At 42.8% G+C, this 144,179-nt stretch overlaps 7 protein-coding genes and 2 long non-coding RNA genes across 9 annotated transcripts; 4 read left to right on the forward strand and 5 right to left on the reverse strand.

Moving 5' to 3' along the window:
• Positions 1-13,234: 13,234 nt before the first annotated feature.
• On the reverse strand, positions 13,235-15,442 carry LOC115568482 (SLIT and NTRK-like protein 2). Its single transcript, XM_030395790.1, has one exon. It carries the CDS (start codon positions 15,262-15,264, stop codon positions 13,273-13,275), a length of 1,992 nt encoding a protein of 663 aa, XP_030251650.1. The 5' UTR covers positions 15,265-15,442; the 3' UTR covers positions 13,235-13,272.
• A 7,494-nt stretch (positions 15,443-22,936) lies between these two features.
• Positions 22,937-31,779, reverse strand: LOC115569309 (uncharacterized). The gene is made up of 8 exons (XM_030397337.1): positions 31,614-31,779; positions 31,386-31,503; positions 31,219-31,307; positions 30,994-31,108; positions 30,357-30,626; positions 30,050-30,226; positions 29,725-29,949; positions 22,937-23,010 (listed from the first exon to the last, which is right to left on the reverse strand). Exons 1-8 carry the CDS (start codon positions 31,665-31,667, stop codon positions 22,937-22,939), a joined length of 1,122 nt encoding a protein of 373 aa, XP_030253197.1. The 5' UTR covers positions 31,668-31,779.
• A 1,292-nt stretch (positions 31,780-33,071) lies between these two features.
• On the reverse strand, positions 33,072-33,687 carry LOC115568486 (uncharacterized). Its single transcript, XR_003981407.1, has 3 exons — positions 33,607-33,687; positions 33,381-33,484; positions 33,072-33,133 (listed from the first exon to the last, which is right to left on the reverse strand). It is a non-coding gene; the product is annotated as an uncharacterized LOC115568486 (long non-coding RNA).
• A 4,764-nt stretch (positions 33,688-38,451) lies between these two features.
• LOC115568484 (uncharacterized) lies at positions 38,452-45,135 on the reverse strand. Its single transcript, XR_003981406.1, has 5 exons — positions 44,939-45,135; positions 44,326-44,415; positions 40,581-40,667; positions 40,097-40,256; positions 38,452-38,717 (listed from the first exon to the last, which is right to left on the reverse strand). It is a non-coding gene; the product is annotated as an uncharacterized LOC115568484 (long non-coding RNA).
• An 11,919-nt stretch (positions 45,136-57,054) lies between these two features.
• On the forward strand, positions 57,055-79,440 carry LOC115569389 (uncharacterized). The gene is made up of 10 exons (XM_030397454.1): positions 57,055-57,084; positions 71,539-71,597; positions 71,701-71,902; positions 72,044-72,168; positions 72,344-72,419; positions 72,516-72,633; positions 72,998-73,102; positions 73,206-73,325; positions 77,445-77,680; positions 77,839-79,440. Exons 2-10 carry the CDS (start codon positions 71,590-71,592, stop codon positions 77,863-77,865), a joined length of 1,017 nt encoding a protein of 338 aa, XP_030253314.1. The 5' UTR covers positions 57,055-57,084; positions 71,539-71,589; the 3' UTR covers positions 77,866-79,440.
• LOC115569391 (uncharacterized) lies at positions 68,098-70,055 on the forward strand. Its single transcript, XM_030397455.1, has 2 exons — positions 68,098-69,170; positions 69,202-70,055. The coding sequence occupies exons 1-2, from the start codon at positions 68,253-68,255 to the stop codon at positions 69,289-69,291; spliced, it is 1,008 nt and encodes a 335-aa protein (XP_030253315.1). The 5' UTR covers positions 68,098-68,252; the 3' UTR covers positions 69,292-70,055.
• A 15,601-nt stretch (positions 79,441-95,041) lies between the features above and the next one.
• Positions 95,042-100,740, reverse strand: LOC115569310 (uncharacterized). Its single transcript, XM_030397339.1, has 3 exons — positions 99,849-100,740; positions 98,878-99,675; positions 95,042-96,000 (listed from the first exon to the last, which is right to left on the reverse strand). Exons 1-3 carry the CDS (start codon positions 100,738-100,740, stop codon positions 95,042-95,044), a joined length of 2,649 nt encoding a protein of 882 aa, XP_030253199.1.
• LOC115568528 (uncharacterized) lies at positions 100,659-102,426 on the forward strand. The gene is made up of 3 exons (XM_030395869.1): positions 100,659-100,990; positions 101,259-101,634; positions 101,787-102,426. The coding sequence occupies exons 2-3, from the start codon at positions 101,271-101,273 to the stop codon at positions 102,146-102,148; spliced, it is 726 nt and encodes a 241-aa protein (XP_030251729.1). The 5' UTR covers positions 100,659-100,990; positions 101,259-101,270; the 3' UTR covers positions 102,149-102,426.
• Positions 102,427-102,672: 246 nt separating this feature from the next.
• On the forward strand, positions 102,673-103,734 carry LOC115568527 (uncharacterized). The gene is made up of 2 exons (XM_030395868.1): positions 102,673-103,051; positions 103,174-103,734. The coding sequence occupies exons 1-2, from the start codon at positions 102,673-102,675 to the stop codon at positions 103,533-103,535; spliced, it is 741 nt and encodes a 246-aa protein (XP_030251728.1). The 3' UTR covers positions 103,536-103,734.
• The last annotated feature ends 40,445 nt before the right edge of the window (positions 103,735-144,179 follow it).

A 144,179-nucleotide genomic window follows, 5' to 3' on the forward strand; every position in this document is an offset into this window, starting at 1 on the left:
ACCTATAGCTGTACCTGTAACAGTAGCTAATGTTAGCTTGGTGTTTTTTGCAGGCTAGCTATCTAGCAGGCCTGCTAGCTTGCAGGTTAAACAGTGTAACTGTGCGTTCAGACCAAAAGCGCACAAAGAGGGAAATCCGCCTTGTCTGCCTTGTCCACTCCACCTCAGTCCCTTATGTCGCTTTTGTCACCCTGTTCATTCTTGCTTCTAAATTTAAAGGGCCCGCATGCCACTTGCGTTAAACACCACCACAAAACTACTGATATATGACAGCCCATCAATTTACTGACATCGTTGATCACAGAAAGTTACTTGTTTCAAAGTTACTTGATAAAGATATTAACTAGCATGCTAGCATGCTACGTTGCAATGCTAGTATGCTATAATTTCTCTGCTGTCTTACAAAGATATTACACAATTAAAAGCTCAGCAGGCAAACCAACAACTAGGCGCATTGGCCGTCTTTAATTGATCCCTATTAGAGTTTAGATTCTCTGCCAGAGCCCGAGCCTGCACTCTAAAAAGTCATTCAGGGCCTTAGTATATATCACAATAATAAAAAAGTATATTATCTTAATAAAATCTCTGAAAATCACAAAACTGATTATTTCACTTGGATCTATCAAAATAAATGCTTAAAAATCCAACAGTTAATTTTGCCTTATATTTACATCTATTATTTAAATTTATTTCACAAAAAAAATTAGTATTTGACAAACAAATTATAATTTAAAGATATCCTTAATATTTTCAGTAAATACCAGTCAGAATATTTGAGTATGGAGCAATTATACCAATCGGTTTCAAGAACTTTAATTATTACTTACTGTAACTCAATAGTCTTCATCTCTAACAACAACTTAAGAAATTGAGTAGTTTTTACACGGAAGGTCATGACTTGCCGCCATTCCAGCGCAAAGAGAGTGGAACCATGGGATATCTACCCTGCTTTTTGCAACAACAAGAGGAGAGCAACGTCTCAGAGACACCGCGGTGAAAATCACTTGGAGGACTCCATATGCCGGTAAGTAGAGACTAGCAAAATGTAATTAAATAGCGACCCTGTCTTCCTGCACATAAACTTTATTGTTTTGTTTTTTTAAAACTTTGACCACCATGCTGTTGTACATTAGCTAATTTCGTTAACCGTTTTCTAGCCACCAAATTGCTCAGCTAACACACGGTTTATTCAGCTAACACACAGTTGTTTTTGTTTTGTTTTTTTAACCAAAAAATGGGTGTAAAATGACTAATTTATTCGTATTTTAGGGCTACTCAACATGCTCAGACATGACCAAATTTTTCATCAGGGCATGCTGAGCTAGCGCAAGTGGTGAGGTGGGGGAGGGGGAAGGGTAAATGTGCTCCATGTTTCCGTGGCTGCTGGTTTAACCCTCTGGGGACCGATTGGGCGGCTTCGCCTATAAGGCGCAAGTTTTACATATCTGTGAATATCTCTGAAACGGTTTATAATAGAGAGATGTGTTTTTTGCACTGTTTTCCTGAGACCCGCTGACGACGGAGGTATACGGTTTGTGTCTGTCCGACACTTCCTTGTTGTTTTATGCCACCGCGTAAACAGGCAGGCAAATCCCTCACCTTTCGGCGAAATTCGCCGTTTTGAATCCTAAATAGGTCATCCACGTGAATCGTGTAGAACCGAGGAGAAAATATTTTTATGGGGGGCATGGAGGTGTACGAGAGATTATCAGTGAACTGCGAACATGTGCGCGCTTTGAATTCGATAAAAACAACGTTTCTAAAATCCCTACAAATCATTTTCAAGACGTGTCGATGATGCTGAGGTGAAGCGACTGACTGGAGGTTGAAGGTAAAGTACGTTGCATTCTCTGTCAGAGAGACGACGAATTTGTCAAAATAAGAGCATTACATTGCACCCAATTGGAGTTTAGAACGGGGTTCTTAGCGGGGGGCTTTTAATTTGAAAATAGCGACAGTACTTAGCTTGTTTGACACAATCAAACCCAGAGACCGAGGAGACGCTGCAACTCCTGGATCTCAGCGGCTGTCCAGTGGGTCGCACAACAGTGCAGGTCATCGACACCTCCGCCCATCTCATGCCTTTAATTACCATCTATAATTACCTATTCGTATCCTAATCAGACAACTTATCTTTATCCCCTCTGACTCTCCCTCATTCCTCCTCCTATCCTCCAGGCATCCTTAACAGTTCTTGCTTTTTCTTCCTTAGTTTTCTGTCCCTCAATCTCTCACATCCTCTGCACACCATTTTACGTTTTGTTTTATTCTGACATCACTACACTCCAACTCCAGTTAATTTTTTCTAATGTAAATTCTATTGAAAGGTTTGACATCAAAGTTTTTCCAAAAAATCAAAGCTCTGCTTGAATGTGTAGAATTGCATTTTATTAGTTACTGAAAGACTTTTTGTTCTGCAGAGTGGAATCCCTATTCAACAGACACGTGAGGTTGTCATCCGATGTCTCATTGACCATCTGGCAGAGGATGCCAGTGTCTTGTTCAAGGACTTTGAGGTTAGTGTAATACTGTAGTTTTCGTGATTTTTAACAATGTAATCATGGGTGACCATAGAGTTGCTGCAGTACAGTTTGTTTTTTCCTTACCGCACACAAAGAAGAAGCTGCTTTTCATATAGTATAGAGCAGCTGTGGACATCAGATACTGTACTAATCACCCACGTTCATTTATAGATTGATGACTGATGACTGACTGATTTCACTGTCTGTCCTGCTTTAAAGACATCAAATGTTATTTTCTGTGACAATTTTGTTTGGGGAGAGCAATAAATTATATGGAAGCATTAATTAGTTATTTTGTCTGTTTTTAAAAAGAGATCAAAAACAAATTTGGGACCACCACAGTAGTATTGTTCAGTTTGTACACTTTATGTCCTGCTATGTGCTTTTATGTTAGTAGGTGATATTTGTTGTGTGACATGCAGGTTGAAAGTGAGCCCTAAACAGTTATCTTTACAATGTCTGCAGGATGCTGCTGATGGATCTGCCAGTGTTCAAGAGGAGTTGGCAGAGGAGGTCATGAAGATTTACCTGCTGCGTAACCAAGATGGGTCAGTCGATGTCGGGATTGTGATTGAGGGCAACACCGTCCTCAGCGGTCTTGGCGATATTAGCAGAGCCTGCTGCTATTTGCTGGGACTGACCTATGCGTTAGATCTGCGATACCCAAAGAACCTCAAATACACTTTTGAGGTATTCCAGAAAGTACTGCTGGAGCTGGAATCTGGAGACCTTTCCAACAAGGTTCAGAGACTGAAGAATTACCTCTCTATGTAGTTGCTGGCTACTGTTCAGCAAGATGCTCTCTTAGTGAGAGAATTTTTCTTTGGCAAGTCTAAAGTTTAGCTGATGTTCTGTTTCCATTCATAGTGAAATTGCAAGTTGGACTGGTATTGTTTGCTTTTGTGGAACTTTAATGTGAAATGTCACTGTTCTTGGTGCATTTTAGAAAGATGCAAAATGTCACTGTTCTAGGTGCATTTTAGACGGATGCAAAATATTGTTCTTGGTGCATTTTAGAAAGATGTACAATGTCACTGTTCTTGATGCATTTTAGACGTCAGATCAGATGAATAAATGTTTAATTCAAAATGTTTGTGTGTAGAATTGCTTTATGTTTATTATTTTGTTTCATATATTGACCTGATTTTAAAAGATTAAGTAAATGTAACATATTTATTCTGATATTTGATAGTCCAGTATGAATTACATTATGTTAAAAACATTAAGTAAATGTAGCAGATTTGTTTTGTTAAAAAATAATCTCATTTTCAGTTGCATCTACCTAACATTTTAATTATATCTACTCATTCTCTTTGAGTGGTTTGAACGTAGGGTCACTATTGCATAGACTTAAAATTTTAATTATATCAACTCAATTTTATATTTCATGTTACTCAATGTAGTTGTTCAGATCTGCTTAAATTTTTTAATTACATTTACTTAATTTATTAGGTAAATCTAAATGATTTCACAGCTTTCAAATTTACTCAATATTTTTAAGTGTAAAAATGTTACACAGATTAAATTGAGTAGAGCATAGTTAAAGTTTTTAGAGTGTGACATCGATATTTTCCTCCACTATCCTTAGGCTGGGCCGGGCCCTTGATCAAGCATTTGTGTGTTGTTTTTTTAATAACTCAAAATAATGAGTGTATTTCCAGCTAGAAAAAGTGCATCTATCTCGTCCCTCCATTTTTGTTTGTGTTTGTATCGCTGCATGGTGTACATGTGAGTTGACCTCATGTTGAAAAACGTGGCTTGTCACATATGTGACATCACTCCTCGAGACGCAAGAAAAGAGCAAAAATATATATTTTTTCTAAGGAAATGACAAAAATAATAGTAACGCACAGTGACTTGGAAAAGTACTTTAATCTGATTACTGGTTTGGAAATATTAACGTGTTAGATTACTTGTTACTGAAAAAAGTGGTCAGCTCAAAATCAGTTAATGTGTCTTTGTCGAGTGTGTTAAGTGCGGCACTTGTTGCTTTATTCCTTCAGATAATTCTAAACGGATTAGTTCAAACAACTCGGAATTGTATTTGAGAATGTCAGTTATAACAGCCAACGTATTAACAAACTGTCAGGTTTAAATCGGGCTGGGCTCATAATTACAGTTAATGTGTCAGGCCGGGCCGGGCTCGGACAGAACTACACAGGGTTGGGTCGGGCTTGATTTTGTGGGCCCGATCTAAGGTCTAATCCCTATATGCAAACGGGGTCAAATTTCTCTGGGACCAACCTGACCGAGGGATGACAGCAGAACGACACATCCCCATTGGTTTTCGCATGGCTTTTCCACCTAGACGCTTCATAGCTCATTACATAAAGTTGGAGGATTTTAAACTTTTTTTCCCCCATAATCTGCCTATTCCACCCGCTGTCGCCTTCCACTTTCCCTCCTTCTCCGCCTGGCTCCCAATATAAAGTGAATGACTTGAATGAGTGAGTGACTGAGTGAATGGATCATTTTCCTCTTTATTCGCCTTTGGTCTGAATGTACGATAACAGTAACTGCTACAGTGCAGGCTAGCTAGCTACATCAGTTGGACATCTTCCAACATTTCCAAGAGGATGTAAGTGACATCAGGTTAAGCTTATGTTATGATGGGTTGGGTTTAAGTAATGTCAAGTAACAAACCTTTTCTTTCTTTTTTCAACACAATTGTTCATTAACCTGTAATGTTTACATCACCACCCTTGTGATTTTCTTTTTAGTTACTGTGATGGTGGGATACTCCTGCACAATAGAACTGAATAGAGGAGATTTAGATCTGGATTCAGAATGGACAGCCAGTACAAAGAATCTGAAGTGTCTATCATACACCATGAAACATCAAAAGAAGATGATAAAATATTTGGTCTTAAAATATTTGGTCTTAGAATCCTAGAAAACATTGCTTGACGCAGCCAAATTGAGAAACTATGTCAGTATTACAGATGTTGCTAAAGACCTTGGAGAAGAAGAAGTCCCAAGAATAACAGAAAATGCCGGAGCCTCTTCACAATGAAATGAAAATTAGAGACTCTGAAAAGGAAAGCCACAGAAAGCATTACAGATGAAGCTGGAGAGAATAGCTTCTCACAGTAACTAAAAACAAAATCGCAAGGGTGGTGATGTAAACATTACAGGTTAATGAACAATTGTGTTGAAAAAAGAAAGAAAAGGTTTGTTACTTGACGTTACTTAAACCCAACCCATCACAACATAAGCTTAACCTGATGTCACTCACATCCTCTTGAAAATGTTGGAAGATGTCCAACTGATGTAGCTAGCTAGCCTGCACTGTAGCAGTTACTGTTACACTGTTTAACCCATAGACATATATACATAGACACCTCATTGAGCGCCCTGGGAACTGATACAAGTCAATGGAGTGAACTTTATAATATGCTTTCTACAAAGTGCCATAAAATAAAGCCCCTCATTTACACATTCACACACGTATGGATATATTCAGGAAGCAGAGAGGAACCAAAAACAACGTCTGTAACGTTCTCTGATATTATAACTATTAACTACTCCTTATATGTTCAGTATACAGGTCGGCACCAAACCACAAAATAGATTTTGATGTTTTTATGAGTGTTTACAGCTGCTGATATATGTAACGCTGTTACTGTGATGATACATGAGTTAAATACTTAATCTGTTTCTATATTAACCACATCCTGACATGTAAATGTGACATCTCTGTGAATAAAAAAACAACGTTGTTTTTATAAATACAGTGATTTTTGATGATCTGATTTGAAGTACTAATAATAACAATCATGGCGACAAAAAATTAACAAAGTCTGCAAATCAAGGTCAGAAACTGCAACAGCCGTGAGCCTTTCTTTTTTTCCCAGCAGTGAAGAGATATACTCCATGACAGAACATTATAACATATGATAATGTATACAATAACATTTAATAGTAAAAAAAAAAAAGTAAAGTTGCAGCAGGCTACTATTATATATATATATATATATATATTATATATATAAATATATATAGATAGTATAGTATGATATATATGTATATATATATATATATATTATATATATATATATATATATATATATATAATATATCCATATATATCTATAATATATACATTAATAAAACATCTATATCTATATATCTATCATCTCTCTCTCTCCTATCTCTCTATCTCTCTCTCTCTCTCCTATCTCTCGACATCTACTCCCTCTATCGCTCTATTCTCTCTATATATATATACTCTATATATATCTGGTTATCTCTCTATCTCTGTATATCTCCCCACAACCCAACAATTAGTTTTCATTATTATTATTATTATATAGTAGTAGTACTATTTTTCTGCATATTCTTGACTTCAATGGGAGCACTGTCATGATTGCAATATCCTGGTCGGGGCATCAATAAAGTATTTCTGCATCTGATTCATATATTATGCAGTCAGTTGTCCATATTGAAACTTAAATGTTATGAAACAAGTTGACAGTATGGTAGGAAGATGTCACATTTACATGTCAGGATGTGGTTATTATAGACAGATTAAATATTTAACTGTCATGTATCATCACAGCGTTACATACATCAGCAGCCGTAAACAACAAAAAACATCATACAATAATTTGGTGCCGACCTGTATACTAAACATGTAAGGTGTAGTAAACGTTTATAATCATCAGAGAACATTACAGACATTGTTTTTGGTTCCTCTCTGTTTCCTTAATATATCCGTGTGAATGTGTAAATGAGACACATTAACTTATAGCACTTTGTACAAGGAGCTGTCTGAAGTTCACTCCATTGACTTGTATCAGTTCACGGGGTGGAGCTGCCTCCTCCAATATAACGGCGACATCAACATACAGTCCAGCACTCAATGATGTGTCTATGTATACGTCTATGGTTTAACCTGCAAGCTATCAAGCCTGCTAGATAGCTAGCCTGTAAAAGACACCAAGCTAACATTAGTAACTGTTACAGGTACAGCTATAGGTATAATCTCCCTCTGTCTATTCCCCATCAATTCACAAGCACAAGAGAAAAAGCATTTTGTACTTAAATGTAATACCCCTGGAACGCATTGGAAGTTGATTGAAGATGGCATAGATGGTAGTGTTGTTATAACCACTCAACTCAACCAACGATCTTTTCACAAAACTGAGAAAAACCTTGTCAAACTGTCAAAATCCATCAGTATTCCGTGCATGAGCTACTTTATGACATTCTTACTGAAAGTGGGTGAATATCAAAATACATGATAGAAACATTTTGTTAAACCACTTACAAGTGTTATGTTGACAACACTATTGAAACAATTACTTTTTATTACAACTGTACATGAATGAATAGGCCTTTTGGCCCTGGACTAATAGGGTATTCTATTTGTCCATTGTATTGGCTCCATTCTATTTTAAAGACTTGCGCTGGCTCTACAAGTCTAATTTAAGGCTCTAACAAATAAATAGTATGGGTATATTATACATTTTCTGAATCATCAGAGTCCCTTGAGTATTGACGTTTTTGAGTTTTGTGTCCCTGGTGTTCTTTCATGCCACAGGGATAAAAGATAGCATACAGTTTGGGCGGAAATTGTGAGAAAATGTGTGTTATTTCTGATTTAAAGAAGTCATGTGATGTCTGTGTTTGTCAGACAGATTCAGTACTGGGCTTAAATAAAAGCCTAAAAGGTCCCCTTTCCAACGATACCAAGCACTATATTATGGAATATTGACAATATCCCTACCATGAGCCTAAACCAGATATACATCAGATTTCAAAAACGAATTTATTTAAGGGTGTTAGTAACTTCATGAGCTGAAAAAAGTGATTTCGCTACCACCCCTGCACTGCTATCGTGATTTTTCTAGTACTAGGGGTGTATACCTTGCCAAAAATCACTATGAGACTTTGTCCCCCCATTGATACCGATGGCCCAAATTTGGGGCCCTGGCTCATGGACTACATGAAACTTTGCTCACCTCAGCAGTAGCTTGTTCCTCTAGCTGTTGTCATGGCAGCCCAGACGTGTTGATCCCCGAGTACGTCAGGGCTGCCATGACAACTGCGAGCAGAACAAGGTACTGCTGAGGTGAGTTGTTCCAAAACTCTATTTTGAGTAAACCGTGTGAACAATGTTCTCAAGGCTCGTGTTCATGTGTAGAGACCCTAGTGACACTAAGAGCAAAGTTTCATGTTGTGTCGAGCCTTCTTAGTATTTTAAAAATATTTTGATGCTAGTGTAAAAGTGCACCATGCACTCCCATTGAAAATGGGAGACGATGAGAATGAGAACGAAAATACAGTAAATCTTAAACGTGCCTCTTTGTCGTTATTATGCTTTTACACAAAGGTTTGATACATTCACAAAAACAAGCCTAGATTGCATTTTGGCGAGAGTTTCACTTTAAGTAGCTTTAGTTTAGTTTTTATCTGGGAATTGTTCCTTGGTACCCTCACGGTGTGTCTTACAGAGTCCCATAACATATATACTATATGTAATGGTGAGATATTCTCATAAGAAAGAGAACGTTGGGTTACAGCGTAACCCTGGTTCTCTGAGTATAGAGAATATCTCTCCACCTTGAGGCCGCTCGGGACCAGTTCAAATCAGAATAATCAACCGTACTCTGCGCAGCTGGGTCTATTTATAGACGGTGCAGGGGAAGCCACGATAGGCGTGGTGTGTCTTAAATGATGATTCACGTCAACTGCCAGAACAATAAATATGAGCTTAAGCATTTTTTTCAAGGGCACATACTGGAAAGTGTCCTGAGGAGTCACCCTCTCCTCTCTTAAAGCTAATTTCTTTTGCTATAAAACAGCAATAGTGTGTCATGATGACAGAAAAAGATGATACGTGACAAAAAAATGGATGTCTACTTTGATGGGGACTGGGGTTGATAGGACACTCATCTACCACTTTTTTTTTTTTTTTTTCTGTATGATGACAAAATCTACTAACACATAATTATTTCCTGCCCGTATGGCCGTCAGAATTTGACTTCTGGAACTTTCCTCTACTTTCTGAATCCTTGAGCCAGGTGGTAACAAAGTGAAGAGCTCTTTTTGTGTAGGTTAGCCTTGTAGTTGATGTAGTTTTAAGTCATGCACATATAGAAAAAATAAAACTAACGTGTCCTTTTTTATGAATATTTAACACTGAACTTAAATTTAGGTTGGAGATTGTTGATTTGATTGTTTATTTTCAAATATAATGCGGCCCCCTCGTCAAGATCTTTCTCCTTTGCATTTATTTCAGGAGTAATACATTCTCTTGTATTACAAGTCAATATATCAGCTCGACAGTTAATGTGAAAAGTTGAAGCTTTGATAGATGTCAGTGAATTCCCGAATATATCAGTATTCGCTGTGCTCCCCCTTTCACTTTAATGACAGCATGCACTTGAACTGAGATGGACTCCATTTCCTGTTAAGTTACATACATTGCCCCCTACTAGCCTTTAGTTTAGTCAGGCTTTGATACACAGTAAGAACCTTTTTGCTAAGAGCAGGAGTGCCCAAACCTTTTCATTTGGACCACAGGCCAAAACCAGGCACTTCGTTGAAAATGGTACTTTAACCCATAAGGACCCGGACACATTTCTCCTTAAAGAATTTTGATTTATTTCATAATACAAAAGTTTGCAAACTGAATTAAAAAAAAGACTGCCCATTCATATTGGAGGTCTTCTCAACAAGCCACTGTAACTGTAGTGCTCATCAGTCATTTATCTTTGTTTTTTAACTCTTTGAAACTGCTTAAAAGTGACAACTTTGAAATTGGGTGCATGCTTTAAAGGGACACTGTGCTGTATATTGCAAGGTTTAAAATAAAAACAGATTATGAATTTCTCCATTAGTGTAACATAACTCAATTATATAGTATGTTGAGGATCTGTTTTGCTTGGTAACCTGAGGAGTTTCGTCTTTGCAGGAGCAATTCTGAAGTATTTTGGAGCCGCAGAACAGGAAGCAGCACTGCCGCCTTCAGCACCAGAGATTGGCAAGCAGCTCTCATATGCTGGCAAGGAAGCAGAAATTTTGAGGAGGGGCTTAGGGTAGATCTGCTTCAAACACAAGACTCAGATGATACTGATAATCATCACAAAGTGGTGTGATTGTGTTATATAGTTCTGTATGGTTCCTTAAAAGTATTGATTTTATTGTTGGTTTGTTTTCATTGTTGCATTTTTATTGTATGCTGGTTTATTGTGTTCGTCCTGATGGGCTTGTGTTACATTTGAAAGGTTCCTTACTACCTCAACTATATTATTCTTGTTAGTTTTTTTAAAAACTCAAAATAAAACAAAATTGAGGAACACTCCATCAGTTTCATTTATTGACCTATCAAGGATCCCTATTGTTTACCTTGTATTAACATTTTCTATCAGTTCAACTTACTAGTGTGGGTCAACTTAAGATGTTTGATTTTAATTTGAGAGAGGTTTTCACGACTCTAGCCTGTTTTCCTCTTAAAATTGAATAGATTGTTGCATCTTTATGGATCACCCAAAAGGGTTAGGAATCTATCCATCATAGTTTGACAAAATAGGGGCCCCCAAACAGCATCTTGCATAGGGCCCCCAAAAAGACAGAAACTGCCCTGCTGCTTGGATTAAGAAAGAGCTTTGACATTCTTCACTAATACTATAGTATTTTTCTCTAAATTTAATATTTTTTTCAGTTTAATTTGCTAAAAGTAAGAAAGACTTTGTTGTAATTGCTTATATTTAGTATATATTTAACTCATTTTGAGGCTGTAAAAGTTACTTTTTAAGTAATCCCACTTTAAAACCAGCATTATATGCTTATATTTAGTATATTTCACTCATTTTGAGGCTGTGAAAAGTGACTTAAGTAATCCCATCTTAAAACCAGCATTTTATGCTTATATTTAGTTTATTTCACTTATTTTGAGGCTGTAAAAGTTACTTTTTAAGTAATCTCATCTCAAAACCAGCATTTTATGCTATTTGTATGCTTATACTTAGTATATTTCACTTAATTTAGGGTTGCAAAAAGTTACATTTTGAGTAATTTCATTTTAAAACCAGCATGTTTGGCTTATTTTACGCCTTCCAAATACCTCTGTAGACATTCTTATTTCTAGATTTAACAATCTTAATTTAAGCAATCTTGTCAAGTGAAATTATCTTGCTGCATGGACAGATAATTTCACTTGTTTTGAGTACCTTTCCCCTCAGATTAGTGTTTTTATCTTGTTTTTAGACACCCTTTTTTTGCAGTGCAAGCATCAGCGTTGTGTCCGTGCACCATTATAGATGGATGGAGTGGAGATTTTTTCGGAGAAAGGGAGGAGCAGGGATTTGGAGAGGGGTCTCCGAATGCTGTGTCAGGTCTGAGGAGCGGGCAGGCTATCAGTCAACCCTAAAAAGAAGTTGGAAAAAATTGTCAACTGTCAGACGAGCCGTCGCATCTCAGCGGAGAGAGAGCGAGAGAGAAGAGGGAGGAGCTGCAGGGCCAGCTCTGTTTTCATTTTCTCTGGCTCCCACTGCACCCACACACACACACACTTTAGAGCAGTCCGCGGCACACCGCAGCATCCAGAAATAATTATACACAGTCCGAACCAAAAAATGCACGTCACTCGCAGGATCTTGACGAAGTGTTTCAGTGAACGTTTAATGGCAACATTTCACCACGCTGTATTGCTCCCCTATAGCATACAATATTCTCTAGAAGCTGTACATCTCCAAAGACACTTCATATGGAAAGCAAAATAACATGATTTCCTCCCTGTTGATATCTGTACATCATTTCACACCCAGTCGCAAGTTCCTTTGTTTGTTTGTTTTTTGCCCTTTTTTTTCAACAGACATATAGGTATTCTATTTTACATAAAGATATAATTCTTTAAAATACAGCACTTTAAGAAAAAGGGTCATTTTTCCATTTTGCAGAGAGCATTGTTGATAAAATAGTTGAGTGCAAAGGCACTTTCTGGAGTAGGTAAAGTAAGATTTTGCTGCTTGTTGGATTCTGAAAAGGGTTCTCAATTCTGGTTCAACACTCACCATTTATGTGTGTATGCTAAATATGTACATGAATGTCAATCTGTAGCGTTTCCTCTTCTACAAAGAATAATTACGTCATACTTTATCACAGGGGAAAAATAAAATACAGTTTCATGAAAAGCACAAAGCCGTATTTGTACACAGTCCTGCCCATTATAATCTGCTGCCGTCGTCAAGAGTCTTTTGGAATTTCATTTTTCTGAAGAAATAATTTAGAACTTCCAGGAGCAAAAAATAGAACTGCATAATAGTAATATACTTATTATACTCCTTTTTTATACATCTGAAAAAGGAACAACAAAAAAGAGAAGAAAAGGAAGAGAGAAAAAAAGATCATCAAAGGCTTCAGTTTGCTTCCAGTAAATAATGTAGGACTGTACACAGATAAGATGGATATATAGAGAGGGTATTATTCATAATTAGGGGTCATTATCTTACAGTTGGCTCATCGCAGTCTGTTTCTCAAGAACCTCCAAATACCTCTGGCTCTGTTTTTCGCTTCCCTGGGAGCAGAAGTGGGTGCTCATTGTTTTTGGAGGGTGTTCCACCCTGTAGTATTTCCTGGGGGTCCCGTACAGCACGGTTTGTTCAACCTGTCCTGATTGGTGACAAACCGCCGGGCTGTAGCGGCCTCGTAGGGGGGCACGATATAAGGTCTCTTCAGTAAAGTGCAAAACTTTTAATGGGGGGGGGGGCTGCTGCTGTGGGAAGTTCCTTATTGGACCTCTCCCCTAAGTTTTGATACAACATCTCCGGAGGCTCCGGGGTGGCCAAGCCGCAGGACGCCGGAGATTTAACCATAAATCCTTCAAAGCAAAAACTAAGACAACGATACTGGCCAAACAGGTGAAAACAACAAAAAAGCAGGGAATCCGGACTGAAAGTGGGACCTCAGGGTGTAGCTCAGGAGTGTGCATTTGGGATTCGGTGGGGCTGACTGAGCTAAAAGAAGAAGAAGAAGAAGAGGAGGAAGAGGAGGAGGGGGTGATAGGCTCCGTGCCAGGGCCCATTAATGTAGGGGCTTTTGTAGGGGTTGGATTTTGCTGCGGGGGCACTTCGCTGGGCTCAGGGCAGATGACCTTGTTGTGGAGCGAGCGCAGCAGGCGACCCGTGTGTTTAGAGGGAGAATCGCAGGTGATTTCGTTGTTCACCACGCTGGTACTGGACAGCTCCACCCAGTTCTTGAGCGCCATGATGTCACAGTTGCAGTCCCAGGGGTTCTCCAGCAGGTCGATCTGGATGAACGCTGAGAGCTGGTCCAGGACCCCTCGGACCGGCAGGTAGGAGAAATGATTGTTCCGCAAGTTGAGTATTGTCAGCATCGTGCCACCGAAAACATTGTCGGGGAGCGAGCTTAGCAGGTTGTTGTTGAGGAAAAGCAGCTGCAGGTTGTGTAAAGCGTTAAATGTTTGTGGTGAGATGTCGTTGATGATGTTGTATTCCAAATACAGGTACTGGAGCGACTGCAGGCCGGCGAAGAGGGACTGAGAAAGTGATTCAATGTAATTCCCATTCAGATAGAGCCGTCTGAGCTTTGTTAGGTTCTCAAACGCACCTTCCTGAATCACTGCTATCCTGTTATTTCCTAAATGAAGCAGCTCCAGTGAGCTGTACTCGGTCAGATCAGTCCTGTAAATCACTTGTAAGTAGTTACCGGTCAGGTGGAGTTTCTTTGGGGAGGAGGGCTTGGGGTTCAGCTCACTGATGTTGTGCAAGTTGCGCTCCTGGCAATTAATGTTCAAGCTGCTGTGTGGGTTTCGTGACGTGCACACGCACACGCTAGGACACAACATGGGCACAGGGGAGAGCGTCTGGGAGGCTTTCTGGGCCCGGGTGGGGGTGATCCTACCAGGGTGGTAGGTCGGGGGCAGGGCCCCTTGAAAGTGACAGTCAGAGGGGGGGTGAACATGCTCACCAGCATTCCTGCACGGGCACAGATCCTGCTTTCTGAGCTGCGTGATGTTTTTGCCATGCAGCCTGAATGGCGTCTCGCACACTGTGCCCCCCACGAAGACGGAAATGGTGTCCAACCAGGATTTGAGGGGAATCAGATCACATGTGCAATTCCACGGGTTCCTCTCCAGCTGGATCTCCATGATGCCGCCTATGTGCTGCAAGACCCCGGCAAACGGCAGCATCTTGAACCGGTTGCCACGTAAATCCAAGTAGGTGAGGATCACAAAGAGGAAAATATTGGGAGGAAGAGAAAGGAGCAGGTTGTCACTCAGGATCAACACTTTGAGCTTATTCAGCTTAATGAGAGCACCCGGCTCGATGGCACTGATGTAATTATAGTCTGCCTGTAAATACTCCAAACTCTCCAGTCCTGAGAAGGTGTCCTTTTTTATCACCTCCAGGTTGTTGTTGTTCAAGGAGAGCCGCTTCAGGAAGCGCAGAGCGTTAAACGCGCCGGTTTGGATCTCCTGTAAGCCGTTATTCCCGAGATAGAGTGAAGTGACATTGTCATAATTGACAAACTCATTGGTGCTGAGCCGTGACAGGAAGTTTCCATTTAGAAAAAGTTGCGAGATTTTATTGGGGGGCGCCTGGAACTGACTGACGGTGGTAAATCCTTTATTCTCGCAGATGATGTTCAGAATGTTTTCCCGCTCCTCGCAGCTGCAGCGGCTCTTGCAGATTTCTTTGGTTTTGCGGCTCTGCGTTTCGGATGGTGTCAGGCTGGTGACCAAGAGGACGCTCAGAAACAGGACGCCGCTCAGCATTTTTACAGCCAAAAATGGTCGCTGAAATAAAGATCCAGCTTTTAACTTCGCAGCCTGAGCCTTGAATGGAATGGAGAAAAAAAAAATCAGAGGCTGAGTTCTCACAGAAGGTAGAGGAGAAAGGAAAGGAGGTAGAGGCGCTCTCTCTCTCTCTCTCTCTCTCTCTCTCTCTCTCTCTCTCTCTGAGGTGCACTGTAACACATTTCTGTAGTTTTCACAGCATTATTACTGTGTAATGAGCATATGCTTACTGTAGAACCTGTATACAGTCTGTTGCTGTAGATCTGCAAAGCATCATGGTCAAAATTCATTGGTGGGTGAATTCTACAGTAAATATATTTTACTGTGAATCACAATACAGTAATTTTGAGCGGGATTTTTTTTCAACAGGAGTTTTTTCAACAGAAGAAAGAATATCCTCTCTTTGTTGATGGTACAATTTGCATTAGGCCTATTTCCAACACAGATTCTTCTATTTTTTGTTATCATGCAGTTAGAGGACCAAACATCTTTATATCATCTATAATGGCTACCTGAATGTTTCCACACAGTTTTGTTTCAAGAGGTCACGGACAAGATTCCACACTTTCTTCAGCCTTTGACATCAGCAAGGTAAACTCATTTTGCCATTGTAACGTTACCTTAGTTTAGCACAGTTCTCTCATGTAAAGTTACGGTGTGTGTAACTTTAAAAGTGCACTGGGGGAGAGAAGTAGCGTTAGAGAGACGTAATGACTCTTGCTAGCTGCCGTGAGGCTGGGGGGGAACCAAATACTGAAGCGTATATCAAGCATGTTAAAGTGCACAGAAACCATGCAAACTTCAGGTTTCCTTGTGGGATTTCTGTTTGTCCTTGTAATTTCAAGACATTTTGTGCATTACAGACACACATGGCGAAACCACACGAAATCTAAACCAGCTAGATCTCATAAATGTGTGAATCTAAGTTGTCAGATTGAGGAATGCACTTTTAAATCTTCACATTTTTCAAGTCTCTGAGAACATTTAAAGCTGCATATAAGGGATGGGGAAAAGATTGCTTGTCCTTTCAGTGCTTGTCAGAAGCTCTTCAGTGTCAGATCTTCGTTCACCTCACACATAAGCAGGATTCTTACCCATATAGTGGTATTTGCCGGTCCATGTGAGTGAAATACGTCCACCAAGTCTGGTCCATTAACTCCTTCACTGTCGTAAGAACGAGAGCTTCACCGGGAGTGTACTGATTATTGTACCTATATGAGTGTACGGCTCCAAAATGAATGAAGTAGGTACAGACCAGAAAACAATACAATTCATGACAGGGAAGGAATTAATGGACCAGACCTGGTGGATGTATTACACTAGCATGGAGCAGCACATACCAATACACGGGTAAGACTCCGAACCATCACTTCAACCAAGTTTTTCTCCTTGGCTGGGATGATGTATGATGTCTTTTGTATTTACAGATTTTTTGTCAGGATAAATCCAGAGCAGAATAAGTGCACTTCCAAGGTCCAGGTGAGCCGAAGGAGTGGCAAGATGGTCCAACGGAAGAATGAGTCCCTCAATCCACATGTGGCATCGTTCATCAGGGACTTCATTGAGTATGACTGGCAGAGCAACTGATACCAGGTGAGACTGTTAATTAATTTTTACCTTGAATACTTAGCGTTCCAGTTCAGGTTTATTTGTAGCCATTATTCACTGTTACACAGAACACAGGGCAGTAGGACTTACTAATGCCCTTATTGTACTGTGTGTGTGTGTGGTACCGTTGTATTATGCTTCTGCCCTTATATGTAGGGTTGCAAGTAGTAAAAGCATATTGTGGTATTTCTAATGGGTAGCAAGGAGTCAACAAAAATGGTCAGAGCCATCAGTCTCGCCTATAAATTTCTACATCAGTAAGTAATTCCTTTTTATCCCTCTACTGCAGGGAAGAAGACTCCAGTATCCAGTTCAGGATCAAGAGTACAGTTCGGGGTGAAGAACACAGTTTAAGAAGCAGTAAGCAGTTGTTTAAGCTGTCAACGTTTTGTAGCAGATTAAAACAGCCTCCTCACAAACAGAATGTCATATTCCCATTGCATGTTCTCTGTTTTATACGTTTTTCACTGTTTGAGGTTCAACTGGCGCTCTTTTAAATGAATGTTATCCTGTTGCATCATTTTCTTCTGCAATACAGTATAATGGTTTTATATATATTAATTGCTTGTATCAATGAACCAACTCCCAATAAGCCCATAACGGTAGCGGATGGAAACAAGAACAAGCATTCATTTGCATTTTCTTTTGCTGAATTTCTTTGAATCTGGTTCAGATTTGCAATACATTTTGATTGAAACCCAGCTATAGTGTTGTTGTTTACAAAATAAAATATATTTAGTGCCTATGTATGTTAGAATTTTTAAATGCTGAATGTTTAAATAAATGAGATGTTTTATGACAAAACGGTGTCTTCATTTTACAGTATGTAATTGCTTTACAGTTACTAATTTACATTATTGAAATTATTGCAGTAATGCCTGTCACAGTAGTCTACTATTTGCTATGATAGAAAATACAGCACCATATTACAGTAATAGCAATTGCAGTACTGTGATTATTACTGTAATAACAGTAACAGTGTTTTACAGGTACTGTGATTGAATAAACAGTAAGAATGTAAGTAAGTAGAATGTACTAAAGCAGCTTACTTGCTAATTGCTGCCAGCCAGTTACTGTACATTTCACAGTGTTCTTGTTACAGTGTGGTGTGTGAGTAAGGAGCTGAGAGCGTATGGTTTTTGTTTCAACTTTTCGTAAGTTTTGAGAAACCTATTTTCTTTTTTGTCGGTGTGAGTGTGTTTATGAGTTTTTATTTTTTTCCTTTGATGTTATAAGGGTTGTTTGTGTGTGTGTGTGTGTGTGTGTGTGTGTGTGTGTGTGTGTGTGTGTGTAATTGTTTGTGAAAGGGCAGCGTGCTCTGTGTGGCACAATGCCGGTGGCGGAGGCTGCACCTGCGGAGTTTGAAAGGCTGACTCGCAGACATGCGATTAAGCTTCCCCGCGGTGCAGTGCTCAGTGGAGGAGGCCGGGCTGGCTGTCGGAGAGGTGGTCGGGTTTGACAGTGTGAGGTCTGCCTCGGGTATTGTTTTTAAACAGTACGGCTAAGGTTGGCGAGGTGGTGGAGAGGGGAGTAGTTGTCCGAGACACTTTCAGTCCCGTCTCCCCTCTCGTTAACCCGGCCACAACAATTATGATTTCAAATGCTCCCCCGTTCATCAAAAATGAATTGCTGGGAAGGGGGCTGTCTAGATACGGACAACTTGTGTCACCAATCAGGATGGTTTCACTGGGGTGTAAATCTCCTAATGTTGTGTGTCACAGGGGACAGGTGTAAATGATCCTAAAAGAAAGAAACACTGATCTGAGCCTGTCTTTCTATTTTAAAGTTGACGGTTTTAATAATGTGGTTTTCGTTTCCTCAGAAACAATGAAATGTTTTGGTTGTGGGGGCGAGAGGCACCCGCTCTTGCCCGAGGGACTGCGGAGCGCGGCGGGCTGCTGCGGGGGGAGATCCACCTGTTGCTGCTGCTGCGGCTTCAGGCGGAGAACCGCCCGCGGATGTCACCCCTGCCCCGGTTACCGTGTGGGGCACTCCAGTTGTTGCTGCGAGGCCGGTTCTTTCTGCTCCGGTGGGGCCGTCCGTCGCGGGGGATCCTCCCGCGGCGCCGGTCCCCATGGTTGCGGGGGATCTGATTCACGAAGTGTCTTCTGAGGCAAACATTGAAGCCATAACAAGTATGACTGAGCAGAGTGACATGATTCAACAAATGATGGAGGAGGATATGTCAGATGACGATCTCCTCAAAATGTCTCAGAAAAGAAAGAACATTGAATCTGAAAAAATGAACAGTAAAGTAAAGAAAATGAGTTCACAGATGTCCACTGAGTCAGAGAGTGATTTTCTCCTGACTCAGCTGGACTCTCAGTGTGACTACTCTCCGGAGAAAATCAAAGCCTTCCTGGAACAAACTAAATGAGCCAGGCTGCCTAATGTAGGAGAGTTCTTTCCCAATTATTTATTAGTTCAGACAGGCCGCTCACCAGGAAGAGCTGTGGGGAGGAGGTTTTAACAAAGCAAGTAATATTCAGATTAAAAAAGTTAATACTGAAGGTAAGAACTCAAATCATGAATGATGAAGATGATTGTTAGATGTTTTTACCTTTTACTAACTGCTCCTCTTACTGCTGTTCATTTTTTTTTTTTTAATCTATGTGTGATTTTAATATCAGCACCTTAAACCTGAACGGGGCCAGGTCTGATTTTTTTTTTTCCCCAGCTTTTTTTTATTGGGCTTTGCAGATGTATACAATTGTATTAAAACATTTACAAGGAGTTAAGTGTACATTTTTTCATTTAAGAAAAACAACAGAAAAAGAGAGTGGTCACTGGGGTATTGCTGTATGCCCGAACAACTTATAAAACTAGAACAACCACAATAAGGAAAATAAATGCAAAAAGTTGAAAAGAAAGACTAGGATAAAAAGAGACAATTAGAAAGAGAAAAAACAAAAACAAAACAAGTAATAGTAGACTGCAAAGGAGAACGTAACAGACATCCCAAGTCAAAGTAGCAGCATGACCCTCATCACAGCAGAGATAACATATCCACCTCTCTGAGATACTTCAGTTGTGTCAGTCGGGGGTGAGTGGGGCCAGGTCTGATTTTAAACGAGCCGCTCTTTTTAAACTGATGGAGACTAAAAGAATTTATGTCATGTTTGTTCAAGAAACTCACAGCACCACAGACAATGAAAGTGACTGGAAAAGGGCTTTTAAAGGGGAGGTGGTTTTAAGTCACAGGTCCAGTCTAAGTGGAGGAGTGGGGATTTTATTTGCTCAGAGCTTTTTACCTTTTTCTTTTACTGTTGATGAAGTTGTCCCAGGTGTTTTATTGAAAGTTAAAGCTGTCTTTGAAAATGTAAAACCTGTGTTTTTAAATGTCTACACTCCCACTAACGCAGTGGACAGGGTAGCTTTTTTAAACATTTTAAGTGACTGTGTTAAGAACTGTGAGGATGATGGTTTTATGTTTTTAGGGGGGATTTTAACTGCACAGAAAATCCAACCCTAGACAGGAACCATCCTGAGCCACACCCTCCTTCATCTCTCACACTCAGACAGCTGATAGAAAACCAGGAGCTGAGTGATGTGTGGAGGGTTTTTAACAGTCAGCAGAGACAATACACCTGGAGCCACAGCAGGGAGGGGGTTTTATCTCTGGCCAGACTGGACCGCTTTTATTGTTTTAAACACCATTTGAATATTTTTAAGAGTTGTTGTATTCAGCCTGTGGGTTTTTTTATCAAAAACATCCGTTTAAAGAGCTCCTATTGGCATTTTAACACGGCCCTTTTAGATGACCAGGCTTTTAGAACTGCTTTTAAGTTTTTTTGGGAGTCCCACAGAGAGAGCAGGCCTGCCTTCACTAACATACAACAGTGGTGGGACTTTGGTAAGACTCAGATAAAGCAGCTCTGCCAGCAGTTCACCCGCGGTGTCACTACAGACTTTACGCGGTCCATGAAAGATCTGGAGACGCAGGTGGTGGAGCTGCAGACTTTAGCAGACTCTACAGCAAATCGAGGGCTTTTAGACTCCCTCAAGTCAAAAAAGTCGGCCATAGCCAACCTGCTGGGCATCTCAGCACAGGGGGCTCTGGTCAGGTCTAGGTTCATGAACATCACACAGATGGACGCCCCATCTCGCTTCTTCTTTGGGCTGGAGCGGAAAAATGGACAAAGGAAGACCATTCTTTCTCTTTTTTTTAATTTTTTTTATAGGGTTTATTTGATAGGGACAGATACAGATCATGTGGGTTGTGCAACAATCCAACAGAAAGCATCATAGCAATTTTAGCCTTAGCTAATTTCCAATGCCCGTCCCTAGAGGGGCCTTTAAAATAACATACAAAAAACCTGTTTTTATCCATTCATCCAACCCTCCACTCAACCATTCATCCATCAATTCATAAACAATATCTTCCTATCCATTCATCCATCCCTCTGTTCATCCATAGAGTATATTAAATAACATGATAACATATTGGCCTATTTTTCCCTGAATCTTGGCCTAGAAATTAACTATTAACTACGAACGGGTAGCGGCTCCCAAGTCTCAGACTCATCTGAGATCAGGAAGTATGCTGCCGAGTTTTACAGAAACTTGTTTAAGAGTGAGTGGACACATAATCCAGATGTGCATAGCAGCTTCCTCAGCGGTCTCCCTCAGGTCAGCGAGGCTGACAACAGTGAACTGGCAGCAGAGGTAACGCTGCAGGAGCTCCACACTGCCACCATGAGCCTTCAGAGCGGCAGAGCCCCAGGCATGGACGGCCTTCCTGCTGTCATTTACAAGTCTTTCTGGTCCACAATAGGACCAGATCTGCTAGAGGTAACCAATGAAAGCCTGAAGACCGGCAGACTGCCTCTGAGCTGCAGGAGGGCCGCAATAACACTGCTGCCTAAAAAGGGAGACCTGCAAGATCTTAAAAACTGGAGGCCGGTCTCTTTGCTGTGCACAGATTATAAGATCCTGTCCAAAGCTCTGGCCCTTAGACTGAGAGAGGTGATGGCGTTCATCATCCACCCTGACCAGACCTTCTGTGTGCCCGGCAGGCTCATCAGTGACAACGTCACTTTAATTCGAGACCTTTTGGAGCTCTCCAGTTCATTGGGTATAGAGACTGGTCTGATTTCAATAGACCAAGAAAAGGCTTTTGAACGGGTTGAACACCAGCACCTGTGGCAGACTCTGGCTGCTTTTGGGTTCAACCCTGGCTTCATAGCCATGGTCCGGGTTCTCTATAGTGACATTGCGAGCGTTCTGAAAATTAACGGCAGGCTGAGCGCACCATTTGAGATCCAGAGAGGGGTAAGGCAGGGCTGCTCTCTCTCTGGGATGTTATATTTGGTAGCCATCGAGCCTCTGCTCCACAAACTCGGGCTGCCTGGTTGCCTACAGTGGAAAAAAGGAGGTCTCAGATACCTTGGAGTCTTCCTGGGGGATGAGACCAACACTAATAAAAACTGGGACAATGTCCTAGAGGGTGTTAAGGTCGGCTGGAGAAGTGGAGGTGGCTACTCCCAAAAACGTCATATAGAGGCTGAACCTTAATAGCCAATAACCTGGTCTCATCCTCCTTGTGGCACCGGCTGGCCTGTGTCGATCCTCCGGTTTCTCTCCTGTCAAAAATTCAGTTGGTTTTTGTTGATTTTATTTGGGACAAGTTGCACTGGGTCCCACAGAGTGTCCTGTTTTTACCTAAAGAACAGGGGGGGGCAAGACCTGGTCCATCTGGCCAGCAGGGGCGCGGCTTTCTGCCTCCAGTTTATTCAAAGACTGCTGACTGGGCCAAAAGACACTCTGTGGAGACCTCTGTCCCGCAGCATTCTGCAGGGTTTTAAAGGCCTTTGTCATGATTTTAATTTGTTTTTAATGAACATACCAAACATGAGCACATCTCCTTTGCCTGCTTTTTATAAAAGTGTTTTTAGAGTGTGGAACCTGCTGAAGAAAGAGAGGAGAGAGCAAGCGGACTCCCTGTACTGGATCCTCCAAGAGCCGGTCCTGTGGGGGACCTGTCTGGACCTTCCCAGGTGGGCAGGCCAGGGTCTGGCCACAAGACTACAGACTGCGGGGGTTGTTACTCTGGGACAGGTGGTGGCACTGACTGGGCCCCTAATGGATGACCCCTCTGGACTCGCTGCCCAGCTGGGACTGACGTCAGTGAGGGTCACACAAAAACTCCTAGAACACTGGAAACAGAGACTCACAGGACACGACCGCCTACTTTTAAACTCCTCTTTTAATCAAACAGTGAAGGATGACGATCCTTTTCCTGCCATTTTCCTGGCACCGGATTTTAACGACTGCGCTGAGATTTTAATGGAATATACATACCTCGCACCACTGGTTGGTACCACGGGAAAAACATTTTACAGAATATTGGTGAAAGCAATAAACAGAAAAAAACTGGACAAAAGACCTGACACTCCATGGAGGAGATATCTGCAACTGGCTCCTGCAGCCAGACCGGAGTGGAGGTCCTTCTACAAGCCTCCACTCTCAAAAAGACATGCAGACATTCACTGGAGAGTCCTCCATAGGGTCATGGCAGTGAACTCCTTTGTGTCCACTATAAACCCAGCAGTAGAGGACAAGTGCCCCTACTGCGACCAAGGAGAGACTGTGTTTCACTGTTTTTATGAGTGTCTTCGTCTTTTACCCTTGTTTCTGTTTCTGTATTCAGATGATTTTTTGAAAAAAGAACGAAAAAATAAAGTTGATTCAAAAATCAAAAAAATCTCTCTCTCTCTCTCTCTCACACACACACACACACTCTCCAAAAGAGACAGAGAGGATGTGATCCTGGAGCTGAGGCATAACTACAGCCCACGCCGTCGGTCCTCCTCCTCCTCCGCTCCGCACTGTGAGCTGCACTGAGTGTTTGCTGCTGCTGCTGCTTCACTGCGCTTGTGAGCGTTGGCATGTGTGTGTGCGTGTGTCTGTTTGTGTGTTTGTGGGACAGAGAGAGAGACAGGAGACCAGGGGCCGTAACCAGGGCTGGAATGGGACAAAAAATTGGGCCCTGGCATTTTTGGCTTAGACCGGCCCCTCATAATTAGCGGAGCACAACCGGAAAAAAACCCCATAACTTTTTGCCTTTAGGCTTATTAGAAATCTACAGTTTATTATTACTTTAGAAGTCTATCAAATAACCATTGTGGAAAGCAAATTAAGTACATTTACTCAACACATAGTTGAGTAAATGTATTTCTATTTCAAGCATAATGTATCATCGGCATCCTAGATCTCAGAAGTTTAGCATCTATTGTTAACTCTACCACTTTTGCCTGCTCTGTGTAGTTCAGCTGATTATTTTATCATTTTTATTGAAATCATCTCTAATATGTATTTTCTGAAATTCCCTGATATAGCAGCTCAATTCTAGTTCTTCAGGTTAAAAGGTGCTCCCTTTAAAAAGCTATAAAATTGTTATATCAGGCTAAAAAAAGGGCTGCTTTATGAACTCATGCAAAGCAACTTGTCTTAAAAGCATCTGACAGATCTACTCTTGTTCTATGTAGGCAAACCTTTTGCTAATAATACTTTTATACTTTTTTTACACTTACTTTAGTAATGCTTAAATTGCAAAGCTTTTACTAATCATTTAGCAGTTTAAAATCTGTTTTTTTAAAACATGTTTAACCACAGCATAGAGGGTTGCTACACATTCAAATTACTATGCAGCCTTTCAACAAACCTTTAACCTAAATATCTAAAATGCTATGATGGAGCCTAAAATAGACACTTAATGCTCATCCGACACTTCTCAGCGTTGGCCGTTTGCTGTTTTATCAGAATAAGGTGCCGTGGCTGCCAGATTCTGAGAAGTATGCAACACCAATTAATATCGATACTAATCAATCGCCATTGCTCATCATTATCATGTAATTAGAGTTCTCAACAGGCCTGAAAATTACAGTCCGAACCCGAAACAGCGCTACACACCCGCATGAATTGTCTGCCCCCCCCGTTAACTCGGCCAGAGCCCGCTGTTCCGGTCGGGTTTGTCGGGCCAGCCCGACCCGTTGAGAGCTCTTCATGTAATAGAACTAACGTTCCCTCCATCACCTCACAGTCCCTGTAATAACGTTACTACCTGCTTACCGGCTGTACTACACTGTCCCTGTCAGTCAGCATCATCTCTGGCTGCTCCTCTCCTGCCCGCTGCTGCTGTCTTCACCTTCAACCTGCTGTTACTGGATCATTGCTGTCTCAGAGGACGTGGAGGCTACAGCAGCCCCTCCAGCGAACATGTCTGTGATTTTAGTACATTTTGCAGCATCTACAGTGAGATTCTTCTCTTAGCACGCAACTTCTCCGCACCCAATTTCTTTCTCTTTGGTTGCTCCATGTTGTCAGTCCTCGCGCTCAACACTTTGAAACTAGCAGAAGTTACAGGAGACAGCGCAGGGAGGGGTGGGGCCGCCTTCGTACTATATCCTGATTGGCTCAGTTCACTGTCTATATTGAAGATGGACCAATGGGCCGCCCCCTCTAAATTGTGCACTTAAAAAAAAAAAAAGGAGGGCTGGGTGATATTGGATTAGCCCAATGTCCTTCAAGAAAAGCAACCAATGGGCCATCGCGGTCGATTAAGATGATTTATGATAAAACTTTTGGATTAAATTATGAAAGGCCGGCCCATAAATGTGGGTCGGCCCACCATTGCCCGGTATGCCAGATGGCCAGTCCATGCCTGGCCGTAACGTCCCCGACAGAGTCAACACGAACAAACAGACACGCGTGCACACAACATTTTGTTACACAAAGACAAAGAAAACTGCTTTTTCGTTTTGAAGCCCTCCCCCCGCAAAAAAAGGTTCACAATCCCAAGCGGCGCAGGAGAGTGACATCAGCGGCCTGTCTTCTTCTTCAGCCCCCAGTCTGATCAACCGTGCTACTCATCTACGTTGGGGGGTGCGGGTTGCTTATTCAACACTAGAGGTAGATTTCATCGTTTGTTGTCGAGATTCAGTTCCCGTCGGTCAGTTCGGCAGGATGACTCGTTCATGTAGTTCGTTCGTTCAGTCGCACTTCCGGGTACAATGTCGTTCAGCGGTGATTCACGTAACAAACAGTTCTCAGCTCCTCCTTCTCAAATGATCACACTAACGGTCAACATAACACTGTAATTCATGGCCAATACATAGCTGCAACTTCATGATTATGTGTACTTTTAGACAACACGACAGTTAGCAGCTAACACCTAAAGCTGACTAGCCAAGAACAAGTGTCTGACTGAACAAGAACGATAGGAGAGAAATCAGTGAACGAAAGAGAACAAGAGCTCCTCGTTCTCAAACGATCATGCTAACGGTCAACATAACACTGCAGTTCATGGCAAATACATAGCTGCAACTTCATGATTATGTGTACTTTTAGACAACACGACAGTTAGCAGGTAACAGCTAAAGCCGGCTAGCCAAGAAGGAGTGACTGAGTGAGAATTACAGGAGAGAAATCTGTTATTGAACGAGAACGAGAGCTACGAAATTAAATGTTTTTTTTTTTTTTATGGAAACGGTTGATATGCATTCCTGTTTCTCATTGGCTAAAATTCGACGACAGCGCCCTAGACCCAGCATACGATTTGCTGGCTCTCAGTCCTCCTCACCACTCTGATAACTAAACAGTGAACAACACAGCGACTGGTCTGTGAGATCGAAGGAACGAACGAGAGAGAAATGAAACGGGGAATAATCAGGTCAGTTCGTTCGCGTTAAAGAGTCGTTCGTTCGAACTGATTCGTTCGCGAACGAGCCATCACTATTCGACACTGGAGCAAGAGAAGGGACAAGAGGAGAGTGTGAAGGCTGTGTTGGTAGCATAGACTGTGGTACATGTTTTCAGAAACAGCGGGGAAATCACCACCATGTCCAGTTCTGTGCTGCGGTCAAGCCAGCCATGGTTAGCGTTTGCTTGGTTAAATCAGCCGCACATTTTTTTTCCAGTGCGAAAATGCTCTAACATTTACGGTGATCGCAATGAAGCCGCTCTGAAGAGCTGCTGGCAGTGACGGTGGGTCAGACTGCAGTCTCACAGTCAGACCCATGAAGCACACACGGTACTTTACAGCAGTGTTGTGCCTGAACGCGTTCAATGAACAATCGTTCATGAACTCGTTCATATTTTGGGCGAACGTGAACTGAACGTACTGTATTTCTGCCTGATGAACGTTATTGTGAACGCGTTCATTCTGGCGTTTGTGAACGGTGCGTACTTCGTTCAAGACAGTGCCAGATTTCCATTGAGCCTTCCAGGCGAAAACCGGCTGAAACACACCGTGAACAGGCTTTGATATAGCGGAAAAACACCCTATCTGGCTGTTGTGTATAAAAAGGACGCTGGACGAGAGGTTTGTGCAGCTCGCTTTACTTTCGATCAAAACGAAACTTAACTATTTCAGACAGAAACGGCTGCATTCCAAACATGCAGTGAGGCATTACCAAACGAACACAGATTAATTCGTCCTGAACGGATATTAACACTGGCAACACCAGCCACCACAGAGTCGCACCGCGCATGCGTCATCAATGTGCTAAGCATGGAGACAAAAACAAATGAAGGCTTCACATCTGTTTTTTTATTGTGATATATCTAAAAAGTTTTGGAGTGATGTTGAATTTCATTTCTTTCATGCTGCTCTCTGTCCATTCTCTTACCCTTAAACATGTTATTTGCTATGTTAACCCAGATGATAATGCTCTTGAACACACAACGAACTTTGTTATCCTATGCAAAATGTTTTATTCACAAACAAAAATGAGCAAAATCACTACCTAAATTTGCTCTTTTTCTTCCGGAACTGAGCTCTTTACTTAAATCTCTGACTTTGTTAAGTAACAAAAAAAGTAATACCTTACTGAGTCATTATGAAAAGTTTTTCCCTGAGGCCACTGTCTGAACTATCTATTTATTTATTATTTTATTTTTCCCTTTCTTCTTCTTCTTTAAAAATTATTTATTTATTTACTTATTTATATATCTTATTTTTAATTTGAACTCTAAAGCACCCGGCTAGCCTTTCAAGGTATGTGCAAGTGAATAAAAAATTAAAAGACACGGCAACGGCGAGCCAAAACAGATCCTCTACCACCCAAATCACATTAACGGCATACAGTAGCGGCTCCGTTGTCTTCATCTCCCAGCCGCAGCTGGACAACCTGGTTTTGCAGAATATTGTCGAAGAGCTGCAGTTTCAGTGTTAAAACTGATAGAATAATAGCCGTCTGTGGTTCTATATGGGCTGTGGCAATAATTTTGAAAAATAATAGCTCGCATCAACATATTGAAAAAAAAAGAACTATGAACTATCATTTTTGGAACTGTGAACTTAGTTCAAAATTTTGAATAATGAACTATGAACTGAACTAGTTCATTTTAAAATTTGTGAACTGAACTTTGAACTAGTTCATGTAGAAAGTGAACTTTCCCAACACTGCTTTACAGTCAGTATTCCCGATAATAAACTGAAGGTATCCGCCAGACCGTACGTCGACGTCGCCCCCATATTGGATGTGGCAGCTCAGCTCTGTGAACTAATACAAGTCAATGGAGTGAACTTTATAAAGCTCCTTCTACAAAGTGCTATAAGCTAATGTCTCGCTCTCTCCCACACCCACGCACCTGCAGCGGGTCACAAAATCACCGGCCGCTTTATAGCCTGGAGCCTCGCGCCGCCCCGTTTCCAGATGATTTCGTGTACTACACGCAATATTTGGCTAAGTCATAGTCTTGCCAAGACTAAAGCTTTTGTGCATTAACTTCTACCAGTGTTTCCCCCCTAACTCTGCTTTACTCTGCCTCCAACGACCTCCCGTGCAGCGACCGAGCCGAGACCCCGCTCCAGCCCCCAGCACCTCTGCGTGCTCCACCCGCCTGGCGCTCCTCCGAGTGCCGACAGGACTGCCAGCTCTCCGGTGCCCCGGAGCGTGGCTTCCCCGTGCACAGCCCCTCCTACTCTGACTTTGTCTGTGTTACAATAAACACTCCTTGCATCCAGCTACAGCCTCCTGTCCGCTTCTGGGTCTCACCTGTGCTAAAGACACCTAACATTAACAGATCAAAACAGAGTAAACGGCAGCTATGTGGTATCAGATCCACGCTCCTGCCTGCCCCAACCAGCCCCCACACACCGGCCTGTCGCCTGCGCAGCCGCGCGGGAGGGGACAGGAGAGACCCCGGCGCTGCTGCAGAGGAGCTGTGGACTGCGATAACTCTGAGCAGCATGTGAATTACAATATAATCTATTTCTCACCTTTCCCACGATGATCTGAATAAATCGCTAAATTTGTCGCTAGTCGCTTTTTCGAAATACTGTCGCTTAGAGGGTCTGAAAAGTCGCTAAGTCTAGCGAGACAGTCGCCAAGTTGGCAACACCGAAGAAGAGAGGCTGCTGACGTCACTTTCCTATTCAAATTGAATTTTGGACCTTTTTTTGTGGGGGGAGGGCTTCAAAACTAAAAAGCAGTTTTCTTTGTCTTTGTGTAACAAAATGAGCAGTCTTGAAGAAGAAAATGAAAATGCAATCTGGATGATTTATTACTAATTTTATTCATGAGTCAAAAATGCAGCTCTGACTTTGAAATGAAAAAGCATTTCTGCTAATGCATTTTAATTTTCAAATTCGACATTTCAAATTGAATTTTGGTACCTATTTGCTGGGTCATCTTTTGAATATTAAATCTTAAATGTCCTTTTCCTTATCATTTGAATGAAGTTACATAATGAGCAGTCTTGAAGAATAAAATGAAAATGCAATTTGGATGATTTATTACTAATTTTATTTATGAGTCAAAAAATGCAGCTACATTCTGAAAATGAAAAAGCATTTCTGTAAATGCATTTTAATTTGAATTATGGTACAAGTTTGCTTCCATAAATAACAGAGTGCGTCATCAGAAATGTCAGAGTCACTGTCAGAATAATCATCTGAAACACTGTGCAAGAAGTTGATGGTCTCTGCTCCAGTCAAAACTTGCCAGTAGCTGTATCTCGCAGTAGCCATCATATCTCTGATGTTGTGCTGCTTTCTTCGGATGATGCTCTGCAGACCTTTCAACCCGTCTTCACTTAGGCCCCACGGTGAATCTTAAATGTATGATATAGATATAGATAAAGCCTGTATTACTAACTTTATCATCAGTCACTAATATGTACATTCTTGCAATATAACATTTTGAATACATACTTTGCACTGTCGCCCTAGAAACCAGGCAGGACAGCTCTTTCAGGGAATCACCACGAGTTGAAAGGGACTTCCAATGGTGGTTCATCTCCATGACGAGAATCTCCTTCTCCTCCTGGAGTCTCCTTACTGCCATCACAATGTCAAAAGCTCTTCTCTTTGTCCTGAGGTCAACAAAGTCTAGAAAGCATTTATGACAAAACATGTATTGATATGTATGAAAGATCACCATTCAAATGATCTGTGAAGTCTAATGGAGTTGAAGGTGTGTCAAATTTGCTGGAAGTATTCAACAGACTGGTGTACCTACCACCATGTGGTAGCTGCCATGGCCAAGCAGTCTCTCCACACAGAATGGTTTCCAAGCACAAAGTTTCTGTGCTCGGAACCACTCTGTTGTATTTTTCCACAACAGACGTCAGGATCCCTTTCTCCTCTCTAATCTTGCGGAGGATTCTGGCATGACCTTTGCTGCTGTCTGTGTCTTTGTAAAGACGCTGTGAGCGTCTCTTGATACTTGCAACCAGCACCTCAATCTTGCTGGCCAAGGCAGCAGTGTCACTTGTCTTGTTGGTTGTTGCTTTGGAGAGGAAATATGTGTGTTGCACTTAGTAACTTATAATAACAGCACAATTTGATCTCATTTTCATGCAATTCTTAAATACCATTATGATAAGGTAATAGATTTAAAAATAGATTTTGTATTCCATGTTCTGCTCTGGAAAAAAGGTCAACAGAAAACATCCCTTCTTTTCAGAGAATCAATTTAGTAAATGTTTCAAAATGAGATATATTGTAATTCCTATGCAAAGTATCATAATCCTGAATGATTTGTGAAAACAAGGTAATGAGACTGTTATCACTAATTCTGAGACTGAAAAAATAATTGTATTAATCATAACTTCAGAAACTCTGTGCTGACAAAACTACAGTGATAATTTTCTCACCTTCTGCCCACTCCTTCAAATCACTGACCCAGTCTTCCAACTGGCTCTCAGTCACTGCCAACTCTGCCTTCATGGACTCCAGGTTCCGCAACTGGTTTTCTAGAGCTTTTGTGGTCTACAAATGACAATCAGAGACAGTAAAAATAATTAATTAACATTTAAGTCCAAAGCCTCAACTACTGCTAACAACGAAAATGTAACACTTAAAAAAAATGATGTTATTACTTTCAGATATCTGTGGGACAGTGACGTTGCCAGGTTGCGGACCTTTTGCTTCCAGTGCATGGCCATGAGCGTCAGCATGTATGTACGTCCTGCAACAGAAAAAATATGTTGTTATCACCATTCCACTTATTTCTTACACCAAAATGTATACTATTTTGTCATCTCACCTGCTTTTGACATATGTTTGGTGGTCACTGCAATACGAGAGAGGAAGGAATTGACCTGTTCCACCTCCTCCCCTAGTGTTAATCCAGCCCCCTCCTGATACGCCCCACTCCATTTCACCTGTTTAAAATACATTCGAAAACAAGGCATGTTATAACAAGTCAATGTTGACGTGGAGGTGTGGAGGTTTTCAAATAAAGTTATTCTGTCACATGGTAACCATTGCTTACTTCACATCTGAAGTCATGGGCTTTGGCATGAAAGACTGAGAGAAAGGGCTTCATGTTCAGAAGATGCCGGAGCTCCGGGCAGCTTTTTGTGACTCTCTGGAGGTAGGGCTAACATTTGCAGGTCACATCCATGCAAAAAAACTTAGCACTGGCCAGCTTCTGTTGTAAGTACAGGGGATATGCAAAGATTTCTCCCCTGTACATATTGAGGACACAGAGAAGCACTCCATGGCGACAGACTGCAAGCTCCAATCCCTCCTCATCTAGCTTACTGGCCGATCTTTGGGAGATCTCTCTGGCCGCTGACCATTCCCCTCCACAAATACCTCTTCCAGAGATCTGCAATATAAAAACTGATTGATGAAAATGTTCCAAAGAGTTACCTAACAAAACTCTCCAATAGGAGATTATTGTATTCCTGTGTATGTAATCAAATTCTGCAATATTACATGTTTGGTTGTGCTCTGTATGTAGTTGACGAATCTGGTGACGTCTTCGTCCTTGGCTATGAAGATCCCGTCAAAGATGGCCTGTTCCTCAGATCTAAATAAAACAAAGGGACAGTTTATGATACCTCGCATTCTAAGGTTAATTGGTGCACATTAAGAGACTAAAGTTTTGTTAGTAGTTCAAACACTGTGACCTAGCTGCATTCTTAAAATGGTAATGCTTGCGGTTTCCATCCACAGAAACAGCAAGCATATTCGGGCTGCACGCAGGACAGGTGAAGGGCTCCTCCTTGCAGATGTTGTCCACCTCATATCGCACAGTCTCCCATTCAAAGAAACTTTTTGTAAAGCTGTCAGCTGAGATCTTCCCAGCCTATCACAAAAAAGGACATCAATAGCTAATGATATTTGAAAAATAAATTATAAGGACACAGCTTTTCTACGCACAAATCAAATACATCAAAAAGGACTAATAACTTCAATACTCACACGGCCAAAGTGGACAGTTCGCTGATCTAACATTCTTAAAAATGCCTAACAGGACAGACCAGGTGCAGCCATTTTCATTTCTTCAAATGAGAACAAAACATCTGTTGCATAAATGGTGGCGGAGTGAAGGGTAGCTGGCCAGTAGTCACTCCGAAGAAAGTCATCAACTCCAGCAGTCCATGTGGCTTTGCATGCTTCACAACCAACTCAGGCATGCTGAGCTCTTGTCGTCCTTGAAAAAACGAACAAACAACAAAAACAAAAATAAAACACACTGTAATGCAATATTTTCCCACTTAATTATATATATTAATTATATATAATTATATATGTTTTTGTTCGAATGTGGTAGTATTACTCAATTGTCGTGTTAAGATTTGATATACAAAGCTATAACAAACCTGTACGAGTTGTTGAGAAGGGATGAATATTATTAAAAAGATACTTTTCAAACAGGACAAAAGTTCTCCACATTCCTACCATTCATTGTGATCACAGCCACAGCCTTTCCTAGTTTGAGCCTCAATGCCTCTGTTGGACAACCACAGATTTTGTCAGGCATCTCCACGGGTACAAACCGCACTGGAAAAGAAAAATCAAACATGAATTAAGATTATTTTGTATCGACTGGGAAATAAAACATTTATAGATTTCTGAATCCACTTGAAGGCTGAACTTGACATGAGAAAATTATAAAAGACTTAATGGACATGAAGCATACTGCTGAAAAGAATTAAAGACATCTTGAGGAAGCTAAAATTTTCAACATGATGTGCTCAGCAAGTCCAGCAAGGAAATATATTTTGTACACTTGCAAACCACAACTTACCACAGGGGCAAAGGGCCTTATTCAGTACAAATGTTGTTGGGGGCAATGGCTGGAAACCTGCGGGACTGGCATCTCTGTTGTGGAGGGGGTGTCTGGTGTGCATGCTGGCATCACATTCAGCACAGAAGAAGGGGCATGGTCGACAATCACGATACACCATACAGATACAAGTCCAAATGTCTGAACATTATGCTTTGGGCTTATGGAGGACAAATAAGGTACATACCAACAGTCTCTGGAGCAAAGACCACCTCAGAGTTTGTGTCTGTAGCATCGACAGGGGGATACGTCTTCTGACTGTAACCAGCTGTATCAGAATAAAAACAAAATAATAATAATAATTCTACCATTAAAATGTTCTATTTGTCCCAACACATGTTGGCCTGGTTAACAGAGTAAAATAGCACAATCTCACTGCCAAACTTTTATCTACATGAGGTGTAGTTGTATCTGTTACCATACCACCAAACCAAAGCCGGTAACTCCTAAAGTTATCCTTTGTACTCCAATATATTATTTTTTTTCCCCTTGTACCATACATAAAGCTTTATGTTTCGCTTGATTTGAAACACACGAATGCCTAAAAAAATCTAGATCTTTAAAATATCATGAAGGCAAAAACAATACTGACCCTGACTTGACCGATTCCTGCTTGATCGTGGTCTTGCATGGATTAAGTTTCTGTCACTGTTTCTCTTCTTCCACCTCACCGTTGGCAAAGGTGCCACTGGTGTTGCTGCTTCCTCTTCCTGCAGCTCACCAAGCAAGTCATCAACCCTCTCAAGATTCTCAATGAGCTCTCGCTGATCAGTCAGGTTATCCACACTCATAAGCAGATCCTGGAGTTCTGAATCACTCATGATGAAGGGCAGAGACACAGACGGACTGACAAAAAAGACTGGCAACAAGAGAGTTGGACAGAGAGCACATTCACAGGAGTAAACTGAGTTGCAACAGAGAGATAGACATATAAAACGAAGCAAAGGTAAGCACAGCGAGAGAGAGAGAGAAAAAAAGGTGAACAGGTACAACACAGCAAGGACAGGTTAACAAGACAGACGTGGCTCTTAAAAGTGCCTTTGGGTTGTTTTGTTTTTAGAAGATAAAAAAAAACACCAAAAGGATTGGCTTTTTAGATGACATACTTGCAGGACCTGTTGAGGGAAGAGAGGAGAACTGAGAAGCTCAAAACTAAACAAGCATACATTTGACACATTTTCTTTTTTTTTTTTTCATTTACGACATCACTACTTAGCTACTAACCAACTGTTGTGAGCTAATGTAACATAGGTAAATGAAAATACATCACTTCTGGAGATTATACATTTTCCTATGGTTGTATTTTATTTAAAGGGATATGCCTGAAACTGAATTATCCATGACACCACTGCTGTCATGAAGAAATCTTCAATATGGTCATTAAGTGTCATTTTGTCAATCACTAACCACATGATTGACAACATTCATGAAGACTCTTTCATCTTCATGGCAACTGTCAGGTCAATTTTACAGCACAACCCTTCAAATAAAACTACACCAAAATAAAGTTGAACTTCAAAGACAGCCTTTTTGATTCTGTACTAGCTAACGGCAGCTAGCCAGCAAAGGTTACTGCACATTTGTTATATTTTACCAAATCTCATCAATAATCCAGTTCTATAAATTAAAACTCTGCATTCTAAAGGCGCTCACAACATTTGGGATGATTCAATCATTTTTTGTGGCTTAGATTTTCATATTTTCTCTATCTCTGTTATTTGATTACAGAGCTGCCAAGCGTCACGCTTTCAGTGTGACAGTCACGCAATTTGACCCATTTTCACACCACACGCCACACTTGACATTTCTCACGCTTATATTTCCCCATTCAATAGATAGATAGATAGATAGATAAGCTTTATTTCAGACTCAGGGTCCATACAAAAAGTAAAGCAAGACACACAGTACAAAAGGATTACGAATCACACAATAAAATAATAATAATAAAAAAATTAAATAAAAAAAAAACATAATAATCTAATGACTCATTTTTAAAAGACACTTATACCAGTGCCCCCAAAACTGAGACGTGCAGCGCGTGTCACTATACATAATGTTCACTATTGCCACAACATTTAGATTCTCAGAATCATTTAACCGGCAGATGAACCTGTGCATTACATTTCTCAGAACCGCTTGCAGTGTGTTCACTCCAGCGCTCACAAACAGCTCACTTGCACTGGTCCATCTGGGCCTTTTTAAAAGTATCCTCAAAGCGTCATTGTATGCCACTTGCAGTCTCTGAAGGCTGGCTTTTTTATAATTCAACCACAGATGTGCAGTGTACATAGGTGAACAGTACGCTTTGAACAGAGTCAGCTTCACACCAACAGTGCACCAACCAAATTTACGTGCCAATACATTTGCTTGCACATACAACATACGACACTGACGAAAAATGTCCTCATCATCTGTCAGTTGGTCTGTGATCACATGACCAAGATATTTCACTTCACTGCAGATATTTAGAACCTTACCTGAGAGTTTAAAGTCAGGAAAAGTCATATGTCTATCTTCCACCGTTCTGCAAATCATTATCACACTTTTTGACTCGTTGTACTTTATATCATGTTGTTCCCCATACACAGAACACACATTAAGGAGCTGCTGTATACCAGCTGAGCTCGGACTAAAGATCACACAATCATCAGCATACATAAGATGGTTCATCACTGTACTGCAAACCATACAGCCTGTTTTACATGAGCTTAGATTATTTGATAAATCATTCATGTAGAAATTAAATAAAATAGGAGATAAGATGCTCCCTTGTCTTACTCCATTACTGATATGAAAGGGAGCAGACAAGCAGTTGTCCCATTTAACTTGCATGGTTTGTTGGGCATACCAATAGGACAGGATTCTGACTATATACTTAGGGACACCTGCTGCACCCAATTTTTTAAATAATTTCTCATGATTCACCCTATCAAATGCCTTGGAGGCGTCTAAGAAACAAATAAAAACAGATGAGTTTTTTCTCTTATAGTTGCTCAGCAGTTCCTTTAGCACATATACACACATATCTGTACCGTGTCTCGGTTTAAACCCAAATTGATTATCTGTAGAGATAATTAGTTCATTAATCCTCTCCAGGAGAATTTGTTCAACAACTTTGGACAATATATTAGCTAGAGCGATGGGCCTATAGTTTTCTGAGGAACCCACTTTTCCTGCTTTATCCTTAACCAAAGGAACCAGCTGCACTGTCATCATAGAGTCTGGAAGAAAGCCATGGACTATGAGGGCATTGAAGCACAAGGCAAGAAGTGTACATAACCTGGAGCTAGCAAATTTCAGATGTTCAGCGGAGATATAATCCATACCTGTCGTTTTGTTAACTGATAAGTTTTTAATCGCTTGAGAAACGTCACGAGTTGTGATCATATCTATATTTTCAACATTTGCTACTTGATGGCCATTAGTCTGAACACAGTTAAACAATTTACTATAATGCCTTCGCCAGAGCTCAGCAATAGCACTAGCACCAGAGACTCCATCTACTGTATATGGTGAGGAGGGTTTGCAGTTATTAATGCGTTTCACCTCTTTCCAGAAATCTTTATTAGTATTATTTAAAAGTTTCTTGGCCATAGAGTCAGCTCTCAAAGATTGCTCGTTTTTACTAATGAAACGTATTGCATATTTGTATTTTGTGTTTGTACTCTTTTTATATTCAAAAATGGGCCCCTGTCTTGGTTTACCAGCCATTGCCCAGGATTTAGTAGCTTCACGAGCCTCAGCATAGAATTCCGCCACATAAGTATTCCAACCAGGCCCATTCCAACTTTTCTAAGCGCAGACCACGACAGTTGTATGACAGGATGCTTATATCCATAGCAGTATCATATTTAGGCATTATTGCCAGTAGCGAGCACACTCATATCCCCAGCAGATAGAGTAGCCGCATTAGCAATGACTCCAGCTTTATGTGGTTCATAAAAGCGCTGTACATACGCTCCCTCTGGCCAGAGCTCCGGATTATACATATCGCCAACATCTTTGCATTCAGCGGATATTTTAAAGGATGCGTATCTGCTGTTGACAGTAACAATCCTTTCACATGACACGCCACGTCCCAGTTTATTCTCAAGATGAGCGCGCAGTAGTTCAGCACCTATGTCGGGTAAAAACCTAGTTGCAAACACGCTCACCCGTTTAGTTGTTATCATCTTGATGTCTCCTGCATCTCCAGTGCCCACAATAGTTTTGCCAGCTTTCTTCCGTCCCACCACAGACTTGCCGGTGCTTGATCCTTGTTGGTAATCCTCAGAGCGCTTCTGTTTCCCCTTCTTGACGACTCGGCTCCACATTGATGATCCGGGCGAGGACATCGTTAACCCAGGGCCAAGTGCTGGTGTGGCGCTCTCCACTGTTAGAGGCAGCGGTCCCTGTGCCTCTCCTCGGTGTCTGTCATCTGGAGTTTCAGTCCCCTCTGCCGATCCTTCGGGGTCTCCAACAACCGCTGAGTTGGTAGCATGCGTGGCGCTAGCTTTCCCTGCGTCCAGCCACCTCACCGGCGCAATGAAGCCAGCACTGCCGTGGTCAGAGTGCTGTTCCAGGGCACTAACCCGGCGGTTCATGTCCGCGGTGACTACACACAAACCTTCACTCGTTTCAGTCTGCCGGTGTAGCGCATGTTTCATGGCAGAGATAGCAAAAACCTTTTGGCTTCAGTTTGGCCCAAATCTGGCTGGTCATTTTGGCAAGGTTATGGTTGGGCTTCTGGGCCCTAAATGGCCCGAATTAGGCAAGCCAAAATCACACCAAAAGGTAGCCAAACTTCACCCAAAACTAATTGTGGACTTCCAAAATACAGCCATAATTGTCCCAGAAGAGCCCCAAATTCCCACAACCCAGCCAAAAAGTAGCCAAAACTGGCCCCAAAAGAGGCCAAAAGGTAGCCAAACTTCACCCAAAACTAATTGTGGACTTCCAAAATACAGCCATAATTGCCCCAGAAGAGCCCCAAAACCCCACAACCCAGCCAAAAAGTAGCCAATGCCAAAGCAACCCCCCACCCCTCCCCATGTCATAATTATTTATTGGAAAAACAGATGCGAAGATTTAAATCATTTCTTTTTTTTTATTAATTGCATGGCCCTGGAAATGTCTGACAGGTACACAAAGATCAGTTTAGAATGCAGGCAAAAAAACAGACAACAGTTATAAACATGTTATAGAACATATAACATAGGCGACACAGTAATAGCCTCCATTCAATGCGCTCCTGGCTGGGTGCTGGCTGGGTTCTGGTTGGGTCCTGGCTTGGTCCTGGCTAAGTCCTGGCGCTTCCTCCTGAATGTATAAGTATATATATAATGAATATATAAAATGTATAAGTAACACGTTTAACCCTTAAATAATGATGAGGGTCATACCTGACACATTTTTACATTTGAGAAGTAAAAACATTCCTAACCATTAACAAATAATCAGCATTGAAAATCAGAGAAGTGATGTAGGCTACAGTATGCAATAATTAAAAGGACTACGAGGAGTTTTGGAAAGCGAAGTGTTTTCACACTACATTTCCGATGAGCCTCCGCGCACACGGTTATATTCTTGGACCGGCGCAAGACGGATGAAAGCGAAAGCATTTCCCATGAATGTTTTCAAATCAAGAATGAAAGTCGGAGGTTCGAAGACGATCAGATACCATCGTAGTTCGGACCAAAAATGGTGAATGGTTCCCATGACCCGCTGGGCAGCGTTGGGGGAACCGAAACTAGGAAATTCCGGGGGAGTCGACCACTAAGTAATAATATCAAAATAACTATAAAGACAAAACGATTTATTTATCGAAAATGGACCCATTAACAAGTGTGGGTAACGTAGCTTCACCACATTAATATGAGAGTCTTTTATAACAAAAAAAAACAAACAAAAAAAAAACTCCTCGGTGTCCATTTAAGAGAGAAGAGAGAGACAGCGCGAGGGGCAACCAGATCTCACACAACACCTGTCTGGCACAACACTGGAGGGAACCGTGCCTGTCCATGATGCACAGAAGCACGGACGAGTACTGTTGAATAATAATTCGAATTCAGAAAGGCAAAGTCACCCGTTGTTTACATTTCAATCTGACTTTATACACGGTTGTTATCAGTGGTGTAGTGGGGATTTTATCACTGGGGGAACTCTCCAAAAAAAAACGTTTTTGTTGTTGTTATTGTTAATGTTGTTTTGTTTTGTTAATCTTATTTTAATTTGGTCACCTGGATAGAGCCAAATTGCGAATGCTTGAGCCATATATCGTTGCAATTAGACAGCTCTCCTTCTCTCTCTCACATACACACAACATAAACATAGGCAAAACTGTTCAGTGTGTGTGTTTGTATCAGTGTGTTGCTGTAATCGTGAAATAAATATATATAAAAGTGTACCTTAAGTATTTGTGTGTGTGTGTGTGTGTGTGTGTGTGTGTGTGGTGTTGCTGCCTCACCAAAAACTACAACTAAGATGATCTATAATTGTATACATTAAGTGTTTGGTATAGGCTATGGTGATTGAGAGAGATAGAGAGAGAGAGAGATGATAAAGGTGGAGTTCTTTTCTGCAATGATTCTGAATTCATTGAATACATATTTAACCCATATCAAATCAGTTGACTCAAAACTGCTGATAAATAAAGAATGCATATAGGTAACAATAAGTATAGTAATACCATAGTTTACCTTTTTCTTCATCAAAGTAGTGACTCTGGCCTTTGTATGTAGCTGGGTCATGGGCTGATAATGGGCTTGCATCTCCTGGACCTGACTCCACATGTATCTCTCTCCTCTCCTCCTGTCTCTGTCCCTTCAACCTCTTCATCTCTCTCTCCTGTCTCATCCTCTGTTGAATTTTTAAAATCAAGTATCAAGTAAGTCTAAGTATACTACTGAGTCATGACCTAATATTTTAATGCCATGTTTAGTGCCATGTTTAACCCACATCATTACCTATCTATCCAAACATCCAAATAATATTATTGATGGATAATTCATACTGTGACTGAACATGGCCTTAAAATATTCTGATTCATTGCATGTCCTTTCATTTTGTTTGCCTCGGCTACATTTACAGTAGGTTACAGGTTAGCATCTCTATTGGCTATCTGTTGCATCTGTAGGCTCGTTCACTATTTCTCTCATTCTATTAGCTTATTACAATTCTCACCTTTCCTCATCTTTGCCTGATCATCCTCTGCCTTTCTTGCTGGAGGAAGAGGACATGACATCGGTGTCCTCAATGGTGGCTACGGCCCTGCACACACACACACACACACGGCGCTTCTCAACACACAGATTCAAAATTAAGCACATTTTGGCCCCATGGCAAAAAGTGACAAATTATAGTACTAATAATTGCATGAATGCTTGAAGTATAGACGTATGTCATTGCAAATAGGAGACGGCGCTGCTTCTCTCCTCTCTCATATAGGCGCTGCCACCTCACACATGCTTCCAATCCTTGTGGACCGCGCCCGCCGTGACACAATAAATATTTTATTAATATTTGTGAATTGCAGTATGTATTATTACTTTATTCGAAGCTATACAATGGTGAAAATGATAACATAGGTAATGTTTAAAAAAAAATGTATTAGACAAATAAAATAAAAAATTCTCGGCAAAAAGACTGAGGGAACGCTGTTCCCCGCGTCCCCCAAACACTACACCCCTGGTTGTTATCACGTTAGCTCGTAGTTCACCGGTCTCCAGCTGCTCTGGGCTCCAGAGACGGAGCGGAGATGCATGCAATGGAAAAGAGTTTGATCCGAGTCGAAGCTAAACCACAACAGAGACGAACTGAGCGGAGAAATGAATGAGCAATGATATGCTAGCTATCTGCGTAAAGGTTGGAAAGCTATCAATTATACTGTCCTATTCCTCCATATTAAGTTCTCTCCATGTTATAACATTGATATTGTAATTTAATCGAATGGGCTGTGTCTGCCTGTTTTACTAGAAGCTAGTTTGCTACCAGTTAGCTCGTTTATTAGCCACCACACAGCCTACAGTTACAGTTACTTTAACAACCTTAAAGGAAAACGTCAACCTTACTGGGTATTTTGATGAGGCAATGACAGAAAATCTGAGTTTACAATTAACCTTTACTAAGTATACATTTATAATATTTTAATATGCACATACCTCAGTGTTGATCCTGCTTTTAAAATGAAGGTTCTCTTCTGGGTAGAAATACCCGCTGTTTGTGCAGTGTTTTGGCTTTACAGAAATATGCCAAAACACATCCAAAACACTACCATATATGGAATCAGATGTTGCCACTCTTTACTCAATCTTCTGGCTTGCCATAAACATGCCATACCATCCCTAATACTTGATCCCGCTCTTTGCCCAGTCTTTTGGTTTACCAGGCATATGCCATAACTGAGCCATATATTGCTGGCGCCTATGGACAACCTTAATCATACCACAGTTAACCCAAAAGGCTTTCTTAATGCCAAAAGGAAGCCAAAAATGCCAAATGAATGCCATAATACAGCCAAAACATTTGCTATCTTGTGTAGCTGCTCAATTTTTCAAAATAGGCCGCATTCGTCCATGTTGGTAAAAGTCACAGGTGGTAGCTCATCCAAATAGTGAGATACAAATCTCGGAACATTGTCCCCGCACTCATTCAGCACTTTGAGACAGCTCTTGATGTTATTGGCGTCTTTCTGTGCTCCTTTGTGTGAGATGTTCCGTTGAGTAGTAGGACAGAGTTCAAACAGCATTTTCTTTGAAGCCTCTATCCAGTCTGAGTCGAAGTTGTTGGCAGCTAACAGGATAATCTCATCCTGACTTAATGTTCTAATCTTTATAGCAAGGAAGTGTAAAAGTTCATCTTCCACTATGACTTTGCCATCAACAGTCTTATAAATATCTGGTTTTAATCGGGCTCTGGCAAGCACTGGAGCAGCTGAGGATGTGGCAGTAACGTCCGCCATCTTAGTTCTTGGTCCTAGACCTAAGGACTAGGTCTTAGGTCCTTAGGTCCTAAGACCTAGTCTTAGGACCTAGTCTTAATACTCTATATCTATTTTTTTCATGATAATAAACTTTGGTCCTCGCGGATTGCCGTAGTTCGAGTAACTCTGACTGACTGACCGAGATAACCAATCCCAGACCAATCCATCAGTTCTTTGTGCCTAAATCTAACCAACCACGGAAGGCACCACGCAATACAAACCAATCAGAAGCAACGTAAGGCGGGCCTTGGCGTCTCTAACAATAGGCGAGTTCAAGATCACGCAGTGCTGCGCAGCGCTGCATAAATCGTGATGCATGCTGGTTAAAATGTGTCCACGATGACCTGGATGGGAGTGGTTTCTGCTCCGCATCTAATGTCACATGACCTTAAGTTATCGCGGGAGCGAGGCTGCTGCAGAGCATTCGCGCAGTTGCTCTCCAGGTACTGCGCGACCCCAGACCCACCTTCATAACGTCAGGACTTTGCCCTAATTGGCTCTCATCTATGCTGACATATATGACGTGTGTTTCGATGAATTTCCATATCCATAAGGCCTCTGCCTCTTTTCTACTCAAATATCAAATACTTTCAGAAGTAGCAGCCGTGTGGCTGCACCTATGGGATAGTCACCATGCAGGGTTCTCCCCAGACGGTGGAACAGCGGCGCTGCGCCGCTCTACCGCTCGGTCAGCGCCGCTATACTCTGCGCGTGACAGTGTCGAGCGTCCGTCCGTCCGTCCGTCCGCCGTCCCCCGGTTGACGGCTAGGAGCTCCCGGCTGGCGGCGATGAGCGTCCGTCCGTCCCCCGGCTGACGGAGTTGATGACCGGCTGTCCGTACGTCCGTGTCTCCCCCCCCCGGACTGACGTTGACGAGCGGTCGCCCCCCCCCCCCTCCCGGACAGACGGTGCGCCGCTATACTAAGAATTTCTGGGGAGAACCCTGCCATGAATAAACCTATAAAATCCTTCATGTAATGCAACAACCCTGAAAGATGTCGTCAATAAACTGCTCAGTTCTGTCAGCTTAGGGTGATGATGGAGAAGTGGTTAACTGCTGTGTCCAGTGTTATCTGTACTATCCACTCTTATTAATTAACCCTTTCTGTTCCCGTCACATTAACAATACAAAGAATTATCCTGAGCTATTCTGCGTGTGATGAGATGGCGCAGCAGGACAAGGCATCTTATTCAGTCATTTGTTCTGATTATTGTATTTCATTCATTCAGTGAAATGTATTTAATTCATTGTGAAAAATGTTGCTATGAGAAAATGCATCATCTTATGTGTCTATGCTTATTTGTTAAATGTAGTCAGCAAATTCCCCTCAGCTGATATAATCATGATGCACCTAAGCACCTACAAACTGAAATAAAAGAAATCTTTTTAAATGGAGGGAGCAGTTTGGGGTTAAATGTCTTGCTCAAGGGCACACTCATCAATTCCGACCATGCAAGTTTTTCCCCACGTGTTTCTCAGGATGCAAACTTCTGGCAGCTGGACCACTTCTCTTAACACTGACTCTACAAGCGTAGGGTTGTAAGACCTTTAGATTTGAATATACATAATTATTTTAATATTAAACAGTATTTAAAAAACATTTTCACAGTTTGACATAGTAAATTTATTAAAAACAAATAAGTTTGAGTAATACTAGGGGTCTGAGGGCTTCACTGAAAAAAGAAAGAAGAAGCAGGGTAAGGTGTGAATTAAAGCAGAGGTCTTCAACTGGGGGTCCATGATCCCTTGGGGGTCCACCAAATTATTGTTTGATAATATTTTGAAAATATTTTCTCAAAAATGTAAATCCTGTATATTGCTGCCTCTCTGTAAGCCAAGGGGCCTGGAACCCCTGAATCCCTGGATGCGTTTTCTGTCATGAACTAATGTTTCTCAGTTAACTTAGGTAACAAAAGGTTGTAATGCTATATCACAACTTTACTTACTGATCTCAGTGATGTCATAGTGGTAGCAAAGGTGGCAGTGCCTGAGGACACAGCTGTAGGGGCCTGTGGGTTAACCTGGGGTGTGGAGACCTGAAACAAGAGCCAACATGTCAACCTGTTAAAAATCCATGTTAAAGTGTTTAATGACCATAGAGTCCGGTGTACACCACAAACATACTAACAGGACACATCCTTGGAAAGCATAGATTCTTTGATTGCTTTAAAAACAGCTTTCAGCTCATATTGGTTATGCCTTGGAGAAGAGTTTTAAGTATTTTTTTTTAATTAAATGTCCTTCATGGCGGCAAAACTCCTGGTCCTTCGGTTAATGTAACGAGCAATAGCGCTAATGTTAGCAATCTGGGAAAGTTAGCTACATAACATTATTTAGCTACCACAGCTTATGCTTCATGAGGCACAGTCAGCTTTCTTACCTGTAATCACTAAGTTATGGGTAACTCTAAATAACAGTCGAAAGTAACTTTCAGTGAATCACAAAACCTTAGCTGGCACCCAAGTCACACTGGCAAATGTTAGCTTGCTAGGTCGGTTAGCTAACAATAGCTTCCCCCAGAATACAGCGAAAAGTTAAACTTTTAACTACGTAACTTACCGTTAACGGTGTGGACGGTACCGGCAGAAGTGCGCCTTGGAGTGCAACAGGCACACCTGCCATAACTGCCCGCTCAGTATCTCCTAATTGGAGCGAGCCGGCCATGTTCAGTCCTTCTTCTCTTTGCCTCCGCATCCACAGCACGTCGGTCCGTCAGAGGTGTGGGCGGGTCTGTGCACGCTGACAGGCGTGGGCTATTTGCATATTTTCTAAACATTTAGATTTAGCATTTAACATTTAGATTTAGATTTAACATTAGGTTTAGATTTAACATTTAGATTAAACATTTAACATTTATATTTAGATTTAACATTTAGATTTAGATTTAGCATTTAGATTTAGATTTAGAATTTAGATTAAGCATTTAGATTTAGATTTAGATTTAGCATTTAGATTTAGATTTAACATTTAGATTTAGATTTAGCATTTAGATTTAGATTTAGATTTAGCATTTAGATTTAGATTTAACATTTAGATTTAGATTTAGATTTAGCATTTAGATTTAGATTTAACATTTAGATTTAGCATTTAGATTTAGCATTTAGATTTACCATTTAATTTGTACCTCAAATGTCAGGAAAATGAGCTAAATGTGAGAAAAGTGAGCTAAATGTGAGAAAAGTGAGCTAAATATTGTAAATATATCAGCCACAAAAGTGTGACTGAATTTTTACATTCGGCACCCCATATCCTTCAGCAAGTGAAGTTGTTGCGGCGGAGGACACGATTCAGCCCTCGCGGCAAACTCCTCATCTCTGCTGTCACTCACGGTAGCGTACATTTGTGACAAAATCGCCCTGATCATTTTGCAAGACACTCTCTCGTGGCGTGCCCGTTTGCTGATAACTCATTTCCGCATGTTTATCTCCAGCTCCTCGCTAGCCTTCTTCCTGCCTCCACCAGGCAGCCTGGCCCTGTTGCTGTCCTCCTCGGACAGACGCTGAAGCTCAGTTAGATTTTTTCGCCAATCTCTCCCTCTCCTGGGGTCGACAAAGAAACGTTTTCAATAAATAAATGAATAAAGATAAAATAAAAAACAGCCGTCCATTGGCCCATTATTGATCGGACCACCGGGAAAAATCCCGGTACTCCCGATGGCAAGTCCACCACGAGCGTGCGCTTGTGTTTAGGGGCATAAAAAAAAAATTTGCACCGGGGCCTATCACCATGATGTTACGCTACTGAGAGGGTCAGTACTTTTCTCAGCAGGGACGGCATCACTGAGTGCTGTGAAGTGTGCCGTCTGGAAAATACTGCCGGGGCCTCGGGGGAGAGATGTGAAATTAATAAAAATTGTATGCTCTTGCAGGAGAGGGGTGTCATGAGTGGAGCAATTAACAGCAGTGAATTGGCCGTCGTGGATAAGCAGTTAGAGAATGTGCCCGTGTGGAGAATTGGAGGGTAGTCTGCAGGATGGAGCCCAGACTGCACTTAGAAACCCCGTTCTCAAAAAAAAAAACAAAAAAAACACACATTCCCTCCACATCCTGCCGCTCAACAACAGCAGTCATCTGGACTGGAAGAAATGTGGCATTTTGTGACTTCACTTCATGGCGACTATATAGGCTATTTATTACTGGATACTGCGGTGTGCCGGAGACCGCTCTAGTGTGTGTGTGTGTGTGTGTGTGCACGGTGGGAGCCGGAGAAAATGGAAACAGCTCTCTCTCTCTCTCTCTCTCTCTCTCTCTCTCTCCGCTGAGATGTGACGGCTAGCCTGACAATTGACGAGTTGGATTTTTTCCGACTCCTTTTTAGGCTTGACTGATAGCCTCCCTGCTCCTCAGACCTGACACAGCAGTCTGAGGCCCCTCTCCAAATCCCTGCTCCTCCCTTTCTCTGAAAATCTCCATTCCATCCATCTGATGGTGCACGGTCACGACGCTGATGCTTGATGCAGAGGGTACTTTTCTCAGCAGGGACGGCATCACTGAGTGCTGTCAAGTGTGCCGTCTGGAAAATACTGCCGGGGCCTCGGGTGAGAGACGTGGAATTAAAAAAATAGTTTGCTCTTACAGGAGAGGGGTGTCATTAGTGGAGCAAATAACAGCAGTGAATTGCTGCCCGTGTGGAGAATTGGAGGGTAGTCTGCAGGATGGAGCGTTCTCAAAAAAAACCCCACAGCATTCCCTCCGCATCCTGCTGCTCAACAACAGCAGTCATCTGGACTGGAAGAAATGTGGCATTTTGTGACTGTCAAGTCTCACAGGAGAATTGCAATAAGTATAACATAAGCAAGGATCGGTAAAAACGTGGTTAAAAAAATAATAATAAAATACTGCATTTCTTCTTCAGGTGTGTTTATAGGCCTTTCGTCCCTCTCTGTCCTGGCCGGGTGACATGGCTGAACTGTGCTGCCCGCTCTAATGCTAATTCTGTTTTCTGTCCTTCAACTCGCGTTGACATTGGCTCTTTTTATCCTCTGTGAATGGCCTCCCAGCGGCCAAATTCTCCCCATCTTCTCTTTTTTCTCTTTGTGTGTCCCCGGCCCCACCGCCCTCCTCTGTCTTTTGTCCTCATGTTTTCCCCCCCACCTGTACAAGGTGCTGAAATGTTGCCGGCACCGGGGCTGTGTTTTATCTGACGGCTGGGAACTGCTGAGAGCTCCGCAACTTTTAATTTCTTGAGAGTTGGGTACGTCGCATGCCGAGGATTTTTGCGATTGTGGCTAGATTCCCCGAAAACCTTTTTGCAGGAAATGGGGTCTGTTTAACCTGGAGGGTATTGGGAGAGACCCTGCATGTGACATAATGATAGATTGGTTGTGTCTGCAGTTTTTAATCTGTGTGTTGATCCCTGCAAGGTTTGGTGGAGACTTCAGGTCCTTGTCTTTTTCCAGAGCTTAAAAAAAGTACTAAACTACTTTCCACAAAATTTGGATGGAAGATGGGTCTCAGCCCAGAACAGACCTCATTAACTTCTGGTACAGATCCGAGTGAGCGGATCCAAGAATCTTTTCTTGGAAGTTTCATGAATTTATCAGGAAATAATGCAGGGAATTAGAGTAATGGAAACAGTCAGGCATCTTTAGGTGGCTGGTATCTGTAAGAAAATACAAAAGGGGACTGTTGGGCGGCGGTGGAGGTATGTGCTCCACTAACAGTGCCAATCTGCTTGTATTCACCAATGTGATCACTGAGATCTGTGAACATGGAGTAATCACTCCAACAAAGTTAGACAGACCACTTTATTTGGAGGTGAAACTGAAAGTGAACACACCCAAAATGATGGTAATGAGACCTGATTGCACAGGACGACTGTCCTGTTCTCTGCTTAACATCAAACAGTATGTACGTATGCCTTAGTACATTGTTTTCATAGACACCATACATAGGGAAACATGCTTCTCCTGTATTTATCTTGCTTGTCCTGCTTTATTCTAGCAGTCAACATCAGGTGCCATACATCATTCAATTCAGGTGACCCTTATGTTTCAGTCTGGCTGATTTAGGCACCAATTTTTTTATTTACTTTGTCTGTGAATGGCAGAATTTTTCTGACATCTTTAGAAATCTTTGCTCTGAAGTCAGACGGAACCTCTGGAAGTTTATAGTAGTTTTTAATTTAAAAGATGTATCCTGATGCTTTAGACTGCTAAATTAATTTCTGTCTGTCTTTCTGATCTTTTTCAATATGGTTAGTCCACCCCTGCAATAGCAGTTCTCTAGTGGCTGTGTGTGTGTGCGCGTCAGAGACGTTCTACTATTGTAGAAGGTCCTAGAAGGACTATGGCGCGCGTGCAGTGCGCACAAGCGTGTGCTTGTGTTTAGGGACACACAAAAAAAAATTGCACTGGGCCTATCACCATGATGTTACGCTACTGAAGGTCTTCATGCTGAACTTCTGGTGGTAACTTACTGTTAGCCAATCAAAAGAAAGGGACAGGCCTTTGTCAGATTGTATGACAACTGAAACATGTTCATAAGGAAACTCAGCAGCTGGAGGACATTGGAGGGAAAACCAGAACAAATTCACAGTCTCCATAAAATTTGATCCAGTTTCACCCAAATCAGTGAATAAAGTTCTAAATGAGTGTTTTGAACAATCATCAGTGAAGCCCGCCCACAGAAACACAGAAACACTGAGACACTGAACTCTGAGCTCTGTGCCGCTCGCTCAGCACTTAAAGGTGAAGACTGATTGATGCTGGATGACATGATATTATTGGTTGAAAGTGTACGTTAAAGCTTATGTAAGCACACGTAAGGATAAAAGTTAGTTGACGTTCAACATCACTAACTTGTATCCTGTTAAGTAACACTGAGGGCTCTAAATACAAAGATGTTACTGTTTGTGAGAAAAGGACTGAAGAAAGCCGATAACAAGAGTGAGATTGTGTCATGGGTTTCACAGAATCATGTTTTGATTTCATCAGTTTGTGGACCTGCAGTATATTTTTCACTAGTTGTATCTTGCATTTAGCGACATTCTGATGTTTCACATTGTAAGGATGTAAATCATGACATCATTGATGACAGTATGAGCTGACTAGGTCAGTCATCACGATGACTCAGCAACAGCCACGTGAGTCTCTTCTTCTCTAACGAGCATTTCAGTACTCGGTCTGTACTGCAGCTGTATGTTCATATTACAAGACAACATACAGTTAATATGTTTTCACTGTGTTTGGTTCATTTTTACTGTAACAGCCTTTTTAATGTGATCAGATTCCAAACAACTAGTCAGTGCTGATACTGTCCACTAACAGAGGTCATGCCTTGACTTCCTGAGAAATAGCTCTGCAGTGTTCCAGTGGAAACCTGATAGCATGCAGCAGAAGAACTATCAGACACTTGAGACTTAACTTGTACTGTAACTCAGAGGGCTTGAGACTTGTACTTCATCCTGTTTGTGAGCGTGAGCGCTGCACACAGCAGAGACCTTTCATTCTTGTGGAATGACGTGTGCTCACAGTTGAAAGCCATACAGAAGGTGAGCTGGAAGTATCGATTATATTTAACCCTCAGATTACACATAAACACACACAAAATCCATGCATCTGTTTCTCTCAAACACACACACACACACACACACACACACACACACACACACACACTCTCTCTCTATCTTTGAAATCTACTGTCTGTCCAGAAGAAGAAGAAACAATAACTTTAATATTTCAACAGCAGCTGTAAACTTGTATTTTATTAAACCTCAGATTACACACACACACACACACGCAAACATACAAGAATTTCATGCATCGGCCTACAATAGGAAAATGGTTGAATCTGTTGAAATACAGTAAAAATGTCAAATATCACAACTTTTCTTCAAAATCACATGCTGACATTACAGAATGCACGGTTTTATATTATAATGGCAGTGAGATTAAAAAATTTGTTTTTTTTGGCCACCAAGGTGGTTAGAGGGAGTATCTATAAAAAATACTGATGCAATCAAATAAATGTTGTTGTTAATCTTTGATATATCCAAGACTCTAATCACCACCAAAGCCCCATCAGCCTAATACTCATTATATGGAAAATAAATTTTTTTGTGTTTTTTCTTTATAGGTAATTAATAATTCTGATAAAACTGGCTTTAAATAGTTAAAATCCTGAAATTATTGAATGTTTGGTAGTTCTGAGTAGGTCTGAAGTTGCTTAAGTGATTTATGAAAAAAAGCCACAAAGGTGGTTAGAGGGTAGTCATTTTGAGGAGGGCACAAGGGTTAAGAGCGCCGTGCACGTGATCGTGGGACGCCGATCATGTGGGACTGCGAGGGCCCTTCATCACTAGTGCAGTGATGTAGTGCAAGAAAAGTGTATTCCTATAAAAAAGTGGGAGGTTAAGTAGCTTTTTCATGGATGGCCAAATGAGGCTGTGTTTGAGGGTGGGACATCAGGGATATTTAGGTTTGTTGTGAAATCCGATATTCCAGGGTATAATTGGCCGTTTTTGACTATTTTTGATTTTGCCATTATATTTCACCTTAAAAACTATTTACTTGGTGTCATTATTTTCAGCACAACCTCACATGTGTGACTGTACAGTTATTATTTTATTTTGACAAACTGTATTAACACAATGGACCTAAAATCACAAAAAAAACATAAAATCTGAGTATAAAAAGTTAGAATTTTACTGTGAAAACCACAAATATGTTTAACAAACCTTTTTTTTATTTTTTTTTTACTTATAATGCAAATATAAATTGTTGTTTGCTAAATTTGTGCATACATTTTAAACATTTACGAAGCTATATGTAACTATTTACATTTAATGGCAAAGCTCAGGTCTGCCTGTGCTCCTTCCGGCTGAATGAAGAGCTGCACTGCCTGCTCCACATTCAGCTACTCGTCATTATTCTGACTCATTAAACAAAAAACCAGCTCCACTACACACTAAACACACTACACCAAACACTACATAACACACTAACTACACACTCAAAACACGCTAAATGTCACAAATCTCTCAACTCTCAATATTGCTGTCTATACACCGACTGTTGTTGCCTGTCAATCATCTGCCTACATCCCTCCCACAACTTCCTGTTCCTCAACAACCAAATTTGCTGCTTGGACACTTTCGTGACAAAAGCCCGTTTTTACCGTTTCTTCCTGCACCAGACACAAAGCAAACGTGACGGCAATGTTCGCGAAAAAGCGTGGCGAACATTATTTGGCCTAGGTCCGGTTTTGGACGTGCCGATGTGTCCGGTCCGTCGCCTCGGGAGGTTGGCCGTTTAGCTAGCCGCTAGTGGCTAGCTAAACGGAACATCCACAGACACGAACATCCACAGATTCCGATTCCACTTTGTTGTCCGCGCGTCTCCGGATCTCTTCAGACCTGAACAGACTCAGCTGGACTCGTTTAATCTCATTAATCCACAACAGTCAGTTTAGATGCACAGAACAGAACAGAACAGAACGGACCAAACCGCCGGCAAAATCCTGGTCCAGCTCGCGCCGCTGCAGGTATAAATCTGCTTGTTTCTTCAGGTATGTCGTGGGCTTGAGCTCTGCAGTGATTGGCTCTGGTGCGTGTGTGGCCACGGTGTGCAGTGATTGGCTCTGGTGCGCACGTGACTGTGGTGGCTCCGGTGGACAATGCTCGGCGGAATTTGTAAAGCATTTATGAAATAATTTATTCACGGTATCATTGCAGTCCAAGCAAATGCTTATTGCACACCACTGAACCACGCAGCAGCCATGTTGAAAGTCTCAGGTCAGTGTGATCCTGATCCGCAGAGATATTTGACTAACAGAAACACACACACACACACACACACACACACACACACACACACACACAGACATAGATTCCTTGCTTTTATAGAGAGATGTATTTTTTGAGAGAAAAAACCTATTAATGAAAAGGTTCACAGTGCGACACCTGCTGGTCATTTCTTGCAACTACTTCCCATTGCCATATGCCAGTGATAGTTCTAATTATTTAGAGCAGACATCACTGTTCACAGTGCATCCTTTCAGAAAACGTACTATAGTACTTTCATTTTCAAATCAGACATGGTGCGTTTTAGTCTATCAGCTCCACATTAACAGACAATGCAATATGCTGTTGCATTACTTCATTTTTTTTCTTTTTTTAAGACATCTTTTTCTCTTGCATTACTTTATAATCCATGCACCAGCAGAAGATTTCAAAAAAGAATGAAAGGTGGTTCATTTAATGTGAAAAACATTTTTATTGTCATTGTCATAAAACAAAATCATGTGCGGCACCGCTCGGTAAGAGCATAATGAAGCTATAATGATAATAACGACCATTCATTCATTTTTGAAATCTTCTGCTGGTGCATGGATTATAAAGTAATGCAAGAATAAAGACAAATAAATAAATAGAATTAAGTAAGTAGTAGTCAAATTATTATACAGTCACTGTTCCAACACCAACTCTAGTGCTACTGTTGCTAGGCAAATGCCTTCTTGACCTCTGGTCTTTTTATTGGCACTAGGTCATGGCTGGCAGCCACTATGTCAGTGATTTTTTTAGTGACGTCATCATGCCTCTTCGCACATGGAGGTCCATGGACATTTTCTGTCTTAAGGCTTGTTGTCTTGTCTTAACGTTTTGTCAGGCGCCCCTTGAGCCCATGTCAGTGTTTTATTGTTCTCTTTTGAATGAATACAAAAAAAAAATACTGTTTGAATGTTTGTGTCAATTGTATATTTAAATATGTGTTAACACAGGTAAACATACACTCAAATCATTTTTATTTAATACACATACCTAGATATTATTGCCTCTCTGAATTTCAAAATCACATCAGGTAGCATGATGGATATCATGGACAGCAGCAACAGGCATAATTGTGCTAAATCATCATTTTTCTTACTCAGGGATTTGGTTAAGTACATATATAGTCAGTCTGCTTGAGTAGACCTGAAAACTAGGAGGTTCTTTTTACTCTGGTAAGATGAATTTCTAACCAGTCTGCAGAATTACATCGAGCATGTTTTGCCTCTTATCAAGTGGGTCCATGTGATCACAGCTGTCTACAGTAGAGTGGGAGTCTGATTCTAACTGATAGTATCTGGATAGGATGTCAAGGAAAGTTTTACTGCATAACAGTTGCTCCATATGATGCTCACTGTCTCTGTTGTGGCTGTAAACATATCAATATTTCTATTTATTTCTTGAGAGAACAAACCTATTGATGAACAGGTTCATATAGTGCGACACCTGCTGGTCATTTTTTGCAACTACATTTGGCATGCATCCCATTGCCACATGCCAATGATATTTGTAATTGAGAGCAGACATAACTGTTAGTGCATCCTTCAGAAAACGTACTATATTACTTTCATTCTTAAAACAGACATGTTGTGTTTTTGTAAAGGGGGAGGGGAAATGAGATGTGAGATTAAACAGAGTTAGAAAAAAGGTTATTTTAGAAAGGACAGGTTCTGGCGAAATCTCGGGGGAGAGTACACTGACAGTGACCAGATGAAGGAGACGATGGAAACATTGATGCCGGTGCACTACACAATCACTTATTACCATAAAAAAAGGCCCACAGAACAATAAAACCTTTAAAAGGTTTTAAAACCAAGTTATAAAACGAAGGCTGCACACGTTAAAATAGTCCATTAGCAATTAAGAATCTTTTGTGACAGCCAGACCGGGTACAATGGCGGCTCAGGGGTGCTGGCGGAGCTCTGCCGCTGCACCAGGTGCTGCGGGTGCCTCGGTTGCTTCCCCCAGTCAGCGTCCCGGAAGCAGAGGGGAACCCTCTGGGCCTTCTAGGTATTCAGTGAAGGCCTAAGAAAAAATATTGAAATCATTTTGTGTACTCCAAATAAATGTATTGAATTATCTCTTTAGGACTCTAGCATGAACGTATATAAGCAGGACGACCCGCGAAAGTTTTCAGCGAGGGAGTGAGGAGAAGAACGAACAGGAGACAAATAGAGCGTATGAAATGGCGGCAGTTAGTAGTGAAGAAAACTGTGTGATTACTGGATTTATTGAAACTCCATTTTCAAGATTGCCTTTTCAGGATAAACTTGCAATTGTCCAGAAAGGTCGACCCTCGAGGATGTTGTTCTTTATTTATGAGAGTCTTAACTATATTATATTAAGATAGAAGATTAGAAGTGTATGTTAATGTTAAGCCTTTCAAAATACAGATTTTAACCCATGTCCTTTGTGGGGGACAGTGGGACTTGCTTCTTCTCATTTCCAACCATTTTCCATACTTCAGGAAACAGAGGCAGGAAAGATTTTGTTTGAGATTATTTTGGGAGAGTAAGACATTGAACTGTCAGGAGATGAGGAGGAAGAGAGCAAGGCAGTAGAGCAGATTTTAAAATGTGTTTTTTATTTGTTTCCAATATTCATCAAATGAGAAAGAATTAAAAGGAAAATTCATTATTTTATCATTCCCAAATCGTGCCTTGTAATTTACTTTTTGTGGAAAAGAATGACCCTGATGTCCACTATAAGGGACAAGTTAAAATCATCTTGGTGATATGTTTATTACAACAATTAATTAAATTATGTACAAAAAAATGTTTTTCTTCCCGGTCTCAGGAGGATATGCTGACCTTGCATGTCACATGTAGGGCTCTGGCTATTATTTTCATTGCTTTGTTTGATTGTTTATTGCCAAGTGTGGCCCGATGGTCCTAGTGAAGGCCCAGGGTCCAGGGCCAAGGTTCGCCACTGCACACGGCCAATCGGGGGTCCACACACCTTGCGGACTACGGCGCAACCGGCACAAACACACACCAGAGCGTTAATATGGCCCAAAGGGATTCATGGGTTTCAGTTACGTGACTTTTTCGTTCTGGCCGCCATCTCGCCAGGACCATTAAGGACCGTGCGATAGAGTGGACTGTTAGCGCCTTCAAGTGGTTAGAGGGGAAATGGCGAGCAAAAGTCATCTCTCCACGGAGGAAAAGCAGCGCTATATTACAAAAACAAGTATTTTAGGATTGGATCCACATGCACTCCCATCTGGATTACTAACCCCGCTTTTGTCTGCAGAACTTTTGCCAAATATTTGTTTTGGCGATATTTTCATTTACCTTGTACACAACCCATCGCCATACAGCAGGGAGTCTCTGAAGGCTTTCAAAAGCACTGAGGCATACCTTTAGTAGTGTCCTCAGGGCCCTACTGTACAACTATACAATCAGTCAATTAAAGGAAAAGATACTGACTTCTCAGCATAGTCAGTCTCCCTCTGTGTCCCCCTCTTCCACTAGCCTAGCTGCTAGCAGCTTTGATACCTGCCATAACAATGTTTGTGTAATGACAGTCCAGTACTGTTTACCTCTTACTTACACGATTTACACTGTCTTATACTGTTTACTGGCTATATTAGCCCCTATGCACAGACCCTCCCTCCTTCCCCCAGCCTGGATTGAGGTCTAACTTAATGGTGTATTATATCACTATGTCTACATAACTTCTATATTGTCCTTATTTAGTGCTGGTCTCTTGGCTTTATTCTTGCACTGCCCTACTTATTGGCAATACCATACAGAACAAACACTTATAGGGCACCTTACCATACATTGAGCGACATGGTCTGTCTCTGCCCTGTCACGGCAAGCATCTCATGCTGATGCTGCCCTTTGGACATTCATGAGGATCTCGTTAAATGATCTAGTGTTCCTGATATCAGACCATCAGATGAAGAGTGTCAGGCATTCTTTGAGGCACTTCATATCAGTGAAATGCAGGAGTCCAAAACAAAGAAGAGTGCCATCCTCTCTGTCATTGAGGGCCACTCACACAGGTAAGATGGGCTACATGCCTTGATAAATGCTATTCTGTCTCACTTTTGTGCCTTGTACATAACACAACAATTCCTCTTTGTTATGACAACGGGAAACGATGCTCTCTCTCAATTCAATTCAATTCAATTCAATTCAAAGAGCTTTATTGGCATGAGGTAACACCGTACATATTGCCAAAGCAAGCATTTAGAATTCAAAATAATAATAACAATAAAGGAGAACAATATTTACAATAAATGAGTTATACTGTATATATAATATGTATAACTTATGATTTGACTCAGTCATAGTCACATCAGGACTGTAATAACAAAAATAAGAAAACAACAAACAAACAAACAAATAAACAAAAAAAAAAAAAATGATTGTCACTTCCTGTCTCTCAGTCTATGGCAGGCACAAAGACTGTGGAAGTCTGTGTGTGTGTCTGTGTGTGCGTGTGTGTGTGTGTGGGTGAGTGTAAGTGTGTGTGTGGGTGAGTGTAGGTGTGTGTGTGTGTGCGTGTGCGTGTGTGGTGGTGTTCGTGTGTGTGTGTGTGTTGGTGAGTGTAAGTGTGTGTGTGTGTGTGTGCGTGTGTGTGCATTTATGTTGATACGAAAAAGAAGTAAATAAATAAATGAATAAGTAAGAGTGAAACAATTAAAAACAAATACAAAGAAGTAAATTCTGAGTTGTTTCTCAGGTTCCACTGGCTATCCTCAGGTCGTGACATGAGATGATGAATTTGGCTGCTATTTTCTCACATTTGGGTATTTCCCCAAGTAAATATGGGAGTTTCTCCATGTTTGTTGTGTGTTCAAATTCAGGGTGTATTTGTATTATTTTGGGAAAGTGTTGATTTCTCAGAGCCTGGTATTATATTATCTCTCTCTCTCTCTCTCTCTCGGAGTGCATGCTGGGAGTGAGTGTGCTGAGTGCGAGTGGACGGTGGTGAGTCTCGGTGTTTTCAAACTTTTTCTTTTGTTTTTTCTGACTTTCTGTTTAATGTTTGTGTTGTAGTTTTATTGTTGTTGTGCAGTAAACAGTTGTTTGTGTGATCAGAAGTGTGTTAGTGGAGGTAGAGCCGGTTTCCACGGTGAGGATGGCGTCTTCCAGGACGCCATCCCTCTCCATCCGGCACGCCGTTCGGGTTCAGCCTGACCCATCTGTGCCGGTGGAGGCGGTTCTCCTGGCTGTGGGGGACCGTGTGGGGCACGGTAACCTCTGCTACGCGTCCAGGATGAACCGTGGCGTGGTGGTATTTCTGAAAGAGGAGAGGTTTGTGGCGGAGCTGATAGCGGGCGGTGTCACGCTGAGCGGGGTTTACCTGCAGGTGTGACAGTTTAACTGGCGTTCATTTTAACTGGCGAGGGTCCCAGATGTGCTGGAGGTGTGGTTTGAGAATCCCGTCTGGAGAGGGGTCCTCGGCCATGTCCGCTAACCAGGAAAAACATACCGATCGCCCTGCTCATTGATCCAAGTCATGTATATGTGTATTCGTTTTGACGTGGCATGAACTCTACTATTCCACACGGAGATGCCGACGTCTGCAGACCACTGTTAGACGAGCGCTACAAAGCACGCAGTGACAGTGGTGACTGTGACGATGCCTGTCCGAAAAAACGCAACTGTCTATAAATCGTCCAAAAGTGCGTGTTGTCGGTTTCATATCTTTGTCGTGAATGTCTGTACTCACAAACAACTCATGGGTGGAACAGTATAAGGCATTTGTTCACGCCGAGCGGCTCGAGAGCAGCGTGGAGACGCTGTTAGCTGTTGGCTGTGGGGCTGAGTGCGCAGCGTCCAGGTTAACTTGTGACACCTGTTACCATCGGGTATTTCTTTTATTCCGCGCTGCGTTCAAATGGTTACTGAATGAAAGCCACCATTCCCAGCCGCATACATAGTTATTAAGCCAAAGTCAAGTCGATGTGAAACCTGTATAATGTCATACAGCCTGCTCGTCAAAGAGTCTACAGAGTACGTTGACATCCTGACAAAACTCAGCGTGACGTCAGTCAGCTGTGGCAATGCGAGAGACGCCCATATCAACCTGTGATACAAACACCTGTACTGACCGTGACCGTGGTTCATAGGAAAGCCCAGACATGTATCTCACTCTTCTCAAGGTATAACGACGGATATCAGAAGGGAGAAGTTGACTCTCCCTTCACTGTGTGTGTGTGTGTGTGTGTGTGTGTGTGCGTGCGTGCGTGTGCGTGCGTCTTTTGTGCTACTGTGTTGAACAGTTTGTGAAGCATCCACGTTTTAGAATTTTGGCTGTGTTCCCCATTTGTCATCATTTACAACCACCAAATCAACCCATGGGCAACACACCAGCCCTGTGTTACAGCAGAAAACAAATCCAACATCGTGGTGGACAATATTACATTCAAGATGCAATGCAAGCCCTATGTGCGCTCTCACACAGTACCAAGAGTGACCCACAGTTGTTACAAAAGGAAAGAAAACAGTAATGTCAGCAGGACTTTATTTTAGCTGTCACATCCTTCACAAAAGTAGTCCCACACAGTAGACCAACACATGATGTGTAACACTACATGCAGCATTTCACTCAATCTGAACGGGAAACACATGATTTTGGCAAACAGGTAAGCTATTTTGCGCCTCTGCAGTGGCTCCCTGCGCGCCTCTTTACATTAAAATTAATCTTTTTTATCATCATCAGTGTTTTAGGTCTACAGTGATTCTGATATTCTCCGACATAAAATGTTCAGCCTACACACAGAATTGTATATGTTGTTATCAAGTTGTGATTAATTGAATGATCCTGAGTTAACAGCATTGTATTTTAAGTTCAAGCCCGGGGTTGATCGCTGTATGTGGTTAAGGATAAAAAAAGGATTAACTTTCTGGAGTGGACTAGAATAAAATGTAAACTGTCTTGTGTTCTTTTTTTTTTGGTTGGTTGTTTTTTAAAATTAGAATAAATAAAACACTATGTGTCTTATTTATTTTCAAATGAGGCTACTTTTTATTTGGTATATTTTCACATTTCTATTGTAGACTACTTCTTTTATTCAATAAATACACCAAAACATGGCATCATTGAAATGGAAAAGCGAAGTTCAAGTATATTTTACTGTAATAGTAGCCCACTGCAGAGTTGCCACGTGACATGTCATGTAAAAATATACGTTAATGTTTATTTTGGCTTCTTATAAAACTTGATAGGCTAAGTTTGACTGTCTAGGCTGCGTTACCTTCATTATAATTCACAAATATGTTTTGCAGCCCCAGATTTTTGTGGTGAGGGACCGAATGATTACTTCACTATCTTTTGAAAGTGAAGTTTGCTGACACCTGCCCTAACTTCTGGTGAGGAATCAACTTCTCCCTTCTGATATCCGTCGTTATACCTTGAGAAGAGTGAGATACATGTCTGGGCTTTCCTATGAACCACGGTCGATGGTCGGTACAGGTGTTTGTATTACAGGTTGATATGGGCGTCTCTCGCATTGCCACAGCTGACTGACGTCACGCTGAGTTTTGGCTGGATGTCAACGTACTCTGTAGACTCTTTGACGAGCAGACTGTATGACATTATACAGGTTTCACATCGACTTGACTTTGGCTTAATAACTATGTATGCGGCTGGGAATGGTGGCTTTCATTCAGTAACTATTTGAGCGCAGCGCGGAATAAAAGAAATACCCGATGGTAACAGGTGTCACAAGTTAACCTGGACGCTGCGCACTCAGCCCCACAGCCAACAGCTAACAGCGTCTCCACGCTGCTCTCGAGCCGCTCGGCGTGAACAAATGCCTCACACTGTTCCACCCATGAGTTGTTTGTGAGTACAGACATTCACGACAAAGATATGAAACCGACAACACGCACTTTTGGACGATTTATAGACAGTTGCGTTTTTTCGGACAGGCATCGTCACAGTCACCTACACTGTCACTGCTTGCTTTGTAGAGCTCGTCTAACAGTGGTCTGCAGGTCGCAGACGTCGGCATCTCCGTGTGGAATAGTAGAGTTCATGCCACGTCAAAACGAATACACATATACATGACTTGGATCAATGAGCAGGGCGATCGGTATGTTTTTCTTGGTTAGCGGACATGGCCGAGGACCCCTCTCCAGACGGGATTCTCAAACCACACCTCCAGCACATCTGGGACCCTCGCCAGTTAAAATGAACGCCAGTTAAACTGTCACACCGGGCTGAGCTCCGCTCCGGCCGCCGAGCCGAGCGGTGCGCCGGCGGCCGGGCCTGACGCTCCGCGGGATGAATCGGCGGAGGGTGCCCCCCCGCCGAGTGAGGTTGCAGCAGGAGAAGGATCCAGCGGACAGGCAGATAGACAGGTAGGAGAAAAACAGATTGAGAGAGGAGCAGAGGAGGCGATGACAGTGGAGGAGATCAGGGAAGGAGAGGCAGCAGGTAAATCTGACGTCAGTCTGTCTGCTGCTGGACAGGTGAAGGAGGCAAGTGTTGTGGAGAGTGTTACAGGTGAGGGGAAGGATGAAGACATGGAGGATGACTCTGACTTGGTGTCTGTTGATGGCTCACAGTTGGGCAGTGCAGAGCTTTACACACTGCATGAGATCAATGATTTCTTAGATGAAACGTTTGGAAAGTCTGTCAGTGTGGCTGAGTATTTTCCAGATGGAGAAAAATTTATTAAAAGTGTGTTGACTCTGCAGAGATTAGTGGGACTTGATTTACTGGATGAGAAGAAGCGTTTCCGTCTGAAGAAGCACATGACCAGTCTGAGAAAGATGAAAGCAGTCAACAGAGGAAAGGCATCAAAGAGGTTAAAAACTAAAAGTTAAAATGAAAATGAATATTGTGTGTGAGGCGATCTTCTTCCTACTGTCTCTTCTACCTGTCTCTGCTCTCCTCTCTCAGCCCTTCATGAGTAAGATCAGGGTCGGCTCTTTAAATATAAACGGTGGGAGGGATGGACAGAAGAGGGCAGTCATTTCAGAGATGATATCACAGAAATCACTTGATGTTGTCTTCCTACAGGAAACTCACAGTGACACTAACAATGAGACAGACTGGCGTCTGTGGTGGAGAGGACAGCATGTTCTCTGTCATGGGACGAACGTGTCTGCTGGAGTCGCTGTTTTGTTCTCTCCTCGGCTCCATGTGGACATCCTCTCCACCACAGAGCTGGTTGCAGGCAGAGCTGTGTTGATCAGAGCACTTATACACAACATCTCTTTCTGTTTCTATAACATCTACGCTCCAAATCGCTCCTCTGACAGGGTCAACTTTTTCCATCAGATTAGAGACTCAGTCAAACAGTGTGATCAGAGCAAGTGTGTAGTGATGGGCGGAGATAGGAACTGCACCACAGACTTCACTTTAGACCGGACAGGACAGGAGCCTCATTTACTCTCATCCTCCACGTTATCACAGGTGGTGTCAGAGTCAGGTGTGGTGGATGTGTGGAGGGTTAAACATCCTAAGGCCAGGCAGTACACATGGGTGAAGGTGGTGGATGGGAACATGAGTGCAGCCAGGTTAGACAGGGTTTACATATCACACAGTTTTAGTAATAGACTCTTGAACAGCTTCATTCATCCAGTTGGTTTCACAGATCATCACTTAGTCACTTTAGATTTTCACACCTCACAAACCACTAGATGCAGCTCATACTGGCACTTTAATGTCCGACTCCTCCAGGACGCAGATTTCTGCCAGAGATTTGAGACCTTTTGGGCTCTTTGGAGAGAGAGGAGGAGGGACTTTGAGTCCATTAGTCAGTGGTGGGAGGTGGGAAAAGCACACATACGAGTGTTCTGTCAACAATATACAAGTCATTCCACAACCAGAGTGAGACATGTCATACATGATCTGGAAAAAGAAATTAAGGATCTGGAAGATAGCATAGCCACTGATGGCAGCACAGACAGTCACAGGCTTCATCAGAAGAGACAGGAACTCAGTTCATTCCTACAGGAAAGGGTTAAAGGTGCTTTGGTCAGGTCACGGTTCACCAGTGTTCAGGACATGGATGCTCCCACATCCTTCTTTTTTAATCTGGAGAAGTCGGTCTCTCAGACCAAGCAGATGGTCTGTCTCCGGCTCCCTGGCGGTCGAGTGACGACTGACCCGACGGAGATGAGACAGCACGCCGTGGACTTCTACGGCAGCCTGTTCAGGAGGGAGGACGGTGACGGGGACAGCATGGACCAGCTGCTGCAGGGACTTCCTCAGCTCACCTCTGAGGACAGAGCTGTCCTGGACGCCAGCATCTCCCTGGAGGAACTCACTGCTGCTGTGACTCAGATGGCTTCTGGTAAAGCTCCTGGTCTGGATGGACTGCCTGCAGAGTTTTATAAACATTTTTGGAAGGTTTTAGGAGCCGACCTGTGGGAGGTGCTACAGGAGTCCTCTCAGATAGGTCTGATGCCTCCATCCTGCAGACATGCTGTACTTTCTCTTCTTCCTAAGAAGGGAGACCTAGCTCTTCTGAAGAACTGGAGACCAGTGGCTTTACTTTGCACAGACTATAAACTACTTTCAAAGGTGCTCGCCAACAGACTAAAAAACTTTCTGGACTTGATTATTCATCGAGATCAATCATATTGCATACCTGACAGATCCATCTTTGATAATCTGTTCCTCATCAGAGACCTCTGGGACATCTGTAAACTTTGCAATATTGATGCAGGTCTCATTTCCTTGGATCAGGAGAAAGCATTTGATCGTGTTGACCATGGTTTTCTGTTGTCCACATTAAGGGCCTTTGGTTTTGGAGAAGGGTTTCTTTCACATTTGAGCTTGCTGTATAAAGATGCACTGTGTTCGGTGAAGGTGGGAGGTGGCCTGAGCTGTCCAGTGGAGGTTCAGAGGGGCATCAGACAGGGTTGTCCGATCTCTGGACAGCTCTACTCTTTAGCCATTGAGCCTCTGCTCCATACTTTAAGATCTAGGCTATCAGGGCTAATGTTACCCGGTATGCCGCAGCGCCCCCCGATGGTGGTATCAGCATATGCTGACGATGTCAGTGTGTTGATCAGGAGTCAGAGGGATGTAGAGCACTTGGGTGATGTTTTATCTTTGTTCCAGAGGGCATCATCTGCACGGGTGAACTGGGGTAAGAGTGAAGCTGTGTTGGTTGGGCAGTGGGCTAACAGGATGGTGCCAAAGTTGCCAGGAAACCTCAGCTGGGGCAGGCAAGGTTTGAAGGTCCATCCATCCATCCATCCATTTTCTTCCGCTTATCCGGGGCCGGGTCGCGGGGGCAGCTGCCTGAGCAGGGACACCCAGACTTCCCTCTCCCCGGATACTGCCTCCAGCTCTTCCGGGAGGACCCCAAGGCGTTCCCAGGCCAGCTGAGTGACATAGTCACACCAGCGTGTCCTGGGTCTTCCTCGGGGTCTCCTCCCGGAGGGACATGCCAGGAACACCTCCCTGAGGGAGGTGTCCCGGGGGCATCCGAAACAGATGCCCGAGCCACCTCAGCTGGCTCCTCTCGATGTGGAGGAGCAGCGGCTCTACTCTGAGCTCCTCCCGGGTGACAGAGCTCTTCACCCTATCTCTAAGGGAGCGCCCTGCCACCCTGCGGAGGAAACTCATTTCGGCCGCTTGTATCCGTAATCTTATTCTTTCGGTCATGACCCAGAGTTCATGGCCATAGGTGAGGGTCGGAACGTAGATTGACTGGTAAATCGAGAGCTTCGCCTTTCGGCTCAGCTCTCTCTTCACCACGACTGACCGATACAAAGACCGCATTACTGCGGCCGCTGCACCGATCCGTCTGTCAATCTCACGCTCCGTCCTTCCCTCACTCGTGAACAAGACCCCAAGATACTTAAACTCCTCCACTTGAGGCAGGAACTCTCCTCCCACCTGGAGGTTTGAAGGTGCTGGGTGTTTTTCTGGGAACGGAGGCTTTCATGGAGAAGAATTGGGAGGGTGCTATGGAGAGAGTGTGTGCCAGACTGTCTAGATGGAAGTGGTTGCTACCTCAGCTTTCCTATAGGGGCAGGGTCCTAATTGTCAATAATTTGGTTGCTTCGACCCTTTGGCACAGACTGGTAGTCTTACCTCCACCCAGAGGCCTGGTTGAGGGCATTCAGAGGACAGTTGTGAACTTTTTCTGGTCGGGACATCACTGGCTGAGGTCAGCAGTTTTACACCTGCCGGTTCAGGAAGGGGGGCAGGGCCTGATAGACATTACAGCTCGAATCAAAGCCTTCAGACTGCAGACGGCCCAGAGACTGCTCTACAGCTTTGGTTCACCATGGATCGACACCGCCTGTGTGCTGCTGAGGAAGGCTGGACGGCTGGGATACGACAAGCACCTGTTCCTGCTGAAGCAGCAATCCCTCGATCTAACTGGTCTAACTCCATTCTACCAGACTGTTTTACAGGCGTGGCAGATCGGTCGGTCCAGAGGAAGGCTGCGGTGAATCCAGGGATGTGGCTCTTTGAGGAGCCCCTGATCTCCAATGCTTTCATCACCTCTCAGGTCTTGTCCTCAGCTAGCATGAGATCCAGACTGAGAGAGGCCGGCTGTGTGAAGCTGGGTCACCTCATGAAACTTTTCATCCCTGAACTGGCTGACTTACTGGACGTTCGGTCCAACCGACTGCTCCTCAGGCTGGTGGAGGAGGTCTGTGCCTCCCTGCCAGGAGCCCTCAGAGCGTATGCTGTAGACCGCACTCTATCTGACCAATGGGATGATGAACATGAGTACATTTTTCCTTCCCTGGCTGTCTCTCCTGCTGTGGGTCAGTGGCAGGATGAAGACGACCTTCTGCTGTCTCTCAAAACACCACAACTGGGAGACTTTGGGTAAAAAAGCAGCCTACAACATCAGTGTGAAGGTTTTAAACTTACGCTCTCTGGCAGGGGTGAAGGTGTCGAGGTGGATAGAGTTTTTTGGCAGGGGATCTTCCCCGGGGGGCTGTTGGCGGTCCCTGTACAACCCCCCCGTTGACAAATGGACGGGTGACCTCCAGTGGAGGATTGTACATGGGGCCATAGCTACGAACAGGTATCTGGTGCACCTCGATCCTGGCACAGGGGACAGCTGCCCCTTCTGTCAACAGACTGAAACCATCCAGCATCTTTTTATTGAGTGTTCCAGGCTGAGTCCGCTCTTCAACAAGCTACGGTTATGGTTTCAGGGTTTGGGAGAACATTTTTCTTTTAGTCTTTTCATTTACAGTCCACGCTACTCTGCACAGAAGAGGATGGTACACACTCTGATAAACGTTATCTCTGGTCTGGCCAAATTAACAATCTGGAAAACCAGGAAGAACCGTGTGAAGGGGGAGGGGTCAGAGGACATAGTGCTGGTGCTGAGCGGGCAGCTAGGCTCAGAGTGGACTTTGCTTTCTACAGCCTGGTTAAAAAAACTGACATGTTTGTGAAAATGTGGGCTGTGAAAGACGTGTTGTGGTGTGATTTCTGTGGGGATCTACCAATCCAAGTCTGTAGAATACGATTTATAAGCCTGTACATCCCGGCATCGCCATAAAGCTTAATGTGGAATGGCATTTTGATACACATGTTCCTAGAAAATATTTGTAGCTTGTAAAATTACGATTCATTGCTAAGCCCCAATTTTGCTTCATCAACATTTTACCCCCCTCCTGAAACAGATGCTGCCTTAAAAGAACTGGAGAGACATCTCAGTGCATCACACTGTGATGTCGGTATTGATGATGTGGACACCAGCCCACCAACAGAAGCCATGGACCGGAAAACCAGGAATGCTTTCTCCTCAGAGAGATGGAAGGAAGCCAGACAGATGCTGTTGGACAACATGCTGAAAGCTAACAGCATTAAACCAAGGCTCTGTCAAAGATTCCTCAGCAAGGAAGCCATCATAAGATGTCAAGAATGCATGCCTGTGCAGTAGGGATGTGCATCTTCAACACTGAGGCGATGCGATATGCATCTAGATACACTGCCAACGATACGATACATTAAAGATTCATATAAAACAACCACCGATAAGATACGATACGATTCTCCCACCTACTGCGATACAGTGCAATACAGTACAATTTGGTTTAACACAATGCGATACAGTGTGATACGATGCGATGCAGAAGAATATTGTACAATGGAATACAAAGTGGTGCAGATAGTTCATGTTCATTCTTTATTTCTACAGTGTGCTTCACACTTTCAACAGGGACAATGGGAAACTAAACTCTAAGCAGTGCTGCCTTTTGGCAGATTGTACAGATTGACACACATGTTGTCACTGCGCCAACTTGTTTGAAATGGGTCCATATCTCCAATCTTCCTCCTCCTTTTTTTCTTTACATCTTTAAGCTCCATGTTGCACCTGAACTACACAATCAGTGATGCCAGTAACGTGTTACCTTAATCTGACCACTACGAGTAATCTAAAGTGTTAATATTTCCAAACCAGTAATCAGATTGAAGTACTTATTCAAGTCACCGTGCCTTACTATTATTTTTGTCACTTTCCTTCGTAAAAATATATATTTTTGCTTTCTTCTTGCGTCTCGGTGAGTGACGTCATGTATGCGAAAAGTCACGTTTTCAGCACGAGGACAACTCACGTGTAACCACGCAGCGACACAAACACTAACATTGTGTTAGCAGCAGTACCTCCGCTGGTGCTAACCACTGGAGCCGAAGGAGACCTCTCTGTCACATTAACGCCATGTCGCCGCTTCAGGCGAGAGCTTAGATTGGTTGTGCTCCCTGTGTGTTTAATCGCGGCACGGCACATTTTACAGATGGCATTTCTCAAGCTGACCATCTCTTTATAAAAGCCGAAGTGTCCACAAACACAAGACTTGTGAGTGACCGGCGATTGTATCTCTTCTTCATCCATGCTTACTTTCTCTCTGACCGGCTCTGATTTCCAGCCTGCTGTTTGGTGCTCTGCTCACCCCGCCTCCAACTCGCGTGAGACGTGACTCTGGCTGAATTGGCCGATCGCGGCCGTGGTGATGAGAACGGAAACAAGCACTTGGTCCTACTTCTAAATTAGTTTAGTTTAAGTATAGATACGAGTCGGATTTTATCGATGCAGAGATTTTATACACGATACATCGAGTTCATCCGGATTTTTTAACCGATGCACACTTCTGTCATCGATGCAACCACATCGTTAATGTTCATACGGATGCACCGATACGAATCGGTGAATCTCACCATCCCTACTGTGCAGTATTGCTGTTGTGATTGTGACATACACCATGAGTTCCAGGCACTGCAAAATCGGCAATCAATGATTCATGGCTTCCACATGCCTCTGCCACCAACAGTTGTGGTTAAGGAAGCTGCAGAAGGGGGCTATTCCCACCACACATGCAGTACTATATATATATAAAATCTTTTTCTTTTCTTTACAAAACTCTTTTTATTTTTGGCATCTTGAAAAATGACCCCTCTCCATACTTCATACCATAACCTCTAGTGCAAGATGGCGCCTGTGACTGGCAGTGCCATGGCTCGTCTCCTGCTGTATAGTTTGCTAATGGTCATATTTACAACATATGTGATCATATCAGCCCGTATTTCTAATGGATGTGTCTCAGCCTTACGGATCTATGATCGGGACTCTCTGTTTAGTATCAGAGAGTCTATGGAGGGCCTGTTCTTCACACGGGGCAGGTACAGACAAGCATTTCCTCCTCCCTTTATCATCGACCCCGACTCACCTGAGTGTCTGCTGCTTTGTCGGGCCCCGGGCAAAGCCCGCAGGAAATCGAGGAAAAGAGGCTCACGTTCAGGAGTCCAGGTCAAGCGAAGACGCGCTGCAGCACACCTGGGCTCTGCCATTCTCGGCCATGGAGGACGCGCAAGGTGTCTGCACCGGATTCCTCTCCTCAGTGTGTGTGACACGTCCACGCTGCCGTCTGCTTGGGCCACAACGGAGGTCCTGGAGCCTACACAGCGCTGGTGTGGTGGTCAGCGGCTTTCATCGCCTCCACGCTCTTCCGTGTTTACACCGGTTCTGCCAACACGGTCCAGCTGGAGGCCTAGTGACCGCTGGACATGCCTTCGACCAATCCCGCTGCGCTCTGTGGACACTGCCTCCGTGACGTCATCAACTTTGCATATCGGCCTGTTGAATGCTCGGTCCATTGCAAATAAATCCTTCTCTCTGAACGATCTTTTCACAAGAGAAAAGCTGGATTTAATGTGTCTTTCGGAGACATGGCAGAGAGAGGAAGAGTTTATTCATCTTAATGAACTTTGTCCAGCAGGCTGCTCTGCTGTCGGGAAGCCCCGCCCATGTCGTCGTGGGGGGGGTCTGGCTGTTGTATTCAGGGACAGTTGCACATGCAAAGTGATTCAATCACAGGAATTCACTTCATTTGAGTCCCAGATGGTCATGGTGGGTTCTTCAAGTCCATTCTATTGTGTGTCAGTCTACCGTCCTCCTGGTCCTGCTGCTGTGTTTTTGAAGGATTTTAGTGACTTTTTATCCTCCATAATAAAGTTGGAATCTGTTCTAATTCTTGGAGACTTTAACCTTCATGTTGATGACAGCTCATCTTGCTCCGCAAAGGAGCTTTTAACTTTGACTGAAGCTTTTAATTTTGAGCAACATGTTTCTGAGCCCACACACCAAAAAGGCCACATCTTAGACTTAGTTTTTACGCTTGGCCTAGACATTTCAAATGTGTCTGTGCAGGACGTCCATCTGAGTGATCATTGTCTTGTTTTGTTTAATCTGCACTTTAGCCCTGAGCCTAAGCCCTTAGAAGTTAGGTCTCAGAGGCGTGTTATCTCTGCTAATACTGCAGACAGTTTTTCTGCTATGTTTGACCCTCTTTTGTTCAAGGATTGCCTTGATGTGGACAATTTCATTCACTATTTTACCAGTCATTGTGTTGAAATTCTGGATCAGGTGGCACCTGTTAAATCGAACTCGTCAATACAGAAAAAACTGTGCCCTTGGACAAATGAAGATACCCTGAGTCTGAAGAGACTATGTCGAAAGACTGAGCGTCTGTGGAAATCCACTAACCTTGAGGTGCACAGACTTTATCTCAGGGATCTTGTGTCCTCATACAATGAGATGGTGGAAAATGCCAGATCTGACTATATTCGCCAACTGGTAACAGTGAATAAGAAAAACCCCAAAGTGTTGTTTGACACGATCAATTCTCTTGTTTGTCCTGCTGCTCCAATTACCCCTGTCTTTTGTGAAGCTGACAGCAATGCATTGTTGAGATTTTTCACTAACAAAATTAAGATGATCAAGGATCAAATCCCTCCCCTTTTGTGTGGAACCCCTGCTCTCATTGAGCCTGTCTCCAGCTTGTGGTCCTCATTTAAGTCTGTGACTCTGGCTGATATCTCAGCACTGGTGACCAAGATGAAACCCTCCTCTTGCTCATCCGACGTCCTTCCATTTAGGCTCTTTGTGAAAGTGTTTGATGAAATTGGCCCCTGGGTTACCCAAATGGTTAACCTCTCCCTTTCTACAGGTGTTTTTCCCAGTGCATTTAAGCATGCCATAGTGGAGCCTTTACTCAAAAAGACAGGCTTAGACCCGACTGACCTCAGTAATTTCAGGCCTATTTCAAAGCTCCCACTCTTGTCCAAGATCTTAGAGAAGGTGGTCTCTGAACAGCTGTCATTATTCCTGGATCAGAATAACATCCATGAGAAGTTTCAGTCTGGTTTCCGCAAACATCACTCTACGGAGACAGCCTTACTGAAAGTGTCCAGTGACATTATGATGTCTGCTGATTCGGGAAAGTGCACTGTTCTAGTTCTCTTAGATCTGTCCTCAGCATTTGACACAGTTGACCACCAGATCCTGCTGAGAAGACTGAGGGATGAAGTAGGACTGTCAGGGTCAGTTTTACATTGGTTCTCGTCATACCTATCTGGGCGTAGCTTTAGTGTCACGGCTAATCAAATAAGGTCTGAGTCAGCGGATCTGTTGTGTGGAGTCCCTCAAGGTTCTGTTTTGGGTCCTGTATTATTTTTGTTATAATTGATCCCCTTGGGAAAAATCATCCAGAGATTTTCTGATGTTTCGTACCACATATTTGCTGATGATGTCCAGCTTTACTGCTCTTTTAAGCCAACTGAGCTCCAGAGGCTAAATTCCTTAATTAATTGCTTGATGGAGATTAAACAATGGCTAAGTGATAACACCTTGCAGCTAAATGTGGACAAAACAGAAACACTGGTTATTGCCCCTGATGACTCAATTCCAGGGTTGAGCCAGTACTTGGGTGACTTAGGCCAGTCTGTTAAACCGAGCCTAAGAAACCTGGGTGTTGTATTGGACAAAGACATGTCATTAGTGCAACACTGCAAACAACTGACTAAAAACTGTTTTTTCCAACTGAGGAAAATCTCTAAACTAAGGAAAATGGTGTCACAAAATGATTTAGAGCTGATCGTTCATGCATTTGTGTCTTCGCGTTTAGACTATTGTAATAGTTTGTTTTCATGTCTGAACAAGAAGGAGCTGTCTCGCCTGCAGTTAGTGCAAAACTCTGAAGCAAGAATTCTGACCCGCTCTAATAGGAGGACACACATATCCCCTATTCTTAAAGCTCTTCATTGGCTGCCAGTTTCCTCAAGGATCAATTTTAAAATTCTGGTTTTAACTTTCAGAGCTATACATGGTCAGGCTCCACCTTACATCAGTGATCTGATCCAGCCTTACACCCCAGCTCGGGCTCTGAGGTCTGTGGATCAGAATCTGCTGATGGTTCCCCGCACTCGTTTTCGGACCAGAGGAGACAGATCTTTCCAGGCTGTTGCTCCCAGGCTTTGGAACGATCTTCCGCTCTCTCTGCGTTCGATAGAGTCTGCTGACTCCTTCAAAAGGCAACTTAAGACTTATTTATTTGTGCAGGCTTTTGCTTGATTGTCTTGGGGCTTCTATGATTGCCACTGAGTTGTCTTGGCTTTTTAATATTACATTTTGTGGTAGTGCATTGTATTCCACCCTTTGCTTACACTCTAACCCCTGTGAATTTCCCCGTTGTGGGAATAATAAAGGAATATCTTATCTATAATGATAGAAAAATAGTTAATCGGGAATTCGTTATTTGCCAAATACAACATTTTATGATAAGATAAGATTTCCTTGATTGTCCCACAATGGGTGAAATTTACATGAACCCATCCTTACTATTTAGAAACAGTGGGCAGCCATGGTCCAGGGACCAAATGCCTGTGTCCTCATCAAGGGAAATGGCAGTTGCAACAGTTAACGAGCATGCATAGTTGGACCAGCTGGTAGATTTGTGCAATTAATAGTTAATATGATGTTATTAACTGTTTTGGGCTGCGTCCACACTGGAGGTTTTCTAAACAAAATTATTTGCTTTTTCATTTGGAGAAAAGTAGCAGTAATAACATTTAAATACGCATATAGAATTGAAGAAAAGGCCAAATTATTGTTAAATTAAAATTAATTTAATTTAATTTAATTTTGAATTCTTCCCCAGGGTCTAGAAGTAGCAGTGTGCCGTCATGGCATTATCCTCCGGGCCCTGAATATGTACAGGCAAGTATAAAAACATTCTTTGTATTTTCACTACAGTTCCATTTATTTCAAATTCTCATGAAGTGATTCTTAATTACTGCAATACTGTTATGCAATCCCACAGGGGTGAGATCTTTGCGTATCCGATGTTCCTGCAGAAGGAAATCACAGCCAGTCCACCAGCCTTCTTCTGCATGAATGTAATATGCAAGTACTGGCCTTACATCCAGAGAATTGCTGAAGCCTGCCCAGAGTACAGTCACCTCACCACCATGAAGCCTCTGTTGTCTGTGCTCTATGCAAAAGCACATGGCATCAAGTGTGAGGTATTTTTTACTCATCCCTTGTGTTTTGATGCCAGTAATTTTTCCATGTCAAATCCAATCTCCCTTACAGAGCCAAAACAACAATGCATGTTTCCCTGAACTCAGATTAATAGACTGCACTGTATGTTCCTAAAATGTCAGATAAAATGGGGAGGAGGCAATCAGGATGGAGCGGGTTCTACCCTGGGAGAGGAGGTGGAAATGGTTAATTCCTTCCTGTCCAGGACCGCCATAATCACAAAGTTCATGGGCAAAGGAGGTTGGATGTAGGCTTTGATATTTTATGAAATATCAAATCTTTTTCATATTTGATATTTTATGTGCAGAATAATCATAAAGATAGCATGACTTGACAGCATAGAGTTACACTAGTGGAGCCTTTTAACGGAATTGTTGCTGCTAGGCAAGCATCATTTTTGTCTTCTTTTTCGTCTGTAACAGCACACACAGACATGCTAACTGGAATAAGAGAAAGATGGAGAACATGTGTAAAACCTTGTGCACAAGATTTCGTAAGGTAAGCGTCTTCTTTCAGAAAAGCGGCCAAATTGCAATATGAGTGACAAATGTCACTCTTAAAGTTTAATTTCCCCCATCCCTCCTTTTCCTACAGACACAGCAGAATCTTGAGAAGGAGAGGCAGAGCCTAGAGACCCTCAAGGGAGAGATGTCTGCAAATGATGGGACTGTGGAACAGTGGGTCAGAGATGTCAAGGACTGGGCTGAACATGGTAGGTGTCTTTAATCAACTTGTATAATATGTAACAGTTCCGCATTACAATTGAAACAAGCATTTTTGCTTTTTCTGCAGAAAGTAAAATGTTCGGTCAATGTTTTTTATCTGTTATGGACCATAGCTATGTAATTTATGAGCATGTTCTTTCTTTGAGTTGGTCTTGTCTGTTATGTTGATTTCCTTGTATGATTTGTTGATTTGCAGTACACTGTAACTTCAGTGTTCTTCTATTGTTTGTATATATACTTTGATCAGGGTGTCCATGTAAAAGAGAGCAGTCTCTTAAGGGACTTCTCTGATTAAATAAATCAATCAGTACAATGTTCTTGCATAACTCAACATTGCTCTGTGTTGTAAAGAACCCCCTGCAGCCAGTAATGATTCTCTGCTACAAGTGAGATCAAGAATTGAGGAGACTTCTCTGGGCCTAAGGCAGCATAGGGCACGGCTTTATAGCCAAACAGGTACAAAGTTTGTGAAAGACATCAAATGTTTTAACAATGTTTTTCACATTTGAATATTAGGTTTTTTCATGTATCGGAATGTGTCTTCTCTGATGTCTCCCAGACAGCAACTCAGGACGTTCTGTGATCCGCAACCGCATGTGGAGGGAACAGAAACAGCTTGAGATCTATGTGGCTCAACATGATACAATGGTCCAACCCCAAGAGCAAATCGGCCCTGTCAGTAAGTACACAGTACAAGCTGGCTACATATTTCCTTGGCAAGATTTTTGATAAGGTAATGCACATAAGAAGACTTGAGGAAGAGGTGATGATCCTTGCCACAGAAGGAAGGCAACACTGGGAGTTCCTCAAGAGAAGGGAGCAGACTTTGAGTGGTCTAGCCATCAGCACTGAGGGTAAGCCATTACCCATTACAATAAAAACATCAACAGATCACACTCATCTACCCATAGCTTTATTTTTCTTCCATAGAAAGATTTAAAGGTCCCATATTATGAAAAACTGACTTTTTCTGGGATTTGGGGTGTTATTGTGGGTCTATGGTGCTGCCACACACCTAGAAACTTTGAAAAAAGACTATCCATGCTTTTTTGAGTGAGATACAGATTTCTAAAGGGGTCCTGCCTGCAGTTTCCAGATACACCAGTCAAATTTGCTGCGGCTGTCGACGTCGACGGCCACTCATTTGCATATGGCTACCTCACTGCCCCTCCCTTCACCGCACGGTGTCTCCACCCACCAGGTACAGCTACCGTCTGGGAGATCCGCCATTACGCTATTGAAATCACCATGTCCAAGCTCAAGGAGAAGTGCGCTGTTGTTGGTTGCAAGGACCAGCACAAAACACTCCATCGTCTCCCAGCTGCAGAGGACAAAAGAGCTGCATGGACTGAATTTATTTTTGAGGCCAATGTCCCAGCTGAAGTTGGCAAAAAACTGTTGGTGTGTGTGAACCACTTTGACGCTGACTGTTTCACCAACTTGGGCCAGTACAAGGCAGGAGTAGTCGGCTAACGTCTACTCAAAGGAATACTTGCAGACCAAGGACATGTAAGTATACAAATAATGTGCTGTGTGTTCCTGTAGATAAGGCTGAACTCGTGCGTGATGTACTGTGTGTTTTACCAATGAGAACAAGGTATGGTTAGCGGCTAACCGCTAACGTTAGCTTCTCTGACCACACAAGTTAGTGCTACAGCAGAATCACTCTGTGTATTACATTTCTGATCTTGCACATTATGTAATGCGCGTCCTAGGTAAATGTCTGCATGTGCAAGTGTTTAGCTGTGTTTATTTAGCAATTTTACACGAACTAACCAAGCAGTGTCCCATAGTACCAGCTAATGCTAACCGCGAGCTTCCAGGCTAATGCTAACCGCGAGCTTCTAGTTCGCGGTCAACACGGTCTCCACATGCAAACCCAGAGACCCGGTCGGTCAAGGTACATACACACACCCTCCGCCGGGTCTAAGTTTTCAGGATTTTGTGAAATAATGCATTTGAAAACGTTTGCTAAGTTGGAATATGTTGGCATAGGCCAGGGCAAAACCAGTGTACTGCTGAATGCTACACAGCAGGCTGGACCGGGCCCTTGACCAAGTAATCGTGACTTTTTGTTTTTAATAACTCAAAATAATGACCATATTTCCAGCTAGAAAACGCGCATCTCTCTCCTCCCTCCATTTTTGTGTTGCTGCGTGGTGTTACACGTGAGTTATCCTCATGGTAAAAACGTGACTTGAGACGTACGTGACATCACTACCAACACGCAAGAAGAAAGCAAGAATATATATTTTTACTGAGGAAAATGATAAAAATAATTGTAATGCACAGTGACTTGAATAAATCACTTTAATCTGATCACTGGTTTGGAAATGTTAGATCACTCGTTACAGAAATAAAGAGGTCAGGTTAGAGTAACGTAACGCGATGCAGCCTTTAGTGCTTGAATTATACTGTAACAGTGCTGTCATGTGTTACTCCTAACTGTGATCACTTGAGAACATTTGCCCATTTCTTGCAATTGTTTTATGTTTTATTGTCTTTTTACTGTTCAAGACTCTACCTGGCTGCACTGCGTTACAGTGAGAAGGCTGATAGAGGACAAGCCACCACATCATCAGGAGATCCTCTTTTCAAACTGAGCTTTCCAAAGTCCAGGAAGGGAGAGTGCAGAGCCAAACCCGTGAAGACAGGCATGACATTCTGTAAGTTTTACAATCTTTTATTTGAACTTCTCAAATTAAAATAAACATGGACACACAGGCATCACACAAAAGGTTGAAAACAAACACAAGCACTAAGTAATTAAGTAATAAGAGAAACTTTACAACAGTACAGCACAAGGCTTTTTGGTTCTACTGCAATTTTCCTGTAAACATACATTTTTGTTTATTGCACTGCAGACTGCGGTGATGCACTGTTGGACCTGATCTCGAGAAGGTTCTCCAGGACCCTGACCCACATGTGAACGAGGTGCTGAAACTCATAATCCCTGAAGATCTCTCAGACCATGCAGACAGGCAGCACAACTCTCACTCTCCGCCCCTGAGAGCCCCAGCACCAGCTTACAAAGCTTGTGTAGGCTATATAGGCTGAACACAATTCAATATAAAGTCAGCACTGAATGTTTACACCCATGGCAACTAGATACTTTATTTGTTATTATTTTCTTATTGATATTGAAGTTAATATATAAAGTTAAACTGTTTCACTTCAGATATTTATTTTCTTCTTCTTGTTATTATTTCATTCATGTCAACACGTTTAAAAATGTTTCTTACAATAAAACATTTTTCCTAACTGTTCTGTGTTTTCATTGATTGCGATGTAATTTTCATGGTAATAAGTAAAAGATAAACTATAAGCAATGTAAGATAGAGGAATCAGTTATGTACTTTTCATCATAACACTTTTGCGATAAATGAATAGTATTTATGTGACTAAAAGCTTACTGCACTATTCCCCTCAAACGTAAAGGTCCATAGTCTGCCCAATAAATGTTCAGTGCATTCTGCAGTGCAGATACAGTCAGGCAGACAGGTTACAGGCCAGGAGGGTCCACCATGCATGATGGTGGCTCAGGAAGCTGCTGTAGTCTTCGTGTAACCTAGAAATTATGAAAGGTAAGTGAGTGACAATAGATTACAGAAAAGATAGACTGCAAAATAACAACCATGTTTGCCCAGTGTTCACACTTCATTGTGGTATTTCCATACAGCAGATATTCTCAGGTTATGTAGACATTTGTTCACAATTGCCACAGGAACACCTGCTTTTATGCAGAATTTTTATTATTCATTGTAAACTATAATCGCTAATCACGTCGCTTTGTTTCTTTGGTGATATATCTAAAGTTTATAAACCGTTGTGACTGGTTAAAAAACAATTCTACTGGTAGAGAGGTGATGGGGGGCAACTGGCTTACTGAAAACTACAGTTGAAAATTACTGGCAGTAGCTAATTACAGGTCGTCACTGCAAATAAGAACAGGTTCTCAATCAACTTACCTGGCTACATAAAGGTAAATAATAATATGGGGTTATGCTTTTGTCTTGTAACGGCTGTTGCTAAATTGCATCCGCGTTACAACAACTGGACAGCAGTAAACACCAGCCGAGGTTTGGCTAAGCTTTATGATGTAAACACTTGAGGCAGGAGAAGGGGGCTGTTATTTGAAACAACGCGGGGCAGACGGCCAGTAAGCCCGTAAAACTTTACTTAGTCTGCAGTAACATAAAAGTAATGTCGAGGTAACAAATTAACTACTAACCACTGAGAAACATCAATGTTAATTATTGGCTGCTTACTTTCTTCTGGAGCCTTTTGTTCTGGGTCGGACCGCAGTCTGTTGTCCAGCGGCCATTACTTCCTGAAACTCCGCCGTTGCCATGGTCACATGATGCCGTCCTCACGTCTTCCGCAGACAGGAAGAGATGGGCGGTACCGTGGGCGGCGCGCAGCAGCTCATTAGCATTTAAAGGGAAAGGCACTGAAACAGGCCACCTGGAGCAGGGCTGTGAAACTGGTGTTTCAAGAACCCTGCTGTGCTCAATCCTTCAGCTTTTTTCGACCAAAGCATGTTACTAACATTCCATTTAGACTTCAAGGAACCATGTTAAGATGCAGAAATGACCATAATATGGGACCTTTAAGTTGTCTGTTTTGCTGATTTTTTAATGCCGTTTTCAGGACTCAAACAGATCTCACATGCATCTCACTGGAAGATATTATGTGATCTATGTATGTGTGTAACATACAGGAAACTTACATGTATTTCAAAGAAGAAAAATATAAATGTAATTTTGACTTTTTAAATATTTTGTTAATTACTATGAAGGTAGCCACTGCAGCCTCTCTGAAGAAGGACTTCGAGGTCTTCAGGCAGAGTTCAACAGAAGGAGGTCTCAGCTGCAGTCTCACCTTATCACTGTGAGAAATAAATACTTGCAAGTGGTAAGGGCAGGACTTGATGGGTCTGCACTGGACCTTGAAGAGGGAGAAGAGCAGTTTGAGGAGCAAGATCTAGCAAGTGATGTGGAGAGCTACTCAGATGAGGAGGACATGGACATGCAGGTAATTAAGGACATGATATTGTACACAAGCAAATTACTGTATGTCATATATACTGTCATGGGTTGACATTGTTTGATTATTCTGTGACAAATGCAGTGCTCTAGGTTTGTGTTTAACTAATTCCTGTTTATCTTCTCTTTTTCTCCCAAATAAAAAAGGGACTGGACAATGCAGTTGGGGAATAGAATCCAGAGGACAACATGTTTTGGTTTGCTGGTTCAATACCAACACCCTGTATATCCCAGTCAGGGATCGACCATAACTCTGTTCACTTGAATACTTACTGTAGACCCTGAAGGAACTTTAGACCCCATGACATGTCTATGAAGGTTCATGGTACTTTGAGCCTGTTTTGAAGGCTCTTTTCTAAGAATAGGCAATAAACTGTTTGTCACAAGAGAATTACCAATCATGTTAAGTACGCCTACACTGGCAGTCGAGTTTAAAGTGCCTGCATTTTTTTTTTAAAAGTTCAATTCGAACTTGAATGAAGATTCCTCACCAAAGCATGTCTGTATGGCTTTATCTCTTCACAGCTGAGATTTCTGAAATGAAGAAAGATTCATATTGTTTGAAATGTTTGCCCTGTTTACGGCACACTTTTTCTGTTGAAAAATGGCCCGATAGATGTTTTCTGAACCCTAATTTCACAAACCTAACCCTAACCTGGAAGAATGCTTAAAGAACTACAATTTGTACAGAGTTGCAATATGCGGACGTGTGTTGCGACACGTTTTGTAGTTCTATTGTCTTTTCCCTATCATGTGACAAGATTACAAGGAAACATGGAGGCTCTCCAGAGCTTTGTGAAGGTGGAGAACACATATTTTTGTTCAGATTTGATCTTTCTTATTATTTAAAGGGCAAAATTGTGTTTTTTCTTGGTTTTGGCCCCACACAGTGACCCCCCCCTGTTGGATTACCCTCGATTATGGTCAAGAGCTTTCCAAAACTGTTGACCCCATGTTTGTAGCACATTTTGTTGCTGTCCTATAAGCCTTCATAAGTGTCTCAATTTCAAGGTTCAAAGGTCACTCCTGAGGAGCAGGAACCTCACACAGTTATCATACTGATATATGTTACCCCCCAGGCCAAGACCTTTCCAATGATGTCTTCACTGTTTTCCTACGACAAAGTTTAATTTTCATATTGCTCCAAGCCAGCCCCTTTCAGGTGTAGTTTCTCACACCCTTTTCAGGGCCAACTTAGATAAAATCTGAAAAACAGTGGTATTTAGTGGCCAAATGTGTTTAATATAATGATGATTGGCCTATGCACAATCATACTTCTCATTTTGGACCAGTTTAAACCCATTTTTCCCCCATTAAAAACATAATTCTTTAAATGAATGTTTTCCCATTAACTCAGTATGGACGTTTAGAGCCACTGTATTCCCTTCCCCTGACTGACAGGATGATCTGAGATGATCGAGATTATTCTAGATTGTGGTACCTATCTCTCAGTACACATTTTTGTATACATATCTCCTAATTTGACCTTGTACCCCAATAAAATATCATAACTTTGAAGTTATAAAACCGCATTGACTTAACACTGCCGTTTTGAGTAAATTGAGTCCATTTCCCAATCCTACTTAATAGTCCTATATGGTCAGGATTGCATTGGTATTATTGTACCTAGTATCCTGTGTGCACACTGTCAGTTTTAGACATCTACTGTAGGTCTACTGATGAACTTGATGAGAGTTGAAGCTGCAGATAATCATTATGGCCACTAATACAAACCTTTTTGTATTATGACTGCGTTTCACTTTCTTCTTGTCTGGTTGTGTGAATGTTGCTGTGGCTGTGTTGGTGAGGTCTGATCACTCTTGATGGTTTCTCCGACCTGCCTTTCGCCAGGAAACAGTCAATCATGCTATTGTATACAATCTAGTGAGTTCAGCCCTTGCTTCTCTTCCCCTTCCTACCAACCAGGATGGGCTTAGATACAAACGCTCATTAAATCATCCGATTTCTGAAATAAGGCAACCTTTTTCATTAGGAAAATAAGTGCTGTGTCAGCTTCATTTTTTTAAACCATGTTCTTCACTTAAGACATACTAAGGTAAGAACTCAAGCAGAGAGATGAGCCTGCAGCAGCATAACTTTAATGGCAAAAACAAACCAGAACATTACAAAATAAAGAACACATTAAAGGAACGTCTTTGACATCTAAGTGAGGTCATCTTGAGTCCCCCACGAATCGGCCCATCTCAGGTGGCTACAAGAAAGAAAAGATGGAAAATAGGGAAATCCTTTTTAGTACGTGTTGATTCAGTGTCAAGAGATCACAAATGACTTCCATGTATTGACATATGCACAGAAACATGAGTGACATTCACTGGGTTATTTGGATGTCCCGTTTTCACTCAGTAATCAGAGAATGAACTGGTAATCAAGCAGAAAAAGCAAAACCACTAAAGTCAGTATTGTTGAATGTGGTTGTCTTGCCAGTAGGTCAGGGGTGCCTGCGGGATTGAATGTCATGCTGAGGACAAATAAATTGTTCCAAGAGCCTCTCTTACATGTTGATGTCTGTGTGTGTGTGTGTGTGAACATGTGTTGGGACATAGGAGTGTGAGTTAGAGCTAATAAGGTTGAGGGAATGATCCCAGACCCCTGCATTATCAGTCTAGTGGCACCTTGCATGGTATCCCCTGCCACCAGTGTATGATTATGTGAGTAAATGGGTGAATGCCGCTTTGAGTAACTGCAAAGACTAAAAAAGAGCTACATAAATGCAGTGCATTTAACCATCCATCCTTTAGATTGTAAGAGGAATGTCATTCTTTAAAAAAAAAATAGCTAAAGGTCGGGTGTCCAGTGTTTATGAACTTTGCACTGAACTGTAACTGAACTATACTTGGATCCTGTATACTTTTCACAGCTACCCTGCATCGAACAGGTAAGTACAAAATGAGGTGTAAATAGCCAATAGCCAAAATGCATCAGACAAAACAATCATAAGCAATTATAACAGGTATTATAACAATCATAACAGCTGACATTATAGACTGCATTGCGTGTATTTCCAGTCTGGTTCAGGAATGTGACCATGAATCAACTGAATTAAACATTAAAGAGTAACTTTTTTTTATCCAAACTTTCTTTATTGTTTTTTTCACAGAGCAGACAGGATCTCAGTTTTCACAAAGGCAATGATTCCAGAACAGGTTAAAAGATCCAGTTCTTATTAACCCATATCAGCTCAGAAGTGGCACCCACCCTCCCACCCACATTCAATCCATTCCCTCTTACGACATACACGTGCAGGGCACAGATTAGAAACAAGGAAACGAAAAGTAAAAAAAAAACATGATACTAGGAAAAATATGGATACATAGTAATGACGTAATGGTACATTGTTACAAACAAGTAAGAAATAAATACATAAATAAATAAAAACAAAACAAAACAAAACAAAAAGGGGGGGGGGAGGCTCAGTTGGTTTCTGCTACAATAGTCAGAGAGTCAATGTATGTGATGAAGGGCTGCCACATCTTATAGAAGCTGCTTGAGGACCCTTTTAGGGAAAGCCTAATTTTCTCTAGCATAATACACTGCAGTACGTCCTGAATCCATTTATTATGAGTTGGGGGGGAAGCGTGAGACCATTTTAAAAGAATAAGTCTTCGAGCAAGTAATGTGGTGAATGCAATGATTTTTCGTGTGGACATAGGCACATTGCGTGGAGAGAAAAAACCAAAGAGGGCTGTGAGAGGATCAAACAGTATGATTTGACCCGTTGTTTTACTAAGCGTTTCAAATATTGCTGCCCAAAAATCGGATAATTTAGGGCAAGACAAAAGCATGTGAACCAGATCGGCAGGAGCCTGCCCACATCTGTTGCAAGAGTCTGTTCTGTCAGGATAGATTTTGGCCAGTTTGGCATTAGTAAAATAGGCTCTATGCAGAATTTTACATTGAAGAAGGCTATGCCTCGCACAAATAGAGGACGAGTGGACATTTTTTAATATCCCCTCCCATTGCACATCGGATAAGAGAACTCAAAGGTCCTGACCCCAAACAGCTCTTAGCGAGGTTAGATGACTTGGGGACAATGTGTAAATTTGTTTGTATATGATCCCTATGAGTCCTTTCTTCCTGGGATTGAGGGTTAAGAATTGATCAATAAGAGAGTTTGGGGGACTGCTAGGAAACTGAGGGAAACAAGATTTTACAAAATGTCTTATTTGAAAGAAACGAAAAAGGTGAGTGTTTGGTAGATAGTACTTTGCTGCCAAGTCAGAGAATGAGGAAGAAACACCATTAAAAAAAAGGTCATTAAGCGTCGCAAGGCCCTTCTCAGACCAGGTACAAAAGGCTGGATCAGAGCTAGAGGGAGCAAAAAGGTGATTACGAAAAATTGGAGATTGACCTGACTGAATGTGGAGGCCAAAAGTTTTTCTGAACTGATTCCAAATCATCAGCGTGTTCGTTACAATTGGATTAGGACTAACCTGTTTAGCAAACAGTGGTAGCTGGGAGCACACCACAGACCAAAGGCAAGAACGTGATGAGGAAATTTCAAGTAGAGCCCACTGCGGACATTCGGGTACTGCTTTACCAGTGTTCCAGAGGAGAAGCTTGTTGATGTTACAAGCCCAGTAATAGTAACGGAAATCTGGGAGCGTCAATCCTCCTAGGGATTTAGGAAGCCGGAGAGCTGCTCGGCCAATTCGTGCCCGTTTATAGACCTTTCACACAACTTCCGTATTTTGTGCTGGAAATACGCAATCGTTGTGGAAACCTTCTTCCGGTCACCAACAAAGATGGCGCAAGTGTAGCCTGAGCACCCTCACCCCTCCTCACAGCGGGGCGCTGTGTCTCTCTGGTGCACTGATTGATGGGCGGTCACTCCTCTATATAGCAGGTGGTTTCACCTGGCGCGCCCTCTCCTTTTGCCGTCCTGCTCGTCCTCAGTGGTGGCGGAGTGGATGTCAGCGTGGCGGAGCTCAGGTGGTGTGGCTCTGCTGGCGTTGGAGCGTCCTTGGCATCTTCACCACAGATGCACGTTATCTCTGCAGATGCACGTTATCTCTGCAGATGCACGTTATCTCTGCAGACGCACGTTATCTCTGCAGACGCACGTTATCTCTGCAGCGCACAGGTAAGGCGCAGTAAAGCGCACCGCTGCCTCTTCTCCCCACTCACTTGTCGATTGTGTAAATGTGACACAGTTGTCTCCGCTGGTGTGTGGCAGACTGCTGGTGCCGTGGGGCTGGGTCGTCCCACTGGAAGCCCATCTGGGTGTCGTTGTGTTCTCCACGTGGTAAGTCGGCGTTGTCCGCTCCTCGCTTTCCATTCTGTTGTTCCGCCTCCAGCTGATTGCTATTTTGTGTGTTGCCTTAGAATATTTATTCTGACTCTCCACGACGCTGTGCCGGTGAGGTCCAAAAACACCGAAGCCATCACCTCCTGGACCTACTGCTGTTTTGGTTATACTGCAACTGTGTTGTGTGTCTCCTCTGCTCTTCGGAGCTGCGTCGGAGGTCAATTGACCTCAGAGGCTTGTAGCGGAGCTGGCACCGGGGCGTAGATTGCTGCCCCTGGGAACCTCCTTAATTAATTAATATAATTAAGATTTGTATTGTGTTTTGGGAATGAGACTCCGCTCTATTAATTCAGTTAACCTGATTTGATTTGGGTCTTTGTTTATTTCCCTGTTATTCAATTAATGTATTGTTATTCAATTAATGTATTGTTATTCAATTAATGTATTGTGTGTGTGTGTGTGTGTGTGTTAAAGTGGCTGTGCTAGGACTGTGAGGCTTGGTTATATTCTTTTTGTTTGTGGACAGGTGCTGTGGGCCCCTGACGGTGACCTAATCCCTGGTGGTGGACCCTTTTCTTCACGAATGTGTGTGTGTGCAGTGTCACGGGTGCTTCTGTTAATTCTCCCTCCCTTGATTTGAGTTCGGGCACCAAGGTAACCTCAGCCCTGTTCACCCCTTCATTTGGCCACAGCCTAGCAGCAAGTGAGTCAGCCAATGATGTCTGTCTTATTAACTGTTAAATAAAACTGTTTAGATTTTTCTAAAAACGTCTCTCGCCTGTGGTAATTTCGGACTGTGCGACCCGTAATAAAGGTAATCAATTATCTTGTCTATTATCTATTATTTTCCACAATTAACTATTTCCTGGGGCGAAACTCCCCAGGTGGCGTTGTCGGTGACACCTTATTACCCTCCACTTGCCACAATTTGGCGTTGTCGGCAGGATTACCACATTTTAAAGGGGCAGAGACGTTTTTTTTTGTTATAGGTATTTATCTTTTTGTTTTGTTTTTCCCATTGACGTCGGTATTTGTACAGTGGTATAGCCAAAACAGCAGTGTTCAGTCCAGTGTTCCATGTTTCATATTATCTTGTAGTGTTTTCCAGGCAACATGGATGAGGAGGTACAACAGCTTAAGGAGCTGGTGTTGCAGCTCAGGGCGGACAATGAGCGGCTCCACCGGGAGCGTGCTGCTTCCCCAGGGGGCCCTGCTGGGGCAGCTTCAACCTCTTCTGGTCCGGTCCCTAGGCTCACAGCCAGGTGCAGCAGCGGAGCTGATTGCTTCCTGTCCAAATATTAACGTGTCCATTGGGGGAATTGGTGTCAAATGTCTGGTGGATACTGGTTCCATGGTTTCCACCATTACTGAAAGCTTCTTTTTGGCCCAGTTTGAACCTTGGGGCCATGATCGCCTTCGTTCTTGTCAGTGGCTACAGCTGCGTGCGGCTAATGGCTTAGCCATCCCGTACATTGGTTATTTGGAGCTCGACGTGGAACTGTGTGGCAAGGTGGTGCCCTGCTGTGGCATCCTTGTTGTGAAAGACCCCCCTGGTGCTTCATCTTTTGTTCCCGGAATCCTGGGAATGAACGTAATTCGCAGATGTTATCAAGAGCTCTTTGGTGTGCTTGGGTCTTCGCTGTTTGAATCACCCTTTGTGTCAGGGGCGCCTGGCCCAGTCGTGGCCGCCCTCCAGAAGTGCCACCAGTCTTCAACCCAGGTCATCTCGAGCCTCACTGGTGCCGTCAGGGTCCGAGGCAAGCGGGTGGTGCGGATACCCGGTGGCATGATGAAGCTGGTCACTGGTGCCTGTTCAGAGCAGTTTGCTAGTCAGAGTGTTTTATTCGAGCCTCCCGAGTCCGGGTTACCAGCAGGGTTGTTAGCTTCCCCATGCCTGTTAAAGGTTGTTCATGGTACTGTGTGTGTTCCAGTCGTCAACGTTGGAGAAGCGGAAGTCCTCCTTTACCCCCGGACTAGCCTTGGTGTCTTGAATGCTGCTCAGGTTGTTAGCTTGCCTGCAGGGGTGACTGAGTTGGGGTCAGCCGTGGCGACGGTGTCCTCCCAGGTAGCCACCCCTACAGTCCTCGATAGAATAGGATCATTAGATTCATCTGCCTTAACTGAGCAGGAACAGACCAGTGTGAGGTCTTTGCTGGAGAAGTATGGCTCTGTCTTTGCGGTTAATGATGGGGATTTAGGGTGCACCGATCTTATCTCGCACGATATACGTCTGCTGGATGACGTCCCTGTACGGCAGAGGTATCGCCGCATCCCTCCCTCAGAGTACGAGGTCGTAAAGACCCACATTAACCAGCTTCTTAAGTCACAAGTCATCCGTGAGAGCAGTAGTCCTTATGCGTCCCCTATTGTTTTGGTGAGGAAGAAGGACGGTGGCTTGCGGCTGTGTGTGGACTATCGGTTACTCAACAGCAAGACCCGAAAGGATGCTTTCCCACTGCCTCGCATTGAGGAAAGTTTGGATGCCCTTTCGGGGGCCCGCTGGTTTTCCACCATCGACCTGGCCAGCGGGTACAATCAGGTGCCGGTGGCTGAGCAGGACCGTTCCAAGACTGCCTTTTGTACCCCCTTTGGTCTTTTGGAATTTAACCGGATGCCTTTTGGCCTCTGCAACGCCCCGAGCACCTTCCAGCGGCTGATGCAGCGGATGTTCGGAGATCAGCAGGGTCAATCCCTGCTGCTGTACCTGGATGATATAATCATCTACTCATCTTCTGTTGAGCAACATCTGCAGCGGCTGGAGATGGTGCTCGGTCGGCTTCAGAGAGAAGGCCTCAAAGCCAAACCTGAAAAGTGTGCATTTTTCCAGCAGCGGGTGTTGTACTTGGGGCATGTCATTTCGAGTCAGGGAGTTTCTACAGATCCCAAGAAAGTTGAGGCTGTGGCTAATTGGCAGCGCCCCCATCACATCTCAGAGCTGCGCTCCTTTTTGGGTTTTGCTAGTTACTATCGGTGCTTTGTTGATGGTTTTGCAAAGCTGGCCAAGCCTTTGCATCAGTTGGTGGCTGATCTCGCTGGAACTAAGTCGAGAAAGGGGTCAGGTCAGGCACTGGGGGCGGCTTGGACGCCTCAGTGTGAGGGGAGCTTTAATGCTCTGAAGTCCAAGCTGGTCTCTGCCCCAGTGCTGGCCTATGCGGACTTTTCACGCCCCTTTATTCTTGAGACTGATGCCAGCCATAGTGGGCTTGGAGCTGTGCTTTCACAGGAGACAGATAGTGGTGTGAGACCAGTGGCTTATGCTAGTAGGGGTCTTCGGCCCACTGAGCGCAATATGTCCAACTACAGCTCTATGAAGCTGGAATTTCTTGCGCTCAAGTGGGCCGTTACAGAGAAGTTCCGGGAGTATTTGTTGGGACATAAATGTGTTGTGTACACAGATAATAACCCGTTGAGTCACCTTCAGTCTGTTAAACTTGGAGCTGTAGAACATAGGTGGGCTGCTGAGCTTGCTGTTTTTGATCTGGAAATTAAATATCGTTCTGGGCGCAGCAACAGGAATGCCGACGCACTGTCACGACAGTACGTACCTGTCCCTTGTTTGGCCCCCCCACTTTTGCCTGGCACTTTGGTCCCCAACAGCATTCAGTCAAATCCACATCTGGGTCCTGTTGTGTCTGCCACTCAGTCTTTGGTCTCCATTCTTCCATCCCACTCTGCATCTGACCTCCGCGGCATGCAGGAGGATGACCCCCTGCTGAAGGAGGTTTTGTTTTTTTTTGCATCGTGGGTCGCTTCCCACCTCAGCTGAGAGGCGGCAGCTTTCCCATCCAGCAACTGCACTTTTGCGTCAATGGGACCGTCTGGTTGAAGAAGATGGGGTGCTCTTCCGCTGGGTCTTTCGTTCTGACGGCGGGGAAGAGTTCCTTCAACTGGTCTTGCCTGCTGTGCTCAAGCAGGAAATACTGCATCAGCTCCATCAGGAGCATGGTCACCAGGGCATAGAGAGGACTATTGAGTTAGTCCGGCAACGTGGCTATTGGCCAGGGATGGCATCAGATTTTAAGAACTGGGTCCAACAGTGCGAGCGCTGTCAAATGGCCAAGGACTCAGGACGGGTCCCACATAGTAGCCATTGATTTTACATTGCTTGAACGCTCTCGCAATGGGCTGGAAAACGTTTTGGTTTTAACGGATGTGTTTAGTAAGTTTACAGTGGCTGTCCCTACCCGGGACCAACGGGCTTCAACGGTGGCCCAGGTTGTGGTCTCCGAATGGTTCTACAAGTTTGGTGTTCCTAGTCGCCTGCACTCGGACCAGGGCAGGAGTTTTGAGAGTTCCTTGATCCATCAGCTCTGCGCTCTGTACAGTGTTGCCAAGTCCCGTACAACCCCCTACCATCCAGCGGGTAATGGCCAATGCGAAAGGTTTAATCGAACCCTCCATAACCTTTTGCGTACCTTGCCAGCTTCTCGGAAACGGGACTGGGCTTCTTGTCTGCCACAGGTGCTCTTTTGCTACAACACCACACAACATCAGAGCACCGGTGAGTCACCGTTTTACCTAATGTTTGGGCAGGAGCCTCGTCTTCCTGTGGACTTCCTGCTTGGTCGTGTTCAGGATCTAGTGCCTGGTGAGGTACAGGACTGGGTTGCTGAACATCGAGCCAGACTTCAAGTTGCTTTTGAGGGTGCTCATGGGCGATTGTTGGCTGCAGCTGGCAGACGCAAAGAGAGACATGATCAACGTGTCCGGGATGCACCTCTACCGGTGGGACAGTTGGTGTACTTGAGGGACCATGGTGTGAGAGGCCGACATAAGATCCAAGACCTCTGGAACTCTATGGTCCACCAGGTTGTGAGGGCTCCTGCTGGTGAGGGAGCAGTTTATACAGTGGCCCCCGTGGATGACCTGGATAGGACTCGGAAGGTGCACCGAGATATGCTGAAGGCTGTGGTCCACCCTGAGGCAGTAGCTTTTCCACCCCCGGCGCCGTCTTCACCAGTTTTGCTTCCTCTGGCAGCTTCTGTTGATGACTCCCCCAGCGGTGACCTTTGGTTTCTAGTACCTGAGATCCCTGTGCTACCAACTGCTGTGCTGCCGCTTGCAGCAAGTCGTGATGCTTCTTCTGCTCCCATTGTGATGCCGCCCCAGGCCGTGTCCAGATCAGCGACACCTTTGGACCATGGGGATTCATCACAGCCAGCTCCCACTTTGTCCCCGGCTGACCAGCCTAGTACCAGTCAGCAGTCCCTGCGTCGAACCAATCGTCCTACTGCTGGCAGTCATCCAAATGTCCACCATCTTCCTCGGCCAGCTGGCCCTCAGGGCCATGTGGCCAACAGACCCCCTGACCCTGCGTCTAATTCTCAAGTGGCTGTTTTCAGACCTTGGTGTTGACTGTGGTTTCTGTCCATCGTCGGGTCGACGATGCAAAAGGGGGGGGGGCAGATGTAGCCTGAGCACCCTCACCCCTCCTCACAGCGGGGCGCTGTGTCTCTCTGGTGCACTGATTGATGGGCAGTCACACCTCTATATAGCAGGTGGTTTCACCTGGCGCGCCCTCTCCTTTTGCCGTCCTGCTCGTCCTCAGTGGTGGCGGAGTGGATGTCAGCGTGGCGGAGCTCAGGTGGTGTGGCTCTGCTGGCGTTGGAGCGTCCTTGGCCTCTTCACCACAGATGCACGTTATCTCTGCAGATGCACGTTATCTCTGCAGACGCACGTTATCTCTGCAGCGCACAGGTAAGGCGCAGTAAAGCGCACCGCTGCCTCTTCTCCCCACTCACTTGTCGATTGTGTAAATGTGACACAGTTGTCTCCGCTGGTGTGTGGCATGCTGCTGGTGCCGTGGGGCTGGGTCGTCCCACTGGAAGCCCATCTGTGTGTCGTTGTGTTCTCCACGTGGTAAGTCGGCGTTGTCCGCTCCTCGCTTTCCATTCTGTTGTTCCGCCTCCAGCTGATTGCTATTTTGTGTGTTGCCTTAGAATATTTATTCTGACTCTCCACGACACTGTGCCGGTGAGGTCCAAAAACACCGAAGCCATCACCTCCTGGACCTACTGCTGTTTTGGTTATACTGCAACTGTGTTGTGTGTCTCCTCGGCTCTTCGGAGCTGCGTCGGAGGTCAATTGACCTCAGAGGCTTGTAGCGGAGCTGGCACCGGGGCATAGATTGCTGCCCCTGGGAACCTCCTTAATTAATTAATATAATTAAGATTTGTATTGTGTTTTGGGAATGAGACTCCGCTCTATTAATTCAGTTAACCTGGTTTAATAACCTTTTTCTTGATTTGGGTCTTTGTTTATTTCCCTGTTATTCAATTAATGTATTGTTATTCAATTAATGTATTGTGTGTATGTGTGTGTGTGTTAAAGTGGCTGTGCTAGGACTGTGAGGCTTGGTTATATTCTTTTTGTTTGTGGACAGGTGCTGTGGGCCCCTGACGTTGACCTAATCCCTGGTGGTGGACCCTTTTCTTCACGAATGTGTGTGTGTGCAGTGTCACGGGTGCTTTTGTTAATTCTCCCTCCCTTGATTTGATTTCGGGCACCAAGGTAACCTCAGCCCTGTTCACCCCTTCATTTGGCCACAGCCTAGCAGCAAGTGAGTCAGCCAATGATGTCTGTCTTATTAACTGTTAAATAAAACTGTTTAGATTTTTCTAAAAACGTCTCTCGCCTGTGGTAATTTCAGACTGTGCGACCTGTAATAAAGGTAATCAATTATTCCTTTTCCACAATTAACTATTTCCTGGGGCGAAACTCCCCAGGTGGTGTTGTCGGTGACACCTTATTACCCTCCACTTGCCACACAAGCAACTAGCAAAAGTTCTTGTAGCGTACCGGGCTGTTCTTGTAATGCCCAAAAGCAGCCGTATCTATCTTTCCACTCCTTCCCTGTTGACGATGAAGCCAGACGGAAATGGGTTCAGGCTATTCGGCAGGATGAAGGACCAACTTTTACCATTAAAAAAGGGAGTACTTATGTCTGCAGCAGACACTTCACACTAGAAGACTACGTCTTGGGGATCACTGTTCACCGAGTAAAACCAGAGTCTGTCCCTAGCCTTTTTCCTTGGAACGATTACACCTCTGAAGAAAAAAGGGAGTCTGTGTATGAGCGGTGCCAAAAACGGCAGTCGTTAACGTCGATAGGAGTCGAGATAAAAGAAATTGCAAAGAAAGCTTCGAAACTGGACCATGATTATGCGACACCGCCGCCCGCAGGTAAGTTATTCCACCTCCTTTAATTTTAACGTTATGCCTTCATGGTAGAGTGGTGTGTTGTCTTCTTCAATCACTGTAACAGTTTGTCAGTACTTTGCCACAGCTAAGTTAAGGGCGTAAACAGCATTCCATATAACATAGAACAAATGTAAAGCCTCAGAGCTTCTTTGATTATTAACAGTATGTTAGTGATGACAGAAAGGTGATAACTCGCCCTCAGACTGACAAGTATGCAAAAGTTGCTGTTTGCATGATGTATTTTTCTGTTAAACGATAAGAGGCTCACTTTAAACAACAACAACAATATTATTATTAATAATAATAATAATAATGATAATGATGATGATAATAATTAAAGCCCCTGTACGGAGTTTTTAACTGGATATGCAAAAGTCTCTGGTTTCTGCTGATGTGTCTCTGTTACCTACAACAGCAAATGAGCCCATCAGTGTGAAGATATGCTATTTCTAAGTAGTCTAATTCTATACCTCTGAAAGGCATTGGTCGGGTCGGACCACTGACGAAACGATTTACGGCAGTCAGACCGGAACTGACGACATTCAGGATACGGCATAGCTGTTTTGTTGCTACGCTAGCCAGCGTAACCGAGCTAAAACTTTTGTCATGGCTGATAATGAGACAAAGAAAAGTAAAAGAATTCGAACCGAAGACCAACAAAAAGGCCAAGAGGGAATCCGATCGAGCTAGGGCTAAACACGGATAAACATTGGCGATTCCTTCAAGAGATGGAGAGAGTTGCGGGGCTTGAAGGGAGGGTCGGATCCAGAATTCGCCCGATTCCTCCGAGACAGGTTTGTAAATTTAATTTAATTTATGAAATGTAATGCGGGACGTAGTTTACAGCAATACATGAATTTATGTTGTTACAACAAAGCTGGCTAACGTTACCACTAGATTAGCTCTTGATACTACACTCGTGAAAACGACAACAAACGTCTTAGATCACGCATCCATTTCAGCTGTGTGCATGCTTCAGCCCAGCCGACCTGCAACGATGCATCGGTAATATCCTCTGTCATTATAAATGATTAAGTTTCTTACTTAGAACAAAAAATCCATCACAATCACTGTGACTTTGCTGTAACGCTAGCTCTGTAGCACCGTGGGTAATATTTATAGCTGGGAAATTGCAGCGCAACAGCAGCATTACTTTGTTTCACCGGCGGCATATTATATTAAATAGAAATACAAATAGACACATTACCTCGTCCATATGCACGCTGCAGATAGCTGCTAAAAAAAAAAAAAAAAAAGTTTTCAAAGCAAGTCCCGTCGTCTTTCCGACGTTTCCAAAACAAATCTACACGCGCCAGCCAGACAAACGTCTTCACGACAGTGGGCGCTAGAGCTCATGGGAAATGCAGTCTTCATTCCCGCAAAAAACACTACCGCTTTCGTCCAGCGGGGCCGCCAAAATCAACACTAAATGAAAAGTCTGTACAGGGGCTTTAATGAAAATGAAGTAGAAAAATAGCATACTGAAACGTTCTATAGATGTTTGAATATTTGAAAGAGTAAAACTTGAGAGAAGCTTGGCAAAAAAATAGCACAGTTTGATTTCATAGATTGTAAATTACACTGAAAAGACAAAAAACATTTTAAGTGTGAATAGAACAGCTGTTCAGATCATCCTCCTATAAAACAGTGTTGGTCAAATATGTAAGCTTGATGTCTGCATTAGAGAACAGGGTGTGGGGTGAGGCTGTAAATCTTATCTTATCTTTTAGCATGTGTCAAGTAACGTTCCCTGTAACATGTTTCACAAATTACAAATTGGGAATATGACTTGGCTACAGCTCGAAAAAACATTTCAGTCAAAAGATTTTTTTTTGCTTTAATCCATGTGTTGTGTTGTAGCCTATTTATAAATGCTAGCCTACCCCTCCTGCTTGTTAAAGGTACCTGTCATTAACATTCCCCATCAAGTTATCCATTTCATGTCACCCATGGCTGGACTGTCCTAAAGTCTATGCAATGCAAATGGGTGAAATAATGGTTCTTTATGGCTACATACTCGGAGACTTCTGTAAATAGGCCTAATTGTCCATTTACAAGTTTTATCAACGTCAAATGTTTATGGAAATGGACAATTTCACAGTATCATGAAAGAAACTTTCATGATACTGAAGAACTGTATCATGAAAGAACTGTTTATAATTCATAATTTCGCTAAATTGAATGAATGACCTAATTTTGTCTTCACAATCACCACACGTATGCTGGAGGACAGCATGAATTGCATCCAAGACTTGGAAGCCAAGCTGGAGACAGCCTTGCCAACCCCCGTCCTCTTCAGCCGGTATTGTGCATCAGATGACCAGATAAGATTTTACACGAAATTTCCATCTGAGCGTGTGTTTAAGATCTTCTGGGAATCCATTGCACCATCTGCCTCTCGACTGGTCTACTGGAGTAAAGCAAAGAGGACAAGCGAAGGCACCAGTGAAAACAGTCCCAGTCCCCCTCGCAGCATGCCATTAATTGACGAATTCCTAATTTACTGTATGCGAGTAGCTGTTGGCATGAAGGAGCAGGTCATTGCTGATATGTTCCAGGTTAGTGTAACCACTGTCAGCCGTGTGACCATCACCTGGGCCAATTACCTGTTCTTGATTTTGGGGACACTTCCTCTTTGGGTGAGTAGGGAGAAGGTGAAGTCTATCATGCCAGGAAAATTCAAAAAGTACTGTCCCGATGTCCGTGTGATACTGGACTGCACTGAGATTGCTGTGGCGGCACCCTCTTCACTCATCCTGCAATCAGAAACCTTCTCCCACTACAAGAATAGGACAACCTTGAAGGGACTGATCGGAATTGCTCCTAATGGTTTAGTGACATTCTTCTCGCCGCTGTACACTGGAAGCATCTCCGACAAAGAGATCACAAAGATCAGCGGAATCCTCCCCTTGCTTGAGTCAGGTGATGAAGTGATGGCCGACAAAGGATTTGTCATTGAAGATCTCCTTTCTGGTGTTGGGGCAAAGCTCATCATCCCACCCTTCAAGCGTTCAGCCCAATTCACAAGAGAGGACACAGAGAAGACACAAGCCATAGCACGTCTCAGGATAGTGGTCGAAAGGGTAATAGGTCGAATTAAGTCTAATCACATCTGGGACTCACCTGTACCTCTCACTCTGATAGGCACTGTCAGCCAGATCTGGCACAACTGTTGTGTCTTGGTGAATTTTCAAGGACCTTTGTCTTATGAAGAAGACTGAGATCTGGAGAGTATGTTTGTTAAAAGGGATACGCACCAATGTACTCATCTTCCACTTCCCTTAGAGTTAAACAGTTAAGTTTTACCTTTCCTCAGTTCATCCAGCTGTTGTCTCAGTCTGACAGTAGTGTTTTTAACTTCAGGTTAGCATATCTGAAGCTAAAAACACTATCGTCAGACTAAGACAACGGCTGGATGAACTCAATTGTTTAATTCTAGGGGAGGTGGAAAATAAGTAAATTGGCTGAAACGGTGGCGTATCACTTTAAGCCTGGTGTGTTTGTTTGCCTATTCTGTTGTCCTGTTTGTTTAGTCAGGGACTTACCTACTGCTCCTGTATATGTGTGTAGCCTGGCTGCACCCACCTACATACTTTCACTTATATTTCTTTTTTTCTTCAGTATATTTGTTAGGTCAATAGCTTTCTTTACTTGGTGCTTAGCTAAAGCCTTTATGCCATCGAGAGTTCTTTTTACGTGCCTCAAGATTCTTTTTGTTATTGCACTTGGTTTGTTGAAGTTGATAGTCTGTCCATTTGGTTATGAGTGGGTTGATATGCAAAAAAATACCGTTGTATATTGTTTCGATAATTTTCGAGAATCAAAACAAATCGGAGCAGAGCAGTAAAAAGATTGTGTGCTCTCCTGGGATTCACTGTTGCACACCTGCGTGTAAATAGTGGCCTGATTATAAAGGCCTTTCATTATTACCACTGGTCAACACCTGATGGTGACATTTCTCATATTTAAATGAGCAACAAAAAAAGTGAACTAAAATGGCTCCAACAATGTTCTTCAGGGTCTCATTTGGACCAGACAGGCGTGATTGTTTGCCCATTCTGTCTTTCTGTTTGTTTTGTCAGGGTCCTACCTACTGCTCTGGCCTGATGCTCTTTTCTTTTACCCATTTCCCCTTTCCCTTTTTTGCACTACATGACAATGCAGATTTACACTACACCTTTGCTTTGTCTTACATTTACTGACTTATGTAAATATGTTAATAAATATTAATTTTTGTTAATCTTTTATTCCGTGTGGTCTCCCCTTAATGCCATGTCTCCTGTAAGCCAAGTAGGCATGACAGTTGTAACAAGCATACAGTATCATTTTCAGCCTTGTGTACCAGGAGCAACTGATTAATTTGTTGACATTAAAAAGCAGTAATTGAATAGACAACTGATTTTTTTTAAGTATATCTTTATTATTAATTATGTGTCACATCTTATTCACATATACATACCATTTTTACATTTATCCACCCCTTTAAGAGACAACTGATTTATTTTTTATTTTTTTTGGCCTTTTTTTTTTAATGGCTTTTATTGATAGGTCAGCTGAAGATATGACACGCAGCAAAGGGACCTAGGCCAGGATTCGAACACAGGTCCGTTGTAAAGCCTTGGCACATGGGATGCGCGCTCTACCAACTGAGCTAAACGGCGCCCCACAACTGATTTATTACAATTCACTTTACATTTCACAGTATCAATAAGACAAGGAGGAACATTAATGAGGCAGTGTGATAAATACTTAATTAACTGATTAATAAATTGACAATTACGGTTAGAAAGACTATTAGTTGTAAAGTTTTAGATTGAAAAAAGGTAAAGAATGATTAGTTCATTAACATGAAACCTGTAGACATCTAATTAGCCCGGGACACTATTACTCCAAGTACACTTTCATGTAGGTGTTGTAGTAGAAAAGGTCTAATTTGTTCTTAATTTTGAGTACGAATGAATCATCTCGCCAAATTCGCTCAACATACACATTTGCCTGAGTGTCTGTGACAAAGTCACACCACTCAAGGCCGGTTACTGCCAACTGTCCCTGAACCTGCCAGTAGTACCTGTGTGACTGCCTCAGGCTGACAAAGCCATTTTCGCACTTGAGGTGTGCAACCTGTGAAGCATCATGCTTTGTGGTGCTCTTTACTTCCACAAGTCCAAATGGCGGTGACTCTGAGGGGTCAAAGACCCTACCATCTGGACTAGCCCCAAGATGTGGTGCTCCTGGAGGAATGACAAACCCAACAGGCAGCACGTTGACTTGCTTGGATTTGGCGTAATTGGTCAGGACTTCAGACTCCATTTGCAAACCTTGCATCATTGCAGGAGTTTGCTTTCTGGAGCCTCTTATCATTTGGCCAGCAAGGGCCTTTGCTGCAGCCTCTGGATCCACATTTCCCTCCCAAGAAGAGCAGGCCTCCCGAAAGTGACTGGCAGTTAACCGTGGTTGGCGTAACTGTGCCCACGCAGGACATTTGGACTGCTGCCTGGTTCCCTTCTCAATTTCACTGGCCATTTGTGGAGACACTTGCAATGATTGTAGGTGCAGTTGCTGGTGTAACGTTGGAACAAAGGTCAGGTTAAAGAATATATGCTGGTCCAAAGGAAGAGGAAGAGCAGGGAATTCAGGGGCCAGGTGGTGCAGGGTAAGGTGGTCACTACATGCTTCAGGTGGACAATGATATGACAAAGGGGATCCACGTGGAACAGGGCCAAATTTAGATGGAGTCAGCTCTATTTCAGACAAGCCATCTAACACAAGGGCAATGAGAGGTTGAGGTTGCACCTCACGCAGCTTGGCTCCAGCAGCCATCAAATCGGGGTCGGGAAATGGTCCTAAAGAAAGAAGGGATTCAGTAAGTCATTTAACCATTTAATTCCACATTTTGATTTCACAGAAAAATAAAATGGACATAAATTTTCATCTGACCTGAGTGTGCCTGGTACAATGTGGACCTAACACCACTCTTGCCTGTTGTTGTTGGCTTTTGCACCACCACCTGACTGACCTGTTCTGGATGGATTCCCTAAAATTCAGGATAAAATATAAATGCTGTGTGTGTGTGTGTGTGTGTGTGTGTGCATAGCCTGGCTCCGACCACCTACATACTTCCACTTGATTTTCATTTTTTCTTCATGCACAAATCAAATGAAGTGAAGGGGTCTCATTACAACCAGTCAGGTGTGTGTGTGTGTGTATTTCAATAATCCTCAAGTCAAAAGGGTAGGCTAAATAAACAACATTGTCTTACACCCACCTGTGTTCTTGGTCTATGCCATCGCTGCAAATCACTTGTGCAGGCCAGAGGTGGAGGAACAGTCTTAAGGCCAAGCTGCAAATAATGTGCTGTCTGATACAGCAGGGCCACAATGTGGTTGCAGAAACCTTTACCTGCCACACAACTGCAGGAAAAGGCCATCAGACGTCCAGTGTCAGCGGCAAGTGATATCTATCCACCAAATAACACAGGGAAATACTAGTAAGCATGGTGTACATCACATCACTGTTCATAACAGTACATCACTGTCAGCAGTAAACAGAAATAACAGTTTAAGGAAAGAGTTGAAATAGTGATAGAGATTTATAACTTATCGAATGAAATGGTAGACAAAGAGCTCCTGCACATAATTAACCCTCGTGATGTCTTTCCAATTCACCCCACAGAGGGTTACAGTGACCCCTCCAGGACAATGGCAGGAACAGGGCTGGTGTCTTATCGTTATAGCGCCATCTAGAGACTGTACACAGTATTGCAGCAGTAAATCCACTATGACTGAAGAGGGCAGAGGGTCACAGTGACCCCCCCCAGGACAACATTAGTGTGGCAGGGACAGGGCTGGTGTCTCACCACTGTAGCGCCATCTAGAGACTGTACACAGTATTGCAGCAGTAAATCCACTATGACTGAAGAGGGCAGAGGGTCACAGTGACCCCCCCAGGACAACATTAGTGTGGCAGGGACAGGGCTGGTGTCTCACCACTATAGCGCCATCTAGAGACTGTACACAGTATTGCAGCAGTAAGTCCACTATGATTGCACTCTCTCTACTCAAATCAAGGCTTCATTTCGGCCCTCTGAAGTGTGTGTGTGTGTGTGTGTGTGTGTGTGTGTGTGTGTCTGTGTGTGTGTGTGTGTGTGTGTGTCTGTGTGTGTGTGTGTGCCTGTGTGTGTGTGTGTGTGTGTATGTGTGTGTGTGTGTGTGTGTGTGTGAGAAAGAGTGTCACCCAGGACAATGCTAATGCAGGCTGGGGCAGGGCTGGTGTCTGATCATTTTAGCACCATCTAGAGACTATACACAGTATTGCAGCAGTAAATCTAATATGATTGGAGAAGGAAGGCAGAGGGTCACATTGACCCACCCCAGGACAATGCTAATGCAGCTTGGAGGCAGCAAAGCTAAGCGTCCACAGAGGGGTCACATTGACCCACCCCAGGACAATGTTAATGCAGCTTGGGGGCAGCAAAGCTAAGCGTCCACAGAGGGGTCACATTGACCCACCCCAGGACAATGTTAATGCAGCTTGGGGGCAGCAAAGCTAAGCGTCCACAGAGGGGTCACATTGACCCACCCCAGGACAATGTTAATGCAGCTTGGGGGCAGCAAAGCTAAGCGTCCACAGAGGGGTCACATTGACCCACCCCAGGACAATGTTAATGCAGCTTGGGGGCAGCAAAGCTAAGCGTCCACAGAGGGGTCACATTGACCCACCCCAGGACAATGTTAATGCAGCTTGGGGGCAGCAAAGCTAAGCGTCCACAGAGGGGTCACATTGACCCACCCCAGGACAATGTTAATGCAGCTTGGGGGCAGCAAAGCTAAGCGTCCACAGAGGGGTCACATTGACCCACCCCAGGACAATGTTAATGCAGCTTGGGGGCAGCAAAGCTAAGCGTCCACAGAGGGGTCACATTGACCCACCCCAGGACAATGCTAATGCAGCTTGGAGGCAGCAAAGCTAAGCGTCCACAGAGGGGTCACATTGACCCACCCCAGGACAATGCTAATGCAGCTTGGAGGCAGCAAAGCTAAGCGTCCACAGAGGGGTCACATTGACCCACCCCAGGACAATGCTAATGCAGCTTGGAGGCAGCAAAGCTAAGTGTCCACAGAGGGGTCACATTGACCCACCCCAGGACATTGCTAATGCAGCTTGGAGGCAGCAAAGCTAAGCGTCCACAGAGGGGTCACATCGACCCACCCCAGGACAATGTTAATGCAGCTTTGGGGCAGCAAAGCTAACTGTTCACAGAGGGGTCACATTGACCCACCCCAGGACAATGCTAATGCAGCTTTGGGGCAGCAGGGCTAAGTGTCCACAGACGCCTAGGGTCTATACACACTATTTCAGTCAGTCAGTCAGTCAGACATGTCTCCTTCTAGCCTCTCCACCACTAATTTCAGCTCCTAAATTGAAATGCGCACAGGTAGGACAGAATGGCAGTGTACATCCTTTGCATATAAATGTCTTACAACCAGAGCACACAGTTTGTGTTTTACGGTCCTTCTTTGCTGGGCATATCTGACACCTCTTCCTCTTGTTGTGCATTCCAGGTGGGCTGACAGCTGATGAGATGGTGGCGGTGGTCATCATCATGGGCTGCTGCTGCTGCTGCTGCTCTTGTTGTTTTTGTTGTTCGTGTTCCTCTGCAGCCACCTCATCCTCCTCCTCCTCCTCCTCATCCTCAAGCCAATCACGACATTTAGCATTACTTTTCTGAACAGCTCTCACGACCGAGGCAGACGCTTCCGTGCGAGGCAAACGCTCCCTTTTTTGGATGAGCGGAGTCACCAGCGCCTTTCCCAGCTGCTCCAGGAACAGCCTCCTTTTGTTTCGTTTACCCGGCAGCCAGCCGGGGTTGATCTCTCGCCATAACACAAAGGCATTGTACGAAGAAACATCGATGATGTTGTGAAAGATGACCAAGGGCCAGCGGGCTGTCATTCTTCTACAGCTGTATGTTCCAATCACCTTATCTAAGTTGTCCACCCCTCCTTTGTTGCTGTTGTAGTCTAAAACGATGGCCGGTTTCCCGTCTTTGCGACGGCCAGCGACAACGTCGTCGGGAGCCTCTGTGTGCAACGTGCTCATGAGCATAACATTCTTGTTTTTCTTTGCCATGTAGGACACCAAAGTGGTGTCGGATGTGAATGCAAACTTTGAGGAGAAGACTTGCCTGTTCTTGGACGTGAGCAGCGCGAGCGGGAGTTCGGGCTTGTTTCTTCTGACCGTACCGACCATGGCGATGTCTCTCTCTAAGAGGCGCTGTCCGAGCTCGTAAGAGGTAAAGAAGTTGTCACACGTGACAGTTTTGTTGCCACCCGTCAGCCCCTCTGTGACATCGAGCACAACCCTCATGCCCTGGTTTTTCTCGGAACAGCCGGCGGCCGGCTTCCCGGTGTAGACTTGCATTTTCCACGCGTAGCTTGACTTTGAGTCACACGCCACCCATATCTTGATTCCATACCTGGCCGGCTTGTTTGGCATATACTGTCGGAAAGGACAACGACCTATTGTGTGTGTGTGTGTGTGTGTGTGTGTGTGTGTGTGTGTGTGTGTGTGTGTGTAAGAAAGAGACAACGGGAGAAAAGAATCAGAATAACAAACCAAATAATTGATATCAAATCACTCACTCACTCACACACACACACACACACACACACACACACACACACACACTCACCTCTGAAGGGAACCAGTTGCTCATCCACTGTTATGTCAGGCCCTGGGTTGTAGAGGTAAGGAAGCCGCTCTGCCCATTTGTCCCACACCTCTCTTATGGCTGCCAGTTTGTCAGTGGCGCGTCTCTCGGGTCTCGACTCGCGATCGTCAAAGCGTAGCATTCTCGAGTAAGTGTGAAACACTTTGAGAGGCATGGTGGCGCGGAAAATTGCCCTACCGCTCTCCGCGTCCCATAGACTGGCTGCGGCCTCGCCTCGGGACCTGTAGACACCGGCTAAGATGAGCAGCCCTATGTAGGCACGCAAGTCGGTACGACTCATGTCTTTCCAGTTTTCTCCGTACTTTCGGAAACCCTCCAGATTTGTCATGTCTAGCACAATTTTTTCTATCGCCGGTGTGAGAAACATGAGAAATGTTGACACAATGTCTTGGGCATTGGCAACCGCGTACGCGGTGGGTCCCGGTTGGTTTGCTGCTTCTGCTGTAGCTGTTGTTTCCCTTCTTCTCCTCCTTCTCTTTCTTATCCTCATATCTCTGACATTGTCATCATCATCATCATCATCATCAACATCATCATCATCATCGACATCGGCATCATCATCGCGTTGCCCTATTACCCTGCGATCTTTGTAAAATGCCACTGAGGACCATTTGATAGTGTTGTTCTTGGACATGTATGTTTCTACCTCTTCTTCTTCACTTTCTTCTTCTTCTTCACTTTCTTCTTCTTCTTCTTCTTCTTCTTCACTTTCTTCTTCTTCTTCTTCTTCAGCCTCAGCCTCAGCCTCTTCTCCTGCGCGACAACCTTCGTCCTCGTGTTCCTCCCCCACGTCAGATTCTTCAGACACGTCTTCTTCTGAATCAGAGTAGTGTCCCCTGGCGTGTGAGGACATCTCATCCAACACCTGTTTAGCCGTGAAATCCGCAGTCGCGGGTGGATGACATCGCGTCAGACGGACAGTACAGTGCCGGGTTGGTAATGTCGGGTCAGGTGGACTCGACAGTGCCGGTTGGATAACGTCGTGTCGTTTGGACACAACATTTCTGGTTGGATGACATCGCGTCAGACGGACAGTACAGTGCATGTTTGGCAACATCGTATCGGTTGGACAGAACAGGGCCGGTTTGTAAGACCATCAAGTGGTGAGTGTCCGACTGCCGATCGCTCCTCTGATACTGAGTGTCGAGTCCGTTGGGTTTGCCTGGCCACCCCCAGCAAATGTGTACATGCGTATATAAATGTAAGTAGACTGCAGAACAAAACAGCTCCATTTATTCACAACCCTCTCTTGCTCTCTGTCTGTCTGTCTGTCTAGCTCTCGCTCTCGCTTTCGCTCTCTCTCTCTCTCTCTCTCTCTCTCTCTCTCTCTCTTTCTCTTTCTTTGTACTAAGCCTGTGTACTACACCAAAGTGACCTGTGACCATGGCGAGCACGGTGGATAAAGTGTTAGAAGAAATGCTGAAGGTGGAAGCGGACAATGCTCAGAGGCCAGGCTCAATCAAGTGGGCTTCGCGCATCCAGATGCTGCTGGGGTGGAAGCACGACATAGCAGAGAAACACCATGGTATTGGACGCTTTCTGGATCTTATCCTGACAAATTCAGAGTCAGATGCTGAGCTCCTTGACTGTTATCATGCTAAGGAGAATCCAGTTAAACTGATGTACAAAGTCATCGATCGCTGCCTCGAGAGCGAGGAAAGCGCAATGAAATTCCTACGGGTCTTATTTCAGAAGCAGAAATTCCTCTACTTGGACCTGCTAAAAAACGGACCCAGTGGCAAGTTTGGTGAGTATGTGCGACCGAAAGCAAAATAATCAAGGCCTCAACAAGGGGAGGGATCGTCACACGCTGCTGCTGCTGCTGCTGCTGCTGCTGCTGCTCAACTGAAGTAATAATTTTCTGCATGTGTTTTGTTTGTTTGTATTGTTTCGTTTCAGTCAGGAGAGATCCTCCCGTGGTGGAATTGACAGAGAAGGTGCGTTCTGCGCTCGGCGATAAGGTCGCGCATCTCAAAAACATGACGACGACACCCCTTTACAAGAACAGGATCGTGAATGTCAACTGCGCCCTGGACGTACTGATGCGATACAATCAGCTGCTTCCAGAGGAATATGCCGAGTTCGGGTTAAAAGAGCACAATAACACCGCCATGACTCGGCTACTGCAGAAACTGTGCAGCGACACCACCATCCCTCAAGCCAACCGGGACTTCATCTCATTGGTGGTGGCCTCCTTTAACATGCAGGCCTTTGACCTTCCGATAATGCCTATGGAAGATGTGCTAGTGTTTGTAAAGTGAAAAAAAATAAAACAAATAAAATGTTACTGTGCCAATCTACATGTCATGTCGATGTGTGTTTGTTACAAATGAAATAAAACTATATTGAACTGAAGAAACTGGTTGACTGGTGGGATTACATTGTGTCAGAAATCCACATCCATCTCCGTTTTCGCGTAACAGCACAAGGTTGCCAAAGTGAAAGGCGCAGCACAGGCTGTAATAAAAAAAAAAAAAACCATGTCAGATGACATTTAGACTCACTTCCCTGTTCGCGTAACAGCACAAGGTTGCCAAAGTGAAAGGCGCAGCACAGGCTGTAATGTAAAAAAAACTAAGTCAGATGACATTTAGACTCATCTCCGTGTTCGCGTAACAGCACAGGCTTGCCAATGCCAACAGCACAGCACAGGTTGGATAACATTGCATCACATGCGTATATAAATGCTTATAAGTAGACTGCAGAACAACAGCTCCATTTACTCACAATCCTCTCTCTTTCTGTGTAGTGCTAAGCCTGCGCACTACACCAAAAGTCTGTGACCATGGCGAGCCCCGTCGTCGATGTGAACACGGTGGATAAAGTGTTAGAAGAAATGCTGAAGGTGGAAGCTGACAATGCCCAGAGCTCAGGCTCAATCAAGTGGACTTCACGCATCCAGATGTTGCAGGCGTGGAAGCAAGACATAGCAGATAGACACAGCATGATGAGCTCTTATGTGAATCATTTACGGACAGGAGATTCGGATAATGATCTCCTCAGGTCTTATCACTGCAAGATCAATCAGGTTGAGATGATGCCCAAACTCATCGATCGCTACCTCGAGAGCGAGGAAAGCGCAATGAAATTCCTACGGGTCGTTTTTCAGGTGGATAGAGGCATGTATTTAGACCTGCTCGAATCCGGACCCCGGGGGAAGTTTGGTGAGTATGTGCTATGCTGAGCGAATCGATCGAGGCCTGGAATACAAACGATCACCACCACACGCTGTTTGTTTTTTTTTTTTGTTCAGCCAATGTTTGTCTTGATTGATTTTTTATTTCAGTCAGGAGAAAACCTCCCGTTGTGCATTTGACGGAGAAGGTGCGTTCTGCGCTCGGCGATAAGGTCGCGCATCTCAAAAACATGATGACGACACCCATCTACGAGAACAGGATCGTGGAGGTCAAATGCGCCCTGGACCTACTGATGCAATACAAGCAGCTGCTTCCAGAGGAATATATAGAGTTTGAGTTAAACGAAGACGATACCGCCGCTATGGCTCGGCTACTGCAGAAACTGTGCGGCGACACCAGCATCCCTCAAGCAAACCGGGAGTTCATCTCATTGGTGGTGGCCTCCTTTAACTTGCACGCCTTTGACCTTCCAAAGATGTCCAAGGAGGATGTGCTAGTGTTTGTAAAGTGAAATGAAAGACAAAAAAAAATGTTACTGTGCCAATCTACATGTCATGTCGGTGTGTGTTTGTTACAAAATGAAATAAAACTATATTGAACTAAAGAAACTGGTTGACTGGTGGGATTACATTGTGTCAGAAATCCACATCCATCTCCGTTTTCGCGTAACAGCACAAGGTTGCCAAAGTGAAAGGCGCAGCACAAGCTGTAGGAAAGAAAAGAAAGAACAAAAAAGAAAGGAACCCAAACATATCAGATGACATGTAGACTCATCTCCATGTTCGCGTAACAGCGCAGGCTTGCCACTGTCAACAGCAGAGCACAGGCTGTAAAAAAAGAAAAGAAAAGAAAAGAAAAGAAAAGAAAAGAAAAGAAACAATCCCAAACATGTCAGATGACATTTAGACTCATCTCCGTGTTGGCGTAACAGCGCCTACGGCTTTTGTGTCAGAAATCCACATCCATCTCCGTTTTCGCGTAACAGCACAGGCTTGCCAATGCCAACAGTACAGCGCAGGTTGGATGACCTCGCGTCAGTTGGAACACATTGAGTCTGACGGATGACCTCGCGTCAGGCGGATGACTTTGCGTCAGGTGGACAACATAAAGCTAGTCAGATCCAATGCTGACAGATATAGCTCAGTCAGAGCACTGGTTTCATATAGATGTGGATACTGCAAGCACTGCAAGCACTTCATTCATTCATTCATTCAGAGAGCTTCATTCTACTCTTGGGTTCCCCCCCCCCCCCCGTCTGTTATAATGGACGCCTTTGTCGAGACCAAGTTGAGAGAGTGGGGTTTGGAGTGTCATATCCCAAACTTTGCATCTGAAGGGATTGACACAAAAAAGTTCCTGAGTCTGACAGAGGAGAGCAACAGACCCTTGCTGTACAAGTTGTGCGGAAAGATTGGACCCTCTGCACAGCTTAGAGAATGTATCCGACAACTCAAAAGGGAAAATGATGGCCATGTCCATGACATGAAGACTGAAGACGGGTAAAGACTCAGAGTAACAACCTGTGTTTGTGTGATGTGTAATTGTTACCCTCGACCTTGATCGTAGAACAAGTCATCTCTGTATTTTCATCTATTTTTTAAATTCATTTTGTTTTTTTGTGTTTTTTTTTTACAGCTCCCAGCTCTAAGAAGCCTCTCGGGCCCCGCTATGAAGCTTCTCATGTCTCAAGTATTATGTGATGTGATGCGATGTACTTTGCTTTGCTGGGCTGAATAAAAATAAAAACAGGAAAACTCTGAGAAATGTCTACCAGTTTTGTCCTCACATTCTTCTGTATTCTTCTGCCTTTTGCAGAAATGTTTATGAAAACCTACAGTACACAGTATGAGACATCTCTGTCTCCTTCATGTTACACATCTTACGCGTAACCCAAGAGGAATTGGTTGTTTTATTCAGCCGCAGACAAATATAAAGGGGAATTTGGGTTTCTGGAGAACAGAGTTACGATGTGTTTACTAAGCTGCATATCAGATGATGGGAAAGTTGGGTCTCTTGGGATAAGAGGAAGTGGTTGTTTATTCAGCCTCAGATAATATAAAGGGGAATTTAGGTTTATGGAGAACAGAGTAACGATGTGTTTACTCAGCTGCATATCAGAGGATGGGAAAGTTTAGATTTCTGGTTTACTCAGCTGTAGATCAGATGAGGGGGAAGTTGGGTGTCTGGAGATGAGATGAGATGAAAGGGGGAAGTTGGGTCTCTTGGGATAAGAAGAAGTGGTTGTTGATTCAGCTGCAAGGGAAATTTTGGCTCTCTGGACACAGTATGAGACATCTCTGTCTCCTTCATGTTACACATCTTACGCGTAACCCATGAGGAATTGGTTGTTTATTCAGCCGCAGACAAATATAAAGGGGAATTTGGGTTTCTGGAGAACAGAGTTACGATGTATTTACTCAGCTGCATATCAAAGAGGATGGGAAAGTTGGGTCTCTTGGGATAAGAGGAAGTGGTTGTTTATTCAGCCTCAGATAATATTTAGGTTTATGGAGAACAGAGTAACTATGTGTTTACTCAGCTGCATATCAGAGGATGGGAAAGTTTAGATTTCTGGTTTACTCAGCTGTAGATCACATGAGGGGGAAGTTGGGTGTCTGGAGATGAGATGAAAGGGGGAAGTTGGGTCTCTTGGGATAAGAAGAAGTGGTTGTTGATTCAGCCGCAAGGGAAATTTTGACTCTCTGGAGACCAGTGTTTACTCAGCCTATACCTGTTCTGCAGCAGCAGCAGCAGCAGCAGCAGCAGCATCAACACCACCAACACCATTTACATTGGCAAACCCTGAGCCCTTCTTCTTCTTCTTCTTCTTCTTCTTCTTCTTCTTCTTCTTCTGCAAACAAGGGGAGATCAAGGGGATCTGAACGACTGATGTCTAACTAAGTGAATGAACGCAAGGGCTAAAAGCACCGCGTGCTATACCAGTCATCGACTGTAGGGGGGGGTCATGCGTGACAAAAAGGCATGGGGGGGGGGGTAATAGCGGCCTCTACCGGACACAAGCGGTAATGATTTCGGGGGTGGGTCACCCTGACCCGAAAGGGCAACGCAAGGGCTAAAAGCACTGCGTGCTATACCAGTCATCGACTGTAGGGGGGGTCATGCGTGACAAAAAGGCATGCTTGATACTTATGGACAAATTCTTCGTGGAAAAATTTATATCCTTTATCTAGTTTGTTCTTCTTGGTGATGGAGTTTTCCTCCACGACTCTTGCCACGTCGGAAAAGCTAATTTTTGGTAAATCCGTGAGGGAACTTGTGTAGACTCTCTGATCCATTTTAAATAAACCAGCTTTCTGCTGTGTTGACATTTGACCGGAAGTCCGCATACACTATGATTGCGTATTTCCGGTTGTTGTGTGAAAGGTCTATTGTTACAGCCAGGGCCTAGGGGAAACCCTGGCGCAACAAGAAATTGAGATTCCCCTCTTCCTGTTCCCCAAACACCACCAGCAGCGAACGTTTTAACAAAGTTTTATTCAAAACAAACACATTCTCAACAAGCATGCATGCTGGCAGTCTGGGTCAATGGAGGAGAGTCCCCAGGAACTGGGAGGAGCCGGCCTTTAAACCCTTGTCTTCCAGACTGGAACCAATCAGCTCTCGGGGACAGCCTACAACCACTCACACACCTGCAACCAATCTCACACACTCATACTCACACTCACAGGTAAAAGAGGGATAATAAAAAACAGACAAATAGAAACATTTATGACCTCTAGGGTCGTAACAGTGAGTGCTGGTCGGCTGAATCGTGTCTTCCGCCGCAACAACTTCACTTGCCGAAGGATGCCAGAGAATTCACAGAGAAGCTGGAGAAGTTTGTGACATTTTCATCCCAGATTTTTGTGAGGAAGGAATTAAATGCCTGTCCCAAATAAACGCCTGGTCTGTTAAGTGGTTGAAACAAATAAATGCGCCGGCCATTATTTGGTATTTTACGGTATATGTATATCAGTGGTGTTGTCTAGTCTATTGTAGTGGGTATACTGTGATGATTCCCTCCCAGCCTCGGACACACACGTCCTGGACTGACACCCCATGCACCACCACACTCACTAATGCATACAGTAGGCTACATGCATCCACACATAATTGTAAGCATTCTGAAAGACTGGGTATGTATTATCAACAATTTATTATAAGCAACACAATTTATCAAAAGTAACAATATATTATAAGCAACACAATTCATCATCAGTAACAATTTATTATAAGCAACACATTTAATTATAACACAATATATTATAAGCAACACAATTTATCTTAACACAATATATCATAAGCAAAACAACTTATTATAACACAATATATCATAAGCAACACAATTTATAACACAATTATAAGCAACAACATTTATTATAAGCAACACAATTTATTATAAGTACCAATGTATTATAAGTAACACAATTTATCATAAGCAACACAAGCCAATAAGCCACCCTCCCTCCTTCAATCTGAAGATTGTCACCGTTCTGGCTCCATAGTACAGTGCTTGATTGTCAAACTTAGGCTATGTAACCAGGATAACTAGCCTAGTAGTCTACAAAACATTCCAAATATTTTTGTACTCAGGCATCTGAGGTGTGCTTTGCCTCCTTGCTTGCGTGGCAGAGCGATGGTTTCTCAGCCACGTTGTGATGTACTTCCTTGGCTGGAAAAGACTTACAGGGGGCCCATTGATGCTGATCATCATCAAATTGTTTACATTGGACAACAAAATTGTAGATCTCTTGTCCGTGCATACATTGTTCATAAGACTGAAACCCCTTTCACACTCAGCCGTGCTGCAAGGGATGGTCGGCATGCATCGTATGAGTGGTTTAAGGCTTTCAGGCTCAATGTGTGGGTGCTCAAGGAAATCTCTCATACCATTAACTGCTTGGTCTTCACAAAGATTGAACCACCTGCAGTCGTTTCAATTGTGACTCACCATACCTTATGCCAGGTGTTGATGGCCAGTTGCTTGTGTCCAGAATGCTCAGATCACAAAGTGTTTCACCTTCAAATGAGAGGCGCTTCTCCAAGTTGTTGATCAGACTTTGTAGGAACTGCTTCGCATTGATTGGGGTGAGCTTTGCATTTGACTCCAGTGGAACTGATCCAAAATGTCCCGAAGCCTGTGCTTTCAATGCCTCATCCGATTTCTCTCCTGGAGAGTCTTTGAATGATGCCAGCACTCGGATGGTGCGCTTCCGAAGGTGTTCTGCTCTCAAAGGTGTAATTGAATGGGCCTGGAGTTGCTGAGACAAGTTTGCAAGTTCAGACAGTGCATCGTACATGAGTCCAAGGTCACACAGAAATTCTTTACTTTGCATACGATGTGCCAAGCCTCGGTAGGTTTGCCTCTCATTGCAGTTTCTTGTCTGGTCTCCTGCAGCATTTTCAAAGTGTCTATGGAATGCTTCATATGACCTCCACACAGCTTTTACAGCACGGAAGCTGCTGGCCACCTATCTAGTATTTAAAACTCGGCTAATTTTCAGGACTTGCGAGCCCACTTCTTGTGCTGCTTCCAGAATCAGCACAAGATTTTTATTTGAGTGACTGTAGAGATTGTGGATCTTCTCCATGAACGATTTGAAGTGGTTGATTGACTGAACCTCATCCACAACATCAGATACAGCCAGTTCCAAACGGTGGTTCATGCAGTGCCATGTGAAGAGGTTAGGGTACCTTGCAGTCAGCCTGGTTGCCACACCAGAGTTCTTGCCTAACATGACACTGGCTCCATCAGAAACCCATGACACCCAGTTCTTTTGAAGCCATTCTTCACTGAAGCCTGCAGTGTCCAAACTGTTCAATAGAGCTTCCTCTATGCCCTCTGCCCTTTGGCTTTCCAGGGGTCCGTTTCACAAAGCAGGTTTAGTGAAAACTCTGAGTCTGTTAACCCTGAAATGAGGGAAACTGAGTTTTCCGTTTCACAAAGGAAGGTAACTCAAACCAGAGAAAGAGGGGTAACTCTAGCCTGTTTCACAGAGAGAGGTAGCTTAAGCTCTTGGTCAGTTACCATGGTAACATACTCTTTGAACCTAACCTGGTCGGGACCAGGTTTTTCCTCAACAAACCTCGAGTTTCTCTCTGTCTCCACCCTCTTTCAGCCACACACGGTATTTGATTTCCTCATTCATTCAGTCAGCAGGCAAGTTTTGGCGTAGTATAGTACTGTTTTTTGAGAAAATCATTGCAAAAATCAGTCAGTAGGCCTACATTAGAAGTTATAATAGGTGGCGACTATTTTCACTACCATGGCATGTCCTTTTGATAATGATCCCGTGGATGAAGGTGCAGCATTACTGCGCAGAGAATTAAATATTTGTCGGGAGATGATTATCAGACCGCGCATAGATGTTCTTGAATTTCCAGACAATTATCTTTTTGAGCGGTGCCGTTTCACGTCACAGTCCATCATTTACATACACAACCTAATCCGTCCTTACATTTCCAACATTACCAACCGAAGTCATGCTCTCACATCCCAGCAGATATTGTGTGTTGCGCTGCGTTTTTTTGCAAATGGGACGTCGGAGATGCAGAGCACTTGAGCAGGGCAACTGTATGCAGAGCGGTCAGAAAAGTGTGCCTCGCCCTGAAACGGCTACTACCCATCTTTATCATCTTCAGCTCCTCTGCCTCCGTTAGAGGTGGTGATGCTGGGCCACCACCCGTTTTACGGGCATCTGCTTTCTTTCTGTTGGCTGAGTAGAAGTCTGTGTTAGTTTAAATAGGCTTAATTATTTAACAGAACATGATATAGATGAGAAGACATTTATGTGTGTGAAAACAGCATTATGTTGGGGATAAAACAACTGTACAGTCAAACAGCCACTTAATATTTACTTTACAATGTAAAACATGATCAAAATGAGGTACCCCCATGAGATTATGCCGAGGTCTAATGTTTTTTATGTTTCATCTTAAGTTGCTGCCAAGTGCGCTTCTCCCCCGTGGGGTTGCTCCTAAATGAAATAAATCAATAGGCTACCACTCAAGCAGTTTCCCCCTGTAATATTATTGTAATTGCAAAGGACTACATTTAAACTTACGCATTGACCCGAGCACCAATGTTCTCCCACGCCGTCTCCCTTTCTTTTGCTGCTGCAGCGGTGTTACACTTCCTTCTAAAAACGTACGCAAACTAACTGTTTGAGCGCATTAATATTTCCAGTGGGGTGAAAAACGTAGCCCTCCTCTTCCCCGTTGCCATGGTGAATCGTTGGATCGGGGCTCCATTGATGCTGTCTTTTTATACTTGTAGTGCACGCGCTTAACTCCAGGTGAAACTACTCCGAGTTGATCAAACTAACTCAAATCAGCTGTTCTGGAACCGAAAACTCAGAGTTTCCTATCTCAGAGTAGATCAACTCGGAGTTCAGGGTTAGACTCAGAGTTTGTTGAACCTGCTTTGTGAAACGGACCCCTGCTCAACCAGCTCCAGAAACACAAACTCAGGAGTGGCTCCATCTACAGAGGCTTTCACATTGACAATCATGGCAGACTTGTGGCTGAGAGATGTCTGTTCTCATTGATGAGGCTACAACTTGCTTGAATTAGACACAATGCTGCTAACAATTTTTTTCTGCATTTCTTTTGCTATGTGTTCCACGATTTTTGTGGAACTGTACCGTGAGTGCAGACTAGTGCCCATGTTGACACCATTTTTTTCCTGAAGCTCAATGAGACTGTCATGGTCAGTGAAGGGTTGGTTCATTTTCGCAAGATGCTGTTCTGAATACAGCATCTGTCTCAGAAAACACAGTTTCAGACACAGCTCTCACCATATTTCCAAGTATATCCTGTCCACCCTTTTCAGTGAGGTCCTGAGCTATTTCGGGTGCCCTGGATGTCTGATGTCGCCGAATATTGTTCCTCAAGGAGGCCAGGGCTGTTTTCATTTGAGCCTGAGGACTGGATCTTAAAGGAAGCCCACTCCTCAGATATGGACACTCTTTTTTCTGTGAGGACGCCAGTTGATTTTGTAGTGCTGCAAATAGCACAACCTGGAAGTAAACAAAAACATCACTAATTAACATCATCATACAAGTTGTCCTTTTTTGTATCTTTATTAGCAATATCACCTAGTGCTGAACAAGGCCATAATCTACCCAAAAGTATTCAATGAATTGTTTACAATCTTCGCACCAAGGAGACGAAAGGAGACAAATGTTGCACTCTTTCAATAGATCTAATCATCGGACAACTACTGATACCCAACATACTAAATAGTAATTCAATGGTGTAAAAGTCTGAAATTATTGCACCTTTAATAGCGATAGACCGAGTAATCTGTTGGCCTGTTTGTGGGTGCCACTGCGTGCACCAACATTGTTTGTTTTTATTTTTCATATATTTATGGATGGTAACGGTTCTCTCTCAAAAACAACGAGAAGCTGCTATCTGCTGATAAATACTGATGTTAAGCTTGCTAAAACTTTACTTATTTTTCATTTATATGTTGTTTTTTTTACAAAGTTTAGTTTTTTGATTACCTGTGGACATTTATTTAGTTAGTTTTTTTTTTAAATCCAAAAATATGTGCACTGCAGACAGAGTGCAGATCTACACAAACATCTAAGTAAACAGAGACAATGCAGACAATAACATTAAGTGTTAAATAAAATAAATGTTCATTTGAAAGGGATATTCGGGTGTAAGTTTAATCCATGGTCTAACACACCGTGACACCGAGTGAGACCCCCTCTCGAGAGATCAAGTTAGCAGACCGCTAATTTACGGAGTTTTGGCAACCTCAGAAATGACTAGGGGTGCACCGATCCTATATTAAGATCAGATATCGGCCCCAATATTGACAAAACGGCTGGATCGAGATCGGACAAATTAACAGATCCACGTCCCCTGCTGTGTGCACGGAGCCTCCAGACGCTAGTTTGATCCAGAAGGTGCTACTGACTTCGGTGCTAGTTTTCCCTCTGTGCTGTCTGACAGGCGCTACATTCATTCTTTGTTTTGTTTGTTCCACTTTGTTAAGTGTCCTTGGGGACCCTGACAGGCGCTATATAAATTAAATGTATTATTATTATTATTATTGTTATTATTATTGTTATTGTTACACATGTTTACAATGTTTGGTAACTGATTATTTTGTCTTAGTTAGGAAAGTAATGTTTAGTTAGGAAAATCTGGTGCCTTTAGTCTCTTCCACATGGTGGAAGGAAGGTATAAGGTGGAAGGTATACATCTTATTATTAATTCAACAACGGTATCGGATAGGGGTGGTTAATCGGCCCAATTTCCCGATTCGATTCCGATTATTGAAGTCTCGATTCGATTACAAATCGATTTTCGATTATTAACGATTATCGATTCGATTTTCAATTATTAATGATTATTGATCTTTCATTTAACACCAGTCAGCTGCTGAATTATTTTACTTATCTTTTGAGTAACACCTCACAGCACCTTCAATATTGTATAGTGTAACTGTAATATCAAAATTATTATTTTTTAATTTGTTTTAAATGTAGTGTTTCACTGTTAAAAGAAAGCTGCCAAGCTCAGCAGACGGACTCATGTTAGAAGCATTGTATGACGAGAACCAGGGCGTGTTTCTCTATTCCCCACTCATCTGCCATTGCTTTGAGAAACTCACACATATTTGCGCTTGTGTGGCTATCATCCATAGCTTTCATCTGAAGTACGTAGGACATTAGCTTCCATTAACTGCTGACATAATAACGCCTCTAACAAGAGACCACCATCAAAAAGCCACAAATAATGCTCAGAACAGCACCAAACATCAGCAACAGTACAAAAAGGGGCTCAGCAAAGTCAGTTTTCTGAAGTTGCTAAAACTACATGAGCTAGCCGTCTGCAAACTTGATCTCACTTGGTGTCACGTGTTAGACGTGAATTAAACTTACACTGGAATATCCCTTTAAGTTTTGCAATTTTGTGTCTTGTATGTTATCAGATGCAAAAAACAACAACATGATATCGGCATCAGCCATTGAAATACCCATATCGGGTACTCTTTAAGATGACCATGAATTAACTATACTGTCTTTTGCATATAGCAACTGACTTTATGAATTTCATTTGTTTATATCAGGGCTTTGCATGTTGGCTGATATTTACCTAACTTTCTGTCCCTCCAGTCTAACCAAGGATGCCTGTTTTTAAATTCCCTAGCTTGACTCTCAGTCCACAAGGCTGGCCAGTTCTCACCTTAAAGAAACAAGGAGTTATACAGTGGGATGAGAGCATTGTATTCTGTTGACTAACGTTAGTGGACACACACACACACACACACACACACACACACACACCGCTGTCTCTGCTGATTGATACTGCTGCTGTGCCTTGGTTGCTCAATAAAGAAAGGCGCTAGCAAGCTAACATTATCCATCTAGCTTACGAACAGAGACGCTCATTAGAGAAATGAGCTACAAACAAAGACAAACAATGAGCGTTTAATCTAACTTGGCTATAATGTTACTGTGCTAGCTTAGCTAGCTAGTGAGATTAGCTAGTGAGTCAGCTAGATTTCACGGAAAAACTATTAAAAACTGACATCAAAAATTACTTCAGGTACACTGCACAGCAGTAGATATAATTCAATACGTACACCAACGATCCCCTACTGTTACAATAATATCTACTAACTTTTGTGTGACTTTCACGTACCTGTGCCGTGTTCCAATATCCATACTTTCCGTACTTACTATACTTAGTTTGAGTGCGTAGAGTGTTCCGATATCGATCGTGGTGAAAAGAAGTGTACTTAAAGGATCCGGATGTTGCACTCATAACGGCAAAATCGTTGAGTGTGCAACGATGTACACTTTGCGCACTCAACGGCCGCCATCTTGTCTACGTAGCGGAAGAAGCAGAGCCAGGCAGAGGCGCTCCGCTCTGATTTTTTTTTTAAAATAGCTTCTGGGACTACAGCGCCTGCAGCGGAGCCATATTACAGGATTGTAGGATTGTAATTGTTAAAAAGTAAAGCCGTAGATGTCTTATGTTCACCGTTCAAAGCGGGATGTTTTTGGCGGGCGACGAGCCGCGGCGGCTGTCGCGATCGTAATTTCCGGTAAGTGCACCACGGAGTATTAGATTTGGAACAATACTCACCTGCTGAAATCTGCGTACTTAGTAAGTGTGGATAGTGTACTGCGTTTAAGTGTACTCATGGAAGTATGGATATCGGAACACAGCACTGGTGTAACGTTAGCATCAGGCTCCTTTTCTGTAGCAGTTGTCTCTGCAGTATCATCCGAAGCGGCATCGGTGCCGGCGGCAGCTTCAGGTCCAGGTTTCCGAAAACACTCAAACAGTGTAGTTTGCTTTCTCTTCATCTCCTTTGGTGGTATATAGGCTACAATACTATTGAAAATGCACAGTCTTGCAACGCTGAGAGCTACCGTCTAGCCGGGGAAATGACCATCAAGAAACTGTGTTTGTTGCTAGGTGACGTCAGGTATAGGTCACGGCCTAAACCACGGACAAAGAAGCTCGGGGGGAGAGAAAAAGAGCTGTAGAGCGCACACAGTGGATTTTATTAATGGAGGAGAAAAAAGGAGACGCATTCCCCTGCAAAATGTATTTTATTGCAGTTATTTACCCGGTATTTGCTTAACAAAATCACTCAAACTATATTGTTACGGATCATTGCACATTTTTAAGTGGGTATACGGAAATCCTGGAGCTTTCTTAGTGGCTATACGGCGTATACCTGCGTATCACGTAGACTACACCATCTGCTAGCTAACGTTAGGCTAACTAATGTCAGTTCAGAGTCAACGAACTTACCCGAAATAAAATGATTGTTGCACAGCCTGGAGTGTTCTGTCGGTGTCCAGTGAATCCTTCGAATTGCTGCTATCCACTTCTGTCTCCTTTCCGTGTTCTTTGGAATGTTATAATATATGTGTCCATCTTTTTTCGACTTGCTGTTATTACAGCCCACAGCACAACAGATAGACGGCATTGTAGCTCCATTCCTAGGACGGTCTTCAAGATGGCGCTGTGATTCATGTGTGATATCACATGAAACGCATGAATACTTACCCGCCAGGCAGAGCATATAAGCAGAGCACTATGCTCTGCCGCTGCGAGTACGTCTTGTGGTAACGCTCTGGGTTTCCTTATGTTCGGCCGGTGCTCGCGCTGTCTTGGCCCATCTTCAACCCACTCGGAGCCTCTCAGACCAGGTCTGGGGCCTCATGTATCAATGTTGCGTACGCACAAAAACGTGGCGTACGTCATTTTCCACGCCAACGTTCAGATGTATCAGAAGTGAAATGACCATGGAAATGTGCGGTGGCCCACGCCAGCTTCACTGCTGGCGTACGCACGTTTCTACAGCTATTGTTCCTTTGGCGACACTTAGAGGTGATGCTGGGAAACTGTTAATTATGTGAAAACAATTAATCCTCAGAGTAATGTGCACATCAGAGACACATTAATGGACAATTAACTCACACGTGTTTGCAATCATGGATATAAAAGCTTGCGCAAAGTGATTAACATTGGCAGCCTTGGCCTTGTTAGAAGACATCGCAAATGATAATTTCAGACGGGAGAGGATGTTTAGAGAACGGGAAGATCTGTTGGCAAATGACGACAACTGGCTCGTGAGTTGTTTTAGGTTGCAGAGGCCAGTGTTACTGGAGCTGTGCGCAGAGCTGCGGCTGGCCCTAGAACGAAACACAGCCAGGAGCCCGGGGTTGTTCGTGCCCACACAGGTGCTGACCACTCTGGGGTTTCTGGCAACAGGAGCCTTCCAGAGGGAACTGGCCAACCGGTCAGGAGTGTGCCAGTCCACTCTGAGCCGAGCCATGCCAGCTGTGTGGGACGGGATCATAAGGATGTCATCCAGGTACATCAAATTCCCATACAACGCTTTGAACAGGCCAACACTAAAGGGCAATTTGCAGCAAGAGCCGGTTTCCCTAATGTAATCGGAGCTATTGAATGCACACATGTTGCCATAAAAGCGCCATCACAGGATGAATTTGTTTTTGTCAACAGGAAACCTTTTCATTCAATTAATGTTCAAATAATATGTGATGCGCAAATGCAGCTCACCAACATCATGCATTCAAATATGTGTATTTGTTTTCCCTGGTGAAAATAGAGCGGCAGAGCTATCTAACAAGCCCTTTATTGTCTCCTCGCGTTCAGTATTTGTGTCAATAAACGCGTGCGTAAAGTTGGAAATGTCACACTGCAGTAGTCACGGTGCACTTCTGCAGTCATTAATATAAGTGTGATCAGTCTTTTCAATCCTTGTAATGAAGTTGTTTTGTCCTTCTGTTTGTTTTCCACTAACGGTAGCACTTATATTATTATTATTATTATCATTGTTATTATTATCATATATTTCTTTTCAAAAAAAGCAATAGTGATTCAATCAAGTGGTGCATGAGCAAAGGAAACTAAACCTATTTCACATGTTGTATTCCTCCTTCATTTGACTTCTGTCCCCCCGCCCGTTGCGGTCACATGTCGCTTTTCTTTTTTATTTAACTTGCTCCTCCGGCGCTCCTGATCTGCTCCCACAGTTCAGAGTGCTGTTTTCACAATATTAAAACTCGCCAAATGTGGACAAAAGCAGCCCAAATTTTATTCACCTGCCCAATGTATTTTTTTCCCGCCTGACGTCAACAAAAGTAGCCCAATTGGGCGGAAAACCGCCCAATCTGGCAACACTGTCCGAGATGCCACTCATACTTCCCGGACCAGACCCTCTCTCCTGCAGCTGTGCTGATTGGATTGGCGGCTGTCTGTTAGGAAAAAAGGCCTGAACCTCCCAGGTGTAGCTGCTCAACAATACAATGGTGTGTTCACAGGCAGTAGTAAATTAAAACCACACACATGCACTAAAATTCACAGTACATAAAACTATTAAAAAACACAACACAAGTATAAGCATGCAATCATAACCCCCCCCCCCCCCCCCCCAAAAAAAAAAATAATAATAAAAAAAACAAGTAGACGTTAAACAGTCTTACTGCCCTGAGACATTTTAGTCTATCAGCTGCACATTAACAGTCAATACAATCTGCTGTTGCATTATTTATCTTTTTCTCTTGCATTACTTCATAATCCATGCACCAGCAGAACATTTCAAAAATGAATGAAAGGTTGTTCATTTGACATTTACAGTTTTTTCCAATTGCTAACACATGCATAGCACAAATATTTAAACTGACACACAGAGAACAAAACCTCATCTCAAGTCTCCAAAACTTTAAACATTTTTTGCTTTAAACACATTTTGCAATTCAAAATGGCACTTTTTAAATGCACTGAACACAGTTCTCTGCATAAGACAACAACAATCTGACATAAAGTCACATGTTTGCCTTTTCAAAACACTGCCATTCAAAATGACACTACATGAGCTAATAGGCCACTATATGTGCCACCTGGCCAAACAATTGTTACCGTAATTGTTACCACTTCAATCAGGAAGTCAGCACCAAAAGACCACAGGTCAGCACCTTTTTTTCCCGACAACAATGGAAGACGTTGCAGAGAGAGGAAGAGGAAGAGTGAGAGGTAGAGCTGGTAGAAGAGGTCATGACCAAAGAAGACAACTTTCAAATTAAATCAGAGCAACCTTAGTTGATCATGTCATCAACCATGGGCTGACAATGCGAGAAGCTGGACAGAGTGCAGCCTTATGCATTGTCGCATTTTTTTTCTGCAATTTTCTTTTTCAGTTTATTGTTTTGTGAGCATATTTTTGTTTGCAGTAATGTAAATATATCTGCTGTGCATATGTTGCACTGACTAGTTTGGTGAAAAAAAAAAGTTTCAACAGCATGTGTATGTATCTGAAAATATTTCTGTGCATGTGAACAATCTGAAGAATTCTCTACAATTTGAACTATTTTAGTATTATGGCAAAGCATACTAAAGATGAGAGTGCTTTTCATTATGCTCAAAAGTGTGTAGTTGGTTAGACAATAATCTGGTAATAAGAATGAAGTTTGTGACATTGGGTGCAAAAGTTTGATTTAGATAATGCTATATCTAGTTTTGGTTGCAGTGCTTCATTTTGCAGGACATATGAGGTATTTTGCAGTTTGGGTGTGTGGTTTTGTGAATTGTGTTAGGTATTTTGATAAAACCAGCCTAGTTAGCAAAATTGTGTTTTAGCAATTGGAAAAAAACTGTAAGGTCATAAAACTAAATCATGTGTGGCACCACTCGTTAAGAGCATAATGAAGCTATAATCATGATAAAAGCCGTCATAGCCATCTAGAGGCCGAGACATACACGAGAACCTTTATTTTGAAGCGCACAGCACAAATATAATTGATAGAGCACACTAGCCAATCAGAGGCAATGGGGTGTCGAAGGCCCACCCACCAATGCAAAATAAATATTGAGTGGTAAATTTGTTCTGTCAATACGAACAAAAATAAAAAATAATAAATGGAGCCACATTGGTGATTTCTGTTTTTTGCCCAAAATTAGAAAAAGGAAAAAACAACCTGTTTCTGGTTCCTGAATGTGTCATTTTTACCAAAAAAAACAAACGGTTAAAACCTACCTTGGTCATACACGGACCCTCGTGGCATCACCAGGGTCTCTACACATGAACACGAGCATTGAGAACATTGTTTGTGTACACAGAGTTTTCAAAAAAGTTTTTGGAAAACTCACAACTCACGTTAGCAGATGTTTCCTCCGCTCGTTGCCTTCCTGCCAGTGAGGAGTGTCGATCTCTGAATGTGATGTAACCTGGAGGACGGTTAAGGCGGACCGCTCTTAAAGCTTAGTTCCATATAAATGCACAGCTAATTTGTTGTTTTGACGTTGAGACGTGAGATATCGCGTGGATAGTTGTTGCCGGAAGACAGTAGCGGTCCACCTTAACTCTCCTCAAAGTTACGTCGCATTCTGAGATCGATACTTCTCAGCTGCCATGATGACTGGGAGGGGAACAAGCTACTGCTAAGGTGAGTTGTTAGAAAAACTTTCTTTTTAGTAAACTCTGTGTATGCAAACAGTGTTCTCAATGCATGTGTTCATGTGTAGAGACCCTGGTGATACTACGAGCAAAGTTTCATGTTGTGTCGAGTCTTCTTAGTGTTTTAAAAATAGAGATTATGATGCTAGTGTAAGAGTGCCCAAGCACTCCATTGAAAATGAGCTTGCCCGAAAACGAAACTATGGTAAATTTTATAAGTGCCTCTTTTGTCTTAATTACCCTTTTACACAAAGGTTTGATTCATATACAGTCGCAAAAAAAGCCTTGGTTGCATTTTTGCGAAAATTTTGCTTTAATTGTCGGTAACGGCGTTGTAACGATGGAAATAGTAATTAGTTAGATTACCTGATACTGAAAAAAGTAACGCTGTTAGTAACGCTGTTTATTTTCACACCGTTATTCCCATCACTGCAGATGAGTCATGGTCAACATTCCTCTTGTCACCTTCCTTCATGTAGTTAGAGAAAGGAGTTTGAGCAGGTGATTGTAGCTCCTCCGCAGCGTTCCTCTTCTCCTGTACATCGCTCAGGCCTGACTTTCATGTCCGTCTCTACCAAGACAAGATTCATTAATGAATCATTGATAAGCCTATATTAGATTTTATTTATACTGGTAATGATGCATGATGTTAATATGTTTATCCATTTTAGCTATCATCATCTCCTTCAACTCACTCTTGACTGCATATGGTGCAGAGAGATGAGTCTAGAAGTGCGGACATCATGTAGACCAGGGGAACTCAAATACAAATCTTAAAGGGCCACAAAGATTTTTTTCAATGACTCAAAGGTCCATGTATTGAGGTCGGTCAGGCCACATGCAATAATACTGTAATATTCAAAACAAAATGTCCTTTTCATTCAAAACAACAAGAAAAATACAAACTAAAATAAAATGTAATTTCCATTTTAACATAAATTAAAATATGATATGACGATTTCAGTGCATTTATTTGTGTTGTGCTTATCTCTGAATTTTGAGGAAATGTCTCTTCAAAATTCCTATGCTTTGTCTCATAATGCCGTTTCAAATTGGAAATCTTCATCACAGCTTCTCTTGGCATATTGTAACGCCCCTTGTGGACTGTGGCGCAATGACTCTTGGGTATTCTGTTGGTGTTGGTGTAATTATGGTTCGTGAATGTGTTTGTGAATAAGATGATATGTAAGATGATTGTGGGTTAATTCACGTTGTTTGTTCTGTGGTTAAATGGTTTTGAGTTTTAACAAGGATGATAAAAAATTTGGCACTGTGAGTGAAAGGGTGTTTGCTGGAAGAGACTCCCCATCTGTTAGACTACATACATGTGTGAAGTAACATGTCAAATCTTTGACTATAGCTTGATAAACTTAAGTAGGCTACCTCATCATTACTGCTACAGTTTGAGATATGTGGACCTTGTCCTGGTTGGAGGGAAAATAAATGAACGTTTAAAGTCCTTACTGCTTTCAGTTGCTGGTTTTCACTGTCTCCTTTTTTTAGCAGTTTATTTGGGGCACGCCATTTTCAATCTCTTACAACCGGCAGAATGTGAATACGCGAACTCCTCCGAAAATGAAAGTGAAAGTTAAAAATTGCGCTCGGAGCAGTGAGTGACCCAGCTGTCTGTGTATCGTTGGCATGGAGACAAGTCCCGGTGTACACGTGCTGACCCAACCGAAACACATCAGTGAAGGAATAACAGTTCGGGGGCCACAAACAGGAGGCCTGCGGGCGTCTATTGAGGATCGCTGATGTAGACCATATTACCAAATGGGAAATCTACTGCAAGTAGATCCATTCTGACATTTAGCAAAGATCCCTTGAGAACAGCACAGGGGTCACTTCTGGAGTGTGTTCACTGATCTGACCAGGTGATGAGTCGCATTAAGCATACTGATGAGCTGGATGCGCTTAGGGAGTACCACACAAAGAGATAGCGCTGTGCCAGGTCTGTTGCTTAAAGACAATGTGGCCAAAATTTCCACAAGCTCTTGAAGCTGACTTCACTCTGACTGATAAGCACAGGTCTTTTTGTCCTTGAGCTTTCAGGAGATTTTTTTACGGTTTGGGGGGTCCAGGTCAGTGATTGCCTCCCCCTGATGGAGAGTTGATAGAGCAGAGGATATTTTGCAGTTGACTCGACCTCAGACGCTTCATCCAGCCCGCAAGTGGAATGAAGTAAACTGCAGAATTTGGTCGCCTTTGCCACTGAGCTGCTCAGAATTTTTCTCTCCTTCAGTCCATGTTGTACAGATGGTTATCACAGTATCTGGACCTCTGCCAGATGTAAAGACTGTGATGGGAGCCTCAATCAACTTGGCATGTGAAAGACGAAAAATACCTTTCCTGGTCGACATTTGGGTGCAACTTTGTCCAAATCACTAAAATTTCAGTTAGGTGATTTGATGATGTTTGCATGATATACCATGGGTTTTGCCCTGAGGTTGGGTGAGGGGTGTAGCAGTGTATCCTCTGGAGAAAATCTCATTCAGGAAAGCAGTGCAGGTTTAGCCAACCAAGCACTGAACTCGTGTCGAACCCTCTCAGGACCAAGAAATGTAATGAATGTAAATGTAGTTGTGTCAAAGCTTTGAGGTTTGTTTGGGCTCATTATCCCACTGGAGGATGAGTCCTTCTTCACAAAGAACCAACCAGATGGTGGAGCATGTCTCTGAAGAACGGAAAGGTGCTTCTTCACAGTCAGGTTTGGGTCAGTTCTGTGCAGGAGTCAGAAATGTGTTTCACTGTAGGCTTGAATCACTGTGGTATCATTCTGTCTCCTGTCCGTCTCCTTAAATACACCCTTCTGTCACTGACACTAATCTATCACTGGGATTCATCAGTAAATAGACTTTTTACCAAATATTCTATCACAGATAGAAGTTTGGAGTGATGGTGGTGGTGCTGAACCCAAAAAGTCTCCCTAAATTTCTTTGACTGAGTTCCATCAAAGGGCCAGATTTTATAAATCTTCACTTTTGTTTTCTATTATCTGTCAAACACTCAATTTCAGACAACATCTAACGGACAAAGCTAAGAGATGAATGTGAAATAAAGATAAACAACAGAGTTTCTGATGTTAATAACTTTACCAGGCGTATTCTCTGCACCAGAAGCACCCTCCATTTGATCAGTATCATCAAACAGAAGGCTTGACAAGCAGTAATGCATGCCTTATTGAGTTGCAACCCAGGGATCCCCTCACCGACACAAGCTGCCATAGCCTGGATCCAGCCCAATGAAGCGCTCTCCTCCTCTCCCAGTCTTATTTGTTTGCTTATCAAGCGAAAATTGGATGAATTCAGTTATACATGGAGTGTGGTTTCCATTCAGCAGGCAGCTCAAGCTACTGATCAGTAATTCGGCTGTTTTCCTGTGATGAGACAATGTAAGAAACTGACATGATGGTTTGTCAACATCAGCCTGAGAGATGAACAGTGATGGATTGGACATTCAGTCGGAGTACCTTGTGGTTAATGTCTATATACATGTGAAACAGGTGATTGATTAAACTAGCTGTGTATTCAGAAAAAGACCAATCACCCAAATTACGTTCATTTCCTTTTTAAGTTTTTGATGCATACATTCAAACCCTTTGTGCTGTGATTGGTCAGTGGAGGTGAGAAGGGATCCGGGGTTTGACTTTTCCTGTAGCTCTCTTTTTTGTTCTGACACAGCTGTTTCTCATCATCTTAATTACAATAATGTTGATGATATAATTATTGACAGTAAACTGATTTGAATTTAAAATAATTGATTGGTTCGAACCATGTGAATACCTCTGTTACCCATGTACCATATGCTGTTATGTATGTGATGTAACTTCACTACATTTGTAAGCTAAAAGAACTCAGTGTTGTCTTCTGGTGTCGACATAAATATCATAATATATAACTAAACTCCCTGTACTGACTTTTCACGCTTTGTACCACTACTCCTCACTTCCTCATTTGCAGCTGTAATAATCACTAAAGCCACTAGAGGTCGCTGCCTGACAACAAACGTTAATATGAGTCGCTATAAGATGCTTTTATTTCCACTTGTATATTAATTTTGTTCTGATGAGCACAGGCTTGTTGCTTAACTGCTGTGGGCAGGTACAATCACTGTAGAACACTGTGCTGTCTCTATACTTCCTTACATTTAAGCAGAAAAGTGGAAAAATATAATGTGTGATTGTTAAATAGGCCACCTCTGCTAGGGGGGCCTTGTGTATTTTATTTTGTATTATTATCATTTTTTCATATAAAGAATATTTTTCTTTCTTGTTATTTCAAATGAATGATAATATGCTGCTCCTGTAATAAATAGAACTAACTGTCTGCATGTAAATCACCCACATTTCACATTTAATGGACTATTCCATCTTTAGTCCATGTTGGGATGCTGCTTTTGGACAGTCACTAACATTAGCAATGAAGCGTTTTCAAAGTGGAACTCAGAGAAGAAAAAGCAAGAGATAAGATTCCCTGTTTAAGTAAAGTTTGTCTAAACTGATGAAATCCTTTTATTAAACAGCCACAGATGACCAACGAGTCTGCTGCCTCAGCCTGTACAGCTTCTAGAGTTAGGCCTCTGCTGCTTGCGCTGAACCAGCTACTACAGCGTGGGAGGACACCGAGAGACAGCAGCAGCCCAGTGAGCCACCCACCACCACAGACCAGACGCCTGACGATCAGACAGCTCCAGCTCAACATCCAGCAGCCACAATTACAACAGGGCTTTACATAGTGAACACCTGAGCAGTGACAGCAGCCTGTTTAACATTTGAAACTTTTTGACTCATGGAATAACTCTTATACAAAGTATAATGTTTGGAAGCGTAGACATTTGTATTAAACAGTAAAAACTGTATAATTGGAGTCTTATTTACTGAAAGAAAAACAGACTCAAACTGCAGTTAGGGGGAAAAGAGGGAAACGAGGTGAAAATGATACTAAAGTATAAAGTACATCATTTCTAAGAGCACTTGTGAGGCTAAAAGTGCAGGCCGCAATATCTTGTAGAATTTTCCTCCTGTCCTTTTTAATATGAAGTGAATTTCAATCTAAATGTGTCATCACTGCTCTTATCCAACTAATCCAATATCCGATATGTGAGTAGAGGGCGTCACCTGCTTCCAGTTGACTAGAATTAATCTTCATGCCAGCAGACTAACAAAAATTCCCCCTTTTAGGAACTATGACACCACAACACATATTTCTATATAATACCTGAGATAAAGTATGAAAATTAAATCCGCAATAGTTCAACTATCTAGGACAGCTCCAAAACGTGTCAGTGTTGCTGCTACAATGTTCACATAAGCGATAATTATTTGAGAATATTCTTTGAAAAACTTGGTTCAGACCTATGTAGTTTGCGTAACACCTTCAATCATATGATGCACAAACAGATCAAGACTGAATCTAGCCTGGTGCTTCTCCCATTGCAAGGGGTTTACAGCTACACACAGAAAACCCATTATCCACTGACAGTCCAGTATAATGTATGCGTCCTCACAACTTCATATGTGATGGATATTGTCATCCACAAGATGTCAGTGTTAGTTCACCTCTTTCTTTCCTGCAGCGGGGAAAACTGCTGAGCAACTGCTACAAATATACAAGACGCAGAGATAAAACATGTTCTGTAATATCACTGTCCAGAAAAAAAAAACAGCTTACACAGAATCAAGTGCTGAAGAACAACAGTCTCACTAGCCTTTGCAATAATGCGCTCTAAATGTGAAAAACTCACCTCAGCATGTTTTTACATTGCTATCATGATTATGATTATTATTATTACATAAGATCACAGGGGTACATCCCAGTACATCTCCTGAAACTGGAAGATTAAACAACATGTCTATACCTACACATGTGCATACACCTACATTTATTGCATGTGCTCACAACATACAATTTACACACATATCGACACACACTTTCGCATACCTTGTATACCTTATATACACACATAGCAATATTTTTATTTATGCACACAAAAGAAAATATAAAAGTGAAGTGAAAATATCAGTGACGAGTATCAATTTCAACCCCAGCCTCCACTGTGACTCAAAATGTCCCACCAAAGCTCAAAAATTTAATTCTTTTCCACGGTCCTATTATCTTCCTTTTCAAGAACCCACTGATTCTTCAAAGTAAAAATTCAGTGTTTAAATGTTTTCTCTTTGTAGAAAACAGAACTAAAGGACATGCAGCGTTGCCTTATGAATAATCAGACAGGCTATGAGATACACTAAATGTGTCTACAAACAGCTTCTTGCTAACTGGCTGTGAACCACACAGAGAAACAACGAGAGACCATCTGGTGCTGGGAGCACTACAGCCTCCACACTCATCAACGTGTTGTTGTGACCCACGACTGTAAGTACTCAGTACTCAGTGCTCATGGGTCGGACCACATCCACCGTTGAACTGCCCCTTATTCTGATGTCAACTACACACTTCATGACTGCATCATTGTGGGCCAGGGCAAAAAGTGCGTGTGGCCACTGGACAAGTGCTCAAACTGCTGCGGTGAGTTCCTGTTCCAAACGGTATCAGCTCACCATGATGACACAGACTCACAGGGTGAAAACATTACCAGCTTACACAGTAGTGGCTGCTTGCATTTTCGTCTGAGAAACTAAGTACTGATGTAATAACGTAGTAATGACCAGTGAGTACTGATGTAATGACGTAGTAATGACCAGTGAGTACTGATGTAATGACGTAGTAATGATCAGTGAGTACTCATCTTATATATTAGTAATGACCAGTGAGTACTGATGTAATGACGTAGTAATGACCAGTGAGTACTGATGTAATGATGTAGTAATGACCAGTGAGTACTCATCTTATATATTAGTAATGACCAGTGAGTACTGATGTAATGACGTAGTAATGACCAGTGAGTACTGATGTAATGACGTAGTAATGATCAGTGAGTACTCATCTTATATATTAGTAATGACCAGTGAGTACTGATGTAATGACGTAGTAATGACCAGTGAGTACTGATGTAATGATGTAGTAATGACCAGTGAGTACTCATGTTATATATTAGTAATGACCAGTGAGTACAGATGTAATGACGTAGTAATGACCAGTGAGTACTGATGTAATGATGTAGTAATGACCAGTGAGTACTCATCTTATATATTAGTAATGACCAGTGAGTACTGATGTAATGACGTAGTAATGACCAGTGAGTACTGATGTAATAACATAGTAATGAGCAGTGAGTACTCATGTTATAATTTAGTAATGACCAGTGAGTACAGATGTAATAACATAGTAATGACCAGTGAGTACTGATGTAATAACATAGTAATGACAGTGAGTACTCTCGGGTCGGGATGTGAACATGTGGACAGACATCGTGGCTGGTGTGATCCCATTGCTAGATGGTGTCTAGTTAATTTATAATTCTAAGCAGTCTGTGGTTTCCTCTTCTTCAACAGTCAAGGCAGCAACATCAATGTACAGCTCACATGATGAATGAAAGCTGGTCTATATTTGTACATCATACTTTCTTCCTTCTACAATAAATAAAAATCACAGTCACTGGTCACTTTGCCATTTTGGTTACTTGATTTGTAAAAATGATGACTGTGTATCAAAGTTGTTGCAGTCTTCAGGAAGTTGATGTTGCATGTGATTAAGAACTGTATGTTTTTTTTGTATGAATGACGTGACGTCCTGTCACAATGTGTTTTCTTTTTTGTTTTGCGGCACACTTTACTTCAGTTGTAATTTCTTTACGTGAAAATGTTGGTTAGCAGGAAGTAGGTGTTGATGAGACTGAACACCGTGGCCACTGATGCAACATTCTTCCAGATGCTGTGATGAATGGATTAAATAAACGGAATGTGTGAACTTCCAAAGTGTGATTCTTGGCATCATGGCTGACAAAGCAGCCAACCCAACATGCGCTGACTCAGTCCAGCATTGTGGCACCAAACTGACCCACTGGGATCAGAGTGGACCTTATTCACTGCCCGTGTGGTCTGTCTTGTGTCTGTAAAACACTGACCTTCCCTCACCATGCAGCCCTGTCACAGTTAATTTTAAACAGGTGAAACATGCCATCAGCTGCTCACTGTCACTGAGAAGGTTAAATTCTCCTACGGTGCTGATATATAGACAAAAAAACCTTGTGGTCCCTTGTGAGACCACCAATAGGTTCTACTTCAACCAGAGAAAGCCTGATTAACTTTAACTTCATTGCACAGGACCGCGGTCAAGTTACCAGAGTATCATACGCTGTTAACCACAAACTGAAATAAACGTTACAGGGTACTATGGAGAGTGCAAACAGCAGACGTGTGAAGGGTTAAGGACGTCTCTTCTCACCACAAATGGGACAATTTTTCTCTCTATGTGTTGCCACGTGTGTTGTGCTGCCCATAGCAGGATAAAGTGCAGATGTCTGGCATGGGTGGAGGACCGCTGCTTTGTCAGCGACACAAACATTATTTGTCAGACGGCAAAACTCTGCATTATACTGTGGCTTATAGGGAAAGCAAAATGCTGCCATACCGCTGACTTTGATTTTATTGCTGTGCTATTTGTTTCACTTACAAGCCGTCTCTGTCCTCTCTGCCTGTGTGTGTGTGTGTATGTGGGGCCTGGCTTTAACACACTCCTGCTGCACAAACACACACACACACACACAAATTCCTGCTCCACTGATAGAAGCTGGATATGAGTAAGCGAGAGTGAGAGAGCCATCAACCAACCTTTAGTATCACTACACCGTGAAGACGCTCTTGAAAGAACACTTTCAGAAACCCTCTCATTATCTGTATGGCCCACTGTCAGAGGAGGAGATGAATATCAGTTTCAAACGCGTGTGCCCTGGAAAGTTTAGCCTAGCTTAGCACAGAGACCTGGAGCAGGGGGAAACTGCTCGCCTATCATCTAAATATATATATATATATATATATATATATATATATATATATATATATATATATATATATATATATATATATACATACATACATATATGTATATGTATATATATATATATATATATATATATATATATATATATATACATATATATATATATATATATAATCTGTTTATTTGTTAGGATCCCCATTAGCTGCGCTAGTCTTCCTGGGGTCCACATTTATATACATATATATATATATACACATATATATATATATATATACATATATATATATATATATATATATATATATATATATATATATATATATATAATATAAATAAATAAATATTGGTAGTGCGGGTTGCAGGTTTTTGGGCTTTGGGCTATTGTATTGTAGGTCATATTGTTTTGAAGTTCTGGAACTAAAACAAAAAAGGATCATAACATATAAAAACAATAATAAATACAATGATACAATGCAATACATTTCTGGATTCAGGGTGATATCTGTGTGTGTGCAAAGTGTAATAATCTCTCTTTTTTTTCCGCTTGTTTTGGGCTTGTTTTCATAGGCCCGCTTGCTTGTTTTTTTCTCGCGATATCTGGCAACACTGGTTTGAATTGGTATTTATATAAACAAACATAAACACATAGTTCACTTTTTGGAATTTCGTCAGGGTGACTGTAAACAGCAGCAACAAGCATCTTTATTATCAACAGTTCAACATCTGGCAAACACTGTCTGTCAACCTTAACTGTTTGTGAGCACCACGTATCGGTGACAAAGTCAAAGTCCACTGCTTTTAATCCAAAATGTGATAAAAATGTGATGGTGTGTCTTCGTTTATTTAGTATTATGTGGCAGCAATACAACTCCATAGAATAATGAAGTGTAATATAATTAAATATGAAATAATGATTTTAAATGTAAAGCAATAAATGGAAAACATAAAATTGTAAATGCAAAAGTTTCAGCTGAAATGCTAAAGCTGGACCTCTATGTGTGGCCAATCCATAGATAGATAGATAGATAGATAGATAGATAGATAGATAGATAGATAGATAGATAACTTTATTCATCCCTGAGGGGAAATTCGGTCATCATGGCGGCATAATGCGGCTCTACCAGCGGTTTTTGATAATGTCCGAATCGCTCTCTTTCCTGTCCCCGCCTGCCATGTCATCTTCAGTCCTTGCCAGAGCCGCTGGAAATCACCTCCATACCTAATCCCCTGTCTTCAGACTGACCTCTGCAGCTCTTAGAGGCTATGTTTAGTCCCAGTCTGCTGTCCAGACATGCTCACTGGGAGGCTGCTGAGGCCAGTCAAGCTGAGCCCCACTGACAGCATTGACCCCCCCCCATGTGATCAAAGGCAGTGCCGGCCCTGGGTAATTTGGTGCCCTAGGCAAGATCTTAGCCGGCGCCCCCTTGCATCACAGTCAATTTCACAATCAATTTTCATACACTCACAGAAACTGCATGTATGTATTCAAGATTTTATTTCTTTTAAGTCAAAAACATCACACCAAATAAAAACTGAAGAAACAACTGATAAAAATACAATATAATATAAAAAATATAAAGACATTGCGCAAACATATTATCTCTCGGCCTCAGCAAGTGCCATCTCGCTTTGCTATTGTCAGCTGCTTTACAAAACGACCCTCAACTCCTTCCATGTTGCCATGTGGGTATTGTGCTCCCGGCTATCCTCATGAACCTTCAGCAAGTGGCTTGCATTTTTCCAGTCCTTTAGTCCTTCCTTATTAAAGTGAAGCTCTCGCCAAAATGCAACCTAGGCTTTATTTGTGAATGTATATGAGTCAAACCTTCATGTAAAAGCATAATTACGACGAAAGAGGCACTTTTAAGATTTGCCGTATTTTCGGGTCAAACTAATTTTCAATTAAGGGGCACTTTTACGCTAGCATCAAAATTGCTATTTTTAAAACACTAAGAAGGCTCAACACAACATGAAACTTTTCTCGTAGTATCACCAGGGTCTCTACACATGAACACGAGCATTGAGAACATTGTTTGTACACGAATGATATGATATGGGAAAGGTGTGGAGTATTAACAGTAATACACTTTAACACTGATGTGAACTTTATCAAACATAACCTGTAACACAGTAAACCAAAGTCTTACAACAACTCTATTTCTTATAAAGGAGATGAAACACTAATAGCATGTTAACTGACATACAAGCAGGAAAACACAGTCAACAGGTTAAAATAACACCTGAACAGGTCTGATGTTAACTTTTCTAAACGTCCCTGATGCATTTAACGTGGAGTAACATTAACTGACGTTGACTCAGCTATTTACTGATATTTAAACAATGCTGCTATCGTCCGAAGTAAGCTAGCAAGCTAACACTCTGCTCCAACAACGGTAACTACGATACATTAAACTATTATTTTCATTCACTTCATCACATTGACGTTACTGTACCTGTGTCTTCTTCCCGTTTTTCTTCCTCTTCTTTCCTTCTTTTCTTTCACTGGGCACTGGATGGTTTCAGTCTTTGAGACCTTGTGATCCACTACAGTATCAGTAAATCTCTCTCTGGGTCTTGGGGTCTCGGTCCGCCCCCCTCACAGAGGGCAGGTACAGTGCATTGAGCCAGAACCTAGAGAAAAGGCTTCGCTGTTATTTCATAGTCTTTGCTATTAAGTTACGTAGCTGTGGGCATTTAAACACTTATTTTATTACTATTATTATTATTTATCTATTTATTTTTTCCCTCCCCGTTTGCAGAACCCCTCATAGATGAAGGCATTTGCCTATACTGCCTATGCCTAGGGCCGGCTCTGCAGCCAAACATAACCACAGGGAAGAGTATGGTGAGCGGCAGCTATCTGTCACGCTGCCCCTCCTTGTTTTGGGCACTTCTTACAAATTACTCCTTCAAAGTATGATAATGCTGTTATTTTATGAAATTAACTAATCAGAATTCTTCTTCCACCAGTCTTTTTTTCTGATTCATATGAAAATTACTAAGTTAAATTAAATCTCTAGTTTTCCATATACTTGTATTTAATCTATATTTTTAACACACCCACACACACGCACACACACACACAAGCTGGGCTGTCTGTCTGTGGCTGCTTTTTTGCAGTGACCATGTGTGGTGAGACAGTCGGTGCTATCTGTGCGTCTGCACTGAGAGAGGAAGGTCTCCCACTGTTCATTCAACTCCCCGTCACATCTGCACATCAAGGCTCACACCGCTCCCGCAGCCCGGCTTCAGCTGGTAAAAAAGTCAGTTTACTCATGTCTCAAATGTTTTATTCAGTACCAACCGTCTGTGCTCGACAGTTTGTGTATGTTGTGTGTTCTTCTTCTTCTCTTTCCGTCCTTGTGAGAACCAGTCTGAAAACACTCCTCACTGCTTAAAGGGTTTAGTTCAGGATTAGGCCTCGGATTTAGAGTTAGGATTAGTGGATAAAACTGAAATTAGTTTAGCGTTGAGATTTGGGTTTAGGGTTAGGCAAGTGTAGTTAAAATGATCATTATTATTTAACAAGAATGGTCCAAATAAGAGCCAGCAGACGGATAGAGGAAAGAGGAACAACAGAGATAAACACCATTCGTTAAAATACTTTCTTTTCAAAAACTGCAAAGGATCCCTTCAACACAAACTCCTTGATTACACATGTTTAATTGTTTGCACAATTAAAACATTGCAGCAAAAAGCATGCAATAAAAAACTAGATAGATATGTGCAAAGTAATAGGGAAAGCCGTGGGGGCCCATCCAAAATCCTTCTCGATATGAGAAGAATTTCAAAAACAATCAAGTATAATGGTTGTGTTTTAGCGCCCAGCAGAGCCTCCAGATCTCAAAATTTCCTCTCAGCTCACTGTTGATGTTCTAAAACTCAGCACAGTTCAGTGGCTGCCTGGAAGGTAGGAAATCAATCTACAAACATATGGTATGGTTTGGAGGAAGCTTGGCAGTAAATAGGCCATTTATAGTTTATGGGCACAAAATATGGAAAAGCACTAACATGGTCCTTAGACGCTGCTGCACACTGTGGTGTGTCCAGCCAGCGCATGACTTTGTAGTGGGGCAACTTCTGTTCTGTAAATACGAATGTTGGATTATCAACAGGGCCATGTGTTGTGCTGTGTCGTGTTGCCAGCACTCTGGAAGCCAAAACTCAGTCTCGTAGTGTCTCATCATATTTGAAATATGTAATGGAAACTTTGTGGCAGAGTATGCAGTGTTAAATCACAATATAAACTGAAAAGATGAGTGCTTTACAGAGGAGTTTTCCATTGATTAGGTACTTGTACTAACTGTACATCCATAAAGTTTATGGACATGCAAGAGCCGGGTTAACTCTAATGCAACTTGGGTAGAGTATCCCTGACTGGTAAAACACGTTCATGTGTTGTAAAAAGTCCATCCCTTTCCAAGATCACCCTAATGACATCACTATGACATAATTTGTATTAATATCTCTGACATTAGCAAGCAGCCCATGACCCCCTCCATATACTGCTATAAGTCCATGACCATAAATAGTTCTTCAGAAACACTAGTGCGTGGACCTTGAATCAATGTCATTTTCAAACAGAACAGATTTTAATGTATTTTTCACATGCTGCCTTTTAAATTATTATCATTTTTTTTTTGTATATCTTTCTTTTTACATTGTTGGCATTTTGTGGACAGCAAAGGAAGAATTTCATTGTACAGTGCAGCATGTTTCCTTACTGTGCATATGACATTTAACACTTTGAATCTTGAATCTTGAATTGAATGATGAAAATGCAGTGGAGGCTGAGACATCCTCACTTTTCCTCGCTAGTTTAATTGTGCTACCTGGAAATATCAGGTTTTGAATTGGGTTCAGGGTTTCTTTTTCCAATGCAGCTCATTAAGACACATCTCTCTCTTTCTTTTCCTGCACATCATGTGTTGCCATTAGACGAGTTGGGCAGGTTGACAGCGTGTCGGCTTGAACACGCTCCACCACACTGCATGTGAGCGAATGTGCACAAGAAATTTTTTGTGACGTTTGCTTGGCTGTTTCTGTCATTTGTACACATTTTGAGGACACATTTGATGTTTTTACGGTTACAAACCCAACTGTCCAACAGAAGTTTCATCTACCAATGAGTCTGCCTGACACAGGTCTGCATGATGTATTGTCCGATGTATCATACATGGGCTCCTGTGACCTACAGGTGCTCATACTGTAACAACCTTCTCTGGGTAGAAAGACAGGAATGTGTACCCTCACATCATTTCAGGCTTGTCTTTCCAGGTCCAGCCACCAAATGGTGTATGGGTAACATGCAAATGTATGAAGTCATGTTGCATCTTATCAAAACACATTTTAATAGTAATTAAAAGTTGTTTGGATGAAGCAAAAAGTGTCAGGTGACCTGGCAAAAAGCCATTGTTCTCCAGTGGTGTCACACTTACAAACAGAAACAGACTCAACCCAGGTTGGATTGGCAGCCATGTCACCTGTAACTGGACATGTCAGTATGGTACGTGGCCTATGACATGTCAAAATTTGAAATAAATCTGTGGTTTGCAGAAATGCTCGCTGCTCAGATTTGATCCGAGGGACTGGGCTGCCTTTCCTGCATGTCCCAAACTCGTAAAATGTGGATGCCATTAAATAACACAAAAAAAAGCTCAAAGACATGGCATCATTAGGTCATGTTGCATGTTTGGAAATGGATGAAAGCAAAAATATAACTGCAGGTGTTGGGTCCCAGTTGAAGGCCTCTTCAGTATGGTAGTTCCCCGGTATGAGTAAAGCTCCAAAAAGTCTCTAAAACCCTGACCCTGACATCCGACAGCTTCCGAAGTGCAGCACAACAGCCTCTCTCAGGAAACCGTCCCTGCCTGCTAAAGCTTCTACAGTATTTCCATGTCAACAAGTTTACTGCACTCAAATGGTGCTAATATTCCTCAAGTCTTACTTACTTTCAAAATAGCATCTAGGCGAAACTCCATTAAGCTTTTAAAAGTGAGCAGACATATGAAAACACACTTTACTAGCAGACTGTCACGCTGTTTATGTTAAGTGAAGCAGGTATAGACACAGGTTTTAAATAGTGCTTTCACACCCCGATAGTTGCCTCTCGGTGCAGTTCGGCATTTTTCACAGCTAAGCCCTTTTTTCATTAGCAGTCGCAGCAGATATTTTTCCGCACAGAGGAAGGAGGTGAGTGTCTTTTGATTTTATGAAGAGCCTGAACACATTGGCGTGGCCTTGAATGGCCTGCAGAGAGTGGAAATACTGTGACAAAACAGCCCCAGTGGGGATGCCTCTGTGCAGCTCGCAGCTCCTCAGGTGATCAGTGTCAGCGATACAAGTGATTCGATACTCTGCTGTTAAAGTAAAAGACATGGGCCTGTACAAGTTACTTTATATGTTTGTGTGTGTGTGTGCTTGTAACTGTTTGTTATGTTTAGGAGTCTCCGGTGTATTCTGTTATCATCTAACAAAAGAAAGTGTGCCAGGCAGGGTTCAGGCTACGTACATTTACTCTAGCACTGTACTTGAGGCATTTACAATCGTACTTTATAGTAGTAATATAGTATGGAATGCGATGTGAATACGATCTAACGTGAATGTGACTAGGGTTAGTAGTTATGTCCGGCCCACAGCTTGACTATTTTGGTTCATTCTCACAGCTCTCATGGTGACGCTCCCAGCATCAGCAGTTTGAACGCGTCCTCAACTTGTCAAACCCAGCAGCTCGGTCAGTGGCCTTAAGCTTCAAACTGCAACGCTCCACCTCCCTCTAGTGTCAGTTATGCATGTAAAGCGCTCTGTTTTTTGGCCTTTATATGGCTTTATTGTACAGTACAGCTGAAGAAATGATAGGAAACAGGATGGGAGAGATGAGGAGCGACACGCAGCAAAGGGCAACAGGCCGGGACTCGAACCCTGGGCTGCCGCAACAAGGACAAAGCCTCTGCAAATGGGACGATCGCTCCACCAACCGAGCCACACGGCGCCCTGGGTGCCTGAAGCTGATCTACGTTGGGAGAGTAGAGAGAACGTGCCACATATGAGCATTCATTGTCTAATCAACAGACTAAATAATGAAACAGTCAGTGATCGTATTGATGTTCGCCAACGCTCTAAGAGACTTATGGTTATCATGGGCTAACATTACATGTAGCATGTTAAAACACCAACTCATGCGGGCGAGCTGCCGCTTTCAGACAGGCTAGCGACAGGCTAACGTTATCACTGATGGTACAACACAGTGCATTGTTGGGGTATATCAGCGGTGTAGCGGGGAAATTGGGCAAACAGGTGAACAGGTCACAGGATTGTGATGTTTTTGAAACTTTGGAAATACCTGCTGCCTCCAATCGGAGCGATGTGAGAAACGTGTAAAATGTTTATAATTGGCTCATTGTGTGTCTTTGGTGGTTTGCAAAACAGACATTTAGCTCGGTGACTGTGCTCAGAATGTGTTTTGTTGATTTACAAATAGAAAATTGATTATAAAATAATGATGATAAAGGACTTATTTCATGTTGTTTGAAAAGGGTAGCTTACAGTTCATCATATGTTTTAAGAAAAATGTATTAATCCTTAATGGAATGTCATTTATGTTAAAGGGATAGTTCTGTTCATAAACAGAAAGTTCATATCTATAGTCGGTCTGTTTCCTACTGTAATCACCGATCAGCGCAGCCTCAGTTTGGAGAAGCAGAGAGCCGCTCCAGCCCAGACGCTCAGCTTTGTACTGCAGTGAACGGGGTCCAGATGCAAAGCAAATTCTAACCATCTAAAACAAGGCTCACCTAAAAAAATCTATATCAGTTCAAGTGTACGTTGTATAGAGAAAATTCACACTGCTTCACATCGCCGTCAGACCGCCCTTTCTTTTGGCACTACATCTTCTCAACCGTAGAAACTACCGCTGAAACTCTGACCCAAACAGGTGATCTGCGAGCGGCGAAATACAGTGCAAGGCCCAGTTGCGCTAATGCGTGGGGATACAGAGGTTTCAGTATACAACGTACACTTTAATTGATACAGATTTTTTTAGGTGAGCCTTGTTAGGTGGTTAAAATTTGAATTGCATCTGGGCTCCATTCACTGCAGTACAAAGCTGAGCGTCTGGGCCGGAGCGGCTCTCTGCTTCTCCAAACTGAGGCTGCGCTGATCGGTGATTACGGTAGGGAACAGACCGACTATAGATATGTACTTTATATGACCCCACTTAAAAAAACACGAACTATCCCTTTACGAATAGAAAAGAATGCCATTGTTTGAGCTTAACAGTCATTTTTACAATGTCAGTTATTGCCCTGGTCAAAGGGATTTGTTTGGAGCACTGCCGTGTTAACAATTTCTTCACAGCCATTATCAATGGTTTTAAAGGTGCATCTGTTTATCGAGAAAGGAGAGGTGAACAAGGTACGATATACAGAAAAAGAAGCGGAAATTATTGTGATTGGTTAGATTTATTCTGCACTGCTATGTGCAGATGGTTTTGATCCTGGACTTAAGTTTGGTTCCACTCCATGCTGACCTCGATGGAGAGCGTGTCCCAGTGAGCCACATTCCACTGCAGGACTGTTTGGATGCAGGGTGGCCAGCTGTTTTTGGTTCCTGCGGAGTGACTGAACTGATCTGCGTCAGGGATCTGGACACACTTAAAAACACTTTTGCAGTACCACCCGGGTAGCTCGACTGATTTCAATGAATTCGACTTTTTATTTTTTCTAATTGAAATTTCTCTTTTTTATTCTGGGGTATTTCCACTCGCAAACATTTGTGTTGAATGTTGCGTTACGGAAATTGTGCAATGAACCTGCCAGCTGTTCTGTTTTAAAAGCAAAGTCTTCTTGTGAGTCTTGTCAACTGCACTGCTCAGAAACCTTTAGGTAACAGCTGCATATCCTTTCTTCATTCAGAATAAGGCTGCTACATATATATTTTGTTTCAGTTGGACTTTGAAGAAAAGACTTTTACCTACAGCGTAGTATTTTCACAGTGCGGTACTGGCACTTATACTTAAATAAAGTCTTTGAACACTCCCTCCGCCCCTGAAGTCCTCACAAATGCAATGAATGAATTGTGTGCTGAGCAGCATACCCAAACTGCTGTTAATTAGCCTGTTTTTTTTTTTTGGAAGGACAGAATGAAAAACAAGCTGTGAGAGATCTGAGCCACTGACTGTAGTCAGATCCAAGAGCTGACTGCCAGCCGTCTGTGTGTGTGTGTGTGTGTGTGTGTGTGAGAGAGAGGACGTAGCATTGGCACTGCTCTGATGGTTTACTGATCAACTGACCCCCTTCCTCTTTCTCTCTCCGACTGCATTGGGGGTACAGCTCGCTGAAGCAGCGGGTTCAAAAATGAAAAACAACAAAAACACTGATGACTTTTATAGATTTTTTTATTTTTTTAGATAATGCCTTTGCTGCAGGATGTGGTCGGCTTGGTTCATTGTGCCAAAACAAACAAGTGTTGGAAACTTGCAGATGAGGGAAAAAAGAGGAGGAGGAGGAGGAGGAGGAGGGGGAAGAAGAGCGAGTGCAGGAATTCATCCGCGGGACAGTGGGCAGTATTTTTTGGAGAGGCAATACAAAGAGCGACTTAGATGGAGACGATAGACGAGAAGAAGAAGGGAAGGAGAGCGGAGGATTGTGGGGGGGAGGTCTGTTTGGGAGGATATTGAGTTGGGAATACGGTGTTTCCTGCTGTCATGTCTGTCTTGTTGTTGTTGTGTTCCCAGCAGAGGAGTTTATCTGAAGTATCTGGGATCTAAGTGAATTACTGTAGGAGCAGATAAGCAGCCAGGGCCGCTTTCAGGACAATCAGGATCTGCATCAAGGTCTCAGGGCATTTTTATTGACCAGCCGAGGGTCCCTGTGGAGTTAATACAGAGGTTGGATTTACGTGGCCCTGAGCCCTGCGTGTGTGTGGCATTTAATTCCTGCTCTTTTAAGGTCGTTGCTAAGTTACTCTGCCACAGGATCACGTCAACACTTTTTTATTGGCACGAGCACACACAAACCCAAAGACAAACATGCGTCCATTGTGTGTCGGCCTCGTAATTTCCCACAAGAGCAGGGTGAGTGTTGATGAGTAGATGTGACATCCTCGCGACGATGGCCTAGTGTGTCTTTGGATTCGATTTTTTTTTTTACTTCCTCCGGTGCGTCACAAAGCAGAGAGGGTTGAAACTTGACTTGTTGTTACATGGCGATCAGTCTTTTCAGAGCCCGCGGAGCCCTGCGTCTCTGTCTTCATCGTGGAGCACTCTTTGCTGTTGTGTTTTTGTAGCACACTGGTCAGAGACGACACCATGTTCAGACTCAATAGCTGGCTTCTCTTCATTATTTTTTAGTATTCTTAGTGTTGTATATGAATAACCCCCCCCCCCCCCCCCCCCCAAAAAAAAAGGAAAAAGGAAAAGGGTAAGATAATTCATGTTTTATTTACCTAGGGTTTTAGATTGCCTCTGAGACTTCCACCTCCACTTCAGTGCGCTAGAATTTAATACAATGCATTGAAAATTGATTGAAAATGATGGAAAATAACATTTAAAAATAAACTCAACAGAAACACGTGTTTCCTGGAACTGAGTCCCCTTTCCAGTTCTCAGTAGAACTTCTCTCTAGCAGAAAAACTGGTCACACTGTGTCCAGATTACCCAGAGCAACAGCAAAACTGTTTTCACAGAGTTGTCATTTTTAAAGACATTTTTATTTTCACCTCCAGGAGACCAAGGTCACACAGACAAATATTTCACCACCTGGCCAGACATCTCTTGCATTAGGGGAGAAAATTATATATGGTTTTGTAATTTGGGTCAACCAACAATTTAAGTACAGCATTTAGGTAATCTCATGACTTTTTTTGATGATAGTAATCCATTTTGAAAAATCACAATGTTCAGATGACGCCCAGATGTTGATCTGCTTCAGAATATACTGTCAATAGTTCAGCAGCAGTCCTGTAGTATTTCTCTTGTTTTGTTGTTTTTTGTTGGTTTTCCCATACAGAACTCCCATAGGGAAACTGTCGATTTAAGATGGCTGCAGTGTAAGCCTTTTATTTGAACTTGTTCGTTGTGTTAAAATACTTTAAACGTTGAAGGTTTTTGTTATGGCCCTGTGTGCATTTTGGTTAAAGTATTTTGTATAAATTAGGTACAGTCATGCAGTCATTATATTGTAAGCATATGCGTTTACTGTAAGCTTAAATGCTCTTTTTCCTAACTGAGATTTGGTTAAGAATTTGTTGCGCAACATAAATCTTGAACTTTCGATTACTAATTGTTAATTTCTAATTATTTATTACTAATTATTGTATACAACCTGTTATAGGTGAAGTTCTTTTCGCTAGAAAAAATGTACGATTTTTGAAGAAGATTGTTGATGACAAAACATAAACAAAAACATAAACTAAACTATGGTGACAAGACGTTAAACAAAGACAAAGAGGTTCGGGGGTTGGACCAGATGTGAATGGACACAATAGAACAGGTTTACCTTGAGTCATTACCTAAGTCTGTTAAGAGGTTGAGCTCTCCAGGTCTACAGAGGTCTCTTGGATGAAGAGGCTGTATATTGGTTTAGCAGACAGGCATGTAGATTAACATCTACACGGGCCACAGCACCCTGGGGTCCGAGGTCAGAGGTCCCAGATCACACTTCCATGTCCGGAGAGGTGCACTTTTGGATAGTTTATCAGATGATGGTGATTTGTCCTGCAATAAACCGTCTTGCCAACCGGTCTTGGATTCTTTGACGTCCTGGAGACAATGGGCCTCATTCACCAATATCTTCTTAAGAATCTTCTTAGATTCTTTCTTAAGTTGTTCTTAAGAGGTTCCTTAAGAAAACCCTACGTCAGATTCACCAACCCGTTCATAAGCCTCAGAATTGTTCGTAGCTGTGTTCTTACATTGATGAAAGCCGCAGGAGCAATATACATGCCATTGTTTTGCGGGCCTTGGATGGAGAAATGCCACGTATAAATAGGGTGGGGGGGGTTACTAATTGATGGCATGTTTCCAATTTACTTGATTTATCTTAAATCTTTGGCACATTTAATTTACTTTAGAATTTAAATTCTTTGTAAATTACCAAAAATATGAAATAAATAAATACATGAATAAATATGACAGAATTATCACTGTAATATTGCATTTTATTGAACTACACAAGAGAAGAAAACACAACCATGCCAACATTTCGGCACTGAAATGTGCGTAAGAATACTCCTGAGTGTTCGTAGGATTTGTTCTTGCCTAAGAAATAATCCTAGATAAGAAAAAATTCATGAATGCCACAATCTTCGTAAAATCTTCGTAAGTAGGACTTAAGAACAAATTTGTTAGTAAGAACGGTTCATGAATGAGGCCCATTGTCCTGGTGTGTTGGGGAGTGGGGTGTGGAGTGTGCTGAAGACTGAGACTGACTGAAAGGTGTCCCAGTCCAATCTAAATGTGCATGTGGTTGATATCCTACAAACCCCACATCAAAAGACCCCAATGATCACAGTAACGCAGGTGGAACTGTGTCATTTAAGCACATTAACATACTTATGTAACATCACATAAAACACAAACCACTCTTGGTCACACGTGGGACACAGACCTTGTTATCTGAAGGGTAAAACCTCATCTGACCACCTTATACCACTGCACTAGAGGGGCGCTTCAAGAGGTGATGCTGGAGGGCTAACTACAGTATCAGACATACACGTGAAGGGCCACTGACCAGGCTGCTGTATATCTACATGTCGGAAGCGAGAACAAGCTGTTCCCTTTCAAAGAGATGGGAAACTTGTCACTTTTGTTACGCATGCTAAACTGTGATGGAGGGTTCTGAAAAACCATCGACAGAGCGGCCACGTTGGCAGGCGATTTACCCCTCCCTCACCTTCACCTCCTCTGTCAACAAGGTGTTCTCCTGCATCTCTCCGCAATGCCGACGCCACCGCCCTCTTTCTCTCTCTGTCGAGGTAGCGGGGTAAGCTCATCGCCGCCGCCATCATCATCATCATCAGCGCGCGGGTATATTTCTCCGCTGGCAGGATGTGAAAAGTTTCATGAGCGTCTCATGTCGTCTTCCTCAGAGTCAAATTAGTTTGTGAAAATCTGTCAGTCTGTCGCTAAGAAGTGTCAGCTGCTTAGCGACAGCAGATCCTGAGCCGCGGGGCCTTGTCTGACACACACACCCTCGTGCAAACACGCACAAGCGCGAGCCCACACACACACACACACACACACACACACACACACCACACACACACACAGTCCAAAGCTGTCAGAAATGCACATGACTTGCTATGTAGGCACTTAAGATTGTGTGTGTGCGTACATGCTTATACTGTACGCTGATTCTCTTGCCCCCCTCCCCCCCCCCCCGTCCTCACACACGCAGCTGTGCACTCCGCCTCCCTCGCCTAAACATCAGCAGGGGTGATCTGTCTTCCCCAGTCTCACCTGAGGGCGAGCTGCGAGCGCCGGCAATCTGTCGGCTGTCACTCTCCATCACTTTTCAATCCTCATTCCCCTCCGATACACACGAGCCACAGCCCGGCTGCGACAACTCTTTAAAGACTTTGAAATCAACTTGAGTCATCTGACTGCAGTTCAACAGCTGCTTGGTAATGAAGGGACCTTGATGTTGGGAAGCCCAGACCTGCACTCTCTCCATTCACCCCACCCCCCCCCCTTTGCCTGTGTTATTATCTCTTCCCTTTTTTTAAAAATCTTTTTACATTAAAAAAACCCAGAAAAACTCTGGGCTCCAAGACAGCGTAGGCGTCTGAAGAGGTTTAACTGAGTTTACTAACAGGCAGTCAAATCTTCACTTTCCGTTCTAAGACATATGTGTGAGTAAAACAGAATTTGACATGTTTCGCGTCAATAAAATGTTGTCTTCTTTCATAAATTGAGTGTAAATGTTGAAATTAGTGTAAGACGTGTGTTCAAACAGATGTTAATGTTGGCAGGTAGGACACACACAGAAGCAGACAGGATGGTAAAAATGACACTTTTGACAAGGAAACAAACAAACTGCTGGAACAGGACCAGGGACCTTCGGGATTGGGACGGCACCTATTTGATCAAATAAATGAATAAATATTTTGTTATATAAAAAATGTCACCTATCCTGTCCTTTTATTTTTCACAAAATGGCTTGTTTGCTTGTCTGATTTTCAAAAGAGAGATAGAGGGAGTCACACTGTGACGCCAGAGGGTCAGTTAAAGTTTTAAAACTTTTTTTAGATTCTCAATATTTTCTCATATCAGTACTGGAAACCACACATGTAAGAGGGCATGTGTGCTGTGAAGTGGTGAAATGAGTATGGTTCATTTAGGATGTGTGGATCCGAGGTGATCGATCAGACAGACAGATGAACCAAACACACCACTCGGTTTGGTTTGTTAGCCTGTTGCTCTTTGTGGTTTTTAATGTATGTTTTGGCCCAAATTCCGTCCACAAACAGAGAGGAGACGAGTCAACAGGGGGGTGACGGGACAGTCAAGGACAGAGAGAGAGAGAGAGAAGGGAGAGGGCGTGTTAACAGTTACTTTGATCAGCTGTTACTACACACCTCTCCCTGCTGATTTTGAGAGATTATTGTGAATTCTGTGATAAATACATTCAAATAAATAATGCTGTGTTAATTTTGTGTGGTTTCCACTGCAAGCTCCCAGGTGCTGTCCAGTGTGGTGCCAGAACAGCACCCTTGCTGTGTTCCTGGACCTCCTGATGTACAAATGAAGCACAGCATATACCATATCAAAATATGTTGTTGACAACACACTAGCCGGGGGGCGGCTGTAGCTCAGTGGGTAGAGCTGCTGGACTAGTGATCGGAAGGTCACTGGTTCGGATCCCGGCTCCCCTGGGGTGGAACTGAGCTACATGCCGAAGTATCCTTGAGCAAGATACTGAACCCCCAAATTGCTCCTGATGCGCAGTTGGCACCTGTGTGGCAGCCACTGCCATCAGTAAGGGTCCTGCAATGAGCTGGCGACTCGTTCAGGGTTTGCCCTGGCCTTCGCCCACAGTCACTGGATTTGGCCCCAGTAACCTCCCCTGAAAAAAGGAGAGATAAAAACATCTCCGCAACCCTCGCGGAAAAGAAAACGGAACAGAACAACACACTAAATATATCTGGAAGACTGAATGTTAGTGACTAACTTTTTCTTTTACCCAGAGAGATACAGTCCTGGCCTCCGGTGGGATCGTATCCCTTTGAGCAGTGTTGTAATCAACCTTTAAACTTCAGTGTAAATAAATCTATAATAAAACCAACACGGAATGTTGCCTGTGATCATTTATTGTCATTTTTTTGTGTTGAGTTGAATTTGTTGACCAATCAAAGTGTGTGTCTGTGTGAATACGCAAATGAATTGGCTTCTACTGATACTGCCCCATCATTAGGGCACCAGTAGATCTGACTTTACTAACATTTTTGAGTTAGTTCCTTGACGTATTCGTATGTTGCGTATGACAGTTTTGGCCTTATTCTTTCAGTTGCAAACCCTGCGCTGTCAAACAGACTTGGGAACAAATACAAATAAATATAACAACATCATTTAAAGCAGAGTGCTTTTGTATCTTATAACACGTACATGGCACAATGAAATGGTTTTGATGTTGATGCCAGCCAACAGGGAAAAAGCAGCATCTTTAAAGTGGAACTCTCATCAAAATGCAACCTAGACTTTTTTTGTGAATGTATATGAGTCAAACCTTCATGTAAAAGCATAATTATGACAAAAGAGGCACTTTTAAGATTTACTGTATTTTCGTTTTCGGGTCAAACTAATTTTCAATGGGAGTGCTTAGGGCAAATTAGCGATAGCATCAAAATCGCTATTTTTAAAACACTAAGAAGACTCGACACAACATGAAACTTTGCTCGTAGTATCACCAGCGTCTCTACACATGAACACGAGCATTGAGAACATTGTTTGTGTACACAGAGTTTACTAAAAAGAAAGTTTTTGGACAACTCATGTTAGCAGATGTTTCTTCCGCTCACCGCTGTCCTGCCAGGGAGAAGTGTTGATCTCAGAATGTGACGTAACATGGAGGACAGTTAAGGTGGACCGCTTCTAAAGCTTAGTTCCATATAAACGCTCGGATAATTCATTGTTTTGTCTTAAGCGAAAAACAATATTGACCTTGAAGTTGAAAAAGAAGCCTCATATAAGAAACAATACTAAAATCAAAAGCCGTTCTCAATGCTCGTGTTCATGTGTAGAGACCCTGGTGATACTACGGGCAAAGTTTCATGTTGTGTCGAGCCTTCTCAGTGTTTAAAA

The sequence above is a fragment of the Sparus aurata genome, chromosome 18 (genome assembly GCF_900880675.1).
Source record: "Sparus aurata chromosome 18, fSpaAur1.1, whole genome shotgun sequence".
Lineage (NCBI taxonomy): Eukaryota > Metazoa > Chordata > Actinopteri > Spariformes > Sparidae > Sparus > Sparus aurata.

What these genes read in the sequence shown, in the direction of transcription:
- LOC115569309 (XM_030397337.1), bottom strand. Translation starts at nt 31,667, where the DNA reads ATGAAGCCCTTTCTCTCAGTCTTTCATGCCAAAGCCCATGACTTCAGA. An exon ending in CCCATGACTTCAGATGTGAA is followed by an intron (nt 31,504 to 31,613) that starts GTAAGCAATGGT and finishes TATTTTAAACAG; the next exon opens with GTGAAATGGAGTGGGGCGTA. An exon ending in TTTGAAGGAGTGGGCAGAAG is followed by an intron (nt 30,627 to 30,993) that starts GTGAGAAAATTA and finishes TCCTCTCCAAAG; the next exon opens with CAACAACCAACAAGACAAGT.
- LOC115569389 (XM_030397454.1), top strand. An exon ending in ATGGGCAAAGGAGGTTGGAT is followed by an intron (nt 72,169 to 72,343) that starts GTAGGCTTTGAT and finishes CGTCTGTAACAG; the next exon opens with CACACACAGACATGCTAACT. An exon ending in AGAGCAAATCGGCCCTGTCA is followed by an intron (nt 73,326 to 77,444) that starts GTAAGTACACAG and finishes ATTACTATGAAG; the next exon opens with GTAGCCACTGCAGCCTCTCT.
- LOC115569310 (XM_030397339.1), bottom strand. Translation starts at nt 100,740, where the DNA reads ATGTCCTCACACGCCAGGGGACACTACTCTGATTCAGAAGAAGACGTG. An exon ending in GCAACTGGTTCCCTTCAGAG is followed by an intron (nt 99,676 to 99,848) that starts GTGAGTGTGTGT and finishes CACACACAATAG; the next exon opens with GTCGTTGTCCTTTCCGACAG. An exon ending in CGTGAGAGCTGTTCAGAAAA is followed by an intron (nt 96,001 to 98,877) that starts GTAATGCTAAAT and finishes TTCTTTCTTTAG; the next exon opens with GACCATTTCCCGACCCCGAT.
- LOC115569391 (XM_030397455.1), top strand. Translation starts at nt 68,253, where the DNA reads ATGTGTCTTTCGGAGACATGGCAGAGAGAGGAAGAGTTTATTCATCTT. An exon ending in CCAGATCTGACTATATTCGC is followed by an intron (nt 69,171 to 69,201) that starts CAACTGGTAACA and finishes AGAAAAACCCCA; the next exon opens with AAGTGTTGTTTGACACGATC.
- LOC115568528 (XM_030395869.1), top strand. Translation starts at nt 101,271, where the DNA reads ATGGCGAGCACGGTGGATAAAGTGTTAGAAGAAATGCTGAAGGTGGAA. An exon ending in CGGACCCAGTGGCAAGTTTG is followed by an intron (nt 101,635 to 101,786) that starts GTGAGTATGTGC and finishes GTTTCGTTTCAG; the next exon opens with TCAGGAGAGATCCTCCCGTG.
- LOC115568527 (XM_030395868.1), top strand. Translation starts at nt 102,673, where the DNA reads ATGGCGAGCCCCGTCGTCGATGTGAACACGGTGGATAAAGTGTTAGAA. An exon ending in CGGACCCCGGGGGAAGTTTG is followed by an intron (nt 103,052 to 103,173) that starts GTGAGTATGTGC and finishes TTTTTATTTCAG; the next exon opens with TCAGGAGAAAACCTCCCGTT.
- LOC115568482 (XM_030395790.1), bottom strand. Translation starts at nt 15,264, where the DNA reads ATGCTGAGCGGCGTCCTGTTTCTGAGCGTCCTCTTGGTCACCAGCCTG.